Genomic DNA, 114490 nt, shown 5'->3' with positions numbered 1-114490 from the left:
ATCAACTAAAGGTGATTTAGATCTTACTTGATTTTGGAAATTCCAAAGTACAAAATATGATTGTTTCTACTTTGAGCTCATATGACCTGCACCAGCAATATAAAGAACTCGACTCAACCCAACCTTGTATTTTAAGTCTTGGCCAATTCTGAATGCAGTAGACATTTTTTCAGCCTTATAACATTTTCTTAAAACATGTTAGTCGTTAAAATCCTTCTCCTAAGCTCCATTTAAGCTTTAACACCTCCTAAGACCAACCTGTTCAAAATTTGTTTTTCAACATAACTAAAATTTTACCAAACTTACATAAGTCATCTAGCCTAAACTATTAGTCATTTGGGTATAAAACATTGACACAAACATTCTTAGAATACGCCCTCCAAAAATCAAAACATTATCATATCTTTATAAGATATTGATTTTATAAAACAGATATGTTTTACCCAAACTTAGTTCAGCCTCTAGAAAATCCAAACTTGACCTGCAACTTGCCCTAATCTTAATTCCCAAAATACAAGTGTGTTGACCCTGAAATTTAACTCGATCTAGTCCCATGTGTCTAGAATCATCCCTTAATTTATGAGATTTTTTTATCACACTATTTGGGCATACCAGAATTTTTTTATCAAACTAGAATTGGCCTACCCTGTTACCCATTTGGCTTTTTTTCACTTGACCATGAACCATTCTCGCCTACCTAAGCCCTAAAACCTAAACTACGCCCACCAAGAACGCAACATGGATCCATGTAAATGATAATTGATCAGTTGCATATCCAACATGAACCCAATTTGTTGACACCCTTCATGAGATGTAGACGTTATCCCGTGACCATAGTAGTGTAATGCTCCAAGAATTTTAATTTGTAAAGCACATTACAAATAATTTTTTTTTATTAAAGTGTCAACAAAAACCTTTTTAAACTTGGGTTCAAAACCTAAAGTGGGTTAAATTCCACACCATAATGATAATATTGAATTTAATATATATTCAAATTCAACTTCCAAAAAAAGAAAATGACAAGATCTCAAAGTTGTCGCAACATTTCGCATCCGCTCCACAGCTATACATCATACTTCACTTGAAATCTCATAAAAAGGGTTACACTCGTGAAAGTCTAGTAGGTTTATACCAGAACACGTCATAAGTATACAAAGCTAATACATATAGTACATTAATGATAACATAATTCATTTAATTAGATATATATAATATATATCCAACATAGTACACATACATGATATATGTCAATCAGTAAAACACAATGCATTTATTAGCAACCTAACTAAGTAGATGTGATGTGTTATTCACCTAATAATTCAACATATTCATTTGTAGGTGTGATGTGTCATTCACCTAATATATCAACATATTTATTTCAATCATACTATGATCTACAATAGATCTAAGTTCAACATGTAATCATACTACAATAATTAGAATATAACTAAATCCATAAATTCACAATTAGTTATCTCAACCAGCTCATTTGATTATCACAATCCATCACAATCAATATATTTAATATGTTCACACTTACCAAGATTTACCACATATTGAAACAAGTTTCTCAACAGATTAACTGGTCTTAAAAATGTACCTTCTGACAGGTTCGTGCTTGATGGACTACTTGATATTGGAGCATTACACCCTCATGAAATCGTCCTAGCTAGGCTACTAGTATTTGACCTATATATCTTTATAAGCATGTCATGTCCAGAATATATGATCTTTTATATGTAAAACTTCACAACACTCGTCCTCTTGGAAATAGTTCCTCAGCATGTTATTTTATAAAGTGAATGCTATTGTCATAGATGCATCAATCTATCTAATCATTCTAAAGGTTGATGGCCGCCAATTCAGATACAAACATATATACATTCAACATGCATCACATTATGAATTTCAGTCATATGAAAATTCAACATGTAATTACACATTAACATATCAATAGGGCTCTATAACCCAATAACTTCATCAATATACTTACACATATATTGTGTGCACTCATAACTTCACATCATTTGGCATTTTATTATCGTATAAAAGCATATCATCATATGCATGGATATCATAACATATTCACATGTACATCACATTTCAAATATTTGTAAATCGAACCTCGAAGTATGCATATACAAAACAGGTAAATCCAAATCATATGTATGTGAATCCAAGAATGCATATATAAAATATGGTATTTCATGCATGCATACATAGACATGTGTATTTCACAATACAAACACCCAAACTTCGAGTATACGTAATTCAATCCATGCATTTAAAATTCAAGTTATATATACATTTTTCAAAGTATGAGCAATTTTATGCAAACATTCTTAAAGCTGGTAAACATACATAATTATACACAAACATCGTAAATATCATAAATATATGTAATTACATGCAAACAATACTCACTACACTAACATGCATTAGAATTGCACAAATACCATAGTTAGTATAAGTTTTATCCTATCTCAAAATGTGCAAGGCTAGTGTATATTTGTCGACAATGCGAATGCAGCAAAACAAGCTTCTCTGCCTTGGGTCTTGTGTCAAATATGGAAACTTGAGCAGGTTTGACAATGGCGACGAAACAACGAAACATGCGTAAGGAGGCAACAATAGGGGAGTCGACCCCGAGAGAGAGAGAGAGAGAGAGAGAGAGAGAGAGAGAGAGAGAGGGAGAGAGAGAGAGAGAGTAGGGAGGGAAACTCATTGGGGTTCGATTGGTGGGTGACTTCTACTCATCGAAAGATAACCGGGTGAGAGTGGCAACCGTAAACCACTATAAGAGAATGAGAGAGTGAGATACGAAAAGAAGAGGGTGAGAGCCATTTGTTAGGCAAGATATTGAGAGAAAATAATGGGTGAAAATGTATGAGATGAAAACCATGGTTTATAAAACAAAGGGTAAAAACCATGAGTTTTAAAACAAGTGGTGCAAACAATAGGGGGTTTGGGCTTTCGTTTTGGATTTGGTGAGAGTCATTTGGGTCTTATCAAATCCGATCCGTTATATATATGTGTGTGTGTGTGTGATTTTTTTAGGTCTCGAATGAACCCAAATCATTTTACCTTATTGAGATTCATTTGAGTTTCAAGTATATCCAAATCTCTATTTAATTTTTATGAGATCCATTTGGGTCTCAAATGGATTCAAATAATCATTTAGTATTAATGAGATCTATTTGGGTCTCAAATGAATCCAAAATCTTGTTTATCTTTAAGAGTTTTGTTTGGGTCTTCAACGGATTCAAATCCTTAGCAGGACTCATTTGGGTCTCGGATGAATCCAAAATTCTGTTATATATAGTTTAAACTTTACTCTAACCCATTTGGATTGACCTGAATATTTCAGATATCCAAATATAGATTAATTGCAATGAATACAATGTGCTTATTCAAATAATTTGAGCTTATGCTTGAGAAGGTTGATCACAAATCCAAATACCTCATAAATTCTCAATTAAATATCAAATAATCTAAATAAATCTCAAAAAAATTGCGGCTATTACAAGTAGGCAGCAGAATGTCACCTTAGTGAAACATATATGTGCCTTCCTTAAGTCCAAGGCAATTCATTAGTCACATGGTTATGTTGGGCCTTATAGTTAATGAGTTAGAAGCACATCGATGGAAGAGGGGCTCTCCCTTCAAAATCTTTTTTTTCTTTTTGAGAGTTTGTGAGAGTTTATGCTCGTACGAAAATCATGCGAGCACCAAAAGACACACACATATATATTATATATACATAGTATGTTTGGACCAATGTGCTTTGGCTTCAAAATGTTCCCTTATTTTTTAGAATTTGTGAGAGTTTAGGGACACGTTTCCCCTCTCCCCACCACCCTCAGTTTTGGTCACAGCTGTGCTTCTTCAACCTGTAATTCTCAGCTGTGATTTGATCGTTGGTGCCAGGTTCACACTTGTGACCTACTTTTACAAGTTAAAAGGCCTCCCCTTTTACAGTTGACATTTCAGAATCACAGGCTACACATTTTTCATGTTTGTATAGCTAGTGATTCTTATGTAATTGCTATCAAGAATTACATATAGCTGAAAAAATTCAAAACCCAGCCAGAGATAAACGCAGGAAAGCTGAATGGCAAACGTATAATCTAAACAATGAAAAAGGAACTAGTTTCCTACACAATTAAGACAAGATGTTATATCCAATATTTTCTACTTCTCATTAGTGCCCATTTGGCTTGCAATACAGAACGAGCTAAATCTGGCTTACCTTCCCTGTTTAAACCATAAAAAACAGTACGGAAGTTTACAATACTCGGAAGAATTCCACCTTCTATCATCTCATAAATAAGTTGAAGGCTTTCTTCTGATCTACCAACTCTACAAAGACAATCTATGAACATTGAGTATATCTTAAAATCAGGAAAGGGGCCTTTGAGTTTCATAAGCCAGAAAACATTCCAAGCATCAAGAAATTTACCCACATCCATATAACCCCTGATCAAAGTACCGTAAGTAATGATGGTTGGTTCACAGCCATTGTCTCTCATCTCTCCCAAGACCTTTGCAACTTCCCCCATTTGCTTGGCCTTAAAATAATGAGATATCAATGAAGTATATATATGAACAGTAGGCACAAGGCCTCCCTCCTTCATCTTCCCAACCTTAGCCAATGCATCATCAGGTCTTCCTCCTCTTAAAAGACCATGAACAAGACTTCCATAGATATACTGATCAACAGCGCACCCAAGATCTTCTAGCTCATCAACCAGTGATAGAGCTTCTTCCAATCTTCCTGCCCTGCAGAGAGCTTTCATAAGCATGGAATAACCAATCTGGCTGGTGAAGCACTTTCGGCACACGGATTCCACGAAAGCCCGAGCTTCGTGCAAATTTCCAGTTTCACACAAACACAGAAGATAGGTCTCAGCCAATTCCTTATCGGGCATAAATCCAGCACGTATCATCTCCCGGAAAAGCCTGATTGCATCGTCGATGTTCCGGCCTTTTCGTTCGCAGAGGAACAGTATCAGATACTTGTATGTGCTTCCCTTAGGTTTACACTTTCCAACCTTCATCTCCTTGAATTTCTTCAATGCCATCTTCGTTAATCCTGCTCTGCCATACTGTGAAAGCATGATCGTCCATGTATCTGCTGTTGCCTCGCAACCCATCCCTACCATTTCTTCGAAGAGCTTCCTCATGTGCTTGAAATCCTTCCCGCTGCCAGATATTTTAATGGCCATGTTGTAGGTCTCTGTGGTGTACCGATAACCAGGCATCCGTGCAACCCATGAGAAAAATCTCAAGGCAGCATTTCCATGCCTTTGACAATTACGCAGAATCTCTGCAACAAGTGGGGGTGAGAACTGAATCCCACTTTTCTCTAATGCATCTTGCATTTCAATCCAACCGCAGGAAGATGACAGAACTCTACATACTTCCATGAGATCACAGTCATTAAAACCCTTATTCCTTGTTTCTTCAAACTTAGTACCAGCTCTCGATTGATCGATTTCATTGGCCTTTGAATCCATATCAGGTAATCCCTCAGATACAGCAAGAAGACCGTGAACATCATCACAGGCAGATGGACAACTAGTTGGCAAATCCGCCCCTTTGATCTCGAGTTCTCGATTGGGGAATTCATATGCTTTTACTTTCAGCTTCATTTCTTTTGTCATATTCTTGCATAACCTTCTGTTTTCCATAGAATTCAGAACCAGACGTGATAATTCATTCCCAACAGAAAACCTAGAGCTCTGCATCTCATACAAAACATTCTTAGCCACCTCGAGCTCAGAAGCTTTGCATAGCTCCTTAATGAATACCGAATAAGCCTTCTTTGTGGGCTTCAACCCTCTCATCTTCATTCCTTCAAACACTTCCAATGCCTCTGGAATGCACCCATTGCGAACGTGCCCTGCAACCAAAGCAGTCACAGCCACTACGTCAGGTTCGAGCCCATTCTCTTGCATCTCCTCATAGAGATTGCAAGCTTCTGCATACTCATTGAGATCAAAGAGACGCTGAATCACAGAAGTATACATGGAAACGGTCGGAACGAAGCCCAATTCCTTCCAATTACGCAATATCTCACGAGCTCTCGAAATCTTGCCCACTCTTAGATAACCATCAACAAGAAACTCATAGACCAATCCACCCACTGCAACGTTTTCCCTCTCCATATCGCCAACAATCTCCAGAGCATCATCGATTCTGCCCGCACGACACAATCCTTTTACCAAAATCCGAATTTTCTCTTCACCAACATCCACATTCTTAGTCCTGATCTCCCGAACCAATCCGAACGCCTCCTCAAACCTCCCCGACACGCAAAAACTCTTCAACAAGCACGAATTCACCGCATCTTCGGGCATCCCCGCAATCTTTACCATGTCCTCCGCAATCGAACGAACCGAATCCACATCACCCGACCTCGACAACCCTGTCATAAGCAGCCCATACACATAACCATCCAACTTCATCCTCTCGGAAGCCATCTCCCGATAGAACTCCGCGGCGAGCTCGATCTTCTTTCCCTCGCAAAGCGCCCTAACCAACACTGAATACAACACCTCGTCGGGCTCCACTCCGAAGCCCCTTATCTTCTCAAAGGCGAGCAGCGCCTCGCCGAGCAACCCCGCCCTCCCGTAGTGAGAAACAAGGATCGTCCACGTCTTGATGTCCCTCGCGACTGCCTCTCTGCCCATCCTATCGAGCAACTCCCTCACCAGATCGAAATCCCTCGCCTCACCGGCGATGTAGATCATCGAATTGTAGGTCGCGGCGGTGTGGCGGAACCCCGGCAGGCGAGCGGCCCAATCGAAGAAGGGAAGCGCCGATCCTCTGGCCTTGAAGCACCTCTTCAGGACCATCTCGACGATCTCCGGGTCGACGGCGAGGCTGGCGGCCGAGAGGCGGTCCTCCATCGGAACCCTAGGGTTTTCCGACAGGACGATTCCGGCGATCCGGTGGACCAGGGGGCTGACGTCGCGGAGGTCCTCCGGGAGGCCGCTGGAGGTGACCGTCGAGTAGAAACGGACGATTTTGGGGAGGAAGGAGGAACGGAGAAGGACTGCTGGATCAACATTTTTAGGGTTTACGAGGGATGTGGAGGGCAGAGGGTTAGGGTTTTGGGGAAAGGCATAGGGAAGGAATTCCCGATTCCTGGAATTGGGAGTCACGCAAAACCTTCGCGCGCACCTCATCAGCTTCTCTTCAGGAGAGCGCTCTTACATTCTTATACCATGCACTCGGATCTGAGATCCTACGATTGGGATCTTAAGATATAGGATCCGTGGATTTCCAGTCCGATTTTTTTTTCATCGTTTTAAAATGGGCACGTTTGAAAAAAAAAATGATAGGAAAAATGCAAGAAAGAAAAATCCGATACTTTTCCAACCATTGCAAACCATAAATTTTTTTTTTTGAAATGAAAGTATTTCTGACAAGTTCGCTTTTTTATAAAGAATTCTGATTTTTTTCTATCATTATTTCCTTTTGCGTTAGGGCAACCATTCACCCACAACACATCTCATGGACTTATACAAAAAGGGCTCCCTCTGTTACACCCCCAAATTTTCCGACGTGAAAGGCTTGAAAGAAGGACCGTAAGTAGGGGTGGGCATTGGGCCTGCCCGAGCCCATTTAGAGTTCGGCCCGTTGGGCTTTAAGTGCAGCCCAACCTATTCACTAACGGGTCAGGTTTTGGCATGGTTCTTAATGAGCTCGGGTTTGAAGAGCAGCCCATGACCTGACCCATTGGAATAATGGGCCAATGTGTAGCGGGTCGGGCCAACCCAAACCCAACTAATTAGTGTACCTAATTAGGTAATAATAATAATTAACAAATTCTTATGTACCCAACTAATTGCCTTTCAAGTTTTCATAAAATTAATGCAACTAATTAGGTAAATAATATTAGTTACCAAGTTATTATGCAATTAATTAATTTTTAAAATTTTATATTATTGAAAATAGCGTAGGCCCGTCAGGCCAGCCTGGTAGACTGCGGGCCGACCCGGACCCGACCCACATATATAACGGGTCGGGATTCAGGCCAGTAGCTAACAAGCTCGAGCCTAAAACCTTGACCCAAACCTAACCCATGGCAGGCCGGGTCGACTTGGCCCATCAGAGTCTGCTTGACTCGTTGCCCACCCCTAATCGAAAGGTAGGTATGAATTTACAATGGGTGAACATTGCAATTTGAGTATGACGAACTCAAGATGATCGAACCTATATTTTTTGGGTTGTGAAACCTGTGTGACATGTGTTAGGGGTGCTAAACCCTGACTGACGCGATGGGAGGAGGTCCGAGGTTTCTCAATGGTTGCTACTAGAGCGAAACAATAAAAAACAGAGTCAAATTGTTAATTGGATAGATCCGGTTAGGGATCGATATATAACACCATAGATTTTTGGACCTTTTATAAAAGGGATTTATTTAATAATTATGAGTTTTTTCATTGGGATTTGTTCTTTATATTGATGAATAAGGGTTTTTCATTGCAATCAGATAAAAAAATGGTGGAATATGGGTTCAGATCATATCTATTTTGATTTGGGGACAATCATTTTTTAGGATGTTTATGGGTATTTTTGGCAAAGGGCATGCTTATAAATTTTGAGATAGGTGTAGGGCATTTTAGTCATGGGGATATGCTTGAAATTTGCTAAATAGGGGTTAGTTTTTATTGAAGATAACAATTTGATAATAAGATTTGCAAATAAGGGCATTTTTTTATGGTTGAGACTTGCTGGGTATTAGATCTGGTTGGGCTAGTGTGGTCTTTTCAGCTTGGGCAGTCTTCGATGGGTGTCAAGTGGCCCCACCCTTTTTTTTCAGCCATGTAACCCCCACTGGTTTTTATGTTGGTTTAATGGTGTTGTTTTTCCCTTAACCCTATATTTTCCCCTTAATCTCTCTTTTCTCTCTCACTCTCTCAATCGAACCCTCTCGATTGTATGCTTTTCTCTCTGGACCTCACCCATACGCCCCCTCTCCTCCCTCACCCGCGAGCTCCCTCTCCTCTCGTTGGTGGAGCTGGACCTATGGAGTGGTTGTGGTAGAGCATTTTTCAGTGGTGTTGGAGCTCTTCAAAAGGAGAGGCGATTCCTGATTGATTTTCGAGCTTAAGATTGTTGTGACCACAATTTTGTGTTGATGGTTCGTTGCTTTGGGCAATTAAGAGGTATGATCCATAACTCCATATTTTGCTTGCTGGTACACAACATATACGTAGGAAAGTATGTGTTTGGAATAGAAAATAATGTTTGATTGCTTTATTTCTAACATGACTATAAGAAAAGATGAATTTGAAAGTAGTTTGAGACTTTAGCATGTTAAACCATGTTTAGTTTGAGATTGTGGTCTATTTTGAATAAATTCATGCTTAGATTTCTGAGTGCAACATGCTTGTGATTGCTTCATGCTTAGAATTTTGTTGGTTCAGGTGATGGGATGTTATTAGAAGGATTCATGCTTTGATATTTTGGTTTCTAGCATGATCTTGCATGTTATGAAGTCATATGCGATGTTGATTCAATGAAAATTTAAGAAAACTTATGTAGATCAGTTTGGGACACCCCTAGGAATGTTGGAAAAGATTTTTAGACACTTTGGATGTGTAGTTTCCTATGTTTCGGTCTTCCAAAGATTGAAAAATTGATTTTGTTGTTGTCAGGAGTCGACTCCTGTTATTGGTTTTGTTTGGTTGGCCGCAGGGGTTAACCCCTGGGGCCAACCCTTTGAAATTTAAGAGTTGACCCCTTCTTATGCAGAGTCAACCCTTGTGGTTGCCAAGGCTGACCCCTGCAGGGAAGTCTTGACTCCTGTGTTTAAAGGGTCGACTCTTGTAGTGGGTGGGTTGACTCCTGTGTTTATAAGAGGCAACCTCTGCAGTGGATAGTTGACTACTGTTGAGTGTCGGTTGACCCCTACAGTACCTAAGTTGACTCCTAAGGGGTCTGAGTTGACTCTAATGCTTGTGAATTGGCTTCTTTTAGAGTTTTTAGTGCAGATTGATGCTAGTGAGCTTAAGATCTGAGGGATCCAACCCGATACGATTGTGGTGTGGCCTGTGGGACCCTATTTAGTTGGTGTTGGAGGTTTTATGCATGACTTTTGCCTTCGTATTAGGTATTTTGGTTGAGGGTTGACTCCTACAGGTCAAAGGTTGACTCCTCTATATTATGAGTTGACTCTCCAGTGTAAGGGTCGACTCTTGTAATGCCAAAGTTGACTCTTGGATATGCAAAGCTTGGTTTCCTCATGTTGGAACTTGGGTGTTTATCTGAGATTCCAATTGGAGCTTTGCATCATGCTTTGTCTGATGGATAGGCTTGTGTTGTTGAGCACATAAGTCATGGTATATGTACGGTGATGCACTAGTGAGTTTGGTGGTCTAAGGAGGGACTCATTTCATGTTGAGATGCATGGGTGGTACGCAAGCATGTGTGATGTGGTGCATATGGATGTGGATGCGTGAGATACAATGGTTGTTGAACGTATTGCAAGTGGAGCAATACATATTTATGGAAGTTTGTAGTTATGTTTGAAGTGCAAGTATGACATTACATGATCTGAATAGGCATAAGTATTGGTATTTGAGGTTTGTATTACAAGTGTAGAAATACATAACTATTGATATTGATGAGTATGAACTCGATTTGTCGGGTATTGACCCATATGTGTATGATCTGTGTTGGATTTTGATTTGTGGTACCGAGCGGGTATCTTGAATTGGCCTTTGTGTTGATTGTTGTTGTGTGTACCACATCTTGGCCCATACCCAAGTATCGGGATTATATATTATGGTGTTTAGTTGTCTGTACTTAAGTGTACATAAACGTGTTATTTTTGTGGCTTGTACCAGAGGGATACTGTGAGCTTTGACATTTAGTGTCAATACCTAGAGCATATAATATTTTGTTGGTTATATATCATTTTTGTGGCAATAGTTGTGTCTTGACCAAGATACTGGCACCATGATGGTATGATACATGAAGCTTTTGCTCACGTTGCCTTAACCACGAGAATATGATGCATAGATGTATGTTATGCTATAGTTATGAGCTTGTGGCAATTGATTTGCGCCATTAGAGACAATAAGCCTTGTTGATTAATCTTTTCTTGTATTGAGATGATTCATACTCACCTTTATATGGCTTGAGTTTGGAAGTCTGTGCTGAGACTATCCTAGAGTTTATCCTTTGAGTTTGAGATTGTTGGATTTGAGGTCGACACCAATGAGTGATTGTCGACTCTCATCTTGTGTTGTGTAGCCTATGAGTCAACCCCTATAATGGAAGGGTTGACTTCTCTGTGTTTCAGATTGTGGTTAGACATGAAGGTCAACTTCTGAGAGTGTAGGGTCGACTCTTCTAGTGTTAGTATTTGAGTTTGAGCCTTGGTATGCTTTCCAACCGTAGATGCTTGTGATGCTAGTCTTGTAATTTGTAGTGAGTGTTAGATTACACTGAGACATGTTGTAGTTTCATCCCACTTTACTTTGATGTTTTCAGGTGTTGTAGGTGGGCAAATGGTACAATACAGACGACTCAATGGTTTTTGAGACACTGGACCTGTGACTGCTTGTGGGAGTTGGTTTTGATTTTTGTACTCTATCGTGTACAATTGTTGTGGTTTATAAACTCATATATTGTTAAATAAATAAAAAACATTTTTTTGACAAACCTTATGTATGGGATCTAAAAATGTTTTGGGTATTGACCAGGTGACAAAATAGTATGTTAGGTTTGGCTTAAGGTTGGTGCCAAAATGGTACATGTGAACATAGTTATGTTGACCTATAGCTGGTGTCGTAATGGTACGTTGATAAAATGATGATTTTTCAAGGATGCACAAAGATTTAAATATTTGAGATCCATGTTTGGAACCCGTGTTTCAAAAAAGGGTTTTAAAGGAAAAAAGTCTTCCACTGAGCTTGCCATTTGAAAAAAAAAATCTTAAAAATAATATTTCAAAAATAAAGAAAAAAATTTTGGGCGTCACACGATAAGCGGTTCAGGTATGGTTTTCAGTCCAAAGTTGAAGAAACCTACTCCAAGGGTTATAGGATGACCTAGGGACATGTGTAAGGGCCTGATCTAGGTTCTGAACAAAGAAAAAGGCTGCTAACAATCACTGGTTACTTGTTTAAGGAAACCATATAAATTAGGTACCCATTCAAAGGTCAAATCAATGTGATTCGAACCTTAGGACAATCTTCTCAAGAGAATGGCAATCAAGGCCAAAATGCAAGCAACCAGAGAACCACTACAAAAATATCAAACTCAAATGAAAATGGGTATGGCGGCAACCCAAAATGGTCCAGAGACTGAAGGTTCATAAAGTTCAAGCAAGCTCAGTCACAAGTTCTAGGTCTTCTACTGCGTGATGGTTTGATGAAGTTGCCTAAGGTGTCAGATCCACCACAGATAAATGAAGAAGACTCATCAAAATACTACTAATATCATAGAGTTATGGGCCATGACACTGAAGAATGTATTGTCCTCAAGCACATCATAAGAGACAATATTGAAAACGGTAAGCTACTTTTCAATAAAGAATAATAGAATCAAGGCAACAATGACATGGGCATCTTGAAAGAGTCCTTCCCACATCACAACATAAAAGAAAGGGTCCAAGCTTGGAAACCAAAAAAGAATTGGCTTTCAGACCATTAAGCTAGAACCACAAACCAACACGGTGATTTGCATTCCTCAAGTACTCACTTACAATACTAGTTATTATCAACGACATGTGGATCCTCAAATCTACTACCAAGGAGGGAAGAGAGTAGAAGAAAGACAAATTCTTTGAGAGAAACAAAAAATCTCACAGAAGAACCTTAAGATAAGTGTAATTCACCTGGACCCACCAAACAATAATTATACCAAGGTTCCTCCCCTTGCATCCTATGACATAATCACAAAAGATGGCAACCTGCAAGTACTCTCTCTTAGGAAGAGCTTCCCATGAGGTGATATGAGTCATGTCACACACTCAAAGAAGGCCTACAAGCCAGAAGTCCTAATAAAAGTGTCACTCTTAATGCCTTATCAAACCACTTCACAACCAAAGTTCAGTAACAAAGCCATCGAGAAATCCAAAGAGACAGAAAAAGGAAAGTATAGTATTGAGTATCAATTGACCAAGACACCTGTTAATGTCTAAATATTTGAGCTAATAAAGGTTTCTAACAAGTTCTGAAAGGCAGTAGAAGGGATTCAGAGGAAGGACAAAGTGCTCCCCAACACACAACCTGAAGGTTTAGAAGCCTTAATTTCTCAAGTCATGACTCAGATGTCACTTACCTTCTCAGATGACGATGTGCCAAAGCCTATGACACCTCACACCATGGCCCTGTACATTATTGTGCAAATTAAGGGCATGTCAGTCACTATTAGTCAGATAGATAGTGGTGGAGGGATAAACAAATGTTCACTCATTGTTGTCAAAAGGTTGGATATCCCAAAATTTGAGCTAGGGAAGCATGTGATCTATATCAACAAGTATGATGGCAACACCACAACAATAATGGAGACTGTGATATTCGATGTGGCAATAGGTCTCATTATTTAAAAACTCTTTCACGTGGTGGATGTGCCAACCTCATACAACATGTTGTTAGGGAGATCCTGGACTAATGACCTTAAGGTCTTCCCTTTCACATTTCACCAATGCATCAAAATACCGTGGCAAGATCAGATTGTGATGGTGTATGCAGATGACCCTACCATCAGAACGATACAACCCATGTTGTCCATACCCAAGAAAAAAAACTGACAAGCTAACTGTTTGGTAAAAAAAAACCCTCCTCAAGCTCAATTATGAGTATAACATCATCCAGTTCAGACCAAGTATCAGTTATAAACTTCTCCAAAAGGCATGAGGTCTTCATGTTTAAAGGAAGGATAAATGACTCTTGTCTCAAAGGTCACCCCAATATCAACATGTGCTAAAATATTTTTATGGATAGAGAATTGCCTTGTACATGAAGTACCATATAACACCTGCGATTTTTATGTAATTTAACTTTTAAATTCAAGCAAATTCAAGAGTTTAAGTTGAATGAGGACTCTAATTAAATCTGTTATGAGTCATCGATCTCATAGGAGATCTGATTCGACAATTTTGGATTTTGGTTGGTTAAAAAAAATATAATTTCTTGATTTTTTTTTATTTTAAACTATTATTAAATTAAGTCTCAAGTTATGAAGAACATTGCAAAAATAATTATAAAATTTAAAATATGTGAACTAAACAAGAAAGTAAATAATTTGTATATGTTTAGATTATGGATATTAGATTTGGATCTAAATCCTAGCATTTAGGTCCAATATAAATTTGAACCTTAAATTAGGTAGTTGATTTAACTAATGGTATTTGGATCAAACCCAATTAAGTCAGATATAATTCATGATATTTTGATATAATTAGGGATGGATTGGGTTGGATATAACATGATATTTGGATCCAATCTCATTGGATTGAGCCATAGAGTGGGACACTCTGAACAACATCATTAGTGTTTCAACAAAAACTTTGATTGATCGGTGACTAACCTATTAAATCTGAATTGACCTTGATGTTCTTAATTTCAAGGGCATCAAAATTGACTATGTGCATGCCCAAATTAGTATTTATTTGAACGTTTATCATTGACTGAAGTTCATGTATAATTGTAGGCCAAAATTTAATGTTTTTTCGAGGATAACTAATTTTTTTTGTAAAGTCATGCGCGTACAATTAAATCTAAGACTACCACGATGATCTACATTTCAAGGACTATCAAATCGACTATTTAAACATCAAATTTTGTTGAGTATTTGGGTCTATAGTCCTCCCAAAAGTTTACCCTCTCACTTAAGCTCAAGACAGGATAAAAAGTCTCCACCTTTCTTTTCTAGCTTAATTAATTTCAAAATCTAATGAATTAGGACTTATAATTTATTTTCTTGTTTTATTAATAAAAAAATCAATAAATATTAACCTTTTATATTAGATATATGACTCTTACCTAAGCCCATCTATAAATAGAAGTCCTCGTGAGGAGAATTAACAAGGTTAGTTCTCCCTCCCTCTCTCATTTTTATTTGAATTCTCTAATCTTTCTTTGCTCCATCTTCTTCTTTCTTCTTCTTGGAGTTTTTTCAACAGCCATTAAAGCTACTCCAAGGTTTGAAGACAAGAGATGAAGGTCATAGTTCATTTGAGAATTCAATTAAGGTAAGTACATCGATCGCATAGACATAGATATATTAAAATGTATGAAATATGCATAGAGACGATTTTTAGATCTGAACCAATGAGGATCAGACCTTGAAACACCTCTATAATATTGGTTTTCAATTTAGAGAACACATTTTTGGTGAATTCATGTCACCTTATAATAAAAAAGAAAAACAGTTTTCAAAATTGGACTATTTTCGGGCTTTCAATATAAAAAATGATTTGAGAAAACTCATTTTATTGTTATTTGTTAAATCTTATTTATTCCAGCATGATTAAGATAATAATATTAGATTATATTGATGAAATATAAGTTCTAAAAGTTTTAAAATTTTGATATATGCTTGAATCCATATTTTTGTATGTCAAACCATTTTTGAAGAAGGTTTTGGCGAAATGTTTTAGGGTTTTGATGTTTTATGATAAAAAAAGTCAATATGAGCATACATGGTAGTTTAGTTTATGTTTAGCATGATTAATAAGCATGTTATTGCATAAATAAACCACGATTTCATGTTTTTTAAAGTTTCTTCTGATTCTTGAATAGATGAAACTTTATTTGAGATATTCCATAAATATTTTATGATTCTTGGAAGATGGATGTTAGTGTTTTAGCAAGTTTAGAATAAATATGATCAAAGATGTGTTGTATGATACTGTAAATATGTTTAGAGCATTGAAAATCATGATTGAATGAAATATACTATGATTTTTGTTCTTGTTTAATGGATCTTGCATGAGTTTGAAATCTTGGATATTCTGACCAGTTTAAAAAAAATGATATCTTTAATAAAATCAAGTCAATAAATAAAAATAAAAATACTAGAGTGTTTTACACATCTAGGGCTTGAATTTAAAATATTGTTTTGTTCTGTTTAGGTCAATTTTTAGCTAAAATGTCCATTGTTATAGAGCACTAGTTTTCTACCCTATCAGTAAGATTGTTCTGACCAGAGATTTTTCAAAGTTCTAAAAACCCAATCAAAATTGATCAAAATAAATTATGAAAAATCTGAATGAAAGTTAACATCTTGTAAAATGGTTTTTGCCAAAATATTTTTTTGTAAGTCTTGGAAAATTTTTCTATTCGGAATGAATTTCTTCAATTGATAGGAAATGTCTTATATTTTTCCTGAATAGGGTTGAGTCCCAAAATTTTCCTAATTTTATTATGACTGGTTTTATAGTTTTGTTTCTTGGACTGTGTTCCTGAGATGTTGGGGCAGACCTAATTAAATTGTGACAGTGAAATTCAATTCTTGTGATTTTTGGTGGATTTTTCAAAATCGGGTTAATAAAGTTCCGAACTGCATAGTATAACATGTGTTGGTGCCTACTTGTGTTTTACTTTGTGCAACATGATTATGGATGCTTATATTAGAATTTGGTCTCATATGCATATTGATTAAATGTATTTCATATTATTCTTGATTGATAATCATTCATTTGACAAGCATGTTAATGAACATTATGCATCATAAGGCATGATCAGTGTAAAATAATTGGTTACACATGTTTTTTGTTTGCTGAAGCATAATCATAATTGCATATATATGCAGCCTTTATGTATGCATGTGGGCATATGATATGGTAATAATTATGTGTGATATGAGCATGTGTATGGTTTAAGTGTGACTCTGGGCTCGGTGGAACCTATGGGTGCTTGTAGTGTACCAAGAATAAGATTTATCCATGCACATAATCACATAATTACAGCGTGGAGGCTGTGCTTAAGGTGTGAACTGCGAGCTGTTTGAAATGATCAGAACAGACTTATGTTATGGAATCTCTAGTGTGAATATTGGGCTTGTGAGCCCGTGTGTGTTGTGAGCATATGAAAATTAATTCATGAGCTTTAATAATTAATTAACACCCATGACCAACTCATACCTGAACCACTTTAGAGAGAGTGGTGGTACACACGATTGGTTAACCATTGTTGATTTTTTGAGAGCGCGACATCCCTTTTGGTCCCTAGTCTCTGGTCGCAGGGATTCAGACTACCTTGTATCCTACGTGGTATGTCCAGAATATTTGCAAAGTAGGAATCATTTTTGTGCTGGCCGACTAGGAGATTCTCTCGCTCACAGATTGCTCTAGTGGAACCTCTGCGGAAAGTCGCAAATTCTTAAATTCAATGAGGTTAATAAAATACATGCATAATAAATCCCTCATTTGGATTTGTTGAATTAGAGTTAGGAACCCAAGAGTGTACCTTGAGAGTAAAGAAAAGAGAAAGAAAAGAATCAAAAATGAAAATCATTGCAATATTTTAGTTTATGCATGAATTGTTAATTCATTAGGATGATGTATTGTAGCATATTTATTCTGAAAATATGAATGCAAGCATGATTAATTGTGTAAATGTAAATTATGCTTAATTCTGATATGTTATGTTGCATGATTTAGATGTTATCTAAAAATGTGTCAATGCTTATTTCTGTGATTGAAATATGTTTGCGTTCATGTGTTTTGGTGTTATCTACTAAGGTTGTGGTTTAATGCCTTTACTTTTAATATTTCAGGCAATGAGTAGGCTAGAGGGTGATGATAGGAAGACTCGGGGTGGTGTCAAGAGGGTCATTGTTCTTTAAGGCTGTTGAGGGGACTTGATACATTTTGTTATTTGATTATTTTATTAAGTCTTTTAACTCAGATAATGTTTGAGACTAATATTTGATTTCTTTAATGCAAACTATGGTTTGATTCAGTTATTATAGTCTTACATGTATGTGTTGTGTCTATAACCCACCTAGAGCTTTAACTGAACTTAAAAAGAGTTTTTATCGTGTTGTTAAAAATCGTGTAAAGGGATTTAAAAAAAAAATCTCTAAAATTTCAGTTTAAAATTTTTGATCATTACATATCAACCTTTTAAAGGACTAAGAAAAAACCAACAAAGGATAGGAGCACCTTTCATAGCAGCACCCAAGGTAGAAACTCAAGGTCTTTGCTATAAGAGGCCAAGAGGGAAGCAATATCAAGAAGAGCTCACATGGGTCCTCAGATAATACTTCAAAAAGAGGTCCACCACCATGAGCTCAACAAGGGATCTCATTACATCAAATAATATAGGATTGATACTTTCCTTGGATGAGCTCAACCTTAAATCTCAAAAGTTGACCAACAATCTAAACTCTTCTATCTCTCCCTCTTAAGAAGATCAAAACACTCAGAGCGAGACAACGACAAGTCGGGGTAGAACTACAACGATATGAAGAAAAAATGACCTCATGCATGGGTCATCATCCCACAAGCACAGGTAAGCCTTCAAAACTTGAATTTTGTAAAATAGTCTTTTGAAAAGCCCAAAAAATACAAATAAAAAAAAAGTAAAAAATCTTAAAAGATAGAAAAAGTTTAAAAATCCAAAAACAAAATCAAATCATTTCAAAAGTCTAAAAAAATTGAAAAACCAAGAAAATCCAAAAAACTTTTCTTTTTTGTTATATAAGTTATCGCATTAATTGCAAGAGCATGTTATTCTTATTGAAAAGGTTAAGTCAGCTTTTGTCAAACTCCCTCTTTGTCTTCTTCAACCTATCTAATGATGTGTTTTTCATCAAAATCATGTAGGGATGAGTCAAGAGAGTTTGAACCTAAGCGTGAAACTAAGATAGAGGATAGCACAGAGTTACCCGTATTTAAGTCTCTTTAAAAAGTAAAAAACTCTTCCTCGTTAGATGAGAGAATGCCTTTAGAAGCCGAGCATGCAAACAATTATGGGATGAGGAGGATAGAGTGTCATTATCCAATGCATGTGATTGAGTGATTATTTAAGGTTGGGGTTCATCCTCAAACGGATCCACCACAATGGTAGCAACCCTTTAAGGAAATATCACCCAAACTGAGAGGGTCTGTATATGGTAAAGAAGGTTCTTCACAAAAATTCATATTGGCTCATCAATGCCAATGAGGTCGAGCTATCAAATCCGATCAATGCATCACATCTGAAAATATATCATCCATGATCGTGTTTTTTTTCAAAATGATCTTTCTTTAAAGCGTGTCCTTGCACACAAAAGCCTATCACATAGGACATCCAAGTCTTAGGAAAAGATAAGGTAGTGATACAATAAGATTAAGGTATTTTAATCAAATTATTCTAGCCTATGAAACTACAAGGATAAATTATAGGGGCGTGAGATTATCATCAATGCATAAGTGCAAATCCTTTGGAAGCCCTCATAGGCAACCAAGTTTCTAGGAAAGAGTTAGGTATTAAATACTTTCAATGCTGATCTACTTCACAGATTGGTCTCGTAAGAAGTATTTTCTTTTATCTCAATAGAAAAAACAATGAAAAAATATGCAAAAAAGAAAAAGGGCACAAAATAAAAAAAACCAAAATGCTAACACCTACTTCGAGTCTATGGTGTGGTGGTAAGATCCAATCATGAGATTGCCTTGGTGGTAGAGTTTGGAATATACAATGACGAGTTAGGAGAAAATTAATACTTATCGCTAGATTTATGGTGTGGTGGCAAACTCTAGATATATGACTACTTTAGAGGGTAGAGGTTGAAATAGAAAAGTGTGTGCTAGGAGAAAGTCAATATTTACCTTTGGACCTATGGCAAGGTGACAAACTCTGGTCATATAGCTTTTGGAGGTAGAAGTTAGATAGATAGTGATATCCCTCTTCGACTGGATATCCATGAGACTCATGGTTGTTAGATCTCAGGTCAAAGAATGACAGAAATGAGAAATAAATCATTTTTGAGCTAAAAACAAAGACTTTATGAAACTTACCTAGGGTCACACAAGAGTCTAGTCATAAGGATCCTAGGATTGAGGTGTGCGTGAAGAACTCTCTCCACTTGCATCCTAAGACATCTAGTTTAGGTGCCTCTAACTCCTCTCTCTTGGGCAAGATGCCTCAAATATGACTGATCCTGAGTAAGGGCACATAAGGCTTGTGTCACCCTGTTATGATACACCTCCCTCTCACAGCCCAACAATGGAATGACGAAGAGGGCATAATGACATAACTATGCCAGAAGTGTCAGTGGTGACTCTTGTCAGGGAACTCTACCATGTCTGTGAACCCACTAGTTTGTCATTATGCTTATTATTTACAACTATGCATGGGTAGAGGTGTAGGATTCACTGTATTTGTACTCAAAATCTGTTTATAAAAAATTTGTTTTTTTTTTTATAAAAATTACAAACACATCAAAAAATCAAATTGAGCTTAAAAGGCACGAACGAGAGCTACATCCCTCTTGGGCTACCCTTGCAAGAAGCCCAACATTTTATTTCTCATATACAAGTAACGTAGTCAATGAGACCCAAGAGTTGGTGCAAGTTAATATCAAGTAAGCAATCATAAGAATGTGCAACCTACACAACAACCATCGGAGTCGTCAACTCCTCCTCCTGAGTCAGGTTCAATATCCAATCATTTTAAAATTGGCTCAAACTCATTCAGTGAGACTCAAAACGATCTTGATAACCTAGTTGTCTCTAAACTGGCCCAACTTCATTCGATGAGACCCAAATGGTCTCCATGACCCAATTATACCTGAACTGGCCCTACTTTGTTTGACAAGACCCAAACAGTTACCATAACCCAGTTCACCTTTTAAACATTGGTTCTACCTCATTTGGTGAGACTCCAAACAATCTCCACAACAAAGTTGTTTTTCAAAAAAAACAAGCTTGACCTTGTTTGGCAAGACCAAACAATCTTCATAACACAGTTGTCATGGAACTAGATTGATTTCGTTCGACGAGACCCAAACAGTCTCCATAACCCAGTTCACCTTTCAAACACTGGCCTGACCTCATTCAACGAGACCTAATGGTTTTCAAAAGTTGGCTCAGCTTCATTCGGCAAGACTTAGATGACCTCTACAACCCAGTTTACCTTTTAAAACAGGCACCACCTTGTTAGATGAGACTCAAATAGTCTCCTCAACCCATTGGCTTTAAAAATCTGCCCTGGCCTTATTCAACAAGACCAAATACGGTCTCAACAAATTAGTTGTCCTAAAAAACTGGCCCAACCTCGTTTAGCGAGACCCAAACAGTCTCGATAACCTAGTGGTTGCTAAAATTGGTTGATCCCACTAAGGGGTATATATTTTTTGTCATAAATAGAATCACATTAGATTAATGACAAAGAGCTATATCTATAGACTCCCAATTTTTTCCAAGATGTCCAAACAACTAAGCTCTTTTGAGAAAATATGCTCTCAAGGTTCAAAGATCGGGATTTGAAAAAGAAAAATCATAATATTAGAAAAAAAAACAAATATCCATGTTTATCTCTAGAACAACATACTAGAGTGTTGTCCCAGGGCAAGATGACTGACTGGAGTGTTGTTCGAATGTAGGAAGATACACTAGAGTGTCGTCCCAGAAAAGGACAAGACTAGTGTACCATCTCAGACAGGACTACACTCTAGTGTACCATCTCAGGTGAGGACAACACACTAGAGTGTCATCCCAGGGCAGGACAACACACTAGTGTCGTCCCAGTGTAGGACGATACTCTAGTGTGTGTGTTATCACAGGGCAAGAGGCTAGATTGGAATGTCGTTCGAAGGTAGGATGGCACCTTGATATGTCGTTCTAAGGACAAACAGGGATATTTGGGTTTTTTTCATGTAATTATGATTTTTCTTTTTTCAAATCCCGATCTTTGAACCCTAAGAGCACGTTTTCTCCAAAGAGGTTAGCATTTTGGATATCTTAGAAAAAAAATTGAGTGTACCATCAAACTACAAACTCTCCAAAAAAAACTGCCATACCTTCATCCAGCTACCCCAAGTGGCCGAGGTCGGTCCCCTAATGTCTAGCAATAGGCCAGCCATTTAGAGGGCCCTGCAACATGTATTTGGATCTAATGAAGTTGATCCAAGTTGTGCGACGATCATCCTTAAGAATAAGCCACCACCATTTACATAAAAGTGCTTTATTCCTATGCTGCAACTTAGGAATGCCCAGACCTTCTCTCGACTTAGGGAGGGTAACCACATCCCACCCTACTAAGGACTTCTTCAGATTGGGTAGGGCACCCGACGAGAGGAAGGGACTAATCAGTAATTACCTTTTCCACCTGACGCTCCATCTTTGGTAGGATGAATATCGACATGGAATAGAGCATAAAGAGTACCTTATCAACATGATCCTACCCGCAAATGAGAGATATCTGGCCTTCTATGGATGAAGCTTCTATGATATACGATCGATCTGAGTTATTGAGAGGGAGTCCCAAGTAAGTTGTAGCAAGGGAGACAAAGGGGCAACCAAAAATTTTAGTGGCAGCCATGACAGTTGATCGATCTGAGTTAAAAGTAGTGATGGAGAATTTGGACTCATTGATATGAAGCCCAGGCACAAGCGAAAAACTGTTCAGGATGAGTGTCGCTATAAGTCATTTGTGCCACAGAAGCCTCTCCAAAAATCAGTACATCATCAGCAAACTGAAGAATAGTGAAAGGAAACTAGATCAATGAAATCGATAGAGATCGCATTCCTAAATATAATTGCCAACACTTGGGCTGCGATGTCAAAGAGTCGTTCAACTGATCCATTTTACTGAATAGCAAGAGGCATTTGAGATTAAATCTTCAATTCATTTAACCCATGCATTTCAAAGTATTGAAGACATAGTCCAAGGCCTTTTAAGGGTCGCCCCTGCCCTTCGCTCGAGGTAGGCTGTCGTATACAGCTACTCCTGTATGCCTGTATATAAATGCGCTTGTGTTGGTGTCATGGAGTCAACAATGCTTGTAAAATCAATAGAATATGGTCAATGTGTAAATTCCGCAAAGTCACCATGTTTTGTCACAATTGTGGTAGAAAAAACAAAGTTCTATCTGTCATTAAAAAATTGTTGGTGATTAATTAACATAGATTGGTTGACGACATCTAACATTATCATCAAATGAACCATTAATATAGAAAAGTAGAAACTTTATGCAATTTTTTATTGGAATATTTTTCACAAATGTCAGCCAGTGGGAATTTATGCTTGCCAATGTATGGTGAATGCCTAATCATGTCATTGGACTATATTCTCTTTTTTAGTTTCAAATTCTAACTATAGAAATGTAATTTGCTTGATTTTATAGGGATAAGCTCTTAGAGCGTTCCATTTCTACACATAAGTGGGCTTTTATATACAACAACAACAACAACTACGCCTTCATCCCAAAACAATTGGGGTCGGCGATATGAACCAACAAAGAAAATCATTCTGGGTCTTCCACATGAATCCTTCTCCTCCATTCATTTCTATCCAATGCCATGTCCTCGGTGAGGTTCAAAGCATTCATATCCTTTCCTATCACCTCCATCCATGTCTTCCTAGGCCTACCCCGACCTCTTTTAACTAATATATTTTTCCATTTCTCCATCGTTCTAACTGGAGCATCATTAGGCCTTCGTCGAATATGTCCAAACCACCATAAATGATTCTCTCTCATCTTATTTTCAATGGGTGCAACGCCTACCTTCTTACGTATCTCCTCGTTCCGAATCTTATCTTTTATTGTATTTGCACACATCCATCTCAGCATACGCATCTCAGCTACACTCATTTTTTGAATATGATGTCTCTTGGCAGCCCAACATTCCGTACCATATAGTAAAGCGGGCCTAATAGTCGTCCTATAAAACTTTTCCTTCAACCGCAATGGCATTCTACGATCGCACAACACTCCAATTGCACTCTTCCATTTCATCCACCCAACCTTTATCCTATGATTTACATCTCCATCAATTTCTCCATACTTTTGAATGATAGATCCCAAATATTTGAAAGAATCATCCACCGGTATTTCTTGCTCACCAAGCTTCACTACACTCCCACCTCTATTTCGTTGCTTACTAAATCGACATTCCATGTATTTTGTCTTACTCTTACTCAACTTAAAACCTCTTGCTTCCAATGTCTGTCTCCATAATTCTAATTTAGCATTAACCCCAGCTCTAGACTCATCAATCAAAACAATATCATCAGCAAACAACATACACCACGACACATTTTCTTGAATTGATCTCGTAAGCTCATCCATCACTATAGCAAATAGGAAAGAGCTTAAAGCAGATCCTTGATGTAACTCAACCGTTATAGAAAAATTGGTTGTCACCCCCTCCATAAGTGCGGACATTGGTACTACTCCTTCATACATATCTTTAATATGATTTTTATATGGTTTAAAAAAATCATGGTCTAAAATTTTTATAAAATTTGAGATTTCAATATTTTTTAAACATGATCTTGGTGTCAATTCCTAATAAATCGACCATGCCTTTGATAAATAATGCAAGAGGCTGACACTGGCAGGATATGAACCTAAATTATCGGTCTAACGGTTAAAGCTCCATACACACTAAGAAAAAACCACTTATGGCATTACATTTGTAAGGTTACATGCATACCATAAGAAAATAAAAAAATACAACCCGGCAGGATCAGCTGCAAGGACACTGCACAAATGCAATGAGCCTGTCAGAGCAGGGCCAACGGCATTTTGATGGTGATCAGGTGCAGCAGCACATTGCCTTCTTGCAATGTGATTGCAGTTCATCCGGTCATCAGAAGTTCCCAACACATTAAATAGTAACAAGCAACAACCAATGGGGCCTCCGCGTGATAGGTAGGAGCTGTCAGTGGACGTCTCCTTTTGGTGAGAGGTTGCAGGTTCAAAACTATGGTACGTTGCTTAACTGGTGGGTCTGCCTGACCCGAGCTTGCCTTTAAAATAAAAATAAAAAGTGAAGACCGACACACCATCGGGGGGCTTCTCTGGTCTGGCATGAGCTGTTCGTGCACGTCACCTTGTTTTGGAACGTTGCAAGTTCGAATAGGTTGAGTAACTGGTAGGGGTCTGCCTACTAACCTCAGCTTTCTCTGTAAAAAAAAAAAAAGTGGCCACCGACACAGCCACATGCACATTTATTACTTTGTTTATTGGTTTCTTTATAAACCACGTATATTGTCTATAATTACAAAAAGGGGTTATCTTGTATGCCTTTTCACCAAAAATAACTTGAAACACTGCACGTTTCGTTGTTTTGCCAAGAGCGAACGATGAACAAGAAGCCAAATAGCCTCGAAAACAACACGAAGAGTCTTTTTCCTATTATTTTTTTACTTCTTCTTGACATTTTTTATACCTTTCAAGCCCTTTACTTAACGTTTCCCAACTTAATGCCTACCCGCGAGAAAACATTTCTCAAGCCCAGAATGGGATACGAATGAGCTAAAAGGCATCAGAAAGTCATATCTAAATGAGAGCAGATCAGGTGATCTGTCAAATCACTTTAAGAAAGTGAATTGACATCTTCACCGTCCATTGCTTCATCGCACAAAGACCTCATGGTCTAGTGTACATTGTGGACGGTGAGGATGATAAATCACTGCTCTCCCTACCCGAGTTAAAGCTTTTTGGAAAATTTAATCAAAGGGCTTTTATTTTGTCCTTGATTCCCAACGACATTTACGTTTTTTTGAATTTTCTGGTTGCCAAACTGAGACCTGAGGTTTATAATAAATTAGTTTTGATAGACGTCATGGGCATCAACCTGAGGTCTCTATTTGGTAGTTTTCAGGAAACCTATATCCCATATCAGAAAATTCAAAGTGAGCCATTTTTGCAATTAGGAGCGATGCCAAATGAAAATTTTCATCAGTTCTATTTTTTGGGAATATATATTTAATATAATCTATCGTTAATTTCATGATCCAAGTTATTTTAATTCAAACTAACCTTGTAGTTGTATTCAGTATTCAGTGGAAAGCGACCTTTGAATCGTATCTTTTATGAAAAAACATATATTTTTTTAGTTGAAGAAATTAATGCTTTATGGTTGGTGATTGAAATTAGCAAAAAAAAAAAACATGTAAAAAGGTCGGGTTTTGATAATTCAAAAGTCGGTTCTCACTGAAAAAGAATGTACATCACATCCATGGAGTCAATTCTAAAGAAAACACCAAATATTTTTTTTAAAAAAATGTGGCTACCATTTGAAATAAATTCGGGGAGAGTATACTTTTCATGTGAAGCAATAAAATCAAGTTTGGGTCAAATATCCAGTTGAATCCAAATTCAATTGGCCAGACTCGATAAATAAGGTATTATCCAATAAATACTAAAATTAGTTATGTACTTTTGCATATGAACCAAATCTAAATCGGATACCTCATATTAATGGGAACTCAGTGCATCATGGGTCAAACCAGAACTCCATCTCAATAACATCACCACCTTCCTCCAAAACACACATTCTATGTGTAACGCTTTTCTATCCCCATGAAGCCCTGTATCTCTCCAGGTAAACCAGACGGATCCAGTGCATTTGTATTTGATCAGAACCAGCTGAACCCATGGGCCTGTTTGTTTTGCAGCCACCACCCAACAAGCCATCTTGGATAACAATGAAGGTTCATATCTTGGATTCGTCTGATGCCTAAACCGGCTTCTTGCAGTGGTTGACAGTCTTTGTCCCATGAAAGTAAGTGACTGTGAGCATTATTTGTAGATCTTCCTCTGTTCCAAAGAAACCTCTGGATCAATTGCTCTATCTTATCAATAATTTTTTTTTTACAGATGGAAGCACATCATCCAATAGATCAGATAAGATGAGATTACGAATTTGATTAAGATGATTAAGTGTGTGTGCATGTGGACAAAGAATGCATAAAAAAAAAGAACCAAATCGAAATCTGAACTGAGTTTGAATCTGATGAATAGCACTGACCCGACTACTTATGAAACATATTTGAATAGCTCACCAGACCCAGATTCGGTGTTACTTTTTCTCATGTCACACCGGCTCAGAACCTGAATCCGGCTAGGTAAAATCCAATTAGGTAGCACTAACTGCTCCTGCCAGACAAGGGGAGCCCCAGTTGGTGTTTCATGAAAAACTAAAAGTTCGATACTAGAGCTGTGGCCAAAGCCAAATGAAAAACTATTCACAGTGGGAGGGCAGTACTCGTTGAGTTTTACACTACAGATACGGGCTACTGGGATGCAAATGGGTCGGATTCAGTTCTGGGGTATTATGATATTTTTGGCAGTTTCGACCCGATCCAGATCTGACTCTCTTACGTATTTAGCTGATCCGAATCCGATCTGCTGGCATTGACTCCTAACCATAGCGGTAGTCCACTCCACGCCAAACTTACACACACACAAAAAAACGATACGCTAATATATATGTTGAAAGACTAGGGATATTATGGAACTTTGGCAGCCAGAAAGATAAATTCATTATTCAAAACAAAATTTTATTTATTTAAAATTCTACATTTTTTTGCAGGCCCGGCTGCGGTGGTGCTACTGCTCCGTCCCGTCCCTCCGACGCCGTACGGTCATCTCTTTTCCCGGAAGGTCCTAACCCTACCAACGCGCGTCTTCTTCTTTCTCCTCCTCTTTGTCTCTCTCTGCGCGAGGGGAAGAAGACTCCGATGGGAGCCAAGTCTTCGAGGGGCTGCCTCTGGTGGCTCGTCACCTTCGTCATCGCCGCGCTCGTGGTCGCGGCCGCTGTGATCACCATTTCTCACTCGAGGAAGCGGTCCAAATCGGGCGCACTCCCCGTCCCCGGCCCGCCCGGCGCCGTATCAGAGAAGTACGCCGAGGCTCTCAGGATCACGCTCCAATTCTTCGACGTCCAAAAATGTAGCGTAATGTGCTTCTTTTCCCCCTGTCTTGATCAAAATGTAGGCGGTTGTCGCCTGTGATTTGGTCGGTTTCGGTGCATTTCGGGAGAATCCTCGCCCGGATCTGTAGAGTTTACCGTGTTTTCCTTCTCTGGAGATGATTTTTCCTGGTTTTTAGAGTTTTTCCTGACTTGATTTGCGCTTCTCTTCTGAGTCGAGATTTGTAAAGTTATCTTCTGATTATTCTACACGAAGAAAAAAAAACATATTTTGCTTCGTTTTGCTTTTCTTTAGCTCTAAACGTGCACGCTTTTGGCTTATGATTCCTTAGGCGTGGCACATTTTCATGGAATCTCTCGCTTGAAGCTGTAGAATTTATCCTTTACCTCTGTGGTGATCCAGTATTATTATCAGTTACATATTTCTTTTGCTTTTGTCCTATATATATATATATATTTTTCCTGAGAAGATTTCAGTTTCTAAGCTGAAATTTTGTGAAGATCTATTTTAATCCTTCCATGTGAAGAACATCCACCGATGTGCTTCGAATTTCTCATATTTTGTTCGGTGGATGGTTTTTGAGATAATTTGGTTAGAAATGACGCATTTTGCGAAGTTGTTCTTTCGGATCTGTAGCATTTCTCTTTCCCTCTTGGAAATATTGTTTTTTGTTCCCCTCAGGTTTGCAATTGCATGTTTAAATATGTGAATATGCAATTTTAGTTCCTTTGATGCAGAAAAAAAAAAGATTATTGTGCTTTCCGCTTCTCTTTTGTTCAAAATGTCGATGGTTTTTTGCCATGATTTGATTGGCGAACGTGCATTTACATTCCTTCGAATACCTCCATTCCTCTTGGAGATCATCATGTTCGTTTTTTGTCTTCTCTTTTTCTCTTTCGAATAGATTTCAGAAACCCTGTCGAACTCTGCAAAGAAATATTTTAATGCTCCAACTTGCAAGAAATTAGCAAATGTGCCTTTGTTAGTTATATTTTCTTCTTTTTTCCCCTCATTTTTCGGAAATATAGCCTCGGATGTGCAAATCTGAAGTGTTTCTTTTTTAACGGGACAATCTAGATATCTAGCGTGCGAAAGATACTAAGCCAATCTTTGTTTGGTAGTATTTCAATTTTTTAGCGTGCAAATCATATTCCATAATGTGCTTTGATTATTTTTCTATTGTTTTATTTAGTTTTGCAGAAGCATGACCTTAATTTCGTAGATCTAGCTGGACTCTCTCTCTCCCACGCGCCCCCCCCCCCCCCCCCCCCCCCCCTCGCTAAAATACACACAAAATCATGTGCTGCTTTACTAAGCAGTTTATGACTGAATTCTGGATCTTCACTATGTGAGAATTATGTTTACACTGATTTCTTCTTCTCCTCTTCTGCTTTTTTCTTTCTTAGTCTCTTAATATATTGTCATAGTTTTGGGGAATAATGCTGGTACGACATGCAGGATTTCTTATTTGCTTCCTGGGTTAGTTTTTGTTTTTATAATTTCCTTCACATTCAGCACGAACATTTTGTTTTAGGATATGCACCACATGGTCCATATTTGAGAAAGTGTACTCTACTAAAGTTCAATTATGTCCTATACATGTTGTATACGTACTTATATATTTAAATTGGAAAACATCTGTCGTTTCTATGGACGTAATTTATGCTCATCCACCTTCAGCAGAGTGGAATTTTATGCTAAAATTTCATGGGCATCTGTCGTTTCTCTGGACTTAATTTACGCTCATCCCCTTCAGCAGAGTGAAATTTTATGCTAAAATTTCATGGCATCTGTCCTTTCTCTGGACATAATTTATGCTTGTCCCCCTTCAGCAGAGTGGAAACTTATGCTAAAATTTCATGGAAAAAGCAGCTTAATTTTGCCCACTATGAAAAAGTTAGGGTGGAGAAGTTATATTTTCTTCTCCAAACTCCTTTAGAAAAGGCAGATTTTCACTTTTAGAAGTTCAAATAGATTTCCCCTTGTAATATTTCGAACCATGATTATTATACTTGCCATTCCAAACATGGCGTGGCATACTTTAATTTCTTGTTTGCGTTTTTTCTTTTTTCCATTTAAAAAGAAGTGGTTCAATAAATATTCTGGGTCTAATTTTATTATTACTAATACCACTAGTATTGTTTTTTATCAAGTAAACTTCTTTACTTGTCTTGCCAGTTATATCTACTCATGCAGTGTTCATCATTCACCATTCACAATTTCTATGCTAATCTGTTTGTGCCTCACAGTGACAACTTAATGTTATGATTGGTTCACGTGATATCCCTATTTCTGCAACTAGGTGTGTGTGTGTGTGTGTGGTCATTTCCTTTTGGATGGCCAGGTGGTTGGTGTATATATGCACAAAAATGGTCTCTAAGTTATGCTAACATTTATTAATTTATGCAGCTGGAAAGCTGCAGGGTAACTCAATTCCTTGGCGAGGCGATTCTGCACTGAAGGACGGGCAAGAAGCACAGTTGGAACTGTCAAAAGGATTGTATGATGCTGGAGATCACGTTAAGTTTGGCTTTCCTATGGCATTTACTGCGACTGTGATTTCATGGGCGATTCTGGAATATGGAGATCAGATTAGTGCAGCAAAGCAGCTTGCTCCTGCCCAAGAATCACTGAAATGGATAACTGATTATCTCATCAATGCACATCCAAAGGACAATGTTTTGTATATTCAGGTATTATTAAAGTTTAGCGTGTATTAGTTTTAAACAATGTGAAAAGCGTTGAGGCACAGCGAGGCACTCCACCAAAAACCGAAGTGAGGCGTAAAGCTTAAGCCTCAATTTTTTTTAAACTTAAAAAAAACTTTAAAAATATCTAAAAATACAAATAAATAGAAGAAATGTTTTATTGATGAAGCAACAACCAATAAGAAATAGAAAATCTCAAATAAATATAAAAAATGTGAAATTAACATGTAAAAGTAACCTTAATGCAACAACTTGATCTATGTAAGTATTTAAGAAATAAAATATGAGCATTCAGTAAAAAAATTAAGTAATAAAATCTCTATCAATCAAATTTCTCAACATCATGCCATCACCAGAAAATGCATATTGGCATTAACAATTTAACAGCCAAATGTTAATGTATTTGTCCAATACTCTCTAAATAGAGAGTGTTACAACATTCACAAGTACAAAAAAAGCAAAAAAAAAAACAAAAAAAAAAACAAAAAAATAACCAAAATACAGATAGTACCTGTCAGTTCTTCTTCTTCCTTTCAGAGAGAGAGAGAGAGAGAGAGAGAGAGAGAGAGAGAGAGAGAGAGAGAGAGAGAGAGAGAGAGAGAGAGAGAGAGAGAGAGAGAGAGGCCCTAATTATGGCCTCTCCCCTTTTACAAGACAAATGGGGGCTTTGACCCCTATTTGACCGTGGTGCGCCTCACCATGAGGCATGCGCCTCATAAGCCCCGAAGCGCACACCTCAAAGGTTTTACGCTACAAGCATGCACCTGAGGGTGCAAAGCTCCTCCCCATTAGGCGAGGCACGTCTTTTGCGCCTTGAGGCACGTGTTTAATAACACTTGTTTTAAATAGCACTGAATATCCCAGTGGATTTTGGGTTATCTCTTGGCCACTGCTGTTGGATGTGGAGTGTGGACAACTGTTTTTTTTTCTCAGATTCGTGGTTCAAGAACCCAGAAACTTGGGATAAGGCTCGTCTGGGCTTGACTCAGGGCTTGGGTAGGTCAATCCAGTGTCAGCTAGGTTTTGTTAACTTCTAATTTGTATATAGAAATAGTAAAATTGTGACCATATTGGTACAGAAAAAGGTGTATAATGCCAAAAATATCTATAATGTCAACAAATAACATTGAGTAACAATCAAGCAAAATGTAATGCTTTAACTTGAATCACACTATTGTACACTATGAATTGGGCAACTATGGTATTGTACAACTTGAATAAGTATCCAAAATAAAAAATCAACTATCATGAAGCTTGAAAATTGAAAGTGCATAACTGTTAAGTTTGTGACACAATTAAGTATGAAGTCCTAATCTAATTAAGATCTTCAAGTCCAACATAAGAATAATAAATAATCATATCACAATTTCCAATTTACTGTGAACTGGGCCTTGACCAGTGGTAGACTAGGACTAGGTAGATTAGGACAAGTTAACTAGTTGAGTCAGTGGATAATAAAAACCTTGCCCTGAATTGATCACAAAAACGGTTGCTTTTGAATGAAAAAGATGGTTCATTTGAGAATGATTTGCCACTTTTACTGTTCAATGAACCATTGTTGCTGTCAAATCTTCTTAATTTGCTTGCAATAAAGTGAGTCTTGTTCTGGCTGTCTGATGAGACAACAGTGTACCTGGTCCTTAGTGGGTGAGCTCAACATGATGCCAGCGTTATGGTCTTGGGTTCGATATCTGACTAAACTGAATACATTTCTTTTAGATACGGTAAGTCCCTTCTATATCTGAAGATAAATGGTGTGATGTGCTATGCAGGTTTTTAAATCTGTCAAAAATCCAAAAAATATTCAAATTTGACAAAGATCCAAATACAATTAGGTAATATAAATGTGAATTAATATCTGAAAAGGAAACCAATTGGGCTTGAATCTGGTAATAGTTTCATACCAGAATCTGAACTATTTATTCTTAAATCCAATTGGATCAGCTATATCGCAACCATTTACATTTGTACCTGTTAGACATGAATCTATGGAAATTGTAGCCCAGCTTTGATCGGTTCCTCTTGAAACAAATCTGATTATTCTGTTCAATCTGAATTTCTAGCTGCGATTGATATTGAATGCTTGCATCTTGATTACTGAATCAGCATTTTGCAGAAACTATTCTATTGTGCAACAGTATAAAATATTTTAAGCACCTTTTTCTATTGTTCAATTTTTGTAGCCAGCTGACAGTTCTCAAGAGTTACTTTGCCTGTGCTTGTTGCTTACATATGCTTATTTTACTGCTCAGATGTGATATAAGCTCTTTGGATTTATTATTCTTTGATTCCCACTCTAGGGATTGTCACTTGGCTGGGTTTAAAGCTGTAATTCTTGCACTTAAGCTGTAGTAAATCCATCATCCCACCATAGGATCTGATCAGTGGCCTCTGCTGTTTATGACATCATTACACATGCATGAGAAATTCTCCATCTTTTCATATTTTTTACTTTGGCTATCTGACTAAATTTCTAACAATAATACCAATATTCTTGTATAAAAAGAAAGTGTTTCTGTTTACAGGTTGGGGACCCAAAGAAAGACCATGCATGTTGGGAAAGGCCTGAAGATATGACAGAGGAAAGGCCTCTCACACAGGTCAACACATCTTCTCCTGGAACAGAAGTTGCGGCAGAGACTGCAGCTGCTTTGGCATCTGCTTCTTTGGTCTTCAAAACAACTAATCCTACATATTCAGATTTGCTTCTTCAGCATGCAAAGCAGTTATTTACTTTCGCTGATACTCATAGAGTTTCGTATAGTATTAGCATCCCTGAAGTCCAGCAATTCTATAATTCTACTGGGTACAAAGATGAACTGCTATGGGCAGCCGCATGGCTCTATCATGCAACTCAAGACCCCACATATTTGAGTTATGTTACTGTTAAGAACGGTCAATCATTTGCAGGGTGGGGAGATCCAAGCTGGTTTAGCTGGGATAATAAGCTTGCAGGAGCACAGGTAATGTTTTTGATGCAACATAGACTTGCTTTTTCCCATTGGTGTCTTCATCATCGATTTGTTTCCTTCATTTGGCTACATGTTGGTTGCTTTCTTGATGATTATATTTTTCAAATTTATTGGGAATATGCAAATAATATTAGTACCAAGTATAGCCATCAGACCTATTGGCGTCTAAGTTTCTTCCTTCTTACTCTTATTCTATATATTTTCTTCATGAGTTATTAGGCCTTTGTTGTTCTGTGATCCATAATTATTTAAAGTCGTTACATTCAGTTAGTTTAGGCCTCATACAAATTTTTGTTCTGTGTGGAGGTCTCGTTTGTTTACTATATACTGTAGAAGAAACGAACATCTGTAACCACAATAGCAGTTTGATTTAATTAAATGATTTTTATGCAGGTTCTTTTATCCAGAATTGCCTTCTTTGGCTCAGGAAAGACATCAAATGCAGAGAACCAGGGCCTTCAGAATTACAAGAAAGCAGCGGAGGCTGTTATATGCATGCTTTTACCAGATTCACCCTCAGCCACATCCAGTAGAACCAATGGTAATGAAGGATTGTTATTGCATTCACATTTGCATCTGTAGTTTGCTTTAGCGAAGCAGATCTTACAGCTAGTATCATGAAAATAGTAACCACAGATAATGAGAATTCTTATCCATTTTGGTGTAGTTGATCTGGTCATTGGTAGGTTTATGTTTCCAGTGATCTCTGTTTTAGGAAGTCAAAAGATATTCCCTACAGAAACTTTGGTGCAGTTACCATTTGGTAGTTCAACTGATGCGTGCTTGCTAATTTTCTAATGTTAGTTCTTTGAAACTTGTTGCAGGGGGCATTGTCTGGATTACAGAATGGAACGCTCTGCAACATCCTGTAGCCTCTGCATTTCTTGCTGTACTTTACAGTGATTACATGCTCACATCAGGGACCCCAAGCATGTACTGTGATAACAAGGCATTCTCACCTACTGACCTTCGTAACTTTGCTGCTTCTCAGGTAACTTAAGTTGCAGAAAAGTGGCTAATCCGAAAATTTTTAGTTTCTGATACGATAGTTTGTGAATAATCGACTGTTTGGCCATCATCTTTTAATGAAGAGCAGAGTTTGGGTTATTTTCATCACATTACTGAGTTAAATGCCATTCCTATGTCTTTCTTCATCAAAATTCAGTTTTGCCGAGCTCCATGCGGGGAACATAGCTAATTACTATATGGGATGTCTGTATTGAAATTAAAAAAGAAAAGCTGTAAAATATTTCTGGAACTTGTCTGGAAAATATGTGCAGCAGCAAGTTGGAGAAAAATTATAGATCCGTCTTTTGTGGCCATGCATGTAGTATTTACTTGGAAGCATCATCCTCGTCATCATCACCATCATCATTGTACTTATATGAGTTATCCAAGTGGCTTTTTAAATTACTGATTGTGGAACTTCTCCTTTCCCTGTTAGTGAAAACCGAGTTGCTTTTTTGTTGTGTTTAAGAACTGTAGTTGTGTTCTGTTCTCATTTTCCTTTGTGTCTGATTTCATCTTTTGCATCACTAACAGGCAGATTATGTGTTGGGAGACAATCCTATGAAACTAAGTTACTTGGTGGGATATGGCGACAAGTACCCGGTTCAGGTGCACCACAGAGGTGCCTCAATTCCTGTAGGCACAAACACAGGCTGCAAGGGCTTCAAGTGGCTCGACTCAACCGATCCGAACCCAAATGTAGCATTTGGTTCTTTGGTGGGTGGCCCGTTTCAGAACGACAGCTTTATAGACTTAAGGAACAACTCGATGCAGACTGAACCCACCACATACAACAGTGCTGTGATGGTTGGCCTACTCTCTGGGCTGGTGACCACTTCCTCAGTAGTTCAGTCCTTCTCCTAACGCTATCATATCCTCTCGTATGTGTATCTTATTGTCATTATTGTCATTGTTGTGATATATCATATGGAAATTGCTAAGATCTCCTTGCAGTATATGCAAATGGCCGGTATTTCCCATGATTGAAAATGCACTGCCTCTTTCAAGAAGGGAAAGTTTGTGAAAACCACCTTTATCTTACCCCATGATTTTGAAATAGTTACTTGAAGGTTTATTTACCCTGCACAACTTGTTTCTGAGGGCATTCTATGCAGTTTTTGAAATCGAGATTTCCTTCCGTGCTTGATTTTTGAATACCAACATCTCAGTTGATTTCCTGAAACTTCAAGGTGGTTTTTGGTTTATTGGTCATTTTGTCAAGCAACAAAGATGGGGAGATTGGTAGCAATTTTCCATGTATTATTTACCTGTCACAGATCATAGCTTAAGTATTATCAGTTTGAACTGTGGAAGGCCAAGATCATGCATGTAAATGTCGTTGAAAAAGAGGACCTTTTCTGTCCAGTTGAAGTTTCAGTGTTTTTACATACCAGTAATTACATGTTTGGGTGCAAAATAATAGGGGAAAAAAGTTAGCTGTCAAATACTGGACAATCCTGCACAGGGCTGCAGTGTCCCCACCGTGCGGGATTGTCCCACGTATCACAGTGGGTGTTTGCTTTGCTGCCCCCACCCGTCCGTGGGATGACTGGTGTGTGGGCTCCTACGGGACGCTAAACAGCATCCTCCGCTGTTCACTCCCCCCCATCCCCGACGGAACAGGGAGGGTGGGACAGTGGGAAGCAGATCGGGTCATGCTGAAAATGAGCGTTTTTGCTCATGCGGACATCGTGGCCGTCTGTTTGCATTTTGGATGAATGCCACGTGGTTTTGTTGACTTTTGAACTTTTTAAAATGCAAATCGGATGGCCACGATGTCAGCATGAGCAAAAACGCTCATTTTCAGCATGACCTGATCTGCTTCCGGGACAGTGCAGGGTGCACAAAAAAAAAAGAAAAATTTTCAAGGCTGCCTAGACAAGATCTAAATACCAAAAAAATGTTTAAAATTTGAGGAATATGAGGGAAAAAATAGGAATTCATATTTTTGGATATGCAATTGCTTTAATGGGTATCATATTGGATCCAATTATGATAGTATTTAAAAAATTATTGATTTTAGCCCCAGATGTGGATCACTGATTGAATTCAAATAGCATAAATGTTGAGATTTGGGTAATTTGAGAAAAAATAGAATTCATATTTTATGATATAAAAATTCTTTAATGGGTATCATATTTGATCCATTTATGAAAGTTTATAAAAAAATTATGGATTTTAACCCCAGATATGGATCTCAAACTGGATTCATATAACTAAAAGATGTTTAAAGTTTGAGTAATTTGAAAAAAATAGTTCATACTTTTTGATAAACAAATTCTAAAACCATAAAACCTTAAACTGCAAATGAACCATAAAATCAAAGACAAAAAAACCATAAAAAACTATAAAATCAAAAAAACCATAAAATCAAAGACAAATGAACCATAAAATAATCCACAAAATCAAAGAAAAAAAAGAATCATGCAAAAGCACTAGATTTAAATCCCAAAATCAGTCATTCCATTCACAATAATCAAACCATAATGTTATCCTTAATTCAACCCCAAAAACATGCCATTCGCAACAATCAAACCCTAAACTGCAAGAAAACACAAATTATTCAAAAGCCCTAATTTTAACCCTAAAATTGTTTCAAATTTAGCCACATTGGGCCAACCATAATGATAGAAGGGGGAATTGGGCCTGAATTTGGGCAACTCACCGGTGGATATCCGGCTTCCCCAGGCATGTAGGAGGTCCTAGGGATGTGAGGTGAGGGCGAGGAAGGGAGTAAGGGGTATACACCCTGCCCTCTATTTTTTTTTATACCTAGGTTCTAAAAGTGCCATGAACCGGGTCAACTGCAGGCAGGTCAGGATCTCAGTCATCTTATCTGACCTAGGATTTCAAAGGGATCGGATTCGGATATAACTTTGATCTAGTTCCCGCAGATTTTTCTCATATACAGATCTTAAAATAAGATCCTAATGTGTAATGAGATTGAAAACAAGCTGGTTGGACCCTTTTTGGATTCGGATTTTGATTAATATTCCACTCATATCTACATTCATATTAGGACTAGGTTCAATTTGATCTTAATTTTGGCATATGCAGTGCCCGTTTCCAGTCACTTTATACAATATCAAGTATCACTATATAACATTTGGATCCGAATTTAAGCCTGCTTCATTGGATGTTGTTTGGATTTGGATTCAGATTCAACACTACTAGACGAGTTCAGAAACAAAATGCTCCAGATATTTTCAGAAATTTTTGCTTTAGTGGACTGCTTGGAAACTCTGGCTTTAGATTTTGGATCAGGCATGAACCCAGCACATATCCGATGCATCTGCACCGAAAACTAATAGGTTTTAGTTGGACTGGATCTTTTGATATTGTATCCATTGCAGGACATGAACAGGCTCCGCATAGATCATGCTCGTCTAAAAGTATACGGATGTGAAATCTGGGTTTTGGATCCTTAAAAGTTGGGTTGTACTGTGTCAGACTACCCCCATTGAAGCCCTCCAAATAGGATCTGATGGATTTTGTTCGGATATAGCCAGAACCACTGTGATCCAATATGACCCAATTAGACAGATGGTTACCTTTGGCATGTAGGATCTTTAAATCTGCTTATGGTAAAAATCCAAATATCTAAACCTGATTAAGCCATCTTACATTATATTTTAGATCCAAAACAAAAGCAGGAAAATGCTATTTTTTTTTTGGAATTGGCATTGCACCAATTATGCCCATACCTAGTAGGTGCATATATGAATAAATTGCATTTCACTTGCCTTTAGGGATGGAAACGGATGGACATTGTGTTTGACCCGGCACTCTACCTGTCGTCGGAAGGAGTAGGCACATTTTTGGATCTGAACTCAATTTCAACCTCATGATGCAGTCTCAGATTATGTTATGAACTGAACCTTTGTGCTATTGGATCTGTTGAAAATTGAAAAAATCTATTGATTTTCACGTCAAAAAAAGTAGAATAGGTCCGGTTAAACCTGATTCGATATGAACCTGGTCATATTCCTCCGTCTTGTTCTTACCCGGATCTAACCAGATGTATTTTTTCCGAATCTGACCATGATTCAAACATACATTACCTGGATCCATTTTTTGAAAATATCATGAGCTATTCTCAGCGATATTTTTGAAAATATCATGATTTTATCATGATATTTTAAAAAGCTGATACATTCCCGAAAAAACACAATATTTCAGGATATCACACAGTCTGAAGATATCATGTTTCTCTCTCGATATTAATGCAATATGTTATATTTTATAATTCTATATATACCAATTTTCGTGATTTTTTTCAAAAACAAATATTTTCAATTTATTACGGAAATTTCCCATCTGGGATCTTTTCTCAGGACGAGACTAATTATGAATTGAGTAGGTGTAAGGGTAGGTTGGATGTCCTACCCAGATCCCAATACCATGTGGTTGGGCATAAGACTTAAAGAGAAATTATTGGCTACATTCTACAGTACTGTACTCTCTAGCTAAAACTTATAGTTTCAAGTTTTATTTAATCGAACATGGCCCATTTACTTGATAATGCACTTTTTATTGGATGGTTTTGACATAAAAACATAATTTTCTCAATCATAAGATTTTGACGTCTTGTGGGTTGTTAAATTTTAAAGCCCTTAAAAGATTTGCACATACACTAGGATCGGATAATATAAAACATGTTTTTGACTAAATAAATTATATCCATAGGGCTCGATCCACAAAAATAAAAAAAAATTGAAGAAAATGCGATGGAACAAGCTGTTTCTACTAGAGGATACCGTACAATCGATAGTAACGAATATTTTACTGAACTGCAAGTAGTGCATGCTTGTACGTTATTTGTTTTGGATATTTTGGGTCGGAGCATAATGGACCCAGTGGGTGTATATAAGATCCAATAGGTTTCAACATTCCTATGGACAAACCGATCTTGAGACTCCTAACCCTGATTTTACCCGTATTGGTGCCATGATTATTTCTTCATAATAACTGTAAATACTAGACCCAGATCCAGTCATGCTTTTCTAGATTATAGTCGGAGCCATTCTACAAGATCCGGATGGCTTTAACATATGCATGGCAGGCACATGACCCGACGGTATGTTGCCCTATTAATTAGGGATTCAAATCCGTTGGAGCTCGGACCCTCAACTAAACCAGATATTAACCATATGGTTGAATGTGTTTGGATCTGAGTCAGATATGGGCTATCAATCTAGTATTGCCAATAAAATTAGGATCCATATTCAAGCTCTCATTCATCTGCCATGGCTTGGAGCTACGTAACAAATATCTTTGATGTTTTGAAGACATGACAAATGTTTTGGATACCAAAATAATCCTGAAAATATGGTGATATTTGAATATATCGTGATTTAACATGGTATTTACTGATGAAACCCATTTTCAAAATTTTCAAAAATTTATGGTTTTTCATATTTTATATGCTTTGATAGTTTATATTTATTGGCATTTTCTTAAAATTAGAAATGTGCTGGAGCGCTTCACCAAACTAGGGACAAGTAATCACCTAGGTTTGTGAGATTTTCGCTTTCCGAAAAAATCCAAACACCTAGATTTGTGTCATAGTTTGTTTAATGGGTCAGGTATCCAACCCATCAAGGTGCGCCCAGTCCAGTCCAAATAACACTCATTCGGCTTCAGATTCGGGATTGGGATTATGTTAGGTCAAGAGAAGAAGTCCAAACTCAAACCCACATAATTTACAAATATCTAAAATATGTTTTTCTTTGCAAAAAAAATATATAAGAAAACACTCAAGTTAACTGGGTTAGATTAAGTAAAAATCACAGCCCAAACCCGATCCACATGTTACTCGGTCGACCCAGATAACATTCACGTCAGCACTTTTATAATCCATACTTGGATATCTGGGTTCAGGTCGGATCAGATACCTGAGACAAGCCCAACCCATTGGCAACCCTTTTCCGATTCAGATTTAGTGCTCAGAATTTGAACTCGGGTAAACCATGATTCGGAAAGTATCCGATCCGTTTTGATCCCCCATTATTCCACTAGTAAGGCGCCGCTGCTGGTGAAGCCTGCCGTCGGTGCTGGTTTTTTCCCTTCTCACGGAAGAAAAAGAAGAAGAAGAAATAATTAATTAAAAAAAAGAAAAGTCAAAGAAACGAAATCGGGCGCGAATCTTTCCCTCTTCAGTCTTCTGATTCACCTCCTCAGAAGGTAATTTTTTATTTTCTTTTTTTTTTTCGTAAATAAATAATTTGCCCGATATATGAATTCCTTGGAATCTGTTGTTTCTTCTTGATTAGTTCTCTATGGATGATTTCCCCCATTTTTTTATTTTTTATTTTTAATTTTCGGGGTTTTTACATGGCCATTTTATTTTGTTCTTTCTTAATCCTTCCGATAGGCAGTTTGGTGGAAAATAGCCAATCTGTGGGATTCGAACCCCAGACATCTCTCTTAAGACACCGGGAGCCCTACTGATCCAGGTAGAATTTCACCACCGATCCAGTTAGGGTTTTAGTTATGATTAATTCGATTTGTTCTTTGTTTCCTTTAGTTTTTCTGTAATTTTTGAGTTGAAATGATGACTTTTCGAAGAGGACAATGATACGGTTTCTTTTGGTACAATTTAATCCCCAAACGAAGGGAAAATTTCCTTTGTTTATTTATTTCTTTCCCTGAAATAATTCTTTCCTGAATTTTCTGATTTCGCTTTGTTTGCCCCCCCCCCCCCCCCCCCCCCCTCCCCAACCTCGTGATTGTGATGAGATTGGTGGAAGAGTGTTCTGCATTTTCTACTATTTTTGTGATGGGAAATTCGAAAATCAACTTATCCAGAAAAATTTCCGAGAGCACAAAAGCAAAAGCTTGGTAATTCGTAGGCTTTTGGGAAATGTTTTTCTGGAATTGGGTTTCGCTAATTTTCATATGTTAGATTGCATTTCGGAAATTCATACTGCGGAATGTAGGTGTTTGTTGGAAAATAGTTTTTCTACTTGTACCAAGTGAGATGGGTATGGTTTCTTTCAAAAGGTGAAGAAGGAGTCGGACTACTGATTCTTAGATCCGTCTTCGGTGCTTTTGCTTTGTGCTATTCGGACACAAAATACGAAATTCTATAGTGCATTGCATGTTTAAGCTTGTAAAAGTTAGTAAATTCACTGTATAACTAATGATCAATCATAGTTCCTGGGTTCCCTAATTTGGGGTTTAATCTGCAACTCTGCACGCCAGGGTCTTTGGGCACTTTGTGACCCTTAACTCCAACCTGCAACACAAGGGATCGGTGTCTATGTGATCAAACAAATTTTGCAAGTTCTTTAGAGTGCAACTTCTTCAACTTTTGCTGAATTTGTAACTTTATTGGAGATTCTTGTTTCTGCATAATTGGTGGGTGGTAACTTTTGATGTTGAAAGTTGATGCTTTTTGGTGTGGTTTGGGAACTGTTACTTTGTTAACAGAAGCTTGGTTTCACTTGAACATTAATATATTTAAAGCTTCATATCCTGATCATGTTGCCTTTATGTACGTCAATGCCTTTGTGTATTATTCTCTTCATGCTATCAAAGTATTGATTGGTATGTAATTCAATGAAGCATTCTAACATCTTTTGTGAGATCCCGTGTGTGTTGCTTAGTTTGCTTTCCTAGGTATTTTGTGTTGAATAATGTATATGGCATTCCTTTTTTGTGTTTTATGTATTCATTCGGAGTATACCATTGTTTGATAAATAAAGGAAGGGTACACAATTGCGAAAGGAGCCAGCTATACTCTTGAAAGTAATGTATTTTCTAAGCATGTTCCAGTGCAAAACCTGAAGTCAAGTTACCATGTACCATTGTTTGATAAATAAAGGAAGAGTACACAATTGCGAAAGGAGCCAGCCATACTCTTGAAAGTAATGTACTTTCTAAGCATATTGAAATAGATTGTCATTATGTTTGCGAGGAGTATTTAAAAAGAACTATTACGCTTTTATATGTTTCATCAAAATATCAGTTGGTTTATTTCTTCACCAAAGCATTCCCACCATCTAAGTTTCATTTTCTTTTGGGACATTTGGTGATATCACCGTAAGTTTGAGGGGCAGTGTTAAAATATAGGTTGTACTTGGTATAACTCTTTTGTATTCATATAGTGTTCGCTAATGAAACATATGATGTTGACAATGCATATAAAACTTTTGTTATCACAACATAGTTTAGAGGTAAGGGCTATATGTACTCCCATATCTTCAAGTAACTACTTCAACCACTTGATCTTCGAGGTTGTAGTTGCAATGGCTCTGTACTAAGCTTCAGTTGATGAGATAGAAATCTTTTGCTGCTTTTTACACTTCCATAAGATTAGAAAGTCACCTACAAAAACACAAAAGCCAGTGGTTGAACGACAATCATTTGCCTTCCCAATCGGAATAAGAAAAAACGATCATTTTCAATAAGGAAGATGAAAAAAATAATCCTTCAGTAATTGTATTTTTAACATATCTAACAATGCTCATCACAACCCTCATATGTACTGTGGTGGGAGAATGTTGAAATTGACTAGCATAATGTACAAGATGAAAAATATTAGGTCTAGTAATAGATAAGTTAATGCTTCAATCATTTGTCTGTAAGGAGTCAAATCTTCTCGAGGAGCTCCATCATCAATCTTCATTTTGAAATTAATAATTTCATGAGTGTCAACCCTTTTCTCTTGTGTAATTCCTGACCAGACCACTATCTTTGCTGCATATTTACTCTGTTAACAAATAACCACGAGGTGACTTAGCTACTTTATGCCAAGATAATATCTAAGATAACCGAGGACAATCATTTAAAAGTTATCCTTGAGAATAACTTTGATATCTTTAACCCCTTTTTTATCTCCACTTGTGATTATTATATCATCCACATAAAACAATACAACAACAACAACAACAACAACAACAACTACGCCTTCATCCCAAAACAATTGGGGTCGGCGATATGAACCAAAAAAGAAAATCATTCTGGGTCTTCCACATGAATCCTTCTCCTCCAATCATTTCTATCCAATGCCATGTCCTCGGTGAGGTTCAAAGCATTCATATCCTTTCCTATCATCTCCATCCAAGTCTTCTTAGGCCTACCCCGACCTCTTTTAACTAATATATTTTTCCATTTCTCCATCCTTCTAAATGGAGCATCATTAGGCCTTCGCCGAATATGTCCAAACCACCGTAAACGATTCTCTCTCATCTTATTTTCAATGGATGCAACGCCTACCTTCTTACGTATCTCCTCGTTTCGAATCTTATCTTTTATTGTATTTCCACACATCCATCTAAGCATACGCATCTCAGCTACACTCATTTTTTGAATATGATGTCTCTTGGCAGCACAACATTCCGTACCATATAGTAAAGCGGGCCTAATTGTCGTCCTATAAAACTTTTCCTTCAACCGCAATGGCATTCTATGATTGCACGACACTCCAGTTGCACTTTTTCCTCAAATTTTCCTTATTTATTCTCAGACAACCCCCCTCGTGTGGATGCCAACCCTGATAGGTCAGTGTAGGAGTCAAACCTCAGTCTGTTTTAGAAAATTACCATTTAACCCACTTTCATTAGGAAAATTACCATTTTACCCCTAGGTCATCCCAGACCCCTGGTCAGTCAGAGTCAACCAAGCTCATCTGTAAGCTCGAAATAGTTAGAATGCCAGTCATTTAAGCTCACTTGAGCTCACAGTGAGCAGATCATGTTCATTTCTGACCATTCCTGCCAAAATGAGATCATTTCTTCAGAAATGAGCCAATTTCTCACTCAAATCTCAAAACTGTAAAAGGAAAAAATCTTTGCCTAACTGTCCTCTACCATCCACATAAAACAATAATATTATAATACCTGCATCAGAAGGCTTAACAAATAATGTTATGTCAATATAACATGATTTATAACCCAATTTTATCATAACACTACCAAACCTATCATACCAAATATATAACATGCCTTAGGTGCTTGCTTAAGACCATATAAAACCTTTCACAAGTGAAGAACCTTGCCATGTGCAATGGTGCAGTTTAAATGGTACAATTTAACCTTTGAGTTGAAATGATAACTTTTTGAAGAGGGCAATGGCATGGTTTCTTTTGGTACAATTTAATCACCAAACGAAGGAAAAATTTCCTTTATTTCTTTCACTGAAATAATTCTTTCCTGAGTTTCTGATTTCGCTTTGTTTGTTTCCCCCCCAACTTCGTGATTGTGATGAGATTGGTGGAAGAGTGTTATGCATTTTCTACTATTTTTGTGATGGGAAATTCAAAAATCCACTTATCCAGAAAATTTTTTGAGAGCACAAAAGCAAAAGTTTGGTAATTCGTAGGCTTTTGGGAAATGTTTTTCTGGAATTGGGTTTCGCTAATTTTCATATGTTAGATTGCATTTTGGAAATTCATACTGCAGAATGGAGGTGTTTGTTGGAAAATAGTTTTTCTACTTGTACCAAGTGAGATGGGTATGGTTTCTTTCAAAAGGTGAAGAAGGAGTCGGACTACTGATTCTTAGATCCGTCTTCGGTGCTTTTGCTTTGTGCTATTCGGACACAAAATACGAAATTCTATAGTGCATTGCATGTTTAAGCTTGTAAAAGTTAGTAAATTCACTGTATAACTAATGATCAATCATAGTTCCTGGGTTCCCTAATTTGGGGTTTAATCTGCAACTCTGCACGCCAGGGTCTTTGGGCACTTTGTGACCCTTAACTCCAACCTGCAACACGAGGGATCGGTGTCTATGTGATCAAACAAATTTTGCAAGTTCTTTAGAGTGCAACTTCTTCAACTTTTGCTGAATTTGTAACTTTATTGGAGATTCTTGTTTCTGCATAATTGGTGGGTGGTAACTTTTGATGTTGAAAGTTGATGCTTTTTGGTGTGGTTTGGGAACTGTTACTTTGTTATCAGAAGCTTGGTTTCACTTGAACATTAATATATTTAAAGCTTCATATCCTGATCATGTTGCCCTTATGTACGTCAATGCCTTTGTGTATTATTCTCTTCATGCTATCAATGTATTGATTGGTATGTAATTCAATGAAGCATTCTAACATCTTTTGTGAGATCCCGTGTGTGTTGCTTAGTTTGCTTTCCTAGGTATTTTGTGTTGAATAATGTATATGGCATTCCTTTTTTGTGTTTTATGTATTCATTCGGAGTATACCATTGTTTGATAAATAAAGGAAGGGTACACAATTGCGAAAGGAGCCAGCTATACTCTTGAAAGTAATGTATTTTCTAAGCATGTTCCAGTGCAAAACCTGAAGTCAAGTTACCATGTACCATTGTTTGATAAATAAAGGAAGAGTACACAATTGCGAAAGGAGCCAGCTATACTCTTGAAAGTAATGTATTTTCTAAGCATATCATAATAGATTGTCATTATGTTTGCGAGGAGTATTTAAAAGGAATTATTTTGGAATGGTTCTTTGGACACAAAAGTACTAGATTGAAAATGTAGCATTTTCATTTTTTCATAAATGGATTTTTTACACAAAAAATCTCTTTGATATAAGTCTTTTCAAGAAAGGGAAAGAGATACAATTTAGAAGTACTAGATTGGATGGTGTAATCCTCTATGCCATAATTCAATATCTTTCTTTTTAACGTAGTTACAAAAAGTCTTTGTTGGAAAAGTCAATGAATCCATGAAGTAGAGATCTCCTCTCCTATGACCTCACCTAATCAGCTTCCGTAGCTGGAGATCCTGTACCCAAAAACCACTAGATGAGAAGGAGATCTTACATCCATGATCCAAAATTTGAGAAACAATAAATAAGTTTAAATTAAGTTTTTGTACTATTCTAACCAATGTTGTATTGTATAATATGGTATGATACCATATCGTCTATGTTTGGCGCATTTTAAAAGGGCCGAAACACGACTTTTTTAATTTTGGGTTTTGAAGACCTCCATAGGGCCGAGTCTCTCATTTGTGTAGAGGCCTTTAGAGGAGAACCTAAGCATCATAAGAGGCGTGAGCGATTTGGGAGCCGATTCGTGCGCAAGGGAGAGGGCTTTGGTTATTTAACACTTACGTGTTCATAAATTTGGTTTCTTTAAAAAAAAGTATTCATAAACTTGTTTATTTTGTTTTTTTTTATGTAATATGAAAGCATGTCTTGTGGCATGTTCTTGATTGCAAGATATTTAATATTTTGCATTATTCTTATGAGATATGCATGCAATATTATCTATATTAGTTGATGTTTGCTGATGTCTTATGCAACTCATAGAGACATAAATGTTTTATATGTGATTTTATGATTGTATTTTGTGTAATTCATCATTGTTTCATGTGCTATAATTATTTTAGATTTTTTGCTATTTTTTTTTTATTTTTGGAATTTTTTTATTAACAATTTATAATTTTTTACGATATGCTATGCTACGTATCTAACTTTGGGCAAAATTCTTTTACGATATGCTACAATACGTATCTAACATGTGTCATTTTCATGTGTTTATTTAAAGTTTTTTATATCATACAAAACCCAACTAATTTTAATTTTTTCATGTAATCTTTTTAGGCAAATAAAAAAGTTATCATCAAGGAGGCACAAAAAACAATTTGATCCTATTAGTTTGAAAATTTATGATGTATTAGATGCATGGGTTCAAGAAGAAGCGAACATTTTAAATGAATATAACATTTAGTAGATCAACGTGGAAGGAACACAGGAGATAGATGATGAAGAACCAACGTATATTAGATACGATGTAAATGTCTAAGGAGGAGAAGAAGAAGATAATGATGATGATGATATAAGTTATATTTTTAAAAAACTTGGTTATATAATAACACTTAAGTATTCAAAAACTTGGTTATTTTGTTTTTTGTTTATGTAATATGAAAGTATGTCTTGTGGTATGTTCTTAATTGTAAGATATTTAATATTTTGCATTGTTCTTATGAAATAGTTGATGTGTGATGATGTCTTATGCAGCTCATAGAGACATAAATACTTTATATGTGATTTTATGGTTGTATTTTGTGTAATTTATCATTGTTTCATGTGTTATGTTTTTTTAATTTTTTTGCTATTTTTTTTGGTTTTTTTTTTATGTTTTTTAGAATTTTTAGAAAAATTTTATTAAAAATTTATGATTTTTTTACGATATGTATGATACATATCCTATGTCACATAGACACGGCAACCAGGTAGCCGTACCTGTGTCGACAACCGGACGTAGCATGGGTACATGCTGGTCCGGATCGGGTCCAAGCTTGACCCAGCCCAATTTTTGTTTTTTTTTCTTTTTGCCCTCGGTGAAAGGTCGGGAGGAAGAAAAAAGAGCAGGAAGAAGAAAAAGAAAGAGGAAGAGAAAGAGGAGGAAGAAGAAAAAGAAAAAGGAGGAGAAGGAAGAAGAAGAAAAAAGAAACAGGAAGAAGAAGAGGTCGAAAAAGAAAGAGGAAGATTAGGAGAAGAAGGAAGAAGATGACGAAAGCTGAAGAGGGGGAGAAAGAAGAAGACCATAGAGGAAGAGGAAGAGGAAGAGAGAGGGGGGGGGGGAGTGTACCTTTTCTTCTTCCTGCAACAATCCGAGAGAGAGGGAAAATGATGTGCCTCCTCCTCCTCTTCTTTTTCTTCCTGCAACAAAGAGAGAGAGAGAGAGAGAGAGAGAGAGAGAGAGAGAGAGAGAGAGAGAGAGAGAGAGAGAGAGGGCTCACCTTCCCCTTTTATTTTCCCTTTTTGTAAGAGATATTACAATCTTGCTTCTATCAATTCATCAATGCACTTAGGCTCGAGTTTAAATGTACAAAGTTCGCTATTCTTCATAAAGGGTATTCCCTCTATTATAGAGGCACTTGAAGAGTGGACTATGGAAGAGAATAGACCTATGTCACATGGGTGCGGGTGCAGGCGCGGGTGCGGGTGCGGGGATTCGGCACTTCCAAAAAACCCAGGTGCGGGGGTGCGACAGGGGCAAAAATGTAATATATATATATATTTATATAAAAAGGGGGTCAGCAGCTGACAGACAGCTGTCAGCATTACTTTTTTTTTAAAAAATTTCGCAGCCCATTGGGCAATTTTTTTTTAAAAAAAAAAATCCAAAACAAGAATGGACTTAAATGATCCTGGGTGCGGTCAACGCACCCAGGATAGGGTTGACCGCACCCGGTGCCACACCCGCACACTCACCCGCGTCGAGTCGCGTCGACGCGGGTGCGGCACCCTGCTAGCCGAATCCCTGTGACATAGGAATAGACTAAAGAAACATGCTTCTAAAGATGAGCCCAATTTCAACACAAGCACCTACAAGCCTCCCCATTTTGGGTGGTCCTCTAATGATCATGAGACCAAGAAAAAGATCATTTGCTACTATTGCAACAAACCAGGTTGCATCAAACCCTTTTGCTCAAAGAAGAGAAGAGGTGAAAAGAAATAAGAAAAGAGAGTGACATATGTGGAATCTTCACTTGAGAAAGGTGGTGTTGATGAAGGCTCCAAAAGCACGTCAATGTCACTCTCCCAACTTACAGCGGTCCTACAACCACTCCTTAAGAATCAATTATCTTTACTTTTCGGTGTCGTGGTGTTCACATGCATTGATCTCGGTAAGTCTTTTTAGATCGTTGATTTTGGTGCATCATTCCATATGACTCCTAAGGAGTTTATACTATCTGATTGCCATGATAATCCAAATAATTCTTATGTGTCCACCATCGATGAAACTTCTTTAAAAATCAAAGGTTTTGGTGTTTTGAATAACTTTAAAAAACAACCAAAACTTCTATGTACCAAATGTAACAATTAGCCCAGATTTGAAAAGATAAAGGGTGTTCAATTGCAAGTGATTTGTTCTTGTTGAAAAACATGACAAGCCCTCTCCCAAAGCTAAAGAGTGTGTATTTATTGGATGTGCCGAAAACAAAAAAAGGGTATAGGTGTTATGATTTGAAAGATAACAAGCTTTATGTTTCTAGAAATGTTACATTTCTTGAAAATGAAACCAGATTTGATACTAAGGAATCTAAGAACGACCTTGAGTATGCCTTCTTATTTGATTTATTACCTAAAAAGGATGACAAAATTGTTGATCTTGATTCTTGTGGCAATGAAGGTGACAATTTAGATAATGATAATATTGAAAACAATGATGTTGATATTAAACTCACTCATAAATCTAATAATGTTAATATTGAACTTACTCATAAACTTCAACACCACTCTCGACATAATGGTGAAAATCCCCCATGTGCCCTAGACAAATATAGTCAATCCCAAGAAGTAGAACCTAGTCTTAGGAGGTCCAAGCGCATCTCTAGACCCCCTAGTAGGTTTGTCTCCCATGACTTCTCACCTAACTATAGACCATGTCTTATATCTATTCATTCATATCATGCCCTCAACTTATAGTGAAACCAATAATATGAAAGAATGGGTAGAAGTCATGAACGTACAATTAGAAGCTCTTTATAAAGATAAAACTTGGTAAATTCAACCTTTACCTAGAGACAAAAAGACCATAGGTTATTAGTGGGTGTTTAAGGTTAAGACTAAAAACGATGGATCATTAAAGAGATATAAAGCTAGGCTTATTCCCAAAGGGTATTTTTAAGAATATAGTATACATTATGAAAAATTTTTTTTCCAGTTGCTTGTATGACTAGTGTTAAGTCTCTCATCGTAGTAGCATCTATTAAGAATTGACCTATATACTAATTAGATGTCAAAAATGCCTTCCTAAATGAGGATTTAAATGAAGAAGTATATATGGATCATCCTCTTAGCCTTAATGTCTCTATTTTCATAAAGCCTTGTATAAAATTAAACAAGCTCCAAAGGCTTGGTATGATAGATTTAGTGAAATAATGTTAAACCTTAGTTTTAAATCTTATTATATTGACATTGCTCTTTTTGTGTGACCTACAAGTGCAAATATTGTTATTTTACTATTATATGTTAATGATATGATCATCACCAACAATGTCAAAAAGAGTTGATCAAATCAAAACTATTCTTAAAGAAAATTTTGATATGTTTGACCTTTGGTTTTCTAAGATATTTTTTAGGTATTGAAGTTACTTGCCAAGGGGATATATCTATCTCAAATGAAATTTGCAGCGAATCTTGTTGCCAGATCGAGAACCTCAGATGATAAAAGAGTTAGATGCACCTGCAGTCATTAATGGAAATATGAGAGCTAAAGATGTGATCTTATTAGAAGATTCGACTCCATTCAGACAACTTATTGTCTCTCTAACTTATTTGTCTATAACCCAACTACATATTACAATGCTAGTCAATTTCAGCATGCATTGACTACCGTACACATGAGTGTCATATTAAGGATCGTTATATATATATATATATATAAAGAATACTATTACAAAAGGGATTTTCTTATCCTCCTTTTTAAATCTAGTTGCATATACTGACTCTTATTGGGGAGGAAACCTTGATAACTGATACTCAACTACTGGTTTTTGTATGTTTTTAGGCGTTTCTCTTATTTCATAGCAATACAAAAAGCAACAAGTGTCTGGCTTCTACAAAGGTCGAATATAGAGCCATGAAAACTACTACTGTTGAGATTGTTTGGTTGAGAGCTCTTCTTCAGGACATGGGTGTGGATGTCGCAGAATCATCAAGATGTGTTGTGATAATAAGAATGCTTAGCAAGAAATCACACATTTCACGAGCGAACAAAGCATATAGAGATGGATTGACACTATGTTTGAGAGGAGTACTTAAAAGTAACTATTGATCTTCTTTATGTATCATTTGAGTATCTGCTTGCGGATTTCTTTACGAAAGCTTTACCATAGTCGCGTTTTATGTATCTCCTTAGCAATCTTTTTGGTAATTACACCATATTTTTGAGGGGTTGTGTTAAAATATATGTATTTTTTGTATTATATATATAATAGTATACTTGTATGTATGTACATTATATGTATATGTATATTATATATATTATTGATGTAATATTGTTTTCCTTTTTTGTTTGCATTTTTTTTATTTTTATGAACTAGCTGTTACGAGTGCGTAACAGCTAGTTCAACGAGTTTGACTAGCTGTTAGGCACTCCCAACGGTTAGTATAAGATCTGCACCAAAAAACATGTAGAGAAGAAGTGAGAGGAAGAAGAGAAGGGCTGCAACAAACAATTCTCCACAACCCTCATTAGGGTCGTGGGTTACTTTTAAATCAATAAGTATTTTACATGACATAAATACCCCTGATTAATATACTAGAAACAATACAAATAAGAAGGGTAATATGGTCAAGCCGAAGACAATACAACTTAATACATGAAAAGACGTCATATGTTCTTGACGTCAGACTGGTACATCAAATAGATTTTGGATCTGGATTCAAATATGGATCTAGACCCTATAGATCATGTCCTAATACCCTCCCTCAAGTTGTGCATGGTAAAAACCATAAACAACTTGCTCTTTAAGTACCAAAACCTTTCCTTAGTTAATCCTCTTGTAAACAAATCTACAACTTGATCCTAAGTCCCAACAAATTGAGTAGAAATCTCCCCACTTTCAATTTTGCTTCTAATAAAGTGCTGATCTATCTCTATATACTTTATTCTACCATGTTGAATAGGATTGAGAGATATTTTGATTGCGCTTTGATTATCACAAAATAAGATAGAACTTGATATCTGTTGATATAAATCAGATAATAGATATCTAATTCAAATGTTTTCAGATGTTGCTGCTCCCATTGACCTATATTCAACTTCAATACTTGATCAAGTCATTGTCTTTTGTTTTTTACTGCTCTATGAAACCTGGTTCTTCTCAATAAAAACACAATACCCAGAGACATACCTTCTTTCATCCAGATCTTCTGCCCAATCAACATCTGAAAAGGCCATAACTCTTAAAAATACCTTTATCACTATCATTTCTCCGATAACAAAGGTCATCACCAAGAGTGCCTTTCAGATATCTTAGGATTCTTTTGACATCCTCAACATGATTCACTCGAGGACAATGCATAAACTGAGAAACTTGATTGATTGCATAAATAATATCTTGATGAGTAAAAGTGAGATATTGGTGCATACTCACAATACTCCTATACCTTATAGGATCATCGAAAATGTTTCCTTCATCACGTTCAAGTTTTTGTTCCAAGACACTTGGAGTAAATATCCGTTTGCAATCTTTCATTCCATCCCGGTTAAGTAAATCAATAATATACTTATGCCATGTCAACAATACTGAGTCTTTTCTTCGATCAACTTCAATGCCCAAAAAATATTTGCGATCTCCCAAGTCTTTTATTTTGAATCTACTATTTTGCACACTCTTGACTAGGGGTGGGCAACCGGCCTGTCAACCCGATGGGTCAAGCCGACTTGGCCCGCCATGGGCTGGGTTTGGGCCATGATTTTAGGCTCAGACCCGTTAGGTACCAGGCCGAAACCCGGTCCGTTATATACGTGGGCAGGGCTCGGGCTGGCCCGCAGATTACTAGGCCAGCCCAATGGGCTTGAGTTATTTATTAATTTTTTAATAATATAATTTTTTTAAAGATTAACTATTAGTAACTTGGATAACTATTATTATTTACCTAATTAGTTGCATGAGAACTTGCTATTTGTTAATTATTACTATTTACCTAATTAGTTGCATGAAAACTTGCTATTCTCTTATTAATCTCTAGTTTTAGTCAAGCATTTATGCATTTTAAGATTGGGTCAGGCCGGGCCAGACCCGACCCGACCCGACCCGCTTTACATTGGCCCGTTGGGCCAATGGGCCGGGCCATGAGCTTCTCTTCAAATTCGGGCCCATTAAGAACTGGGCCAAAACCCGGCCCGTTTGTAAATGAGCCAGGCCGTTGACTGGGCCGAGCTGGCCTGATGCCCTCCCCTACTCTTCACAACATTAATATGTTCTTTGGAATTTCATGCAACTATGATATCAACATAAATGAGCAATACTGTAATTCATTTATAACCTTTATAGATAAACAAAGAATGATCCAAATGAGATATGTGAAAACCATGCTGTTGAATTTCAAGAGAAAAACTCTCAAACCATGATTGAGAAACCTATTTTAGTCCATATATAGCTTTGTTCAATCTACACACATAGCTGGTTGAATCTTTCTCATTATACCCTTGCGGCTACTCCATATACACCTCCTCCTTGAGGTCTCCGTGCAAAAACACATTTATAACATCTAGTTGACTTAAATGCCAACAATGATCCACTGTTAGAGAAAGAACAACTCTGATAGTTCCCATCTTCACTACTGGACTGAATGCCCCTTCATAGTTCAACCCATGTTCCTGAGTAAAACCCTTTGCAACCAGCCTTGCCTTGCATCTCTCTATTTTGCCATCTGGTTTCTATTTTATTTTAAAGATCCATTTTGATCAAACAACATTATTTCTTGCAGGCATTTTTACAACATTCCATGTACCTTCATATAAAGCCTACATTTCTTCGTTCGTGCTTCGTATACACCTCCTCCTTGAGGTCTCCATGCAAAAATACATTTATAGCATCCGGTTAACTTAAATGCCAACCATGATCCATTGTTAGAGAAATAACAACTCTGATAGTTCCCATCTTCGCTACGGGACTGAATGTCTCTTCATAATCCAACCCATGTTTCTGAGTAAAACCCTTTGCCACCAGCCTTGCCTTGTATCTCTCTATGTTGCCATCTGGTTTATATTTTATTTTAAAGATCCATTTTGATCAAACTACATTATTTCTTGCAGACCTTTTTACAACATTTCATGTTTTACATGTTAAAATATAGTGTATATATTTTTATACTTAACTGATATTTCTATTTTTTGATGTCAGTCAAAATGACTCTTGGAGAGGCTATGGTCGTTGGAGTTGGACTGCCTCCCTTTCAAATGTATGCAAGGCTCTATAAATAGAACCTCACCTTTCTAAGCATATTGGCTATATATAAAAATCTATTTTTTACTTTGTTCTCTTGTGGAATTTGTGCCCTTGTGGAATTCATGCTTTCGTATCTCTTTTACAAGATTGTTATCGGTCCATTAGAGACCATATTATACTTGTGCACTTGTGTAGCCCTTCGTTGGCTTTGTAATTGTAGACATCTCATTTCATTACATGATATCATAGCTTAGGGCTCTTGAAGTGTTGAAAGTTATCTTGGGATTGCTCTCTTTGTGGTGGTGCTCTTCAATCTTTAGTCTTCATGCACAAGCCTTCTTCATTATGGGAGAAAGAAATTCCGCCTCCGTCATCTTCTATAAGCTCAACGAAATCAACTATTTGATGTGGGCTACCGCAATATAAAATCACATCAAAGGTGAAAAGCTTTGGGTTTTTGTTAGTGGAACCACTAATGATCTTCACCTTAAATTAACAAGAAGAGAAGAAGATCAAGTCAAAGCTCTACCCGAAGAAGAAAAAGAGAAAACTTTGCAAGAATACCAAAACAAGTTGGAGGATTGGGAAGCTAGCAATGCTCAAATACTCTTATGGTTTATAAATACCATGGAGTTCAAGATCGCCACCAACATCATCAAATTTAAAAAGGCATGTGCTGCATGGATATTCCTAAAGCGCACATTCATTCAAAAAGATATGGCTAGGCTATATTATCTTTAAGACAAGGTACGTAATACCAAACAAGGAGATAAAAGTGTAAGAGACTTTTATGGTATCTTATTAGGTCCTCCTTGCTTCATAGGACTTCGGCTCCTTCTATAAGTGAGACTTTTGCTCAAATTTGTCAAGAAGAAACAAAACTTGAAATGCACAAGTCTGATGACGTGGTTCTTGCCGTATCAAGACCCAAAATTTTTGTAAAAACTTATAAACCACCTCACTTTGAAAGAAAATTCAATGGAGAACGACATAATGGGGGAGGATCCAATGACAAAATTACTTGTTATCATTGTAAAGAACCAGGGCATATAAGACCGGATTGTCCCCAACTCAAAAAAGTGGCCGCTATAAGTGAAGAACCTCAAGAATCAAAGAAAGATGACAACTTAAATGACTTAACAATTGCCCAAATAGCGGACACCGTCCCACAAATTCTAAAAGTCACTCTTATATCCGGTGCCGCCATCTCCTCTTCTTCTCCTATGAGTAAGTCTTCTTGAATTTTGAACTCCAGAGCCTCTTTTCACATGACTCGTAATGAGTTCCTATTATCTGATTGTACTAATTCATATTTTTTATGTGTGTCATCTGCCGATGGTAGTTCTTTGAAAGTTAAAAGTACAGGAAACTTTAACAATATTTCAATTTTTTTTTGTTCCAATCGGGAGGGTTATTCCAAAATTAGATTTAAACCTTTTTTTTAGTATCTCAAATTTTCGATTATGAGTGGAAAATATTCTTCTCATCTAAGGCTTGTTGGATGCAGGATCTCCAGTTAGGGAAGCTGATTGGGCAAGGCTATAGAAGATGAAATCTTTATTATATGGATTCCTTATGCTTACTTAAATACTCTTTTTGTAATCATATTAAAGAAATTAATTTAGATATTTGGCATAAAAGATTAGGACAACTAAGTATATCCAAATGATCTCATTTTCCATTTTTGAAAAAATTTTCTAAGGATAAAGAATTTGTATGTAAAGATTGTATACTTGAAAAAATGCAAATGATGCCTTTTGGATCTAGAACTTCCTTGACTAATGAAATCTTTGAATTAGTGCATTCAGATGTATGGGGTCCCACTCCCGTTATGTCAAAAGGTGGTTATTTATATTATATTACATTCATAGATGATTTTAGTAGACATACTTGGATCTACTTCCTTAAACTCAAATTTGAAGTTTTTTCGTACTTTAAAAATTTCGTAATCTTGTTAAAAATCAATTTAAAACAAATATTAAAATCTTCCGCTCCGACTCAGGTGGAGAGTTTCTTTTAAATGATTTTCAATCATATCTAAAAACTCATGGTATTTTACACCAAAGATCTTGTCCTAGGACCCATCAACAAAATGGTATTTTTGAAAGAAAGTACCATCATATTATTGAAACTACTAGGACCCTGCTCATTTAAAAAAAATTTTGGGACGAAGCCACTCTCACCGCGATATATCTAATAAATAGAATGCCTTCTCAAACTTTGGAAAACAAAATCTCCAATTGAAAAACTCTTTAAAATCTTCCCTGATTTGAAAAAACTAAGGGTCTTCGGTTGTAAATGCTTTGTGCTTCTTGAAAAATACAACAAACTCTCTCCTTAAGTTATAAAATGTGTTTTTCTTGGATATGCCAAAAATAAAAAAGGCTATCGATGCTATGATAAAAAAAATGATAAACTTTATGTCTCTAGAAATATAACATTTCTTGAAAATAAAAATGGATTTGATCTTGAAAAACCTAAGGAAGAATCCGAGTATGCCTTCTTGTTTGATTTGTTACCTAAATCAAATAATGAAATTATTGATAATGATGATATTGATAATTTTGAGTCAAATAATAGACCAAGTGAAGAAAGATAACCAACTCATAACCTCTTATAATACTCTAGATGAGATATTGGGGAGCATCCATGTGCTTTTGAAAAGTATAGTCAACTAACAAATGTTGAAGAGTCTAGTGTTAGAAGATCTGAATGAATACATAGGCCTCCAAATAGGTTTGTCTCCTATGAATCCTTCTCTCTAAACTACCGGGCATGTTTTCTAGCAATTCATTTATATCATGAACCATTTAACTATAAAGAAGCTAAAAACATAAAAGAATAACTAGAAGCTACGAAAATAGAATTAGATGCATTACACAAGGCCTATACTTGGGCAGTCCAATATCTTCCTAAGGGAAAGAAGACAATAGGATGTAGACGGATATTTAAAGTCAAAACAAAGAGTGATGGGTCCCTAGAAAGATATAAAGCAAAATTAGTTGTAAAAGGATATTCACAGAAATATGAAATATATTATGAGGAAACATTTGCCCAGTAGCTCGCATGGCCACAGTTAGGGCTCTAGTTGCAGTAACATCCATTAGAAATGACCTATATATCAGTTAGATGTTAAGAATACTTTCTTAAATAAAAATTTAAATGAAAAAGTTTATATGGAACCTCCCCTTGGTCTGACTATTTAAAATGTAATGGTTCTTTGTCTTTAAAAAACTTTATATGGGCTTAAACAAGCTCCTAAAGTACAATATGATCAATTTAGTGGAACTGTGTTGAACCTTGGATTTAAATCCTATTATACTGACATTGCTCTTTTTGTAAGATCTATAAGTACCTCACGTATCATTCTGCCTTTGTATGTTGATGATATAATCATCACTGGGAATGATCAGAAGAAAATTAAAGAAATTAAGATTATGCTTAAGAAATCTTTTGATATGACTGACCTTAGTTTTTTGAGATATTTTTTAGGAATTGAAGTAGCATACTCGCCAAGAGGGTACATTTTGTCTCAAATAAAGTTTGCAGTTGATATTGTTGCGTGTTCGAAAATCATAGATACAAAATATGCTAATACTCATGAAGTGATAACTGCTAAAATGAGATTTAAAGACAAAATTTTGTTAGATGATCCAATTCCTTATAGACAACTTATTGGATCATTAATGTACTTATCTATTACCAGACCAAACATTATACATACAATATATACTGCAAGTCAGTTTCAACATGCGCCTACATCAGTTTACATAAGTGTTGTGTTAAGAATAGTTTGATACATAAAAAAATCTATATCTAAAAGGCTATTCTTATCCTCTTCATCGTCTTTAAATCTTATTGCGTATACAAATTCTGATTGGGGCAGGGATTCCAATAACCGTCACTCAACTATAAATTTTTGTGTGTTTGTAGGTGATTCTCTCATATTTCTTGAAGATGCAAAAAACAACAGAAAGTGTCTTTTATCTTCCACAAAAGCTGAATATAGGGTGATGACTACAACAACAACCGAGATCGTGTGGATGAGATCATTACTTTCAGATATGGGTGTTGATGATTCAGAACCTTCAAAATTATGCAGTGATAACAAAAGTGTCATATATATAAGCAACAATCACACTTTTCATGAACGAACAAAACATATTGAGATTGCCACTATGTTCGAGAAGAATACTTGAAGGGAACAATTTCTTTACCATATGTTCAATCCGAGTTTCAAATTGCGGACTTCTTCACCAAAGCTCTTCCTCTACCAAGATTTTTGTATCTTCTTAACAAACTTTCGATGATCTTGCCGTAAGTTTGAGGGGGAGTGTTAAAATATAGTGTGTATATTTTTATACCTAACTAATATACACATATTTATACAATATACGTGTATCTGTTGGAGAGGCAGTCCAACTAGTCGTTGGACTGCAACCAACAGTCATAAATATTACCGTTGGATTGCCTCCCTTTCAAATGTATATAAGGCTCTATAAATAGAGCCTCACCCCTCTATGTAAAACATGCTTTTCTAAGCATATTGGCTATATACAAAAATCTGTTTTTTACTTTGTGTTCTTGTGGAATTTGTGCCATTGTACTCTCGTCGAATTCATGCTTTCGTATATCTCTTTTAGGAGATTGTTATCGGTCAATTAGATACCATATTATACTTGTGCACTTGTGTAGCCCTTCGTTGGCTTTGTGATTGTGCACATCTTGTTTCATTATATTACATTCATATAAATCCTGCATTTCTTCATTCATAGCCTCAATCTATTTGTTGAATTTTGATGCTTGATTGTATGATCGAGGCTCTTCATGTGGAGATACAACAACTAAAAAGATTTGATGATCCATGCTGAAATTTTCATAACTTACCTATCTATCAATAGGGTGACACAGTCTTCCAGATCTTTTGATTATTTGTTGTTCAATATGATCATTTTCAGATTCAACATTTTCTTGTTCTGTGCTGATCTCAGATGCATTTTCAGATTCAACATTTTGAATCCTGCTGCCGTATATAATTCCTTTGAATCTTCCTTCTGTGCTATTGAAATGATCAACTTGCTGTCCCTCCACCTTTTGTTGGTCCATCCCATATGTGCACCTCTAATCTGTCATTGTTTGCATCATTTGCTGTTGATGCCTCAATAGAGAACATACCATAATCTAACCAATGCTGATATAGCTATTTTGACTGCAATTGAATACTTTGTACATTGCTGCCATTTGAAACAAAATCAGATTCATCAACAACAACATTTCTGGAAATACAAATATATTTATTTTCAACGTCATAGCATCTATGCCCCTTATAGTTCTGCATATCCAACAAATTTGCAGACATGGGATCTTTTGTCAACCTTGTTTCGCAGAGAGGCATCAATGTGTACATAACACGTGCAGCCGTATGCCTTTAGATAATTATAATTAGGATGCTGGCCAAACAATTCATAATGTGGCGATTTATATTGCAGCAGTTTCATAGGCAATATATTTATGGTATGCACGGTTGTATGGAAGGCCTTTGTCCAAAGAAATAAACGGACAAATCTTGCATTCATCATGGCTAGTGCACTTTCAACAATGTGCTTGTGTTTCCTCTTAGTAAGTCTATTTTATTGAGGTGTCCATTTACAAGATACCCTTCGATTAATTCCATTCTCCCTAAGATATTGAATAAAGCCATTTGAAGAATTCTCACCCCACCATCACATTGGAAATTAAGAATGAATAAAGAAAACTGATTTCGAACTATAGCATAAAAGTTTCTAAAAATTGTAAAAACTTATGCTTCTATTCCATGAAGAATATCCATGTATATCGAGAATGGTTATCAATGAAAGTGACATAATATCAACTCTCGGAAGAAGCAATAGTTGAGGCCGGTCCCCATACATCAGAATGTATGATTTCAAACAGTTTATAAACTCTTTTATTATTTGAAATAAATGGAATTACATGACTCTTAGACATTTGACAGCTAGGACAAATTACTCGACTTAAGCTAGATGGCGAAATCAAATTATTAGAAACAAGCCTCTCAATAAAGGCCTTATTACAATCGAGTAAATGACTATGCCAAACATTTGACTTATTTGACTCTAACTCATTTACCAAACAACATGACTTTTCAACATCTTGGATTGTAACACGATCCAACGGATTCTCCTTGAAGAGATACATATTCCCCATCTTTCTCCTTAAACGAACGTCCTCTTCATGTGAAGATCCTTCACATAAACAGAAAGAGTAAAAACAATACAAGAATTGGTATCATCAACAAGTTTAGAAACTAAAACAAGATTTTTTTTTGTGTTTGGAACAAAGAAAACATTCAATAGACAAAGATATGAATTGGACATGGGAATGAAAGCATTTCCAGTGTGTGATGGGGTGATGAGTGCCATCTCTTGTAATAACTCTATCTCTACCAAAATAAGGAGACAAGTTTTTAAGTTTACCTTCAACCCCAGTAATATGATTTGTTGTATCAAAATCAACCTACCAAACTCCTTAATCATTATGCTTTAGATTCAACTCTGCCAAGGTGGCTAATAGAAGCTGTCTATCCACCGGTTCCGTCCCTGATCCTCTAGTGGTGCACTTTTATTCTATAAACTGTGCTCTCTAACATACCTGAGATCATTCTTATGCCAGTAGTTTGCTTTAATATGTCAAGGTTTCTTGCAAATGTAGCATGTGGGTATTCTCTTGCCTTGATAAGAAATGAGAGGTGTATTAGGAAGTGAGAGCAGCCCACGTCTTTTCATGTCTCCTCTTCCTTTCCCAAATTATGTACTTGAAATTAGTACATTATGACTGTTTGCTGCCACTGTAGGATTTTCAACAGATCCTCCTAAATTCATCTCAAATTGCAACAACTTAGGATGTAAAGCTTCAAAAGTGGGCAGCTCATCAAAACAAGACAAGGTAGTATAAAAAACACTGTATTCGAGCCCTAATCCATTAAGGTTGTGCCTTATCTTTGTCTGGAATTATGCAGCCAATCACAGGAAGCTGATCTGCGATTTCCTTTATCTTATTAAGGTACTCCATGATAGACATGGAACCCTTTTTAAGATTCAGGAACTCTCTTTTTAGGAACACAACTTTGGCCTCAGAAACCTGTGAAAACGTTTGCACAAGTTGGGTCCACAACTCCGTAGTTGTGCAATCATCCATAATGCTTACCAGATCCTCTTGTGACAATGTAGACGTGATATATGCTACAAACGCCTGATCGCGTTTCATCCAGAAAATGTATTATGGGTTTCGAACCTGTGAAGATTTGATAACAACCCCTTTTATCATTTTCTTCCCTTAGTATGAATTCCGGTGGGGCAAGTGACCAAAAAGGTCTTGGCTCCGAATAAAAGCAATGATCTGTCTTTTTCATGTAAGAAAATTTGAGGTATTTAATTTTTTGAAAACTAACTGGTTGAGGAAGCTTGTTGAAAGAACCAAAGAGGAAGAAAAAAATCTATGGCAGGTAAAAGGTGGAAGAAAATGTTCAGAAAAGGAATGCTGCAATAACAAAATCTGTCTGCGTTTTTTTTTTTGCAGATCAGGGACAACTCACGAAAATATCAAATAGATGCAGGAATAAGACAAGAATGATTAATAATCATAAATAAATGTTTATTTGAAGATATGCAATATTAAGAAATTAATTATCAGAATAAATATTGGGACATTTCAAAAGATATCAGATCCAATACAAATCTGATTTGAAAATCTGCCAGATAGAATCAAATTTGAAGGAAACAATCAAGAAAAGGAACCAAATATTCTGAATAAGGAACAAAAAACCCAAAATTCGATCTGGGGTTTTTGATTGAAAAGGACACAAATTTTTCATATCAATTTCAGACAAAACAATTAGTCAACAAACAAGATGAAAATAAGAAAATAAACTTAGATCAATATATTCGATCTATATGTTTTTCTTATTTTCTCGAAAAGAATGTTGAGGGATAACGTGAGGAAAGGAGGAAGCAAAGGAGGGAGAAATAATAGAAGGAAACAATGATGGGTGGAAGCCAATACCTTTTTAACTCACTTGGATGGAAGAGTCGAAATACTGCTCTGATACCATATAAGATCTGCACCAGAAAATATGTACAAAAGAAGAGAGGAAGAAGAGAATGGCTGCAACAAACAATTCTCAACACCCCTCGTTAGGGTCGTGGGTTACATTTAAATCAATAAGTATTTTACATGACAGAAATACCCCTGATTAATATACAAGAAACCATACAATAAGGGTAATATGGTCAAGCTGAACACAATATAACTTAATACATGAAAAGACGTCATATGCTGCTAATGTCAGACTGGGATGTCAAACAGATTTTGGATCTGGATCCAGACCTGATAGATCAGGTCTCAATTGTTAGTTGGCTCTCCTTGTTCCTCTCTACTATGTGTATTTAAATGAGTATCTTACCCATTATTTGGCATGCTCTTAAGTAGAAAATTGATCAATAAAATATATATTTTTATGTGTTCTCTCATTTTCAATCTTTTGTGCCTTAGAGCTCTTGTATTTCCCTTAGTGGCTTGTGTATTGCCCTTAGTGGTGTGTGTTTTGAATTACTGCCTATTGCTATCTCGTGTATCTTTTCTTTTTCACTTGATTACATCCAGTGGTTGATTGTGATTTAGCTCAGATTCATTTGTTTCAGGTTAAACTAGTTAAGAGTTTGACCATTTTAGGTGTCTTGCAAAATTCAAGGTTGAACTGCAATCCAATCCTTGATGATATCTTTGCATGCTTTCCTAGTGGTTGCTTGTGATACAAATAAAACTGTTAACGGTACAGCATCTCAGCCAAGGGGATCTTGATTTAGAATTTGAATCCTCCACTTAAGGAAAATTAAAAAGAGGAGAAAAACTTTGGAGGGACCATAATTAACTTGATCAGCATTTTCTACCTGGATCACATGTCCCAGATGCTTGCCAACAGAAAGACTGAGGGACGTTATGAATATTCCATGAAATGTCTATTTCCCTTTTCATAAGAAGCATATGGAGAAAAACAATACTTTAAACTTTAAAGAGATTTGCGATAATACGACTGAATAATTTAATTTAAGTATGTCGTACAGGCAAGCACCTGGCATCTTAGTTGACCAAGTTGTGGCTTTATACGTTATTGGTGGGATTTTGTTTCTTTATGTTTTGTTCATGTTCTGTAATTGTTATCATTATCATTAATGGTAGTAGTCTAGTGTCTACCACTGCAACTGTTGTTGCTGCTGCTGCTACTACCTACTACTACCACTACTACCACCACCACCAATGTCACCAATATTTGTTAAAGCTGCTGCTATATTTTTCCTTATGTTTCTAAAATCATGAAATATGTAGATGATTCTCTTCATGTATATTATTGTATTAATTTCACCTACTGTCATCTTAAGCATACATGAACTTTTTGAATTACAGGCTCATTAAGATTCTGGAGACTGGTAATGGATGATGAAGGAGAAATGGCAGCATTAAGGTCTCAGCTCAGCCAAATGAAAATCATATGGATCCATGAGCTGGAGCGACGTCGACAACAAGAAGAAATGTTACAAGCAAAACTGACTGAGGTGAAGGAGTGTGTTGTCAGCTATGAGAAAAAGGAGAAGAGGGAATTAGAAGTTCTCTGGCAAAGGGTCAAGACTGCTTCTACCTGGATGACATACTTGAAGTCAAAGGCCAAAGTTATGGCTATACCACATCTTGCACATACTTCGTGTGGGATAAAGCATCAAGAGGGAGTGGGATTTATTGACAAAAATGGCACACTATTAGCAGATTGGTCCAAGGATGTTGATCTTTCTCTTTTTGAAAGTTTAGATGAAAAAAAAAACCAGATCAGGAATAACCAAGGGCCCTTTAATGAATATGATGGAGCATACATTGGCGACATAATCAAGTCAGTGCTATTGGTAACAGATGTGATGGAGGCACTTGTTAAGAGGGTTATTATTTCTGAAACAGAAACAGCTTTTGAGAAGGAAAAGGTAAATTTAGGCCAAGAAGAGATAAGAAAAAAGTCACTCCAAATTGAGAAAATGTCAGCTAGAGTAGAAGAGATGGAAAAGTTGGCACTGGGTACCGACCAAATGTTGAAAGAAATGCGCCAAAAGATAGAAGATATGGCGGAAGAGACATCTAGGCAAAGGCAACGAGCTGCAGATAATGAACAAGAACTCTTTCGAGTGAGGCAGGATGTGGAGTCTCTTAGATCAAGTATTAGTGGTCTTGTCAGCGTAAGGCAAACACTTATATCATCAGAGAAACAATTCCAAACAATGGAGAAACTTTTTGAAAGGTAAGGCATTTTTTTCTATGTAAACTATAGATGATGTAATATAAAAGTTTTTATAGTACTTGTAATATTCTAGGCAAGGTTGTAAGTAGCGTATCATTACCAGTATCCGTCGACCCAATAGTAACACCGTATCGTAAAATTTTAATAAAAAAAATCAAGAAAAATTAAAAAAATTCAGTAAAAAATCTAGAAAAATATTTCACATGAAATAATGTTGAATTGAACAAACTACGTACATAAAATCACATTATGAAGCATTTATGTCTCTATTACATACCACAAGAGCTATGCTACATGGGTGCGGGTGCAGTGATGCGACACTTTAAACAAATTTGGGTGCGGGAGGGTATATATATATATAACTTGAGGGGCTCGAGGGACCTCTACCCCCCTATTTTTTTTAATGTGTGTGTGTGTGTGGGGTGGGTGGGGGGCTCGAGGTACCCCCCACCCCTATTTTTTTAATGGGGCGGGGAGCTCGAGGTACCCACCATATTTTTTTAATGGAGGGGAGGGCCTCAAGGTACCCCTTTCATAGGTTTTTTTTGGTCTAAAATGGACTCGGTCAAAGTTGGCTGAGTCCATTTTGGACAGATATGACCTTGGGTGTGGTTGACTGCACTTAGGGTCATTTTGATTGCATTGGGTGTTGCACCCGCACCCGCGTCGCGTTGTGTCGTGTCGACGCAGTTGCGGCACCCTATTGGGTGAATCCGTGTGACGTAGCACAAGAGTCATACTTTCATATTACATAAACAAAAACATCTTATAAGAACAAGTTTTTTAATAAAACATGAATACATGATTCATCAATAATCATAATTATTTTCATTATCTTCTTCTTCTCCTTCTTCGGCATCCACATCGTCTCCAAGATACGTGGGGTCTTCATTATCTACCTATTGTGCTCTTTCCATGTTAATCCATTGAATGTCATCTTCATTCAAAAGTTCATCTGCTTCTTCTTCAACCCATGCGTCCAATTCATCAAAATGTTCCAAACTGATGAGACCAAATTTTTCTTTGTGCCTCCTTGCTAATAACTTTTTGATTTGCCTAAAAAGATGACATGAAAAAAATTAAAATTAGTTGAGTTTTGAATGAAAATGACAAATAAACTTTACAATTTTATATACATTTGCTTTAGTCGTAAGTTGTAGCGAACGTAGATGAGGTCATTGAGCCTTTTGTGCTCCAATATGTTTATTCTTTTGGTATGGATTTGCTCGAAGATATTCCATTTTCTCTTACATCCACTTGCACTACATATTTGACTTAGAATGCGAATGGCAAAAACTCTCATATTTGGAACATCACTTCTCAACCTAGCTCACCACAAGTCTGAAAAAAAAGAAAATGAGAAATCAATTATAAGACAATAACAAATATACAATCATATAAAACATCATAACTAAATAATAATTTGAAATTAAAATTGAAATAGACAAAATAAATTACTTGAATGCATTATGGCACGGTTTCACATAGATGCAGGTCTCCCCATGTCATATAATGCATTATCATAAGTTTCCATTTTCTTATGAATAATTAAGGTTCAACCTTTTGATGCAATCTAAAGGCCCTTTGTTGACTTCCCTGTCCATTTTAAAATGGAGTATCTAAATGCATGATTTAAATAGTATGCTGCAGCATGAAGAGGTTGATGAAGTTGCCCAGTCTACCTATGATCAATAATTTTTCATATAAGCATGTAGAATTTTTTCTTCCCCTTCAAATTATCTCTAATGACCTCTTTTGCCTTATCCATGCCTTTATAGAGATAACCTATAGTTGTTTTGTCTTCACTGTCAACCAATTGAAGCATCTTTATCAAAGGTATAGTTATTCTCAATAACTTTATGCATGGATCCCAAAATTCACTTTTGAATACAATATCTACAATTTCTCTAGTTTTTTTTTTGTGTGCATGGGGATATGCATTACAGTCATTTGATGAAAACATTTTTTTAGTGCAGCTTTATTCTTTACTAAACTTTGCACTGTCAAAAGATTCATAGCAAATCTAGTAACTGCACTACGAATCAACTCAACACCACTATTATACTTTCTCTTTAGGCTCAAAATCCATGCATGATTGTAAATAAATTTAATAATTTCTTGGCAACATTCAACTGTCTGATGTACCTCATCCATGCTGCCAACGTCCTCAAGCATGAGGTCTATGCAATGGGCAGTACACGAGGTCCAAAAGAATGACCCAAAATTTTCTATCAATTCTTTACATATTGATCTATAATTTGCTGCATTATCAGTAATGAACTATATAATGTTTTGAGGTTGAACCTCTTTTACAACCTCGTAAAAAACTCTCAACAATGTGTCTGCTGTCTTGGGCGTATAAGACAAATCAATTGATTTAAAAAACATGGTTTCTTTGGGTCAATAAACAAGAAAATTTATCAAAGTCCTTGACTTTCTATCTGTTCACCTATCTGCCATGATGCTACACCCAGTTTCTCTTTATGACTGCTTCATCTCATCACAATAAGCCTTAACTTCATTCACATTAACATCTAAAATCTTTCTTCTTAAAGCATGATATGAACACATCTGCTATGACCTTAAAATGAAAGAAATTTTTCACATTGAAAGAAATGCAGGCATCATACAACCATCTCCCAACCATGATATCCGTCTACTCGACTAAATGCTAAGGAGTCATAGCAATACGAATGTCGGGCTGTGCACCAGGGGCAGTCCTAGTAGGAAAAAAGCTCTTAATAGAGCTTCTAGCTCTATTTCCTTGTCCTCCTCTTGAAGAACTCCCTCTTTCTCTTCTTCTTTCTTCTCATCTTTTTTTTGTGCCTACGACACTACTACTAGCACCAGCCACACTTTTTCCCTTTGCTGCAGAACTTCTTACTTATGATCCTATGCTATGGGCTGTAGGATCAGAAGTAGAGAGCTCATCCTAGTAATACACATCCTCTCAGGGCTCCGCATACTCTATTTCTGCCACATCCATCTCTCTTTCTTGTCTTTTTCCTCTAAGATCATCAAGTAATTACTGATATTGCCATTTTATGACATCCGACAATTTTCTTGACGTGCATGCGACAACATTATGATGTGTTCTGGCTAAATGATACTTCAACCAAGAGATACCACCCGAAACACTATTTTGGCAATATTTGCATTTGATTCTTAATCGGTTTCCACTCATTACTTAAGTGCACCATTGCCATGCCCGATCTTTCAATGCCATTTTCTCCCAAAAACACTCAATAACAAGCAAATAATAAAGATTTTTTTTCTTAACCCACTTCCTTGAATGAAAACATGGGTGCAAATCCACTCTTACTTGAAAAAATCGCAAAACCCTCTCTCTTGATCACGAATCGGCCCCCAAATTGATCTCTCAGAACCTAGGGTGCGTGAGTTCCCTTACAATAACCTCTACACATGTGTAGAAGTTTGCCTTAAGAGGGCTTTTAAACCAAAAACAAAAGACTTATTTTCAGGTCTTTTAAAGTGTGTTAGATCCTTATTGTACGATATAGGGAGTATCGTACAATATGGGTCGATACAGGGGTTTATCGTACGATACACCCGATACGGGTATGATACACACTTGTATCATGATACGAGAGTGTATCGTTAGACGAAAAAGTAACGATACGTATCATACGATACAACATGATACAAACAACCTTGATTCTAGGTGAAGATTTTAGCTTCCCTAATTTGATCATATATGGCATCTATTAGCTTGTCAGGCTTCTGTTTAGCAAATTGTACTTGCTTGATCCTATGCCTTGGAGACTAGGTAGTTGTGTGTTCCATCTTCTGTAGTTCTTAAATACTTTATAGTTTATTCACGTAGATATGTTTCATTCATTAGAGGCAAGGATATATGCAAAGACATTTGGGAAGAACGAAACACATCAAAATGGAGTGCCACTACGTTCGGGAAGAACACTTGAAGGGGACTATTGATTTACCATATGTACCATCTGAATTTCAGATCGCAAATTTCTTCACCAAAGCATTTCCTTTACCACATTTTCTTTTTCTTCTTAACGAACTTTCAGTGATCTCACCACAAGTTTGGGAGAGTGTCAAAATATGATTATATATATATATATCAGCTGTATTTTAGTCATTTCCTCTACTGTAATGGGGATAGCCTAGTAGAGGCTGTTTTGTTTCTTTTGCTTTTTTATTTTGCTGTTTTCTTTTTTTTATTTTCTGTTTTTTCAGTCAATAGACTGTTGGGGCAGTGCATGGCTCTATAAATATGGCCATTCTCTCTATTGTAAATTATGCTTGTTCAATCATATTTGTGACTCAATACATTTAATTTTTACATTGTGTCTCTTGTGAGATTTGTATTGTGTGTTTATCTCCTTTTATGAGATTGTATGACCCATTAGTGGCATTCTCTTGCTTTTGTTGTTACTTCATTTTAGCGTGCATGTGTGTGTGCACACATGTATAAGAAAGTGGATGCTGAAAACTACTCATAAAAATATAAGATGTATTAAAAGACAGGTACTTCATTTGTTCTCATAACTTTCTCATTGATCATTGATGATTCATGTGAAATATGAACATGTAATTAAAAAAGTCATCAAGATCTTATAAAATCTTTATATATTAAGGAGCAAATTCTTGGGCTCTTTTAGCTCTCTAGCATTTTTGACATTTTATATCAAAACCTAGTGTTTTAGAAGAACTGATGAAACTTTGTTGCTTTCATTGAAAAATAAGCAGGCAGTGTGACTCGTGAATGTCACCAAGTTGATGGGATGTAATGAGTTTGAAACCCATGGGGCTGGATCCTTTGCCACGGGGATAAAGCTGGGTGTTCTCACTGGTGGGCAAAGGGGGACATGGAGTTTTATGCCAATAAACTTGGTGAGAGGAGTCTATTCCCTGCTTATCACAAAAAAAAAGGAAAAAAAGACTTAAGCTGATTTTTTCACATGAAACTACTGAAAAACATTCATCTGTTTTTTTCACAAGTACCTGAAGGATCGAACTCATAATGCTGCACAACTTATGGGGAGTGTTCTGTGGTCTTTGTTGAGGCCTATGGGTCGACCTCTCCTGCTGCTATATAGTGTTATAGCACTTAGCCTCTTTTGTTTTTTAAGGATCTTTGTGTCCATGGTATGTGCAAGTTTAATGTTCATTCTTCCACAAATAAGAAATAGTTCAAGCCCTAATATCATGTTGCTCTCTCTCTCTCTCTATATATATATTGATGACGAGGAACCCTCACCGAGGGTCAGTTAATGGGCCTGCCGCCCTATGAGGTAAACCCCGGGTGGGGTCACCGAAACCCAAGCCCTTACGGAGCCCACCAGTTAAAGGCACCCGCAGATCCAGTGGGTGTCGAACATGGGACGAAGGGGTCAGCACCTTTTCCACAAGCCCGCTGCCACTCAGGCGACTCGGGTGTGTGTGTGTGTGTATATATATATATATATGTATATAGATAGATAGATATAGAGAGAGAGAGAGAGAGAGAGAGAGAGAGAGAGAGAGAGAGAGAGAGAGAGAGAGAGGATCACATTTGCTACTGTTGTTTGTTGGTATAAATGCCTCTTTTTTTTCTCATTTTTTGGTTATTTTTCATGAAACTAACATTACAAATGTGATCTACATGTTTTTCTTAGTAGGAATCGGCTCTTAGATCGTCTGATTATGACGCGTAAGCATGTTTTTATAAGTCTTCAAAAATCAACAGCCTACAATATGCAATATTTTCCCGGGCTATGGTACCCAGACACTCCATTTTTGCCCTCCGTACCCTTGTCGACATGCGTATCCTTGTGTCTACACCCGGATACGCCATTTTATCCTCCGTACATACAAGTTTGTATGTAATTAATCATTTATAATTATATTTTCAGTTTATAGCTTTATATTTTCAGTATATAATATATATTTTAGATATAACATATATATTTAGATTATATTCAGTTTATTTTGAATTTATTATATATATATATATATATATATATATATATATATATATATATATATATATATATATATATATTAGCCGTGTCCCCATACCCACATTTTTTGGAATTGTTGTGTTGTACTCTCCATACCCATGCCCAGATGACATATTTCCCGGATCATAAAATCATGTTCTTTCATCGAAAAACATGATCCAAAGCCAGTCCCCAGTATTTTGAACATGCTGAATCCATCCATTCGGTCGGCTTGGATCAAAACTACTTGCGCCATGGAGATCCAGAGGCATTTGTACCAATATATATATATATATATATATATATATATATATATATATATATATATATATATATATATATATATATATATATATATATATATATATATATATATATATATATATATATATATATATATATATATATGCTCAGTTGCACCCACCTATTAAACCATGTTTGTAGGTTGCATCTTCTCAATCAGACCTCTCAGATGAATTCAAATTTCAACATAGTTTATTCAATAGGAATCATGCCTTGGATCATGTTTTTGTGATGCAAAAATAATTTTTTTTTAAGTTGTGAAAATCTGGCCCATTGTGGGCTGTCGATTTTTGAAGATCTTTAAAAACATGTACATCACAATCACATGATCCAAAAGTTATTTTTTACTAAAAAAATATATGTAGATCATATCTATAGGGTTTGATCAGCAAAAGAAAACTAAGAATAATTATGAAAATTATGGTTTTATTAAGTTAGGTGCCCCCAGAGCACCTTATCATTACTAATATATATATAGTAGGTGGTAACTGCCTAACACTTTTTGAGCATACCGCCAGCCTACGTAATGAAGTAAGCGGAAAGCAAAAACAATGTGTGCACACATAAATACAAGTCCTCCAAGGGACAATACAAATGCCAAATACAATGCAAAAGCACACAAGTGTATACAAAGGCTACAAAGAGCCTAAATAGAACACAAGTAAAAAAATATATTTGTTGAGCATGAAAATGCTTAGAAAAAGCATAGAAACAGGGGGGGGGGAACCCCTATATATTAGGGGTGTCAACGGGTTGGGCTTGGTTCGGAGCCCGGACTAAGGTGGAACCAGACTTGAACCAGTTTTTTGGGTATGGTATCGTGTTCAAACCCGAGTCTAATCGGGTCTACTATAAGAGAAACCATACCTGGACCCGATAAGAACTACACGAATCAGACCCGGACCATACCCGGTAAAATAATAATTTTTATCATTTTACATTGGAAAATTATGGGTCTTAATCGAAACTCGGGTCGGTTGGAAAATTACGGGTCTTAATCGGAACTCGGGTTGGGCTCGGGTCTGGTATAAAATTTCACAAACTATACCTGGGTCCATGTATTAATTTGGACCTTCTGGTTCGGACCCGGGTCTTAATCAGGTCTTCTTATTTGTCACCATACCCGGACTCTATAGGGTTTGGTCTGGGTAAACACGACCCGTTGACACCGCTACTATATATACAGGCTACCATTTGGTAGATCTGGATTTTAGAAGAATAGAGAACCAATAATTGTGGTCATCAGTGCAGTATTTGATTTTATTTGGATTTTCTCTGAATTTCTTAAAATAGGTGTGAACAGTGACCTGATTTACATTTTTGGCCCATTTTGATCTGATTGGTGGGTATGGATAGGTTGGGTTTGATTCTTATGGGTCATTTTTACTGTAGAATGTGTTGGAAGTCTGTTTGATGAGCGATTTGGTGTTTTTGAGTGAGTTATTTCATGCCTTTGGTGTGTCCCTAGGTGGCAGTAACTACATTTGGGTATATAAAGTACCTGAAGGATCGAACTCATAATGCTGCACAACTTATGGGGAGTGTTCTGTGGTCTTTGTTGAGGCCTATGGGTCGACCTCTCCTGCTGCTATATAGTGTTATAGCACTTAGCCTCTTTTGTTTTTTAAGGATCTTTGTGTCCATGGTATGTGCAAGTTTAATGTTCATTCTTCCACAAATAAGAAATAGTTCAAGCCCTAATATCATGTTGCTCTCTCTCTCTCTCTATATATATATTGATGACGAGGAACCCTCACCGAGGGTCAGTTAATGGGCCTGCCGCCCTATGAGGTAAACCCCGGGTGGGGTCACCGAAACCCAAGCCCTTACGGAGCCCACCAGTTAAAGGCACCCGCAGATCCAGTGGGTGTCGAACATGGGACGAAGGGGTCAGCACCTTTTCCACAAGCCCGCTGCCACTCAGGCGACTCGGGTGTGTGTGTGTGTGTATATATATATATATATGTATATAGATAGATAGATAGATAGAGAGAGAGAGAGAGAGAGAGAGAGAGAGAGAGAGAGAGAGAGAGAGAGAGAGAGAGAGAGAGAGAGAGAGAGAGGATCACATTTGCTACTGTTGTTTGTTGGTATAAATGCCTCTTTTTTTTCTCATTTTTTGGTTATTTTTCATGAAACTAACATTACAAATGTGATCTACATGTTTTTCTTAGTAGGAATCGGCTCTTAGATCGTCTGATTATGACGCGTAAGCATGTTTTTATAAGTCTTCAAAAATCAACAGCCTACAATATGCAATATTTTCCCGGGCTATGGTACCCAGACACTCCATTTTTGCCCTCCGTACCCTTGTCGACATGCGTATCCTTGTGTCTACACCCGGATACGCCATTTTATCCTCCGTACATACAAGTTTGTATGTAATTAATCATTTATAATTATATTTTCAGTTTATAGCTTTATATTTTCAGTATATAATATATATTTTAGATATAACATATATATTTAGATTATATTCAGTTTATTTTGAATTTATTATATATATATATATATATATATATATATATATATATATATATATATATATATATATATATATATATATATATATTAGCCGTGTCCCCATACCCACATTTTTTGGAATTGTTGTGTTGTACTCTCCATACCCATGCCCAGATGACATATTTCCCGGATCATAAAATCATGTTCTTTCATCGAAAAACATGATCCAAAGCCAGTCCCCAGTATTTTGAACATGCTGAATCCATCCATTCGGTCGGCTTGGATCAAAACTACTTGCGCCATGGAGATCCAGAGGCATTTGTACCAATATATATATATATATATATATATATATATATATATATATATATATATATATATGCTCAGTTGCACCCACCTATTAAACCATGTTTGTAGGTTGCATCTTCTCAATCAGACCTCTCAGATGAATTCAAATTTCAACATAGTTTATTCAATAGGAATCATGCCTTGGATCATGTTTTTGTGATGCAAAAATAATTTTTTTTTAAGTTGTGAAAATCTGGCCCATTGTGGGCTGTCGATTTTTGAAGATCTTTAAAAACATGTACATCACAATCACATGATCCAAAAGTTATTTTTTACTAAAAAAATATATGTAGATCATATCTATAGGGTTTGATCAGCAAAAGAAAACTAAGAATAATTATGAAAATTATGGTTTTATTAAGTTAGGTGCCCCCAGAGCACCTTATCATTACTAATATATATATAGTAGGTGGTAACTGCCTAACACTTTTTGAGCATACCGCCAGCCTACGTTATGAAGTAAGCGGAAAGCAAAAACAATGTGTGCACACATAAATACAAGTCCTCCAAGGGACAATACAAATGCCAAATACAATGCAAAAGCACACAAGTGTATACAAAGGCTACAAAGAGCCTAAATAGAACACAAGTAAAAAAATATATTTGTTGAGCATGAAAATGCTTAGAAAAAGCATAGAAACAGGGGGGGGGGGAACCCCTATATATTAGGGGTGTCAATGGGTTGGGCTTGGTTCGGAGCCCGGACTAAGGTGGAACCAGACTTGAACCAGTTTTTTGGGTATGGTATCGTGTTCAAACCCGAGTCTAATCGGGTCTACTATAAGAGAAACCATACCTGGACCCGATAAGAACTACACGAATCAGACCCGGACCATACCCGGTAAAATAATAATTTTTATCATTTTACATTGGAAAATTATGGGTCTTAATCGAAACTCGGGTCGGTTGGAAAATTACGGGTCTTAATCGGAACTCGGGTTGGGCTCGGGTCTGGTATAAAATTTCACAAACTATACCTGGGTCCATGTATTAATTTGGACCTTCTGGTTCGGACCCGGGTCTTAATCAGGTCTTCTTATTTGTCACCATACCCGGACTCTATAGGGTTTGGTCTGGGTAAACACGACCCGTTGACACCGCTACTATATATACAGGCTACCATTTGGTAGATCTGGATTTTAGAAGAATAGAGAACCAATAATTGTGGTCATCAGTGCAGTATTTGATTTTATTTGGATTTTCTCTGAATTTCTTAAAATAGGTGTGAACAGTGACCTGATTTACATTTTTGGCCCATTTTGATCTGATTGGTGGGTATGGATAGGTTGGGTTTGATTCTTATGGGTCATTTTTACTGTAGAATGTGTTGGAAGTCTGTTTGATGAGCGATTTGGTGTTTTTGAGTGAGTTATTTCATGCCTTTGGTGTGTCCCTAGGTGGCAGTAACTACATTTGGGTATATAAAGTACCTGAAGGATCGAACTCATAATGCTGCACAACTTATGGGGAGTGTTCTGTGGTCTTTGTTGAGGCCTATGGGTCGACCTCTCCTGCTGCTATATAGTGTTATAGCACTTAGCCTCTTTTGTTTTTTAAGGATCTTTGTGTCCATGGTATGTGCAAGTTTAATGTTCATTCTTCCACAAATAAGAAATAGTTCAAGCCCTAATATCATGTTGCTCTCTCTCTCTCTCTATATATATATTGATGACGAGGAACCCTCACCGAGGGTCAGTTAATGGGCCTGCCGCCCTATGAGGTAAACCCCGGGTGGGGTCACCGAAACCCAAGCCCTTACGGAGCCCACCAGTTAAAGGCACCCGCAGATCCAGTGGGTGTCGAACATGGGACGAAGGGGTCAGCACCTTTTCCACAAGCCCGCTGCCACTCAGGCGACTCGGGTGTGTGTGTGTGTGTATATATATATATATGTATATAGATAGATAGATAGATAGATAGATAGATATATATATATATATATATATATAGAGAGAGAGAGAGAGAGAGAGAGAGAGAGAGAGAGAGAGAGAGGATCACATTTGCTACTGTTGTTTGTTGGTATAAATGCCTCTTTTTTTTCTCATTTTTTGGTTATTTTTCATGAAACTAACATTACAAATGTGATCTACATGTTTTTCTTAGTAGGAATCGGCTCTTAGATCGTCTGATTATGACGCGTAAGCATGTTTTTATAAGTCTTCAAAAATCAACAGCCTACAATATGCAATATTTTCCCGGGCTATGGTACCCAGACACTCCATTTTTGCCCTCCGTACCCTTGTCGACATGCGTATCCTTGTGTCTACACCCGGATACGCCATTTTATCCTCCGTACATACAAGTTTGTATGTAATTAATCATTTATAATTATATTTTCAGTTTATAGCTTTATATTTTCAGTATATAATATATATTTTAGATATAACATATATATTTAGATTATATTCAGTTTATTTTGAATTTATTATATATATATATATATATATATATATATATATATATATATATATATTAGCCGTGTCCCCATACCCACATTTTTTGGAATTGTTGTGTTGTACTCTCCATACCCATGCCCAGATGACATATTTCCCGGATCATAAAATCATGTTCTTTCATCGAAAAACATGATCCAAAGCCAGTCCCCAGTATTTTGAACATGCTGAATCCATCCATTCGGTCGGCTTGGATCAAAACTACTTGCGCCATGGAGATCCAGAGGCATTTGTACCAATATATATATATATATATATATATATATATATATATATATATATATATATATATATATATATATATATATATATGCTCAGTTGCACCCACCTATTAAACCATGTTTGTAGGTTGCATCTTCTCAATCAGACCTCTCAGATGAATTCAAATTTCAACATAGTTTATTCAATAGGAATCATGCCTTGGATCATGTTTTTGTGATGCAAAAATAATTTTTTTTTAAGTTGTGAAAATCTGGCCCATTGTGGGCTGTCGATTTTTGAAGATCTTTAAAAACATGTACATCACAATCACATGATCCAAAAGTTATTTTTTACTAAAAAAATATATGTAGATCATATCTATAGGGTTTGATCAGCAAAAGAAAACTAAGAATAATTATGAAAATTATGGTTTTATTAAGTTAGGTGCCCCCAGAGCACCTTATCATTACTAATATATATATAGTAGGTGGTAACTGCCTAACACTTTTTGAGCATACCGCCAGCCTACGTTATGAAGTAAGCGGAAAGCAAAAACAATGTGTGCACACATAAATACAAGTCCTCCAAGGGACAATACAAATGCCAAATACAATGCAAAAGCACACAAGTGTATACAAAGGCTACAAAGAGCCTAAATAGAACACAAGTAAAAAAATATATTTGTTGAGCATGAAAATGCTTAGAAAAAGCATAGAAACAGGGGGGGGGGGAACCCCTATATATTAGGGGTGTCAATGGGTTGGGCTTGGTTCGGAGCCCGGACTAAGGTGGAACCAGACTTGAACCAGTTTTTTGGGTATGGTATCGTGTTCAAACCCGAGTCTAATCGGGTCTACTATAAGAGAAACCATACCTGGACCCGATAAGAACTACACGAATCAGACCCGGACCATACCCGGTAAAATAATAATTTTTATCATTTTACATTGGAAAATTATGGGTCTTAATCGAAACTCGGGTCGGTTGGAAAATTACGGGTCTTAATCGGAACTCGGGTTGGGCTCGGGTCTGGTATAAAATTTCACAAACTATACCTGGGTCCATGTATTAATTTGGACCTTCTGGTTCGGACCCGGGTCTTAATCAGGTCTTCTTATTTGTCACCATACCCGGACTCTATAGGGTTTGGTCTGGGTAAACACGACCCGTTGACACCGCTACTATATATACAGGCTACCATTTGGTAGATCTGGATTTTAGAAGAATAGAGAACCAATAATTGTGGTCATCAGTGCAGTATTTGATTTTATTTGGATTTTCTCTGAATTTCTTAAAATAGGTGTGAACAGTGACCTGATTTACATTTTTGGCCCATTTTGATCTGATTGGTGGGTATGGATAGGTTGGGTTTGATTCTTATGGGTCATTTTTACTGTAGAATGTGTTGGAAGTCTGTTTGATGAGCGATTTGGTGTTTTTGAGTGAGTTATTTCATGCCTTTGGTGTGTCCCTAGGTGGCAGTAACTACATTTGGGTATATAAAGGACATCAGAGTTCATGTTTTGGCATCTTTGGCTGATTAGTTAGTGTTGTGCTTGTTAGCAACTGACTTTGGTGGAGTATATACAAATTCTGGAGCGTGATTGTGTTTGTTTTTGTCAAAATCACTTAATCTTATGTGTTCGTGATATGCTTTTCCTCTCGTGATTAACATTTGCAAACAGTGATAGTTGCTTTGTGTTAAAATGCTGTTTTCTTACAACATATTTGGTATTGCTTGTTGTATTGGTATTCGTGTGTGCAACTCATATTGTAGTTTGGAGGTTGCATGAGGTATAAAGAAAGAAGGCATATAGATTGTCCCAGTAAAGCTGGCTGAGATAAATTATGTGTATTGGGCTAATTTTATGACGGTTGTAATAGTGGGGAAAGGACTTTGAGGGTACTTCGATGACTTGAAGGTGAAACCCAAGCCAACTATTGTTGATTTTGACAAAGCAATAGAGGAATGAGTTATAAATAATGCAAGGGTCAAGTCATGGATTCTGGGTTCAGTAGGGCAGAGAATAACTACGAATCTCTTGGCATCTATTCTTCTGGTGACAATGTCGTGGCAATTTCTCGACAACTGGGTGGTAGATTTGGTGGAAGAGCTGGGGGAAGAGGTGTTTTGAGTATTGAAGGGAGAAATGACCTGAATTCTATTCAATGTCACTATTGTAAGAATTTTGGTCATATGAAAAATTATTGTCCAATTCTCAAGAAAAAGAAAGGGAGAATCCATGCAACATTTTCTGAGGGTGAGGGCATAAATCCCAAGGATGATCACTCTGACATTGAGACTTAGTCTGTTGGTATTTCAACTGCAAGATCTTTAGAATCATTAGGTGGTGGTCAACTTCAGTTGTTGGAGAAGGTGCAACAACAGATTCAACAATTGCAACTTCTTGCCCAGTCAGCTATAAATCCTTCTGCTACTCTTGCCTCTTTCTTTGGTACTGCTTTTTTAGGTATCTCAGGCTACTCCTCTGGTTTGTTAAGACTTAGGGACTTCATGTCATATGACATCCTATGAGCCTATTTTAACTAATTGTCGGCCATGCAATGACGTTTTTCGCACTGCTGATGGTTCTTCCATGTTTGTCTCAAAAGTAGGTTCCATTACTTTTGATTGTTATCCCAGTAGTAAGATTAATCTTTCTCAAGTTTACAATGTTCCATCCTTTGCTATAAATCTTATTTATGTTGGTCAAATTACCAAGCTTAATTATAATGTTACCTTCTCTTTTTGGTTGTGTGGTGCTAGGCCAGTTGTAAGAAAATAAGATTGAGATTGACCATAGAAGATAAGACTTATACTACCTGGACTGGATTGATATGAGTGAGCAAAATAAGTTTGGGATCAAATTGGCTGCTTCTGTCATAGATGAGTTTGTTTTACGACACTAAAGACCAGGGTTACCGGAAGCGCCTAGCTAAAAGGGGAAGCGCGCTTCCCCGAAGCGCGCTTCGGAAGCGCGGAACGTCGCGCTTCCGAAGCGTGGGGGGAAGCGTCCCCCTTTTTTGGGAAGCGCGTTTCCCTTTAATGGGGGACGCGTTTCCCTTTAATGGGGGACGCGCTTCCCTTTAATGGGAAGCGCGCTTCCCATCACGCTTCCCCCACGCTTCCCCCTCGCTTCCCCCACGCTTCCCCCTCGCTTTCCCTGTTTTTTTTAAATTTTTTGTATTTTTTATTTTTTATTTTTATTTTTTTCGCTTCCCCCTCGCTTCCGAGACGCTTCCTAGGTCGCTTCCGAGACGCTTCCTAGGTCGCTTCCGAGACACTTCCCGAATCGCTCCTAAGTGGTCCCACGCTTCCCCGCTTCCTAAAATTTTGAAAGTGCCTCGCTTCCCGCTCCCGCTTCCCGTATCGCTTCCCGCTCCCGCTTCCTCAACTGGCAACCATGCTAAAGACTAGGTCATATTTCCAGTTCTAGGTTACAAAAGTTAGTGTCTTCAGAATTTTTTTGTAATCCTAAATTAGTTGTGTCAAATCATGTTAAAGATTGTGAAAGTTGTAGGTTGGTAAAGGGTCGTGCCTTGCTATTCGGGTCTAGTGTTAGAGAATCAGAAAGTCTTATTGATCTAGTGCATTCTGGTGTATGAGGTCCTTCACTTGTTTTGTCAAAAGGAAGATCGTAGTATTTTGTTACTTTCATAGATGTTGTACAAGATTTACCTTGTTATATTTTATGAAAAGTAGAAGTGATTTTTTTGAAATCTTTAAGAACTTTTGTGTTATGATTGAGAATCAGTCTGCTAAGATCAAGACACTTCGAACTGACTATAGTGGTCAATATATTAGCTCTGTTTGAAAAATTCCTATAAGAGAAAGGTGTTGTCCATCAAAGATCTTGTCCCTACACACTCGAGCAAAATGGAGTGGTTGAAAGAAAGAATAGGTGTATTCTGGAATCAACAAAAGCGCTTCTTTTTAGGGGTGAAGCACCCAAAGTGTTTTGGGTAGATGTAGTTCAATTATCTATTAGATAAATCGTATGCCCTCAAGTGTGCTTAAGGGTATATCTGCCTTTCAAAAATTACATAGACAAGCTCCAAATTATGATATGATTAAAGTATTTGGATGTATATGTTTTGTTCTGTTACCTGACAAATATAGAGATAAGTTGTCTCTTAAAACTATTAAGTGTTGCTTTCTTGGTTTTGCTAATGGTCAAAAGGGCTACAAGTGTTATGATTTTATTGAAAAGAGAGTGTGAGTATCCCACACATCTTTAATGAGGGTATGTTATATTTCAGTCAGCATGAAGAAAAGACAAGAAATAAATTTGACTTGTTCTTCTTGGTTCCTTTTAGAGAAAAAGAAAATGTGAATGAAAGGGTGAAGATTCAAGGAGAGCAAGTTCAGTCTAGAGAGGGTTGGTTTTGTAATGCCCCAAAATCCAGGACTTGAAACTTTTATTAGAATTTAGAAGGCTTTTGAAATCATTCGATTATCAGAGTTTAAATAGTAATTCAGCGAAAATTGATGTTTGAAATGGCAAGTCAATGAACCTTGGACGCATTACAGCGTGAACAAACCCTTTTTGAAATCCGTACAAATATTGAAAACCAATGGATTCAGAATGCGGTTTTAATAATTGAGAATTTATACAACTGATTTACAACTCATTATATTTACTAAAACCAAAATGGGAATACAGTTTTAATCAATCAAGGTTTAGTCAAAAGAGACTTTGAAAGATATTCTTATACCAATTTTACCAAGATATTCTCAGGAGCGAAACGTTAGGGAAAGAGTCTTATCTTGATCACATCACGTCATCGCTGTCCGAAACAACACCTGCCTATAAAAATGGGTCAGTTTCGAGAAAAACCAGTAGGGGTGCAAAAGACAAGAATGAACAAAGACTGCTATAAGCAAGATAATTACTAAACAAAACAGGAGAAGCAGAGCCCGCAGAGCTAACCATACATGCTGTCGAGTATTGCAAGCAAACCTCAAATAAACCAAGTAGCTAAATCCGAAAGCAGCGAAGAAAAATGTGCTAAGACAAGCAGAATAAGCAATTATAGCAATCCAATTGATTCTCACGGTAGAGAGTAACTAACTCAATCACGCAGTCAAGCAGAGTAACTGAGTAAGATAAGCATTCATAGCAGAGCTCACAATGCATGCAATTACCAATAAATTCTTCATCTCTACAGGCAAGTCACTAAATACAGAAAGTGACCGAGTACAGTAACAGTCAAACCATCAAAAGTATACAACTAACTGAAGTGTGAACAAGTTATTTTTAGTTCTGATCATTAGCTGGCTATGTGGGTACGCACATGACACGAAACGTAGAAACAACCGAGACCATCCTAGGGGTTTATTATGCTATATGTTTTATGATACCTCAGGTGACTGACTGAGTCCGCTCCTAAGGGGACGGCCAGTGGCCAAGAGATTAAATCCCCAAAGGCATGTGAGTGGCCCATGGATGCATCCAACTGTAAGCTACCTTTTGTAGCCTATTTTTCCTAACTCCGATGACTGGGAAAATCGAGTCTTTTGCCCGTAACTGTCATTAATGGCCTGTTCATCGGAGTTTTGTACCATCCGTCCTCTCTCTTGACGAACCGTGTCGAACGAGCACGACGGGGGTTCCTTAACCGTCACCTCATTCTACATGCTCTGGTCCATTAGACCCATACAAACCATTATGTGAACTTTAATCAATTGTGCTCATTGCATACCATGACGTTCATCAACCTCCAGTGCTGCTCATCGTAGTACAACTCGGCATCATTGTCAAAAAGTCGTAATTACGATGGTAGACAAAGGGTTGTTCAAAGGCACCCCAACAAGAAACGAGTAAGTCCAAACAAGTTTGTAATCTCGAGGAGTCCAGAATCCCCCGTAGGGCGATATTTCCTCGAGATCCGAATGCTGATACCCAATTTCGCATCTTGTCAAAGAGAGCGTAATTGGTACTCGTGGTCGGGCACTTTGCCCTAACAGAAACGCAAAAGAGAAAAACGTCGCATTATTCTTGTCCAAAACAACTAACTATAATATACATTCAACTGTAGTGTGAGCAAGTTATATTTTGTTCTGATTGTTAGCTTGCCACGTGGTTACGCACATGACACAAAACGTAATAACAACCGAGACTATCCCCGCGGTTTATTATGCTATGTATTTTATGATACCCCGAGTGACTGACTAAGTCCGCTTCTAAGGGGACGACCAATAGCCAAGAGAGTGAATCTGCAAAGGCATGTGAGTGGCCCATGGATGCATCCAACTGTAAGCTACCTTTTGTAGCTCATTTCCCATAACTCTGATGACTGGGGAAGCCGAGTTTTTTGCTTGTAACTGTCATTAATGACCTGCCCATCGGAGTTTTGTACCATTCGTCATCTTTCTTGACGAACCGTGTCGAACGAGCACGACGGGGGTTCCTTAATCGTCGCCTCGTTCTACATGCTCTAGTCCATTAGACCCATACGAGCATCTTGCCTATGAAGGCGCATCATCACATTTTATGTGGTTCCAACAAATGTGCTAATCGCACGTTTTGAGGTTTTATCGACCTCTTATACTACCCATAGTAATGCAACATTTCGTCCTCAAAAGGCATGGCTACGTTGGTAGTCATGGGTATCTCAAAGGATAACCCAACACATCATAGACAAAGTCATTTATTATGTGCTCAGAATGTAGAACAAAATCATACAATGCTTAGGATCTCTGTGGATCCCCATGTACCTCCCAAGTGTCTTAACTTGTGGTAAAGCTAACTACATCTAGCAGTGCACAGAAAAAGGCTAGATTAGCCAACTCAAAAAGTCAGGATTTCGCATAAAGGAAATCTCTTTCTTCGAGACTGAAGTATCGGTATTTGATTTCACGTCTTTTGCAAAGAGCGAGAATCAGTATGCACACCTGCACACCCTGCGAGGCCTGCAATAGCAGGGTCACTTGAGGCAAGCCCTCGCTCCGGGTGTGATAACAATAGCATGCAATAGCAAAAAATATAACGCAAAGGTAGAAGTACAAGAGCATAAAGAATTCATCAAGTACCAATACCGAATAAGTACTGAAAAGTAGATGAAGAAGGAAATACATAAATTACATAATCTTTCAATTTTTATATATTTATGTATTCCAACATTTTGTTCATTTTTAACCTTTTTGCGCGACTTGCCCCTACCTTGGAGGGGTTGCGATTATGCATACGCTTGCGAGCTTAAGAGCTGTCAGTCTCGGGCCATGGGGGGCGCGTGCAGCACAGTCGTGCAACCTGGGATGCGTAAAAAGGTTAGGACCAGGGTTACCGGAAGCGCCTAGCTAAAAGGGGAAGCGCGCTTCAGAAGCGCGGAACGTCGCGCTTCCGAAGCGTGGGGGGAAGCGTCCCCCTTTTTTGGGAAGCGCGCTTCCCTTTAATGGGGGACGCGTTTCCCTTTAATGGGGGACGCGCTTCCCTTTAATGGGAAGCGCGCTTCCCCCACGCTTCCCCCTTGCTTCCCCCATGCTTCCCCCACGCTTCCCCTGTTTTTTCAATTTTTTTGTATTTTTTATTTTTATTTTTTTCGCTTCCCCCTCGCTTCCGAGACGCTTCCTATGTCGCTTCCGAGACGCTTCCTAGGTCGCTTCCGAGACACTTCCCGAATCGTTCCTAAGTGGTCCCACGCTTCCCCGCTTCCTAAAATTTTGAAAGTGCCTCGCTTCCCGCTCCCGCTTCCTCAACTGGCAACCATGGTTAGGACACCAAGATCCAAAAATAGGAGGTGGGTCTGGTAAGACCTGCAGTGGTCGACAACCCGGACCCTTAAACGAAGGTAGGCAGGGAGCTCAGGTCCCTGTCGAAGAGCAGCAGAGGGCTCCCTGTTTGCTGGAACAACAAAGGCCCTCTTGTCAGGGCCTTGCTGAGACTGCAGGCAGTGGCAGAGGTTGGGAGCCTTGCTCCCTGCATGCCCGAACAACAGTGGGAGCGGGGTAGGGGGCTCGCCCCCTACCAGCCCAATGAAAAGCCACAGAGGCAGGGGCTTCGCCCCCTGCCTGCATGGACAAGGGGACCCGACAAGAACAAAGAGAAAAGGAGAGGGGCCTGACCCCTCCCCAACAGAGGCGGAACACAGGGAGGGGTTGTGCCCCTCCCCTGTCGAAAAGAAAGGGCAAGGAGGGCATCCCCCTCCCCTGCCGCAACAGGAAGACAGGGAGGGGGCTCGGCCCCTCCTTGATGAAAGAAGGAACGGGGGAGAGGCCAAACCCTTCCCCCAAAACCTAAGAAATAGGGAGGGGGCTCGGCCCCTCCCTTACGAAGAAGTAGAAACGGGAGGGGGGTCAACCCCGTCCCTCGTAACCTGAGTTAAAAGGAAGACATCTCAGCCGCTCCCTTGTGAAAAGGGAAACAAGGAGGGGGCCGAGCCCCTCCCTTATAACCTGAGAACATCGGGAGAGGGCTCGGCCCCTCCACTGTGAAAGATAAAAGAGAAAGGAGGTGGGGGCTGTTAGAAAGTATGCGGAAATGAATTACAAGAATGCATAATGCATTCATAAGGTCCAATATTGGACAAACACAACCCCATAACGAGGAATAACAAAATGGTCCACTAAGAGACACTACAAGAAGCCTACGAAGAGGCATAAGTTGCACATACTTCATTGAATGAGGGCCTAAAAGGCCATATAAATACATGGGGTAGAGACCCCTATTTATACAAGAGGGCTGAAAAAGGGGAGCCATTGGGAGCTCCCCATAGAGACGTTGGGAGCCCCAACGGTCACATTTGTGACTGTTGGGTACGTGGATCCCTTATTCAAAAAAAAGGAAAAAATAAAAAAAACTAAAAACTAAAAATAATTATTTACATAAAATAGTTGTTTCTAAAAACAACTATGTAAAATGACAAAAATACCCCTATCGGGTATTTCACATGTATATATATACTTATAAGTATATATATGTGAGAACATATATATTTTAACACCCTCCCTCAAACTTTACGTGGGGATAACGAAAAGTTTGAAGATACAAAAAGGAGGGTTTCAGGTCTTCAAAGAATCTTCAATGGAAGCCATCATCTTTAGAGTATATGAAAGAACTTTGCAAATATCAACCTTTAACTGTCTTTAATGATCATCCTCAAGCTTCTTCCACGATGTATCATAGATACTTCTTTCGTCTCATCTTGGTGATCCTATAGAACAAGCCAAAAGAACTCCAAGTAAAAAATATCTTTGTATCTTAATCAAATAAAAGATAAATAAGATTGACCATATGATTTCATCAAAACAACTATTTAAAAGATATTTCATGCATTTTAATTGAATATTATGCAAAAATGACTTAAACTTAAATATTCTATTGATAAAACACACTATGTTCTTGAAGAAGGATATGTGCACAAAGGCCATACTAAGAATACTTAAATAAATGTATCTAAAAGGTACAAGAGAGGACACCCACAAATGCACAATTTATATTATTTAGAACCGATGCCAAAGATATTTCTCACAAAGGGTTTTATCAATATTTGGTAGTAAAAAGTGTGTATGCGGAGAACACTCACAAGTGCACAAAGACACACAAAATTATGAAATTTGTATTAAGATTAAAAAGGTTTCATGTATTACAAATATCTTTAAGAACACAATGTTCACATAAGAACTAATGGCTCCCTAAAAAGAACATACAAACAAAAGCATATTTGACACACAAATCAATAATAGGGAGATATTTTAACACAAGATGATCTAATGATTTCTTTCACATCTTAGAGGGAAGAAATTCTAAACAAATGTCAAAAAAATGTCCACTCGAGTCAAGAGTGAAAGATATTTGAGTAGAAAGCCTTACACATTGAGAAAATTCTTACTCAAATATTTGCAAATACAAAAACTCATTAGGTGGCCGAAAAATAAAAAAAACACTTAATATATAGGTTAAATGCTAAAATATTAAATTGGTTTCCAAATATGCATATCAATGATATGATCTACTAGAATATCTTAAAACACAAGTTATGAATGAAATTTTGCAAATTTCAACAATAGTTCATCAACTACAAGGAACTACCTCATTAGTCCTCCAAACTCATAAATCAAGTGTATAAGCTACTAGATCAAGAACATAAATATAATGCCATTAAAGGCCAAAGACACACACAAAGGTGTGTAAAAATACCTCTTGTCTACATGTAATAATACTTAAAATGAGTGCATCAACGACAAGAACAAGAGAATACACGTCAACATGGACCAAAAGTGTCTCTTGTCTATGTAAAAATACACTCAAAATCAAGTATGTTCAGCTACTAAAACAAGAGTACCAAGCCAACCATGGGCAAAAACACACACGAAGGTGTGACAAAACATCTCTTGTCTACATAAAATGACACTTGAAATGAGTGAAAGAAGCCAACCATGGGCATACATCTCAGCGACTAGAATAAGGACACAAATGCCAACATGGATTAAAATTACACACAATGGTGTGAATTAACGTGCCTTGTCTACATATAATTACACTCAAGACAAATGTGTTCAGCTACTAGACAAAGAGCATAAGAATATGCCACTAAAGGGTTACCAACACACAAAGGTGTAATAATATATCTTGTTTACGTATGATGACACTTAGATAAGAGGTATAAAAAGGAGAAGACTTTTGAGACAATAAAACTTGTAATGACAAACATTTAACAAATTAAACATTAATTTCAATATACCTTAAAACATTTAAGGTTCCAAACTTCATACATCCATCACAGGTACACACAATTAAGAGCATCCATAAAAACAATGGCAAAAAATAAACAAGTGATGCACTCATAATTAGAGATCACATAACAAGTTATTTTAGAGTCACAATAAATTCTTCATCTCTACAGGAAAGTCACTAAATACAGAAAGTGACCGAGTACAGTAACAGTCAAACCATCAAAAGTATACAACTAACTGAAGTGTGAACAAGTTATTTTTAGTTCTGATCATTAGCTGACTATGTGGGTACGCACATGACACGAAACGTAGAAATAGCCGAGACCATCCTAGGGGTTTATTATGCTATATGTTTTATGATACCTCAGGTGACTGACTGAGTTCGCTCCTAAGGGGACGACCAGTGGCCAAGAGATTAAATCCCCAAAGGCATGTGAGTGGCCCATGGATGCATCCAACTGTAAGCTACCTTTTGTAGCCTATTTTTCCTAACTCCGATGACTGGGAAAGCCGAGTCTTTTGCCCGTAACTGTCATTAATGGCCTGTTCATCGGAGTTTTGTACCATCCGTCCTCTCTTGACGAACCGTGTCGAACGAGCACGACGGGGGTTCTTTAACCGTCACCTCATTATACATGCTCTGGTCCATTAGACCCATACAAGCATCTTGTCTGTGAAGGCGCATAGTAACCGTTATGTGAACTTTAATCAATTGTGCTCATTGCATACCATGAGGTTCATCAACCTCCCGTGCTACTCATCGTAGTACAACTCGGCATCATTGTCAAAAAGTCGTAATTACGATGGTAGACAAAGGGTTGTTCAAAGGCACCCCAACAAGAAACAAGTAAGTCCAAACAAGTCTGTAATATCGAGGAGTCCAAAATCTCCTCTAGGGCGATATTTCCTCGAGATCCGAACGTTGATACCCAATTTCGCATCTTGTCGAAGAGAGTGTAATTGGTACTCGTAGTTGGGCACTTTGCCCGGTTTGCCCTGATAGAAGTGCAAAAGGGCAAAATGTCGCATTATTCTTGTCTAAAACAACTAACTATAGTATACATTCAACTGTAGTGTGAGCATGTTATATTTTGTTCTGATTATTAGCTGCCCACGTGGGTACGCACATGACATGAAACGTAATAACAACCGAGACTATCCCGGGGGTTTATTATGCTATGTATTTTATGGTACCCTGAGTGACTGACTGAGTCCGCTCTTAAGGGGACGACCAGTGGCCGAGAGAGTGAATCCCCAAAGGCGTGTGAGTGGCCCATGGATGCATCCAACTGTAAGCTACCTTTTGTAGCTTATTTTTCATAACTCTGATGACTGGGAAAGCCGAGTCTTTTGCTTGTTACTGTCATTAATGACCTGCCCATCGGAGTTTTGTATCATCCGTCCTCTTTCTTGACGAACCGTGTCGAACGAGCACGACGGGGGTTCCTTAATCGTCGCCTCGTTCTACATGCTCTAGTCCATTAGACCCATACGAGCATCTTGCCTGTGAAGGCGCATCATCACATTTTATGTGGTTCCAACAAATGTGCTAATCGCACATTTTGAGGTTTTATCGACCTCTTATACTACCCATAGTATTGCAACATTTCGTCCTCAAAAGGCATGGCTACGATGGTAGGCATGGATATCTCAAAGGATAACCCAACACATCATCAGACAAAGTCATTTATTATGTGCTCAGAATGTAGAACAAAATCATACAATACTTAGGATCTTTGTGGATCCCCATGTACCTCCCAAGTGTCTTAACTTGGGGTAAAGCTAACTACATCTAGCAGTGCATAGAAAAAGGCTAGATTATCCAACTCAAAAAGTCAGGATTTCGCATAGAGGAAATCTCTTTCTTCGAGACTGAAGTGTCGGTATTTGATTTCGCATCTTTTGCAAAGAGCGAGAATCGGTATGCGCACCTGCACACCCTGCGAGGCCTGCAATAGTAGGGTCACTTGAGGCAAGCCCTCGCTTCGGGTGTGATAACAATAGCATGCAATAGCAAAAAATAGAACGCAAAGGTAGAAGTACAAGAGCATAAAGAATTCATCAAGTATCAATATCGAATAAGTACTGAAAAGTAGATGAAGAAGGAAATATGTAAAGTAATAATCTTTCAATTTTTATATATTTATGTATTCCAGCATTTTGTTCATTTCTAGCCTTTTTACACGACTTGCCCCTACCTTAGAGGGATTGCGGTTATGCGTACGCTTGCGAGCTTAAGAGCTGACAGTCTCGGGCCACGGGGGGTCCGTGCAGCACCGTTGTGCAACTTGTGATGCGTAAAAAGGTTAGGACACCAAGATCCAAAGATAGGAGGTGGGTCTGGTAAGACCCACAGTGGTCGACAGCCCGGACCCTTAAACGAAGGTAGGCAGGGAGCTCAACTCCCTGCCGAAGAGCAGCAGACGACTCCCTGTCTGCTGGAACAACAAAGGCCCTCCTACCAGGGCCTTGCTGGTTGCAGGTAGTGGCAGAGGCAGGGAACCTTGCTCCCTGCATGCCTGAACAACACTTGGAGGGGGGTAGGGGGCTCGACCCCCTACCAGCCCAATGAAAAGCCACAGAGATAGGGGCTTCGCCCCCTGCCTGCAGGGACAAGAGGAGACAGGGGCTGAGCCCTTGTCTGCCTACAAAGAGAAAATGAGAGGGGCCCGACCCCCCCCCCCCCCCCCCAACAGAGGCGGAACACTGGGAGGGGTTGTGCCCCTCCCCTGCCGAAAAGAAAGGGCAGGGAGGACATCCCCCTCCCCTGCCGCAACAGGGAGACAGGGAGGGGGCCGAGCCCCTCCCTCGCACCCCCAGCAAAGAGGGAGACAGGGAGGGGGCTCGGCCCCTCCCTGACGAAAGATGGAACGGGGGGGGGGGGGGAGGGGGGGCAAACCCTTCCCTCAAAACCTAAGAATCAGGGAGGGGGCTCAGGCCCTCCCTTACGAAGAAGTAGAAATGGGAGGGGGGTCGATCCCCTCCCTCGCAACCTGATTAAAAAGGGAGATAGGGAGGGGCTCAACCCCTCTCTTGTGAAAAAGGAAAACAAGGAGGGGTCGAGCCCCTCCCCTGTAACTTGAAAACACAGGGAGAGGGCTCAACCCCTCCACTGTGAAAGAGAAAAGAGAAAAGAGAAAAGAGAAAGGAGGTGGGGGTAGGGGCTTTGCCCCTGTCTACAAGAAATACCAGGTGCCAGGGACTTTGCTCCAGCCGGCCTACCGGAAAGAAGAGGAGTCTAAGAAGAAGAAAACGAGAGTGAGAGAGAGAGAGATTGGTTACCTGTGAAGGGAGTCAGGTGAGGGAGGCATCGCCGACGCAGGGTGTCGTCGACAGATAGCCGAACGGGAGGCGAGACGCGAGCGAAGGAGCTCTGACGTCAAGGGCTCCTCTGTCGAACCGAAGAGGCACGAGGGAGAGAGAAGGAACAATGGGGAGGGGGAGACTGTTGCCGACGAGGGTGGGCTCCGGCGGTGCTGTCGCTGGCAGCAAAGAGAACACAAGAGACAGAGAAAACTCGGGGAGGGTGAGAGAGAACAGAGAACGAGAGGGGTTGGCCAGCGATGCTGCTGGAAAAAATAGAAGAGGGGGAAGAGGGCGGTGGTCGCTGAGTGGAGGCAGTGGTCACCAGGTGGAGGTGGTGGTCGACGCGTGGTGGAGGGGCTCGCCGACTGTCCCTTCCCCTACGTGTTTTATCTTTAAAACACGCAGGCGGTGGGCGGTGAGGCGGTGCCCGACCACCTAACTCCTTTTGGATCCGGGTTGGGTCCAAATCAGGATCCGACCCGGGTCCAACAAATTTTTTTACAGGTTTGGACAATCCTACTCAAGAAGACATGAAAATATAGTTGAAATCCCTTTCCTAGATCAAGTGGAGGAACAACCGGATAGAAGAAAAATATACCAATTCTGATCCTATTCCCTTGTCAGCTGAATCCAACCACCAAAATTTAGACTCTTCATCTTCCTTACCTAATCTTCATCAGATACATAGAAGAACTTTAATTCTTCTTGTTTTGTATCCTATGAGTCTTTCTCTCTTCAATATTGTGTATTCTTAGCATTAATTCATTCTTATGTTGAGCCTGAGTCTTATGTAGAGGCAGCAAAAGAGGAGTGACAAAAAGCTATGACTGAAAAAATGAGTGCACTTGAGAGGATGTAGGCATGGGAATTGGTAAAGCCTCCACAAGGGAAGAATATTGTTCGGAGCAAGTGGGTTTACAAGATAAAGACCAAGACATATGGGTCACTTGAAAGATATAAAGCAAGATTAGTAGCTAAGGGTTATAGTCAACGATTTGGAATCGATTTTGTTGAAACCTTTGTTTCTGTAGCTCGTATGACGACTATTCATACATTGCTTCCCGTGGTCGTGGTACAACAGTGAAATCTGTGGCAGTTAGATGTCAAGAATACCTTTTTTAATAGAGACTTGAAAGATGAAGTATATATGGAATTACTACAGGGATATTCAGATCCAGAAGGTAGAGTTTATAGACTTCACATAGCGTTATATGAACTCAAACAGACACTACGAGCTTGGTTTGAGAAGTTTAGTTCAATAGTGAAATCACTTGGTTTTGAGCAGAGTCATCATGATCCTGCCTTTTGTGTCTTCCTTTATACTCGAAAATACGTATTACTTCTTTATGTAGATGATATGAAACTCACGAGAGATGACATGAAAAGAGTTAAGGAGACCAAAAAGAAGTTGGCCTACATGTTTGAGATGAAAGACTTGGGGCGTTTGAAATATTTTCTTGGGCTAGATAAAACATACTCACCAAGGGTATTGTACTTGTCTCAACATGAGTATGCTACAAATTTGGTGGTTAAGACTAGATTGACAGAAGATTTAAAAAGAGACAATTCTCTTATAGAAGCAAATTTAAAGATGAGAGCTACAAATGGTGTTGAGTTAGAAGATCCTGTATTATACGGGCAATTAGTTGGAACTGGAAGTCTCGGGCAATTAGTTGGAACTGGAAGTCTCATATACTTGATCATATCCATGTCAGATATCACCTATGTAGTTCACATATTCAGTTAATTTATGAGTGCTCCCAAGACAATCCACTTACCCGTTGTACTCGAGAACATTAAATCTGTGAGACTCAATGCACTATGACATATTCTTTTCATCCTCATCTGACACACTGTTAAAAACCTTTTGTGATGCTGATTTTGGAGGCTCTACTCAAGATAGGCTTTCCACTATTGGCTTCTATATTTTTTTTGGAAGCTCTTTGATTTCATAAAAAAGCAAGAAACAATAGAGGGTTGCTTTATCCACAATAGAATCAGAATACAGAGCTATGGCTCAAGTCACTATTAAGATCATTTGGATACGATGGTTATTGAAAAAGTTGAGAATATCCAGCATGAACATGACAGTTGTATTATGACAATATGAGTGCTATTTATATTGCAAGGAATCCATAATTTTATGAGTGAACTAAACACATTAAAATAGATTGTCATTATACAAGGAAGACTTATGAAGATGAAATTAGTGCTTTAAAGCATGGGAGCTCAAAGAATTAGATTGCTGATGTGTTTACAAAGAGTTTTACTCGCTATCATTTCAATTTTTTTCTTTCCAAACTTGGAATGATTCCATTTTATTATCCCAAGTTTGAAGGGGAGTGTTGAAACTTATGTAATATGCGTATGTTACCGTTCTTATACTACCCCTCTTTCTTAAGTTCTTTTGTACATTATAATGTTGTAAAGGGGTAGTTTAGACTTTTCTTCCTTTTAATGTTACATTTATTTGTAATGTTGTGAGGGTCAACATAAATGAGTAGTATGGGCTCATTTGAATACAAGACAAAGCGCTTTCTCTCTCTCATGAGTTCTCAACAAAACCCTAAATCTATGAATGTTTAAAGAGTCTCATCTATGGGAGATCTTATGAATATTTCTCATAGGCACATGGTTGATTTCTTTGCTCATGCCTGGTATAGACATGTATCTTATTAGAAGGGTTTTCAACTAAATTGTCATCATTATGTGATAAATCTAAGTTACTGTTATCATCATGGTGTTCACCAAGAACATCATTATCCAAAGAGTTCTCACAAATAGAACGATCATCATGGTTTAATTCACAATCATTTAATTCAGAAGAACCGACTTATTGCCTTGTCAAGAGATCAAACAAGAAAGCATAGTCTACTTCTTTGTTATTCTTTTTGTCAAAACGATTTTTATTTTCTGAGAAAGTCACATCCTTAGATACATAAAGTTTGTTGTTTTTGAAATCAAAACATCGATAACCTTTTTTATTCTCTCTATACCCCATAAAAATACATTCAATACCTTTTGATGGCAATTTTATCATTTTTATGAGAAAGCACAAATCATTTGCTACCAAAGATTTGTAAATGCTTGAAATCGGGTGCCATTTTAAATAAATTTTCAAATGGAGAAGTATTTTGTAAAGATGAAGACATTCTATTTATCAAATATGTTGATGTTAAAACATCAGCCCAAAAATTCTTAGGAATATCTCTAGAGATGAGTAGGGTTCTAGCGGTTTCCATGATATGTCTATATTTTCTTCCTGCCAACCCATTTTGTTAAGGAGTTCTAGGACAAGATCTTTGATAACAAATTTCATTTTGTTTTAAATAATTTTGAAAATTCTGACGTATATTTACCACCCGAATTGGACCCAAGTATGAACATATTACTTTGGAATTGATTTTTATTCATCATGTGAAATTCTTTAAAAAATTAGAAAACATCTGATTTGAAGTTAGAAAGTAGACCCATGCATATCTAATAAAATCATCAATGAATATTGCCTTTCGATATGATCGAGGAAGGACCACACACATCCAAATGTACCAACTCAAAAGGTCTCTTAGAAATAAAAGTTCTATGTGGAAAATGAATAGATTTCATTTTTCCAAAGATATAATCGTTGCAAGCAATATCTTTTTTATTCCAAAAAGTTTTTGCAAAAGGGAAAAGATACATCTTTAAAAAACTTCTTTTATGCCAAGTTTCAATATCTTTGTCTTGAACATAATTACAAAATAATTTGGATGAAAGATACAAAAAATCCATGCAGTAAAGATCTCTCCTATGGCCTTACCCAATCAGCTTCCTATTTTAGACATCCTGTTAGAGGAGTGTAGAGTCTGATATAAATCCCTAATTTTCATAGATTCAACTTCGTGGTAAGTTGGCAGGGAGTTATAGGAGGGTCGCGCCCCCTACTCGTAAGGTGGGGGTTCAGGGGCATGAGCTCCAAGGCAAATTTTTTGGAGGGTAGTTCTATAATTTTACCCTAAAGATTACCCTAAAGAGTTTTACTCTAAATAGGTCTCTCTAGACACCTATTTAAAGGAGGCAATCCACCTTTTGTAATGTGTGGTTTTTTCTCAATCTGAATAAAGGATCTCAGTGCAGCCTTAGACTTAGGCAACTCTTGCCGAACCACATAAATGTAATGAAGTATGCAGAAATGTAAAATAAGAATGCTAACGCATTCACAATGTCCAACAATGGACAAGCACTAAGGCACAAGAGAGATAGGAGGAGTCCACTATGGGACAATACGAAAGGCCTTTAAAAGGCTACACACAAAAGTAAAAAATATGAAATATTTGTTGTAGAGGAGCTTAAAAGCCTGAAGAATACAAGGGGAGAACCCCCTATTTATACACAAAAGAACAAGCCAAAAGGGGGCCATTGGGGGCTCCCACATGTAGTCGTTGGGAGCCTTCAACGGTCATATTTATGACCATTGGGGGGTCCCAACGGGACTATATGCGGGACCCCCTTTGACTATTCAAAAATAAAAAGAAAAAAAGATAGAAAAATAAAAAAAGAATCTAATCCTATTTGAAATAGTTGTTTCTAGAAACAACTATATAAAAAGACAAAAATACCTTTATCGGGTATTATATATATTAATACATATATTTTAACACCCCTCCTCAAACTTTACAGGGAGATGACTGAAAGTTTGCTAAGAAGGAAAATAAAACGAGGAGCAGGAAGAGCTTTAGTGAAAAAGTCTACCAATTGATATTCTGATATGTGAGTTCTAGGACATGATCTTTGATGACAAATTTCATTTTGCTTCAAATAATTTTGAAAATCATTGGATAGGTATTCTCTACCTGAATTAGATCTAAGAATGAATATACTATTTTGAAATTGATTTTTAATTTTCATGCAAAATTCTTTAAAGAAGGAAAAAACTTTCGATTTAAGATTAAGGAAATAAATCCATACATATCTAGTAAAGTCATCGATGAATGTTACATAGTATGAATAACCACCCTTAGATTTAACCGAAGATGGACCCCAAACATCCGAGTGTACCAATTTAAAATGTCTTATTGTAATAAAAGTTCTTGTTAGAAATGGAATAAACTTCATTTTTTCAAAAATACAATCTTTGCAATTTATATCTTTTTTTTTTACAAATTTTGTTTTCAAAAGGAAAAAGATACATTTTTGAGTAACTTGGATGCCCAAGTCTTTTATGCAAAGTATCAATACTTTTGTCTTGGACATAAGTACAAAAAAGGTTTGAAGAGTCAATTGATCCATAAAGTAGAGGTCTTCCTTCCTACGACCTTGCCCAATCTGCTTTCTGAACTGGAGATCTTGCACAAATCAACTATTAGATGAAAAAGATATTTCACATCCATGGTCGACAATTTGTGAAACCGAAAAAAGATTTAGGTTTAATTTTGGAACTCTTACTTTTGGAATGAACAACTTTTGAGAATTTCTAGGATCTAGTGTTCCTATGCATTTTATTTTTAAAAAAGTTCCATCGGTCATAGAGATACAAGCTAATTTTGAATTGGTGCATATATCAGTTAAAGCATTTTTATGAGGAGTCATATGAAAAGAAGCTCTAAAATCTAAAATCCAAGAATACGTACCTGGTGGTGATGTAAAGGCAATGACGCCACCCGATGTAGAGGAGGTAGCTTTAAGTATTTGTTGAAGAGCCATGTCCAAAGTGTTTCTTTAAAATCTCCACTTTTGCCTCCATCTTTTTTTTTTGGTGGTTGATTCTTCAACGGAAGCAACCTTAGGCTTGAAAGTTCCATTCAATTTGGGTCTAGCGAGTTTAATATGTCCCGGCTCATAACAATGATGACAAACAATCATCTTTCTACCTCCACTATAGTTATTATTGTAGTTACCTTGCTTCTCAAAGTGTGTGAGTTTGTATGGTTTAACATTATTGTCGGGTTTAGACACAGTTAAGACCTCATCAATACTTTTACTCATGCCAAGCTGAGTTTCTTCTTAAGTAATTTCGACAATGGCATTCTCCAAATGAGGAAGAGTGAATCTATGTAAAAGAGAGGATCTTACTTGCTCAAATTCGGGACGAAGCCCAAATAGAAATTGAAACAATCTTTCTTGTTCCATTTGTTTTTGCCTAAGTTCCATATCGTTAATGACCACCTACTTAAGCTCTAAAAGAGCTAACTCATCCCATAGAGGATTTAGATCACTATAATAAACTTGAATGCTAAAATCCCTTTGTTTAGTGGTTCTTACTTTTTTTTGCAAAAAATAAGCTCTTGCGGGATCTTTTTGGGTATACATACCTTTCGTAAAGAACCAAGCCTCATTGGTTTTACAAAATTTAGCTATATTAGCACATGCCTTGAGTTCAACATTATTCATAAACCATGCACAAATTTTTACATGATTGCTCTCCCAATTTTTCATCTTTCTTTGATGTTCTTCAATGGCTCTGAGGCGAGCATCTCCCTCAAGAGCCTTTTCTTGATCTCCTTCTATCTTGGTGAGCTTTAGTTGAGGTTCCGGAATAAAACCCATTACATAACCCCAAAGTTTTTTTTCTTTGAGATTATTCTCCATTGTCGATGCCCACATCATGTAATTCTCCATATATATATATATATATATATAAACCTATGTCATATAGGTGTGGGTGCGGATGCGGCACTTTAAAAAAACTTGGGTGCGGGGGTATATATATATATATATATATATATAATTTTTAACAGTTTTAAGTTAACACTGTGTGTTTGTGTGCATTTATGTATATATATATATATATATATATAATATAGATAAAAATAGACTTGATTAGGGTTAACTGAATCTACTTTTGGATAGAAATAGACCTCGGTGTGGTTGCCTTCACCTAACACAAAGGAAGTTTTTTCCAAGTGTCGCACCTGTCTGGGTGCGTGTGCGATGCGCGGGTGCGGTGCCCTGTTAGAAGAGTCCATGTGACAGATATAAACAATTCCAGAAAAGTATCCATACCTTATTTCCATCTGGAACGTATGACATGCCTAATGTTAGAATATGTATCTATATAGTCATATATATATTTGTTTGTGTAAATTGTATTGCCCGTTAGGGTCATTTTCATCATTTGTAATTAGTGTCCACGGAGGACAGTTTTATATTATATATATATTTTTTTTGTTTGTCTTTATGAAAAAGGGGCAGGTGCTCTATGTTGTTTTTAGATCATAGAGTTGTTGGGAGCCCAATGGTCATATTTATGACCATTGGGAGCTCTCAAAGACTCCTTTGGAGCACCAACAGAGGCTTCGGTTGTCTGGTAGGATCTGCTAGTTTACGTCACCTTGTGTTGGGACGGTGCAGGTTCAAAACTCAATGGTATAGTTGTATATCTGGTAGGGGTCTGTCTAACCCCTGCTTGCCTTTAAAAAAAAAACTACTCCTTTGGGAGCTCCCTCTTCCTCTTTGATGTGTATATAAAGGGACCAATTGTCCTTTATTTTGTTAATGCTTTTTGCTCAAGCATTTGTTCAATAAAAGATATATTTTTACTTCTTTGTTGTAGCCATTTTTGGCTCTTGTATTGTCTCATAGTGGACGAGTAGTGCATATGCACTTTGTGTGTCTGATCTTGTAAGCTCTTAGAAGCTCTTGCTTTGTATTTCCACATTTTTCATTACAGCCGAACACATCTGCAGGGTCAGATTTGCAAAAACAATCCGAAAACCCCTATTCACTAGTGGTAGGCAGACGATAGGCTCAAAATGTGTTAGGCAACAACCACTTTTCATATATATATATATAATAGTCACCTATATCATTCAAGGTATTTTCTGGTAGAGATTTTAAAATTTTGGAAAATTTTGAGAGTTTTTTCTTGCAAAAATATAAAGAAATAAGTTTTAGAAGGTTTTAAAATATAGAAGAAATAAAAAACAGGAAATAGATGCTTAAAATATTAAAAAATGAGTTTTTCCCCAAAAGTATCATGATATTATCATGATATTTTAAGTATTAGCAATATTTTGAAAATATCATGATAAATTGCACACATTATATCGGCTGACTTGATATCACCGATATTATTGTGATATTTTCAAAATATGGACGATATAGGTGACACTGATATATATATATATATATAAACAATTCCAGAAAAGTAGCCATTCCTTATTTCCATCTAGGACGTATTGTAGAGAAATTAAGATAACAAAAAATATGCGGAAGCAATATAGGATCTAATAAAGGCACAATCAAATCACAACACAAGGGTTTACGTGGTTCGGTCAACACGACCTACATCCACGGGGCACAGAGAGAATAATCCACTATAATGAAAGTAGATAGTACAATGTAGAGAGTACAACGTCCAATAGCTTGCCCAAAGCTAAAGATGAAAACAAAAAAGAAATCACAGGAAGAAATGAATACAAGATTACCTCTCGGGTGCACAACCCGAGTCAAAGCCCACACCACAACCAACACCTCTCTCTGAGGATCAATGCGTGGTGACGAACCTTCTTCTTTTCTTTTCTTCTTTCTACTCTCTCTCTCTCTTACTTTTTCTCTCTCTGCACACTGCACACAACCACCCTACCCTTCTCTCTCCAGCACACAGCCTCTACACTCCTATTTATAGATGTCATAGAGTCTTCTAGATATGAACCTTCTAGAAGTGAGCCTTCTAGACTCATTCCAGAAACTGAAGGGGTTTTAACCCTTCAACTTCCTGCATTAATGGGAGTTAGGTGGCTATTCCACTTCCCCACATCATTAATGAGGGATAGGGCTGGACCCAACACATATGACATGCTGAATGTTAAAATATGTATCTATATAGTCATATACATATATATATATATATATATATATATTTCTGTTTGTCTTTATGAAAAGGGGGCGACTCTATGTTGTTTTTAGATCATAGTGTCTTTGGAAGCCCAATGGTACCGTTGGGAGCTCCCAACGACTCCTTTGGAGCACCAACGGGGGATCCGGTTGTCTGATAGGGGCAGCTAGTGCACATCACCTTGTGTTGGGACGTTGCAGGTTCAAAACTCAATTGTATAGTTGCATAACTGGTAAAGGTCTGCCTAACCCCAGCTTGCCTTTAAAAAAAAAACGTCTCCTTTGGGAGCTCTCTCTTCTTCTTTGATGTGTATATAAAGAAACCACTTATCCCTTATTTTATTAATGCTTTTTGCTCAGGCATTTGTTCAATAAAAGATATATTTTTTACTTCTTTGTTGTAGCCATTGTTGGCTCGTGTATTGTCCCATAGTGGACGAGTGCATATGCACTTTGTGTTTGTGATCTTGTAAGCTCTTAGAAGCTCTTGCTTTGTATTTCCACATATTTCATTACAGCCGAACACATTTGCGGGGTCAGATTTGCAAAAAGCAATCTGAAAACCCCTATTCGCTAGTGGTAGGCTGACGGTAGGCTCAAAATGTGTTTGGCAGCAACCACTTTTCTTATATATATAATAGTCACCTATATAATTCAAGGTATTTTCTAGGAGAGATTTTCAAATTTTGAAAAAAATTGAGTGTCTTTTCTTGCAAAAATATAAAGAAATAAGTTTTAGAAGGTTTTAAAATATAAAAGAAACAAAAAATAGGAAATAAATGCTCAAAATATTAAAAAAAGAGTTTTTCCCCAAAATATCATGATATTATCACAATAATTTAAGTATTGGCAATATTTTGAAAATATCATGATAAATTGCAGATAATATCGGCTGACTTGATATCGTCGATATTATTGTGGTATTTTCAAAATATCGCCGATATAGGTGACACTGATATATATATATATATATATATATATATATATATATATATAAACAATTCCAGAAAAGTAACCATTCCTTATTTCCATCTGAGACGTATGACATCCAAAAGGGACTGTTAACACACGTCTCCTTTGATTCCTCGTTGATGAGATTGTAAAAATGTCTATGATAAAACAATACGCATACGAGCACAAATAATATAGAAAAGATGTGCACGAAGGCACTCTCACAACACTTGAACAAAGTACGCAAAAGCGTAAAAATAATAAACATGCACTATGGCATGTATTTCATAGAAGGAACCGAATGCTTGAGACTCTCAAGCTTAGGGAAAACAAGAGGGGAACACCCCTATTTATACAAGAAGAAGGAGGTGCAAGGGGGCTCCCAAAGGAGTCGTTGGGGAGCCCCCAACGGTCACATTTGTGACCGTTGGGGCCCCCAACGACTCTATTGGGGGACCCCCAATGCACCTTTTTGAAAAAGGTAAAAAGAATAAAAAATAAAAAATAAAAAATAAAAAAGGTACAAAAAATAAAAAGGAAAAAAATACAACATATTCCAAATGGAATATGCGCAAGAGGTGAAATTACAATTATACCCTTATCGGGTACTAAAAAAGAAAAATATATAAATATATATATTTATATAAATAGAGATACATATACATATAAATATTATATGTATATGTATCTCTATGTATATAAGTATATATATTTATATTTACATCAATGAATTTAGGAGATACATTTTAACACCCCCCCTCAAACTTACGGTGTGATAACCGCAAGTTTGCCAAGAAGGAAATGAAATATGGGCGAACATAGAGCTTTGGTGAAGAAGTCGGCAAGCTGATACTCAGACGTTACGTATGGTAGATCAATGACCTTCTTCAAGTATTCTTCTCTGACATAATGGCAATCCATCTCTATATGCTTTGTTCGCTCGTGAAATGTGTGATTCTTGACAATATAAATTGCACTTTTGTTGTCACGGCAGAGCTTTGTTGGTTCTTTGATAAATACTCCCATATCTTCCAGAAGGCGTCGAACCCATACAATTTCCATGGTGGTAGATGCCATGGCTCTATATTCGGCTTCAGTGGATGACAGAGAGACCTTCTGTTGCTTTTTACATCGCCATGAGATCAAAGACTCGCCTAAGAAAACACAGAAACCAGTGGTGGAGTGACGGTTACTAGGGTCATCTCCCCAATCCGAGTCAGTATAAGCAAGCAATTTCAATTCAGAAGACGAAGATAGAAATACTCCCTTATTCACAGTTCCCTTTAAATATCTGATGATGCGAAGCACAACACTCATATGAACGGTTGTAGGAGCGTGCTGAAACTGACTGGCGATGTGTATAGCATGTGACAAATCGGGTCGAGTGATGCTAAGATACATTAAAGAACCTACCAACTGCCTGTACGGAGTAGGATCGGTTAGAGGAACACCGTCGTCAATCTTCATTTTTGCTCCCACAACTTTAGGAGTTTCGCACACCTTGTTATCAGAAATACCTGACCTGTCAATAACTCGCAGACAAGTTTAGACTGAGATAGAAAATATCCACGTTGCGAATAGGCAACCTCAATTCCAAGAAAATATGTCAGAAAACCTAAGTCTGACATCTCAAATTTTGAAGTCAAGACGAACTTAATACCCTTGACTCCTTGAATATCATCACCTGTGATTAACATATCATCAACATAGAGCAACAAAATTACAATCCCTGCATTAAATTTTCTAGTAAACAAAGCAGTGTCAGTATAACATGAGGAAAATCCATTTTCCAGCATTACACTGGTAAACCTATCATACCAGGCTTTGGGTGCCTGCTTTAAACCATAGAGAGTCTTTCGAAGACGAAAAACTTTATCTTTAGGAATTATCATGCCTGGTGGGGCATCCATATATACTTCTTCGTTGAGATCACCATTTAAGAAGGCATTTTTAACATCCATTTGAAAAATGTTCCAATTTTTAATAGATGCAATAGTAATGAGACACCTAACCGTAAGCATCCGAGCTACAGGGGCAAAGGTTTCTTCGTAATCAATTCCATACTCTTGCCCATACCCTTTAGCAACTAAGCGAGCTTTATACCTTTCTAGGGAACCATCGCTCTTAGTTTTAACTTTAAAGACCCATCGACAACCTATAGTTTTCTTTCATATAGGTAGAGTTTGGAAATCCCAAGTTTCTGCCTTTTTAAGAGCATCAAGTTCACTTTGTATGACCTCTTGCCATTCTATACATTGTTTAGCTTCTTCAAAATTTCTTGGCTCAAAATAGGAGTGAATGGCACTTAGACAAGCCTTATATCGGGGTGAAAAAGAATCAAAAGAGACAAAACGAGTTGGAGGTCTTCTATTCCTTTCAGATCTTCTATGGTCAAAAGGGGTGGAAAGCTCACTATATTGATCAATAGCACTTCTAAAGGTGTCTTGGTTTCTACGAGAGTAGGTGATAGGATCACTTGGAACTCTACTTTCTGGTTCATTGGGTGAATTATGTTCACCAATGTCTCCATCATTTTCCTCATCATGGTTTAATGATACATCATCATCACTAGATATGTCATCATTACTAGACAATAAGTCGAATAAGAAGGAGTAATCAAAATTTTCTTGTTGAGAAACATTTTTTTCAAAACCACTTTCATTTTCTAAAATAGTTACATTTCTAGAGACATATAGTTTATCATCTCGAAGGTCATAACAATGAAAACCTTTTTGAGTTTCGGAATAACCAAGAAAGACACAAGGAATAGCCTTGGGAGAGAGTTTGTCATTCTTATTCGTAAGTCTGAAACACTTACATCCAAAGACTCTTAACCTATTATAATCAGGTTCGATCTTATGTAATACCTCGAAGGGAGATATTTTCCCTAATAACCTAGATGGTAAGCGATTTATCAAATAAACAGAAGCAAGAGCTGCTTCAGCCCAAAAATTTTTAGGAATATTTTGAGATATAAGGAGAGTCCTAGTGATCTCGATAATGTGTCTATGTTTTCTTTCAGTTAACCCATTCTGTTGAGGTGTCTTAGGACATGACCTTTGGTGAACAATACCCTGATCCTCAAGATATACCTTAAATTGATTGGAGAGATATTCTCCTCCAGAGTCACTTCTAAAAATCTTTATGTTACTGTTGAATTGGTTCTTAATCATTGAATGAAAATTTTTAAAACATGAAAACACTTCATGTTTAAACTTAAGAAAATATATCCACGAATATCTGGAAAAATCATCCACAAATATTACGTAATAAGAAAAACCTCCTTTTGAAACAATAGGTGCAGGTCCCCAAACATCCGAATGAACAATTTCGAAAGTTTTAGAAGAGAACATAGTTCTTTGCTCAAAAGGTAAACTTCGCATTTTTCCAAGAATATAGTCATTACAAGAAAATGAGCTTTTACATAGGTCTTTTGCAAAATGTAAGTATGATAACTTGGTGATATTAGGATGACCAAGTCTTTTGTGCCACACATTTATATCTTTATGTCGGGCAACATTACACAAAACTTTTGGAACTTGAAGAGATTCCATATAATATAAATTTCCTCTTCTAAAGCCTTCCCCAATCAATTTTCCGGACTGGCGATCCTGTATTAAACATTTATCACAAGGGAATTTAATATCACAGCCATGGTCCGTGAGTTGAGAAACAGAGAGGAGATTTAAGTTTAGTTTAGGTATAAATCTGATTTTTGGAATAAAGAACTCTTGAGTTTCAAAATTACCTATTCCTTTAATTTCAAGAGAGGTTCCATCCGCAGTGGAGACATAAGATGGGGAACCATTTTTTGAGTAATCGGAGAGTAAAAAAATGTTTTGGGACATATGAAAGGATGCACCGGAATCCAAAAGTCAAGAGATTTTACCTGGAGAAGAAGAAGTGGATACGGCCGCACCGGAGGTAGATCCCTTGAGGAGAGGTTGAAGAGCTTCCACTATTTGATTTATAGAGAGGGTCCCACTTGAATATGCCTCCTCTTTCTGTGGTACACCAGTGGTAGCCATGGCTAGGAGCTTCTTCCATTTGGGACAAACGGGTTTGATATGCCCCGGTTCTTTACAAAAATGACAAATAGTTTTGCTATAGTCCCTTTTCCCTCTTTGTCCACCATTTTCTCCTTGATTTTGAAATTTAAAGTGAGGGGACGATAGGTTCTTACATTGTTTCCGGGTCTTGATACGGCATTAACCTCACTATTTTCTTCAATACTACAAGGAACCGCAAGAACATTTGGTCCTTGTTTACATAAATTCATACGAGTATCTACACCACTTAATTTGGTGAGAACATCTTCAAGAGAAGGAGGAGAAAAGGAAGAAAGAAGAGATGACCTTATTTGCTCAAATTCGGGCCTTAGCCCATTCAAAAAGTTGAAGAACCGATCTTCTTCAAGTTGCTTGTGACGAAGCTCAATTGCCTCTCCACTCCATTTTGGTTCAAGCATTGCAAGCTCATCCCAAATAGAGGAAAGATCGGCAAAGTATTCCCTAATCGTCATTTCACCTTGGGTAAGGGAAATGGCCTTCTTTTGAAGGTAGTATTTATGAGAGAGGTCCCTTGATGTGTACATTTTTTCAAGATAATGCCAAGCTTCCGATGCCTTTTTGAATTTAATAATGTTGGCATTGATCTTAGTTTCCACGGATGAGAAAAACCATGAAAGAATCTTGAAATTCTTCATTTCCCATTCATCGTGCTTCTTGGAGTATTCTCCAAGGGCTTTGGTTCTTTCTTCTCCCTCAAGAACCTTGATTTCGCTTCCATTTACCACGGTAATCTTGGGTTCCGATTCCGGAATTGTACCAAGTACATATCCCCATAGGCCCTTCCCTTTTATATGAGCCTCCATATTTCCGGCCCAAACATGATAGTTGGACCAATTCAATTTGAAACCAAGAGCAAAATGGGACTCTTTTTTGCCCATTAGAGAGTAATGAGGTAGAGGAAAAAGCGTACCAACACAATATTTTCAACACCAACTTTGCACAAGATTCTTCTAAAATATTTGAGAAGAAAGATCCACCACTTCAAACTTCAAAGATCGGAAGACATGTTTTTCGAGGCACTCGAAAATGGAGAATCCCACGATCTTCAATAATCAACCTCAATCTGATACCATGTAAAAATGTCTATGATAAGACAATACGCATACGAGCACAAATAATATAGAAAAGATGTGCACGAAGGCACTCTCACAACACTTGAACAAAGTACGCAAAAGCGTAAAAATAATAAACATGCACTATGGCATGTATTTCATAGAAGGAACCGAATGCTTGAGACTCTCAAGCTTAGGGAAAACAAGAGGGGAACACCCCTATTTATACAAGAAGAAGGAGGTGCAAGGGGGCTCCCAAAGGAGTCGTTGGGGAGCCCCCAACGGTCACATTTGTGACCGTTGGGGCCCCCAACGACTCTATTGGGGGACCCCCAATGCACCTTTTTGAAAAAGGTAAAAAGAATAAAAAATAAAAAAGGTACAAAAAATAAAAAGGAAAAAAATACAACATATTCCAAATGGAATATGCGCAAGAGGTGAAATTACAATTATACCCTTATCGGGTAATCAAAAAGAAAAATATATAAATATATATATTTATATAAATAGAGATACATATACATATAAATATTATATGTATATGTATCTCTATGTATATAAGTATATATATTTATATTTACATCAATGAATTTAGGAGATACATTTTAACAGAGATTTGGTGACTAATACAGTTTGAATACAGAAAATATTACGTGTGTATGTGTGTGCACACACATATGCATGCTAGGGTTGCAAAAGGGTTGGATTCAGGAAGCCAAATTTGCAAATTTGGCTGTCTGTCCTGGATCCGAACCGATCTGACTTCCCAATGTATTTTGGGATCCGAGATCCGATCCATTTGCAACCCTCATGCACATGTGTTCATGCACATGTGTGCGCGTGTGTCCAATCCAAGGCCATTCCATCTTTGAAATATTCAAAGCCATCAAGGTGTTACCTTTCATTATATGCGTCAGTTCTTGAATGCTTCTGTTTAAGTTTACTTTTATTTTTCTCACTCGTGTTATGAGGGGTGAAGTCGTGGCATTGCATGCGGGCTATATATTGTTCTTGGCAGAACTTTTATAGGGAATAAATTTTGTTGGACCAGAGCTTTTAATCTTTAGGAGACTGGTAGTGAAACAATTTTTCCAGCAACTATTAGTTTTGTTTATCAATTTTTTTTGTTTTTCAAATCCTCTGCATTTATGAAGATGTCTTATTAAATGTTGCTTTGGTAGTTTTGATACATTCAACAGATGCTGTCTCATTAAAAATTAGAGAGCAATTTGTTTCTTTCTGATCCTGCCTCCTGGCTGCTGCCATCAAGCAAAGCCTGTTAGGCGCTGCCTACTCACTAAGACAATGCTCTTCACACTTTTTTGTTCCGTTAGGAATGCCCCCTTTGCCCAAGTCACAGGCTGCACCTTGGAGCACAGACGAGCCACATGTAGGGAATTTACACGTGTGGTTCTGGCTGGGGAGAAGGATGGACTTTTGAAGTTCCTAATCCCGGGGTAGAAGAGCAAAAGGAAATACCTCCTTGACCCAGGAGGTCCAAAGTGAGAGCGCTCCGAAGAGTGGGGCAGGTCTGAGGACTAAACAATGGAAGAACCAATGCCACTAGGGTTCCACTGTGATTTTGGGTTTGATCAGTCGGTCACGGTTTGCTAGGCTCTGTGGAGTCAAGTGGATGCATCGTTCAAAGTATCAAAGGAGCTGAAAAAATGCTTGTACTTTGTTCCATCAAATTTAACTGGCATCTGTCTGAGTTTCACTGCTTCACTTTTTCTTTATGTTCCTTCAGCTCTCTGTTACTCATTGCTTGAGACTGATAAAATTCCAGTTATTCATGAAATAAATTAAAAGAAAATCACTAATCTAATAAGGGTAGTGATTTATAGAGTCTATAAAATGTGTAAAGACAAAACATTATGGTCCATAAGAATGTGTTTGGTGAAGGGGCATTCAGGGATTAACAGGAAAACTTAAAAAGGTTTAGAAAGAAGTGTTCTGCAAGTTCTATCTGTTCTGTGCCTAGCTCATACCACATGCGTGCAAACATTTTCAAGGGATTATGTTTCTGCTGTGATCAGGTTAATCGCCAGTGCTGCACATTTGGAGAGGACGAACATCGAAAAGGATGGTCAAATCCAAGACCTCCAAGCAGAGAAAGATCGGCTAAGTGCTCTTTTGGATTTGAAAGAGGCCCAGTTGATTGCCATGAATGAACAGTGTAAGATCATGGCCACCATGCCACGGTGATCTCATCATCTACTGTATCCTTTAAAGCTGTACTGTAAGAGTTACACTCTCCCCTCTTCTCTCTTTTCATGTCAAAACATTTTATTGTATTGAAGACGCGTTGCAGCTCACCTGAGACCCCTACCTATTCTTGGTCAATGATATGATGGATGCATCGTTTCGCTATGGCAATGTTTGCCACTTGGCCTATGGTTGATGAAAAATTCCTCATATTAAAGTAAAGAATTTTTTTGAAACACAATTCCTTTGACAAAGTCTGTAGAAGTCTGGTGATACCTTTTTGTTGTTTGAGACATGGAGTGAATGTCATTCATCTTCTCTGTGAGTTCACATTTAAGTTTTTCTCTTGGAAAGCTCATGAGCCTGGTGATCTTCGTCTTAACCTTTGCTTCCACCAACATTCATTGAAAATGAGGGCTGGTACCTCCTGTTAATGCAGTGTTAATTGCAGATGGATATTGTTTGTTGCTAACTGAAAAGAGATGAACTCTTGGGGTTGGACCTGGTGCCATTTTGATGATCATTGTCTGTAAATAATGATGGAACACCATCATGGTTTTTGCTACCAAAACAGGGCCTTGTAATAGTCATCTTGGTACCTTCTAATATTCAGCACATGTACATTTGGCTTTTCTTTTTTGCCCTGGTTACCAGGGGATTTGGATTTCTGATGACATGCACTATTGTTTTACCATCTTGATTTTGTGAATATCCCAGAGTAAAGAGGGAAGCATGGTTTGGCTGACTAATTTTTGGCCATTAATGCTTACATTAAAGCTGCACATATAAATCTCAATTATTTATGACACCTTTATAGAGTGTGCCTTCTGTTTCCCCTGCTTCATGTTTGTGTCATCTGGTCATATAATTGCTTTTGTTTCTTTAGTCAAGTAGACCACAAAACATGGTATTGATTGGGCCGTGGATGTTGAAAAGACGGGGCAGTAAAAAAAGTGAAAAATCTTGGTGGTTAAGATTGAAATGGCTCTAACCCCTTTGACTATGCAGTTCGACATCACCAAATGCTTCAATGACTAATGGTTGTCTTGTTTTAACTTGTGATTGGAATGTTTGGCCAAAGCAATGAAGGAGTTGATCATTTTTCAGCTACCGTATTTCTTCAATTCGAGTCGTGAGAGATAATGAGAATTTGAAAATCATATCACATGTATAGTGTAGTTTTAACATTATTGAGTTATGGAAAAGATTCTCACGAAGAGAGAGAGAGAGAGAGAGAGAGAGAGAGAGAGAGAGAGAGAGAGAGAGAGAGAGAGGTGTTGGCTACAATCGTGGGTTCCAAACCCTCTTTAGTTGGAACCCATAAGGGCAGGTCATGGTGACCAAATCTGACCCATAAATGCGTTCGGCATGGTCAATTAGTGAGAATTGATCTTTGGATTGTGTTTTTTCGACATGAAAACTTTTTTTTTCAAAGGTGAAATTTTGATGCATTGTAAGCTGTTGATTTTTCAACCTCTACAAAAACCTGCATATGTGACAGGAAAATGATGATCTAATGGCCAGTGTCTACTGATCAATCATGTAGATCACATCTGGAGGGTCTGATCTAAGAAAAATAAAAATGTGTTTTTCGCAGGTCGGTTTGGGATCCACATTGTAGCCAACATTTTCCAGTGAGAGACCTGATCACAACGATATTGGTGTATGTCAATGCCTCTCTCTCTCAGCGTTCAACATAATAGTGATACTGCAGGCTGCTAGTGTCATTTTAATGTTTGCCGATGATGAGACTGATTAGCTGCAGAAAATGAGGCATTTTCTTCCACAACATGCAAACAAGGCATCTTTCACATGCGCTCTCTTCTCTATGCCTTGAGTCGTCCATAGTTGCAATGAAATGCTATATACCCCTGCATGCACCAGAACACTTAATTTTTAAATTTTAAATCAATGAAAAACTATTTTTTGATATTTTAGTATTTAAAGATATGTTTGTATTGAAATAATATTAAAAAGTATTAACAAATTATTAAAAAATTTAAAATAATATCCATATGTATCAGTGTCCATGTTAGCATTTGGGGTCATGTCACCAAGGATACACAGCCAAAATGGCGTGTCTGTGACATAGGTTTTTTATCTCAAATATACCGGTATCAGACTACCAGGTACTGGTACTAAAAACGGTACCAAAAACTGTTTTGAACCACCTGAAATAAACAGGAAAGAGGTTTACAGGGAATTGTATTATTTTTTGATGCGGTCGTTGGTGGCTGCCTAACCCCAGCTTGCACATTAAAAGGAAAAAAAGAAAAAGAATTTCTATTGCATATAAAACTGGTTTCTATTATGGAAGAAATGGGTATCATAGATAGTTTCAATATTTTTATCAAGCTGTACCTTTTCAGGTAAAATTTATTGAATAAAGTAGAGGTCATTCCTAATTCCAGGTGAAACCTGTTTGGAATTTGCAATTTAATGTGATCCTACAAATGCCAGGTTTCCGGCTTGAATTGCAAGGGCTGTTGGACGTGTCTCACCTGCTTCCGATTCATCCCTCCAATGAGTGTTGTATATGCAAGATGGACTTAGCTTTTCTTTATCTTTACTCTGAGAAATCACCCCCTGATCAGAGGCCTAATCGTTCTAGCTCTACCTGCCGTACCTACGGTCACTGTCTGTCCCGGCAGCACAAAACTACGAGAGCTTAACCTTTGACCTCAGGGTATCACCAATCTTCGATTTGCGCGGGGTGACGCCCTTGGGGTTTGAACCTAGGCCCCCCTTCTAACGGCCTAGGCCCCATTCCACTATGCCAAGCCCCTTGGTAACTTGGTGTCATCCAGTCTTCGACACAATGTCCATTAGAAACAAATAGTACCAACACTTGAATTAAAACGTGATTTAAATTTTAAGTACCATGTTTAGCAATACCAAGATTTCCTACTTATACTAGTACATGTACCCGTCTCTGGCAATTATGGCTTGTGTATTTCAATTAAACATGAAAACTTTACTGAACCTCGTGTGCTAGGTCTATTACCCTGTAGCCTTCTTTGGCAACAATAGTATTGGCCATTCTCACACTTCTGCTAAGATACCAGGCGCTCAGTTTGTCTGGTAGGACACTAGGAGCAGTTTGTGTCCATCACATGCATCACACCATGTGATGGGACAGTGCAAGTTCAAAACCCACTGGTATGGTTGTTGGATAACTGATGTAGGAGGAGAGGCGTTAATTCTCCTTGGATTATAAAACATAAAATGATTGTAGTGTATGATAAAAATAATGTATTTTTCTAAAAACCTCACCCTTTGCCAAAATCTATCCAATGACCAAAACCAACCATAAATATCTGGATGTAAAAGGACCATTTTAACTTTTGCATGTCTAAATATGCAAATTTCCTCCCCAAATATGTGCTTAAATATTGCATCCAAGATTTGTGACAAACTTTATCACAGATTTTTGACCTATAAAATGAAAAATTAAAACAAAACAAAACAAAGAAACTAGATAGAAATACCTTTTCAACGATACATGATTCATTAAAAAATGATGAATGACTGCTGCGATACAATCCCGATAGTGTTCCTAAAATAGAAGATGAATAGGCACGGTTGCACCTATCATGATTATTCTATACTATTTTTTGCCAACTACGCAAAAAATCTAAAAAAACAAAAAAAAGTATAAAGACAGATCATGGAGTTTGCTTTTCAATGACACTAAGATCACCTTGATCTGATGAGCGATTGGGAAGAAACATCCTCTAAAAGATTGATTGTTCGGTTATTCCTGCTTATAGAGCAGATTTTTTGTAACGGTCATAGAATTAAAAAATGAGAACTCCAAAAAGGTTTTCGATTCTCACTCAAAACAATAAAGTTATAAGCCTGTGTCTCAACTTTTTAATAACTATAAACTCATATGTTTTCAATATCGGATTAGAAAAATACAGATCTGAAAACAAAGATTATTTTGTAAAAAACATGCAAATATATGAATTTTCTCATATATACGAGAAGTTCCTTTTATATATACAAATTTCCTCATAAACATTATAATTTTCTCATACATGTAGATTTTCTCCTCAACATTTTAATTTTCTCCTAAATATATAAGTTCATCTTATATATGCAAAATTTCTCTTAAACATTTGAAATTCACATATATATGAGAAATTTTGCATATATTTAAAAGAAAATTTGCCCATATATAATAAAAGTTGCATATTTACATATTTTAAAAGAAAATTCACATGTTTAAGAAAAAATTCACACATATAGGTGGAATTTTCCATATATTTAAGAGGAAATCTATGAGAAAATTCACATGTTTAGAAGAAAATCTACATATATATGAGAAACTTTATATATATTTAGGAGAAAATTTGTATATATATATATATGAGAAAATTCACATGTTTAAGAGAAAAACCACATATATATGAGAAAATTTCATATATTTACATATTTTAGGAGAAAATTCATATGTTTAGAAGAAAATTTACATATATAAGAGAAACTTCACATATATTTAAGAGAAAATCTACATATATAGGAGAAACTTTGCATACATTTAAGAGAAAATATGCATATATATGATAAAATTTACATATTTAGGAGAAAATCTACATATATAAGAAGAACTTCACATATATATATATATATATATATATATGAGAAAATTCACATATTCACATGTTTTCTACAAAACAGTCTTTGTTTTCAGATTTGTATTTCTTCGATCCAACATCAAAAATAAATTGAGACATAGGCATAAAACTTTATTATTTTGAATCATAACCGAAAACCCTTATAGGGTTTCTATTTTTTAGTTCTAAAACCCGTCCAAAAACATGCTTTATAGACTGGAACCAAATATTTTATCTTCCTGAGAATGTTTCTTCACAATCGTTCATCAAATTGCGGTGATCTTGAAAGCGTTGGAAAGATAACACCCCCAATCTATCTTTATTATTTTTATAATTTTTTCAATTTTTTGGTGCAAGTAACCAAAAAATAGTATAAAATAATCAGAATAGACACAACTGTGTCTTGTCATCTCTTATTTTAGAAACACTATTGGGATTGTATTTCAGCACCTATTCATCATTTTAAATGAATCATGTGTTGTTATAAAGGTGTTTATGTCTTGTTTGTTTATTTTTTTGTATTTTTTGAAAAACCAATCTAGAAAAATACATCATTTTTACCGTGTGTGCGATCATTTTTTATAAAAAGACTTGTGCTAAGATAAAGCCTGGGTTTGTAATATCTTTGGGAGTCTCTCTCTCTCTCATACGTGAATCCTTCGGACAACATGCTGCTTATGTTAATCTTTGAACTCTTGTGCCATTTTTATTAATCCACAAGGATCTAGCTGCTTCAAATGACACAACAACAATGACTCTTTGGAAAAAAATAAGGCTACATTTCTGCGAACATTGTTTGTTTGCCGACGACATTTGAGTCCATGGCCGATAAGTTTTCGAGCTTTGTTTATGAACCATGAATGGTTGGGATAAGGCCATAAATGAATCTGAACGGATCCATTTTTGTGGACACAGACACGCACATGGACTTTCATAAAACATTAAAACACAAATTTTTGGAAAACTAGGAGTCAAGAACATATATATATATATTTTAATTTTAATAGATAAAAATATATTTTTTCTAACTTATTGGATAAAAATATTTATTATTCAAAATATTTAAATAACCATGTCCATTTGCGGGGTGTCGTGTCACCTGGACACAGGGTCCTAAAGAATGTGACATAGAAGTCCAGATGAAAAGCAGCAATGTTGGGGTTGTCCATGATCAAAGGAGTTCGGACTTGGCTGCAATGGGCTCGACAGGGGGCTTGCAAGAGCAGATCAAGCGAGATCACATTTCACATTAAATGTGATGCCCTAGCTCATTCCACATCACATGTCCCATACAAACTTTAAGCCCCGCAAAGTTTAACCAGTTGATGTCAGCTTATTAGGTTAGCTTAGGACTAAGAATGGTAAATGATCTAATGAGCCGAGCTTGGGCTGTTGGCACTTGACTTGTTAAGAGTAAACTGCCGCTCATGCTTCGCTTGTGAGCTCATCAGGAGCCAAACTGAGCTTGAGCTTGTTACAAGCAGATCACGAGCTGGCTCTTTTTTTTTTTTTTTAAAGATTGTTAATGCTTAGAACTCGATATTTTGATCTCTCACAATATCAAATCGTATTGTAGGTATGCTGAGATTATTTGGGTAACGAATGAATCAGAATGAATTGAATTCCTTTGGCTCCACTTGACTGACTTAATATAGATAAGGACTAGATAAGTTCCTAAGAAAAAATAATTTGTTTCAGTACGACCCGTAGTGACATGAGATAACAGATGAGATAAAATCTAGTAACCACTTCATAAGTCTGACCAAGTTTTGGGCGAGCCATGCTCACGAGCGGCTCGTCTTGCTTCCCAGCTCTACTTGGGGATGATTATGAGAATACATCTTAGAGATTTTCACCTGGATTCGAGTTCTCGGGTTCAGCCCAATAACTCGAATCATCAAATATTGGATTGTGATATTGATATCCAAACTTGACACAGAAAGGTTAGACATGTTTGGACACCCACTGATAGACATTGCTAATACAAACTACCTATAGTGCGACCAAGGGTGTGCGCGACTAGACTTAGCCTCGAGCCACTTGGCCTAGCACAAGTACTTCACTTTTGACTTGTTCATTTCCTTTGCATTTGTTTGTGTTTCATTTCATTTCATTTCATTTAATTTCATATGCATGTAGACAAAAGGGTGTAAGTGGGCCAATGAGTTAGGAATTGCATGCATAAGGCCTGGATCCACTCTAGATCCACTTGTGGGTCTATAAATACATGAATTGGCACCAAATCAAGAGAAAATGAAAAAAAATAAAATTTGAATTCTTTCTAGTTCTCTTGCTCTCTTCTCTCTTCTCCATCACTCTCATCTTTTAGAGGTCTGATCTACTCAGATCTAGGATGCTGTAGA

At 37.2% G+C, this 114490-nt stretch overlaps 3 protein-coding genes across 6 annotated transcripts; 2 read left to right on the top strand and 1 right to left on the bottom strand.

The window, feature by feature from the left end:
* Positions 1 to 3794: 3794 nt before the first annotated feature.
* On the bottom strand, positions 3795 to 7190 carry LOC149842409 (Pentatricopeptide repeat (PPR) superfamily protein). Its single transcript, XM_090000653.1, has one exon. It carries the CDS (start codon positions 7188 to 7190, stop codon positions 4176 to 4178), a length of 3015 nt encoding a protein of 1004 aa, XP_089856779.1. The 3' UTR covers positions 3795 to 4175.
* A 20314-nt stretch (positions 7191 to 27504) lies between these two features.
* Positions 27505 to 35537, top strand: LOC149842408 (endoglucanase 24-like). Its single transcript, XM_089999137.1, has 6 exons — positions 27505 to 27858; positions 30249 to 30532; positions 33073 to 33510; positions 33913 to 34060; positions 34344 to 34510; positions 35062 to 35537. The coding sequence occupies exons 1-6, from the start codon at positions 27648 to 27650 to the stop codon at positions 35389 to 35391; spliced, it is 1578 nt and encodes a 525-aa protein (XP_089855263.1). The 5' UTR covers positions 27505 to 27647; the 3' UTR covers positions 35392 to 35537.
* A 5023-nt stretch (positions 35538 to 40560) lies between these two features.
* On the top strand, positions 40561 to 107831 carry LOC149842407 (uncharacterized). 4 transcript variants are annotated; one of them, XM_090001423.1, is made up of 4 exons: positions 40561 to 40710; positions 40901 to 40982; positions 63825 to 64701; positions 107340 to 107831. In XM_090001423.1, the coding sequence occupies exons 3-4, from the start codon at positions 63851 to 63853 to the stop codon at positions 107506 to 107508; spliced, it is 1020 nt and encodes a 339-aa protein (XP_089857549.1). In that variant the 5' UTR covers positions 40561 to 40710; positions 40901 to 40982; positions 63825 to 63850; the 3' UTR covers positions 107509 to 107831. The 4 variants fall into 4 exon arrangements, with proteins under 4 accessions (XP_089857549.1, XP_089857550.1, XP_089857553.1 ...); XM_090001424.1 differs by having other exon boundaries at positions 40575 to 40710; positions 40905 to 40982; XM_090001427.1 differs by lacking the exon at positions 107340 to 107831 and adding an exon at positions 69436 to 69551 and having other exon boundaries at positions 40575 to 40710.
* The last annotated feature ends 6659 nt before the right edge of the window (positions 107832 to 114490 follow it).

The sequence above is a fragment of the Nuphar pumila genome, chromosome 3 (assembly GCF_984573655.1).
Source record: "Nuphar pumila chromosome 3, dmNupPumi1.hap1.1, whole genome shotgun sequence".
Classification (NCBI taxonomy): Eukaryota; Viridiplantae; Streptophyta; class Magnoliopsida; order Nymphaeales; family Nymphaeaceae; genus Nuphar; species Nuphar pumila.
The sequence above is the reverse complement of the archived record's forward strand: the minus strand, read 5'-3'. Positions and strand labels throughout refer to the sequence as shown.

Bases quoted from the DNA above. Each gene is read 5' to 3' on its own strand.
- LOC149842409 (XM_090000653.1), bottom strand. From the start codon at position 7,190: ATGAGGTGCGCGCGAAGGTTTTGCGTGACTCCCAATTCCAGGAATCGG.
- LOC149842408 (XM_089999137.1), top strand. From the start codon at position 27,648: ATGGGAGCCAAGTCTTCGAGGGGCTGCCTCTGGTGGCTCGTCACCTTC. The intron at 30,533-33,072 runs GTATTATTAAAG...TTCTGTTTACAG, and splicing joins ACAATGTTTTGTATATTCAG to GTTGGGGACCCAAAGAAAGA. The intron at 34,061-34,343 runs GTAATGAAGGAT...AACTTGTTGCAG, and splicing joins CACATCCAGTAGAACCAATG to GGGGCATTGTCTGGATTACA.
- LOC149842407 (XM_090001423.1), top strand. From the start codon at position 63,851: ATGGATGATGAAGGAGAAATGGCAGCATTAAGGTCTCAGCTCAGCCAA. The intron at 64,702-107,339 runs GTAAGGCATTTT...TGCTGTGATCAG, and splicing joins ATGGAGAAACTTTTTGAAAG to GTTAATCGCCAGTGCTGCAC.